The sequence below is a fragment of the Euprymna scolopes genome, chromosome 5 (genome assembly GCF_053919585.1).
Source record: "Euprymna scolopes isolate OS-2025 chromosome 5, ASM5391958v1, whole genome shotgun sequence".
NCBI lineage: Eukaryota > Metazoa > Mollusca > Cephalopoda > Sepiida > Sepiolidae > Euprymna > Euprymna scolopes.
Genome location: NC_136486.1, coordinates 169,272 through 313,450, shown reverse-complemented (window position 1 = coordinate 313,450; position 144,179 = coordinate 169,272). Strand labels below are relative to the sequence as shown.

The 144,179-nt window shown below is 37.9% G+C and overlaps 1 protein-coding gene and 1 long non-coding RNA gene across 2 annotated transcripts in view; both read left to right on the top strand.

Annotated features, from left to right (window-relative positions):
- Window positions 1–29,369: 29,369 nt before the first annotated feature.
- On the top strand, window positions 29,370–103,542 carry LOC145276678 (uncharacterized). Its single transcript, XR_013867984.1, has 2 exons — window positions 29,370–29,801; window positions 100,698–103,542. It is a non-coding gene; the product is annotated as an uncharacterized LOC145276678 (long non-coding RNA).
- A 38,837-nt stretch (window positions 103,543–142,379) lies between these two features.
- Window positions 142,380–144,179, top strand: part of LOC145276675 (uncharacterized) — a 19,186-nt gene continuing 17,386 nt past the window's right edge. The window contains exon 1 of the mRNA XM_080127858.1: window positions 142,380–142,543. The gene's annotated coding sequence lies outside the window, so the exon portion shown is untranslated. The remainder of the gene's footprint in view (window positions 142,544–144,179) is intronic.

The window sequence follows — 144,179 nt, the reverse complement described above, 5'->3', positions numbered from 1 at the left end:
GTACAGTTGGGGAAGCAGGAACCCGGAAGGGAATTCCAAAGTCTAGCGGTTCTGGGGAAGAAGCTACTGGAGTAGAATACTCTCTTACATCTAGGGATCTCTACTGTGAAGGTGTGGGATTAAGCTGCTTGTCTGGTGTGTCAGGGGTATTTATGTCGAGGGGGTACAAGTGCTTGCAGTTTGGAGGATTCAGTGTTAAAGTACTTGTAGAACAGGCAAAGGGATGCTACATTTCGTCGATGGGACGGAGACTGAAGCTTAGATGACAGTTCAGGACCTATTAGGTTTGCGACTCTCTTTTGAACCTTGTCTAGGAGTGAGAGACTAGTAGCAGATGCACCAGCCCAAATATGACAACAATACTCCATACATGGGCGAATGGTGGCCTTATAGAGGTACAGGATATTTTTGGGCGTTAGTAGCTTTCTAGCACGGTAGAGAGAACCTACCTTCTTCGTAGTCGTCCTGGCAATGCTCTCAATGTATTTGTTCTAACTCATGTTTCCTGTAAACGTTAGGCCAAGGAGTTTAAAAGATGTACTTTCAGATAAAGTCTTTGTCCATTGCTATTGGTGGTAGAGAAGGTTTCTTGCAATTATTGAAGGAAACAAGTTTAGTCTTAGCAGTATTGAATGTGACCATCCATTTTTGTCCCCATTCCACTACAGATTGGAGGCCATCCTCTAGTGTTTCTGCCATTGCTTCTTGGCAGCATTGAACTAGCATTACAAGCGTATGCTGTATTTTCGTGGGCATCAGCAATATTACATGCCTAATGTGCTTCAACAAGTCATCTTTTTTATTTGTTGGTCAATTTTTAAAAGAATTACATTGATGGAAAGAGAATAAAATAAGCATTCCAATGATAATTTATTTTTCTTTTATGCGTTCAATATTTTTATGCTCCAAGTTAAAAATGAAAAAAAAAAAACGATAAAAAATGATGGCAGCAAAAAGGGAAACTATTTTTTCAATGTTTACATTTCATATGTTACGTATGCGCGGGGTTAAATTTGATTGGATATGGCTGAAATTTAACAGGCTATATAAACAAAAGTTCATTTCTACTGGTGTTTGATTTTTATTTTTACGGTCACAGGAAGCAAAGTTGCGAAGAATATTTCAAAATTGATGTGATAAATCAGCATATATCATCCATTTTCATATAGATAATAGTTTCAGAATTATTTTCATGTATAATATGTAAATATTTGATAATCATTAATTGTGCGGAAATTTCTTTAAAGTGTTATCTTTCATAGAAATTAACAGATAAACGGCTCGCTAATGCTAACATAATGCACTGACCTGACTAAAGTACTGTTTTTCTGCTTTCGTTTTATGAGACAAGTCATTTTTTATTCTGAGTTTGTCAATTTAAAAAAAATATTTTCAAGTTTTTCAAATTTGATTTCCAAAAAATACTATATTGAAACAGGGTTATTTATCCTTATTTTCGTATTCGCTGTTTTTTTTTTGTTTTTATTTTTCAGATTTTATAAGAAGTTTTAACATCGTTCGTTTTGCATCACGTTCGTTTTTTTCCATCACGTTTGAGTTTTCTTTTTTTGTTTTTGTTTTTCCGATTTTAAGAAATTTTAACATCGTTTGCTTGCATCACGTTCGTTTTTTTTTCGATTTTTTTAAAGAACTTTTAACATTTTTTATATAATATTTAAACAAGGTTATTACTTCGCTTATTCTTTTATTTTGATTTACCCCCCCCCAACGCACACACCTCTAAACAGCCAGACAACGCCGGGTACCCCCGCTAATAACAAATAGAAGGTACTTGTGCACTTATGCTACTATGTTGAAATAGTAACGTTATTATTTAGAAACCCATTCTTTACATGGGGAAGGAAGGGTGTTTTGTTAACTATTTTGTACTTTCACCTAACAATTAAATAAAAAGATATCGTGAAACTTGAATTTATTTTTAACTCATTGTCAAGACCATTTTTTCGAATCTGTAAAATAAACCCGTTTTTGCATTTCTAACTGAGGATATGTAAATAATAATAATAATAATGATAATGATAATAATTAGGCAGTTCGATAAAAAATTTCACTGTGATGCATTTTGTAAATTTTTACCTTGTTTCCACCTTAACATTTTTTTTTAAAATGACTACCTGTTAAGGTTTTCGGGTATGCTGAAAACGAATATCGGATTTAAAATTTCCGGAAATAAGTAGCTTGATGGATATTAAGCTATGTCATTTCTTACGTTATTGCTGGTGGTCATCTTGGTATGCATGTTTGTGCATAGTTTCTCAGGGTTGTACTTGCATGCTTGTGCATATTAAGATGGCCACCAGCAATAACATAAGAAATAACATTGCTTAATATCCGGAAAACTACTTATTTGCAGAAAATTTAAATGCGATATAAAACCTATAAAAGTAGTCATTTTAAATATTAAGGTGGAAACAAGGTAAAAAGTTACTGTTTTATTTCTTTGTTTACATAATTGAATTTTCAGTAAAACAACAATAGAAATGACAAAAATTACCACCAACTGGTGAATGTATAATTGTTGCTTATCAGGATTTCTGGTACTGTGAAAGCTACATCGAGGATTCATGTAGAGTACGATTTATGGTTGCATGTCAGAAAATAGGGGTATATTTGGGGCCAGATAGAGAGGATTTACAAAATTGAAAAAAATGCATTAGTTCTGGTCGACTATGGGAATTTTCATCTTTTACAGAAATCCAAAATCTATATGAAAAATTTTCTTCGATTTATTTCTGAGATTAATTCATATTTACTCATTTTTTTGTTTTCTTTGAGGGGAGTAGTAAATACCGGCCATGAATGCTCTTAGGGCATTCAATGGCTACACCCAAGATTAAGCTCTCCTTTGGTGAGGAGGCAAGAAAATGCCTATTCTCAATAAAGCTATATTTAAATACCACTATAATACTTAATTTTGTTCATGAATAGACACCCACTGTATGATACCATGTGCCAATTTAAAAAAATTGATATTTGTACATCTTAATTTATAATTCATTGCTTATGGTAAAGAGATACAGCAAATTTGACTGCATAATCAGAAAGAACACATAATTTTATATAAAAGTGTCAAGTTTCATGAGAATAGCTTGAAAAATAAATGGTGGCGAAATTACCGAATTTCTTGAAATGTTTAGGTCCGTAATTTAGCCCACTTTTTCTAAAGAAAAATGTCCACGGGAAAGCCTAAATTTTGGCACTTAAAATTCTCATAACTTTTGAATTACTGATAGTATTTGCATAATTCAAACAGTTTTAATCATCTTTTACATAACTCTTTTCATGCAAGTTGATAAAATAACAATTATCTAAAAATAAAAATCAACTTGTAATGCTAAGTGAACGTTGTCATCCGTTTTATTTTTTTTACCCCATTCCGCTACAGACTGGAGGTCCTTCTCTAGGGTTTCGACCATTTTCTTAGATATGTGTTCATTCATTTTACCTTCATTTAAACATTAAATGAACTAGGAAAAATGTTTAGAATACAATAAGTACATAGCAATTTCTACGTTGACATAATTAGTAGAGTATATGCGATCCTTTTTTATGAATGACTTGTGAAAGACATGGCATTTATAAAAAGCGTTGGTCCACAGAATTAGTCAAATTTGTGATTTTGTCAACAGTTATTCCTCGCGATACCTCTTAGAAAGCATCCCACAATTCGTCTTTGCTCTTAAATTGGCGTCCACTTGCATAGAGGTGTCACTTCATGATACTCAAAAGGTTCTTAATTGGGTTCAAATCTGGCGAATTTGCAGGCCACTCCATCTTCTGTAAGCCAGAGAACCCCAGTTGTTGAAAATACTCTTTGCTTTTGTTTGCTGCATGCGAAAGAAGCATTATCCTGCATAAAAATAGTTTTTCTGAACGTCAACCTTTGCTTCTTCAGCCATGCTTCAAAGTGCTCCTTCAGAAAAGCTATGTAAGCATTTGACGTCATTTTTACGCCTTCTGGGACTTTCCCTATGCCAACTAAAGTACCTCCGATAATCCCAGCCCAAATCATTATTCTACCACCACCTTCTTGGCGCCTTTAATGCTGGTGATGAGGTCGTTCATCTAGGACCCATCCCTTGCTCCAGCCATTTGGGCCATCAAGAGTGACACGCACTTCATCCATGAACAAAACTTTGGAAAAGTCCATTTTCATGTTGTCCTCTGTCCATTTCAATCGGTTTTGTATGTGATGTTGCTTTAATGGAGGCTTTGTTACAGTCTTAGCAGACTTTGCCACTTCTTTCAGAAAGGCAAAATCGAGTACTTTTTTTTAGACATTCTTCAATCCAGCTTGATCAAAGATTCTCGACTTGTCTGCCCAGGGTGCTTAACAGTTTCACGTTTAATTTGGAGTAGAGAACGGCGTGAAACAACTCTAAATTTACTTTTATCAGCTCTCTTACATACCTCTGTAGGGTCCTTGGCAAAGTTTTTCACAGTTTGATGGTACCTTCCTATGATTTTCGATATTTCGATGGTAGTTTTACCTTTTGCTAGCTGTTCTGTAATAGTACTTTTTTCAGAACTACTCAAACCACCTTTACAACCCATTTTATTGATGAAAAAAACTGCCGTCTAATAATTTGACATACGTCAAATACCATGGATTCAGCAATCATGATGGCAAGTTATTTACATTGCGCAGAACAGTACGAAAATTTCACAATACGAGTAGCTTAGCATTACCAACGTTTCCGATACAAACCTACCGGTAAGTTTCTGAAACTGGTAGAAAAATGCTATCTCGTTAATAATTTGTACACGCAGTGTATATAGATGTGTATAGTTTGATAGATCTTGAATAAAATGTGTAAGGAAAAATAGTGAGAAAGACATCTTGCTCTGACTGAGGCACGAGGCAGATATCATTTCTTTAAAAAAATGTTTTTTATGAAAAAGGCCAACAAAATTATTTGTTTTCAGTGGTTTCAGGCATAGAATTTAGGCGATGCATATTTATATAAATAAATATATATGTATATATATATCTTTATTTTAATCAATCCACGAAAATTTACAACTCCAAGTCTAAGGTGCGTAACAATCATATTCATGGTTTAATCTCAGGAGATGGAGCGAGTGATCGAAAAGCTGGTCTACCCGACAGGAAAAATCTGATTCAACTGATTGATTTTGGCACGCGTGCTTTCTTTTTATAGGTTTCAAACCAGCTTCACCAAAAACTGTCAGAAAAAATATGTTGAAATTCGTTTTCTTCGTAATTCGATTGGATGAAAAAACAAACATCTTTGTCACGTGAGGCATTTCCAGCTACGTCGGCGAAACAAGACAGAATTCTAGTTTTGTGCATGGAGATTGCGTGGGTGTAGACAACAGCTGTACATGAAACTGAAGCGTTTCTTATACAGACGTTATGTTTCTTGCATGTCGCTACAGGATTTTTACTGTTATATTTCACTTGACTTATGATTGAGCCAAAACTTTAACGAGGCATAATATTTGTACTAACTTTTTACCCCTATATTTTAATGTTTTATTTAGCTGTTTTTCTTTTAATTATGAAAACTTTGCTGCCATTTTTAAGGTTTTGTCATTTTGCGATATTCAAATAAAATTTTGCTAGTTTTATGGAATGTAAAATAAGTAATTTTTATATGCGATTAAAACCTTGATTCTTCAATATAGAGTAAAAATTACGATGAATTAATTTCATTTTACTAGTTTGTACACATATTTTTTGTAATAGGTATCGAAAATTAATGTCATACCTATTAATAAATAATTTCAGTGGCATAATGGGTGGAGGGGTGAACAAAATAAAATGAAAACAGATGTTAGTAAACCTTACCAACCCTTTCTAAATGGTAGACTACTTCTGTTTTCTGTGGATTTCTAAGTGGGACTGAAATCTAGATGGCAAAAGAAAAACATGGTGGGAAGTTTGGGAGTATGTGATGTCCTTCCAAGATGAATGCAATTTAGGAGGAGGCCAGGAACAACAAGAAAAAAATAAGAAGCAGGTATATTGGAAGGTTCTTATTAGGAGAGGGGCATTCATTTGACTAGCTCGGAATCTAAAAAGGCTTACCTTAAAGGGTCTGCAGTCTGACAGGACCAGGAACTGCGTGTGCCATTCTCAAGCAGGAACTACTTACTTAAACTTGACTCCTATGCATACACAAAAGGTCACTACTGTAATCCATCTTTTTTCAAAATCCACAAAATGTAATTTATTTCTATCACATCTGATGTTGACATTTAATTAGTGTTTGAAGAACATGATCAGATCCTGATCTGCAAAAGATTCAACCCCTTGGTTCTCATTCAGACACAATGTCTAACACAACATTCTCACTTTTGTCAGGATCGTGAGAAACACCAGCTATTCCTTCATGTTCCGTGGTAGTCTGGTGTTGTTGATGATGTAGGATATGTTCAGCGGATGAAGATGCTCGGGATCAATATGAGCTGTCAGCTCTATGACATACCCTCAGTATCACTGAAGTTTGCTGTATTCGAAGAAAACATGTTCTAGTGTTTCTTCTGTTGTGGGCACATGGGCGAATTAGTAATCTGGAACTGTATAGTATGACATCGAGGAGTAATGCATTCCAGGTCAAACAAAACTCGGAGTTCTTGAGATGACTTGAACTTGGCACTCAACTCCACTTGAAGCAGTTTTTTTTTGACAACCTCAACCGCTCGACAAGCAGATCATCATCAGCCCTTTCCTATGAAGTTCTTTTCTTAAAACCAGAGAAAGGTTGCTGGATCTTGGAAGCTTCTTGTGCACGGCCTGCTACTCTGAGGAACTACGTTGTCTTTCAGCCTACGGCAGCCCTCAACTGAATGATCGATGATGAGGTTGTGAAAGGTGCTATCGACCATAGTGTTCCACTCCGATTCCCTGTTAATGTATGATTCAGGAAAGCCAGTTTCTTGACAACTCAATGCCACAACAAGTTGGGCATTTTCAAGCCTCTCTCACACACACCTTGATCACAGACCTGTCTGTTAACCCACTGTCTCTTCCTGTCACAAAGGAGCAAATGCAGTAGGTGCTAAAAGATTTTGAGGTATTTTGCAGACAGAGGAATTACAGCTAATCAATAGAAGATGAGATGGAAAACCTATATGGTGCACACCTCTGTTCTACTGTAACACCCCCTCTTATGAAGTTACATAAGAGTGTTCATCAATTCTATTTTTTCTAACCACAAGCCGAGAGAACGTGATGCTCAGGGCTACCGAGGGTCAACAATTCGCAATTCTGCCCATGTCGCGTTACACAGCTCCCTCCTTCTGCCAGCTACCGCTCACTGCTCTGCTATCAGACCATCTCTCCTCGTCTCCACAGATATACCAGCTTGATCACTCCCATCCTCGGAACAAAGTGAGGAAAATTTCGTCTGTCAGTACACAACTATTTACAAAAAGTCAAGCACCTTTTTGTCACAGGCTGTTTAAACAACCAATTCAGTTTCAATAAAATTAATCTGTACCCTCATGTACAGTTGAAATAATTAAAAAAAAAAACTACAGGAAGCTAGATACGCCCCCTAATCAACCGAATTCCTTTCGATATTTCAAAAAACATTCCCATAATACACTTCTTTCTCTCTCCGTGTGACACACACACGCTTGTGCAGACAATGACCTCAATTCCAACATAACTAATGTCTCCGTATGGACGGTTAATAATTTTAAAAAAACCACAGGGAGCTATCCGCGCGCCCCCCAGCATCCTCCCAGACGGCATGTCCGAATGGATCCATATCCAGAAATGCACCACGAGGTTATGCAAGGATCGGCAAACTTCAATCATTACTGATTCTTACTCTCAGAATCCAACTTAATTTCAACCAGAATTCATTTCAACTAATTACAAAAAATTAATTACTAAGAAATGCGTAATCTTTAATGGCCTCGCAGGCCACGCCCTTCAAGGAGACTCAGTTAATGCCTCGTTATCGCATGAGAAATTCTGTCCCTTCTTTTTTAATTAATATCTCCAGGTGCGAACATCACGCACCTGATTTACTCGCAATGAAAAAATCGATCTAAAAAAAATACACTTTTTGCGCACAATTGAGTGTACCACACTTCACTCAGTGATTCTAATAATTATTTCCAATTAATCTTCATTCAGATTGCGTCCTCTTTGACCCTTATCCCGCAATCAAGAAATCCTTCCTGACTGAGGCAAAATTTTAACTCTTCCAAAAGTCAGTTCAATCGCCGAAATTAATGCTTCTAATTATTCTCAACTGAACTCAACTAAAATTTGTTCAGTTTAAAATATGAAATCCTTCCAGACTGAGGTAACAAAAACAATTTTTTTCACAAAAATTAATTCAACTCTCAAAATTTAATATTTCCAATTATTCTCGTTTGAATACATAAAATACAACTCTCGAAAGTTTACATTCTCAACAACAACAATTAATATCGCTACATACAAACACAGATCAATTCAGCTAAAATGTTTCGTCAAAGTTCACAAACTGCTTAAAATAGTATTCTCGTTTTTTTTTTTCAACAAACTTATTTTTCAACTAAATTCAATTACCGAAATTCTCCCTTCACAATTTAAAATTGTAATGTAACTAGTCAAAAACCATTATCATCAGAGTCAACCTGCTCTCAACAGAACTCACAAATAGTCACGTTAAAATAAGTGAACAAAACTCTCTACCCTCATATTAACTATTCTCGAGGCAGGGTACACCCTTTTCCTTCTGGTCTCGCATCGGGTGGGTCATGAGGCAACACACCATCCCATTTCCGATTTTTCGCTTCCCAAGAGGCAGGTATTTTCCGTCTTAACTAAACATTCTCGCAAGGATTTATTTATCTCATTATTATTATTGATTTCCTCTCTTCACCCCTATGATATCCAAATCCGCCATAGTTTCTCATTAATTCAATTAAATCACCCTGCGCCCTTATGATACTCAAATTAGCTAGATGTACTCAATATCAATCAACTTCAACAAAAAAATCGCATCAACAAAAAAAAAAATCAATAATAAAAAACAATTAGGCAATCACCAAAAGATTTTAAGCAAAAAAAGAAACAATGAAAACTTTTTTTCACCTTCTCTTCTTCCCTCCAAGCCTTTAATTCAATATAGACAAAAATATAAGATTCGTTTAAGCGTCAATTGGATTGTAATCGATTTGTTTCAGTATTTCAAACAATAAAACTTTCTCTTTCTTCTCGCTCAAGCTTCCAACTCAATATAAGCAAAAGAAATATCTCAATCCCAACAATTCATTCAAGCGACAGCGATTGGTCAGTTTACTTCAGTTTTTTTGTTGTTTTTTTTTAACACACTCCCACTCTCTCTGATTTTTACTAATCTAACTATGCCTGGTCGCTTCACTGCTCACGATGACGACCTCCATTACTCCCTTAGATTTACTGACATTACTATTTATGCTAATATTGCGTTAAATTCACAGCGACAAGCAAAAACACGATTCTTCTCCACTTTTTAAAGCATACATATAATCTTTCTTACTCTTTCTCTCTCTATAACAAGGCCAAATTGCACAGACAACAAGCAGAGGAAAAAAAATGTCACCTACCGTGATTCAATATATTTCTTCCGTTTCCTCTTCTCCCCTCATCTTCTTCTTTGTTGACTTGTCGCGCACTCTGGCAGTCAACAGAAGAAGGAAAAGGAAAAAAAGTTCGCTGTCTGTATATCAGACTCTTTCCTTCCCACTTTCTTTTTCCAAAGTTTTTTCAAAATGTGTTTTTCACGCATGCGATTTCTTTTTTCTGTCTTTCTTTTTCTACGTTTTTTTTTTTTTTTAACCAGGCGTTTTTCTATGTTTTTCACAGTGTTCTTTTCTCTCTCTTAGGGTTATTCTTTTAAAAGTTCTCTTTTCTTTGAAATGTCTCCAAGTTTTTCCTTTTCTTTTCTGTTCGTTTTTCGCCTTTGAGTTAGGCTTTTCTTTCTTTTTCCTTCAACCGTGTGTTTCTTTTTAAAGTTTTTTTTTTCAAACGTGCGTGTTCCTATATTTTTCAGTTCTATTTTTCCTTCTACTTTTTTTTTTCAAATGTCTCCGTCTGTCTGTCTCTTTCTCATTACGTCTTTTCTCCTGTTAGCTGCGGAAAGATTTTTTTCTTTCTGTCTTTGTTTTTGTGTCCGTGGTAACAAAGAAAAATGAGAAATATTAAGTCTCACCCTTTTTCGGGTTGATATCCTTGTCATGGCAACTAAACTGTAAGATTATAACGCAATCCCAGCACTTTTTTCCTCCATGGTCCCAAGGTCGTCCTAGTCACCGGCAACCAATCTGTAACAACCCTCTTATGAAGTTACGTAAGGACCCCTCGATTGTCAAAAACTTGGCTCATATCATCTTGGTATTTCTGGAGGCCGTCACATATGGTATGCTGAAAATGAATAACAAAACTCACGCAGGCAAGAAGGACAACAGACGCTTGAATTCTATTCTACTTCACAAATATATTACAGATCTTTTTACAAATATATGGTTCAGTTCTTAGTAAATTTTTAAAAGTCTCAATTTTCTCTTTTCTTCACAGATAGCGTCAGATGGTTTGGGGAGGGGGCTCACATCTTCAGGGAACGGCGGGTTTCCACACGATCTGTGCTCCTTGGAGTCAAATGGGAATCCTCTTAATTTCTGAGTGGTTTAGCATTGTATAGAGGGGGGCGGAGAGTCTCTTAAGCTAATCAATTCACGACACGCACTTATGGAAAACCCCAGATTGCGGGTATGCACTTCAGTCATATCGCTAGCTTGCAATCTGAGATTCAAGTCAATATTAAATTCTCATGACCCCTAAGGTCACTGACTGTCAGTCCAGACATCTGGCTCTGAGTTCGTCAAGGCCAGACAATGTCAATGTTATTGTTCCCAGATTTCTGTCGTCAATTTTGAATACAAAATATATACCTCTGACTTCCAAACAATAAGCAAATATATCTATTTTGACAATAAAATAAAATATATCTCTCTATCTTCTACTTTAAGTCTTGGAGATATCTGCTATTACCCGGGATCGATTAAAGATATCTTAGCATACCCGGCTCCCCAATAAGGGGCATTTCGCTCCATCAGGTCGATCACGTTACACTACCCTTTAAGAAAGTTTCCTTTTAAGCACAGTGTTCTAATACTTGGATCTTTGAATGCGCATCTGACCAATTCTTTTTCAGCTGGAGACTTAGATTGAACCACACATTAAGGATTCCAACCGTCCAGTTTAAAGCAGGCAGAATGATAGTAACATCACTCCAGTCGCCCAACCACAGGCCAACTGACTTGCTGCTGTTGATTTTGGATCCTGGGATCATTTTGTATGTGTGAATGCTTCTGACACCATTTCAATGCCCCAAAAGCACAACACAAAGGCGATATCATCAGCGAATGCTGAGACTCTGACCATCGTTCTAGCTGGCAAAGTGATTTCATGAAGGACTGAACTTGCCTCTCCACACCTTAGCCTGCAAAGTAAGGACTCCAACACAAGGATGTAAAGTAGGGGCGACAGTGGACAGCCTTAAGGCACTGACCGGGAGATGGTGAAAGATTTTGAACGTTTTCCCTTAAACTGTATCACCGCCCTTTGCATTGTGGTAGAGTACAGAGATCCATGTGCAGAAATCCTGTTTAAAACCGACAGTTTCTAAATCTTAAAGAAACTGATGGCAGATCCTGTCAAAAGACTTGAACTAATCTAAATTGATCAGTGTAGATTTCACGTTGTCTTCTATCCTTTTTTCTAGGATTGTATGGATCAGATGCAGATTGTTCTAAATGTATCTCCTCTTCACAGAATAGTTCTGTTTGGATTCAATCAAATCTATGATAACAACCCGCAGTCTATTCAATAGGATCATGGCCATAATCATTAATTCTGTGTTTTGCAGAGTTATGGGCTTGTAGTCATTTAGTTCCTCCCTACCATGTATGTCCATTTTCTTTAATAATGTGATCACTTTCTTGGTGAGTTTACCTAAGAGGACATCCTCGTCAAACCAATAGTTGAAAACAACCATCACAATCTGTATAAACATGTGTATCAGCCTTAAATACAATTAGTAGGGTAGACTATCAAGTCCTCATGATCTGTTTCAAACACCCTGCTTCAGCACAGTAAAGACCTCCTGCCCTGTTATCTTGCCTTCACAAGCAGCTGCTCTAACCACATCGAGGCAGGAAGAGTCGGCCAAATCATCACCAAAGTGTTGTACTAGGAGACCGAGCAACTGCATAAATCGCTCCTTGAAATTCTCCCCAAATCCTTTGCAGATCTCCTGTGTTATTCTTAAGTTCGTCCATTTGAGTGGTTAACACTCATGATATACCTATTGGAGACACACCTAGAAACTTCCCTTATGCCCAACCGTATCAGAGTTCATTGCTTTGTTAGATACTTTCCTTAACCTAGCCCTAACTTGGCTTCATCATGTTCGTTAGCCTTATGTAAAAGGTCCTGTTTAGCTAGATCCTGACTAACAGTATTTCTCTCAACCACCACCCATGCTAGTTTCTCTTTTAGCCGTTTCTTAATATTGGCCTTATTTAGTGGTAGTTGTTGAGCGTATTTGACGGAGAAGTTCGTTATCATTGCTTGACTGCAAACACACCATTTACTTTTAGTAACCGCTCCACTAGAGCCTTATATAAATAGTACTAGCTTTTTCCAGAAGTTTTGTATTTCCAGCAAGAAGCTATTCAACTTCCAGTACCTCCCTAGTTTAGGACTATTTCCTAATTTAAAATCGGCCATAACAAGTTTATGGTTGTTAACGTGATTTATGTAATTTTTACCTCCTTTCTATTTTAGTTGAACAAAATTATAATATATGAAACTTTAGAGGCTAAAACACTTATCAATATATTTTCTTCCTTTTTTGGGTAAATGTATGTGAAAACTGCTATAAAAGTTGGTATACCAACATATTTTCCAAATATATGATTTTATCTATTTTAAAAATAAATACCCTAATAGAAAAATTCTCAGTGTATCAGCATTAAATACTAGAGCTGAGACAAAGTAATTTTTACTGTTCTGATGTGCTTCTTTCATACACCATCAGCATACTCGGAATTTTGTATTCACACTGCTCATTTGCCGCCTGTTATAGAATCTAAATAAAAAATTTCACAGTTCTCCCATAACATTAGTTATTAGCATGACTTCTAAATTTTGACATGTTCTCTTTGCTGCCAAATACTTGACTCCTCTACAATTCATCATTCTTATAGCAGCCAATTCTCATATACACATTAGTGCCCTTATATTGTAGTAAAGATCATTTCACATCACATAGATCTGTGCCCAGATCGGCACTTACATCGCTGCATGGCCAAACTAAACTAGCCATCACTACATAACCCTATTAAACTTGTTTTCACTACACGGTCATAGTTTACCAATCCTCACTACACGGCCATACTTAACTAGTCCTCACTACACGACTAAACTCAACCAACCCTCACTACATGGTCAGACTAAACTAACCCTCACTACACAGCTACACTAAACTAGCCCTTACTACATGACCCAACAAAACTAACTGCACAGCCAGACTAAACTAGCTTTCACTACATGGCCAAATTAAGCTAGTTTTTTTTTAAACATGGCCAGATTAAACTAGTCTATTGAACACAGTGTGACATAATGAGCCTACCAAAAGGAATTAACACTTGCTCATAACACGTCGATACCAATTCTCAAAAAGTTCTACTCGAATCATGATTAATGCTTCTTCATAATATGACAATGCCAATTCTGAAAACATCTGATTTTACTTTCTCACTAAGATTGTCGAAATTTTCTGATCGTTAACAAAATTCGACTTTTGTATAACAAAGTCAAAGAAATGGAAAAAGGTAGACAATAAATGCAGACAAGAAAGAGCAACAAATGGTAGTCCTGTTGTGATTCAATTCGGTTTTATTAACGTAGAAGGGCTAGCTGCTTTTATATCTCTAAGCAGAGTTAACAACGGTACCCAAGGTAACACAAATTAAAATAACAAACACAATTGAAAACCATAGAAAGGTTGCAAAAAAGTCATTGAAAATATGGTGCTGCAAACAACAAAAAGGGGAATTTTTTTTTTTTTCAAAGTCCTTTGAGGGTTTACTCAGTAAAGCTAAGACGATGTGGGTGGGGGCAAACGAACAAGAAATAAAAAAGTTACATACATTAAAATTCCTTTTTTTGTTTAGTCTTTTTTTTTTTGGCTAAATCTCTCTCGGGTCTTGAGCAAAAGTTTTCCTTTTCACTTCCTTCCTTGACAGTTTTCTCCTCGCGTACTCCTCTTCTTCTCTTCAAAATAATTCCTCAGAATCTTTTGACATTTTCCTTTCCAAAGGGTGTGCCAGTTGACACGGTTAAGATTCGGATTAAAAATTATTATAAAAATAAATATAATTTAGGCGCGCAGAATGATTATGATTATGTTGGTGCATGAAAAATAAAAATAACTCCCACGCAAATTCCGGCGTGGCCTTATATATTAAATCAACTCAAAACGAGCGGACGTAGTACAGAGCACCCCACGTGATGTTTCCGCCCAATGGGATTTCTCCAAGGACATTTTTCTAAACTTTTCTTCTTAAGCTCGCTGGAAGTCGGTCCAAATAGTATTTAAGCACACACAAACATCAAATCTCTCTCTCAACTGCATTTTCATTCGGACGTTACACGTGTGTTACTATCACTCTTCCATTTTCACCGCTCTGCGCGCTTCATACAATTTCACAGGCGAACATTAACTATTCCCTCTCTTACCATGTTTTAACATATGAACAGTTCAACAAAAAAAGACATTCTCCTTTTTTTTATATACGAACACTTAAAAAGGACTTCTGAACTCATTATAAAGAGAATTATATTTTATTTGTTAATGGTTGGTTTCTGTGAATAAACCGCCGTTTGTTTTGCGTGTAAGTCTTCTTCTTTTTATTTTTATTTATTTGTGGAGGAAGTTAGTTCCTAAAAAGGCCTGACGACCCCCATAAGTTGGTGACCCGACTTAGAACATTACATGCACAATGGAATCTCCTTACAAGCTACACGTGGTTTCCTAACCTACTTGCTATATCATGCGTGCGGTAACACTCAAAGGAAGTAAAAAGACGACGCGAATCTCAAGGGATGATACAAGCCGTCAAACGAAGCATGGATCTCAGTACAATATAGCAACAAATTAGCGAGTTATGCCGATAGTAGCTATAAAATCGAAAATTAAGCAAATCATGACTCAGCGTCAAAACAGCACTTTTGCTCATCAGCCCCCCCCCCCAACAATGAGTTGGTGATAAATAACGTGTAATGAACATACACGGCCACAATTCAGCCAATCCAAACATGAACACGAGCGTGTAAAACCCCTCGGAAAATGATCTACCACAATCTCGAACTTCACTCGGCAGTTTAACAGACCTCAGAAACATAGACCCTAGCAAAAGCAACATTTTTTTTCGATCACGATTTCAAGCTTCGCGTACTCGAAACAAGTCAACCGACAGTTTAAAGGCTTTAAAATAACTTTCAAACGAAAAACAGAAAAATGTAACCTCCCTGTGCTGAAACACCTCTGGCTACATTAACGCTAAATATACCAGCTTTTAATCCCATTAATATAAAGACGTGGTTTATCCAGATCCAGGCCCTTTTCGACACAAAACGGATTACGTCTCAGCGAACCAAGTATTGTTATTTGGTTGAAAAACTCCCGGCAGACGTCGTCGAAGAGGTGACTGATTTATTGGAGAACGTACCAGAAAATAATCCATACGATAAACTTAAGGAGGCCATTTTGAGACGGACTGGCTTATCAAACGAGACAATGTTACGCAATCTCTTCACCCAAGTAGAATTGGGAGATCGCACACCATCGCAACTTTTACGATACAGGCGATCATTGCTAGGGGACAACAAAATGTCCGAAAATATAATGAGAAGTTTGTGGCGGGATAAACTCCCAGACACAACAGTACAAATTCTGGCACCCACAACGGAAGAGACAAGCACTGAAAAGCTCGCTGACATGGCAGACCGAATTCATGAAAGTCTGAGGAACCACAAAGTAAACGCAGCACAAGCACAGTCAAAACAGACGAGAGACGACGAAGTAGCCGGACTAAAAACTACAGTCGAAAATCTCACTCGTCAATTGCAGGAATTAATGCAAATAAACCATCGTTACTCATTTAATAAACGACCTAACTACCGAAAACAAAGTTTTAGTAGAGGTAGAAGCAACACACGAGAAGGAGCGAACGAAATCTGTTTTTACCACAAAAAATTCGGCACAGAAAGCGAGGGGTTGCACTTATCCTTGTTCTTTTAAAAACAAGAACCAGGGAAACGATCATTCCAGCCAGTAGTGATGACAACTGTCGCTGGATTTTTCACTAAAGGTCGTCTATTTTATATTCGTGACAGTAATCACGGATATAACTTCTTAATAGACATTGGAGCCGAAATAAGCGTAATACCACCGCTACGTAAACAGAAAGCTACTCCACAGCCTTACCACCTCCAGGCAGCAAATGGCACACAAATACCGACATACGGTGAAAAGTACTTAAGCGTCAATCTCGGCTTGCGTTGCACATTTTCGTGGATTTTTACCATAGCCAACGTGACGACACCAATATTAGGAGCAGATTTCCTAGCACGATTTAATCTATCGGTAGACATGACTAATCGCACACTGACTGATAACCAAACAAAAGTTGTAATTAAAGGTATCACCACAAGATACCAGTCTACTGGGATTAGTTCTGCCTTACCTGAAGAGACGTATATTCGTCGGCTGTTTCAAAATACCCACAACTTACTCAGCCATTCAAAGTCACGGATAATATTAAACATAATGCAAGGCATTATATTAAAACGAATAGACAACCCGTCTATGCCACCCCCAGACGTCTGAAGCCAGATAAGTACAAGATCGCAAAAGACGAATTTCAACGCATGTTACAACAAGGAATTATCCGACCTTCCAAAAGTGCGTGGTCATCTCCTCTACATATGGTACAGAAATCAGACGCGACAACATGGCATCCTTGCGACGATTTCAGGAGATTAAATACACAAACCGTACCGGATAGATACCCTATCCCACACATTCACGATTTTTCAATCGGACTGCAAAATGCCACGGTATTTTCCAAACTGGATTTAGTAAAAGTATATTACCAAATACCGGTGGCGGAAGAAGATATCCACAAAACATCACTGACCACACCATTTGAACTTTACGAATTCGTCAGAATGCCATTCGGACTTAGAAACGCTTGTCAAACCTTCCAAAGGTTAATAGACGAGGTTTTTAGGGACCTTCCATTCATATTCGCATACGTGGACGATGTCCTAATTGCTAGTAGAAACCTCGACGAACATAAACAACACTTGGAACAAGCTTTCCAAAAACTGTCCCATTATGGTTTAAAATTAAACTTGGACAAATGTATTTTCGGTCAGCAAGAAGTAAATTTCCTCGGACATTCGATTGATAGGGATGGTATATCACCAATCACCATTACCCGAAAAAGTAAGTGCCATTACGGATTTTCCATAACCTACGTCTGTTAGACAAGTTCGTCGCTTCATAGGTGTAATTAATTATTACTGACGATTTTTACCCAACTGTTCTACAATCCTTGCACCGTTAACGTCGACAGTGAAGAATCGAAACTTACACTTACAACAGACGCATCGCATCAGACATAGCTGTAGGAGCAGTTATACACCAACTGACAGGGGATACAATGACCCCTATATCGTTTTTCTCAGCCAAACTGAGCAATACACAGACAAAGTACAGTACCTTTTCAAGGGAGCTATTAGCAATTTATTTGTCAATTAAACATTTTAGACATCTGTTAGAAGGAAGAAACTTTTGTATTTACACTGACCATAAACCGTTAACGTATGCACTGCATACACATGTAGATAAATATGGCCCAAGAGAAATCAGACATCTTGATTATATTGCTCAATATTCCACAGACATCAGATACGTCAAGGGGCAAGAAAACATCGTGGCGGACGCATTATCACGAGCTGCAATAACTTCGCTAAATTCCAGTTCGCTGAGTATGGAATTAATTGCACGAGAAAAAAAGACGGACGAGACACTCACTGACGACGTACAACAGAAAACGTATTTGCAACTGAAGGAAATGCCCGTACCTTTTAGTACAACAACATTTTATTATGATACAGCAAAAAAACAACCACGTCAATACGTACCGCCAAGCATCAGACGACATGTTTTTCAACATTTTCACAATTTATCTCATCAAGGCAAACGAGCTACTGTAAAAATAATAGCAGACCGCTTTGTTTGGCCGAAAATGAATACAGATATTCGAAATTGGACCAAGACGTGTGTATCCTGTCAAAAGAATAAAATACACAGGCACACAAAGTCACCGCTGGGCACTTTCAGTACGCCAGATGCTAGGTTTACCAATATCCATGTTGACTTGGTGGGGCCATTACCCCCCTCAAAAGGACACACCCACATTCTCACCATAGTCGACAGGTTCAGCAGATGGCCAACAGCCATACCCGTGAAGGACACATTGGCGGCGACAGTAGCTGGAACAATACTAAAAGACTAGATAGCGATTTTTGGAGTACCGTCAGTACTCACAACGGACAGAGGCTCGCAATTTCAATCGAAACTCTTCGCAGAGTTCAACCAATTGTTGGGAACAACCCACATAAAGACAACGGCTTATCACCCTTGTTCGAACGGCCTCGTCGAACGCTTTCACAGACAGCTAAAAACTTCTTTGGCTACGAGTCTTAACAACGCAGACTGGTCAGATAATTTACCATTAATCCTATTAATGATCCGAAACACGATAAAAGAGGATTTACAAAGCACGCCAGCGGAAGTAGTTTTTGGATCAGCAGTCACACTACCTGGACAATACTTTAATGCATACACAGACATTTCACCCACAGCTACATTTGTGACGGAATTAAAGGACAAAATGTCTTCTCTCAAATTTACACCCACCAGGAGGGCTGACAAACAAACATATATGCCGAATGACCTTTATACATGCAAATATGTATTTATTAGGAATGATACAGTCAAAAAGGCATTTTGTCCAAATTACACAGGACCATACCAAGTTTTGGACAGAAGTGAAAAATATTTTACTGTCCAAAGGAAAGACAGGAAAGACAACATCGCGATCGACCGAATTAAACCAGCATACATTGAGGAATACCCTCAGACAATTTCCCCACCAGAACAAATTCCCTTAGAACATGGGAGTCCAGCAGAAAATGACGGGAACATCAAACCTACGACAAAAACAGGTAGGAAAGTCCACTGGCCGAAACATTTCAAGGAATACATTACATATTAAAAAAAAAAAATTTTTTTTTTTTTTTCAATCTGGGGGGAGTATTGTGCCAGTTGACACGGTTAAGATTCGGATTAAAAATTGTTATAAAAATAAATACAATTTAGGCGCGCAGTATGATTATGATTATGTTGGCGCGTGAAAAATAAAAAATAACTCCCACACAAATTCCGGCGTGGCCTTATATATTAAATCGACTCAAAACGAGCGGATGTAGTACAGAGCACCCCACATGATGTTTCCGTCCAATGGGATTTCTCCAAGGACATTTTTCTAAACTTTTCTTCTTAAGCTCGCTGGGAGCCGGCCCAAATAGTATTTAAGCACACAAAAACATCAAATCTCTCTCTCAACTGCATTTTCATTCGGACGTTACATGCGTGTTACTATCACTCTTCTTCCATTTTCACCGCTCTGTGCGCTTCATACAATTTCACAGGCGAACATTAACTATTCCCTCTCTTACCATATTTTAACATATGAACAGTTCAACAAAAAAAGACATTCTCCTTTTTTTATACGAACACTTAAAATGGACTTCTGAACTCATTATAAAGAGAATCATATTTTATTTGTTAATGGTTGGTGTCTGTGAATAAACCTCCGTTTGTTTTGCATGTAAGTCTTCTTCTTTTTATTTTTATTTATTTGTGGAGGAAGTTAGTTCCTAAAAAGGCCTGACGACCCCCACAAGGGTATTTAAACAAATGACTTTATCTTCTGTATGGCCTTCTTGCTATTTAATTGAAGGTCCTCTTTCAAAGGATAGTTTTCAGACACGTTTAATTCCACCCTTGGGTAAAGCCTTTAGCCTTTTAATTAAAGGGGAATGGTACGTTGAAATTTCAACGGAGCACCTAACGTCACGTTAGGTCGGTGAGGTTGTTGTTCTAGGTACAGACGAAATTGTAGTCACTGGAATTGGAGGAAAGGGACGAAAAACGGGAAGAAGGGATGTCGTGCTGAGGTCCCTCGAGTACATTGACATCAAAACACCCACCTTTCACTCACATTGTCACGACCCGGTTAATGGATGACCGAATTGATTGGCAATCAGATCGAGACACAAAGATTTATTTTATTTTATATCCAATGTCTCATAATTATCTTTGGTTAATCGTCGGATGTCGGATCAACCAGCGAAACATATCATTAAGGGGAATTGAACAACAGAGCAATGAATGACGAAACAAACACTCAATCAAAGTTTAAAATTCAAGGAAGACTTTTATGTACAAAAAGGAAGAAGAAAAAGCTCCGATAAAAAGAATGAGTGAGATAGACGTATTTTTGGGGATGTTTGACAGATGTATGCGACATGCAATTACAGTACAATATGTATAAAAGTTTGTGGATAAGAAAAGATATTGGCATGAGATAGGCCAAACTTAGCTGTTTGGCCGTTAGGGTAAACACGGATCATAAGTTCGCAATCACAATATCCAAGAAAAAAGTTGAGATGGCGAAAGTCTATCTCTTCCTCGAATCTTAGTTCCAAAGAAGAATATATGAGTTCAATCGACAATACGATTGTATTTGAATAATAATCCGCAATTCAATTGATTCAAATCTCAATCTTCGATGAGGTTCGATTCTCGGAGATAATGTTTGTACACCGGGCTGTATCGCTTCTTTTCGCCAACAGTTTATTTCTTATTTTCCAATCCCTCGTGGTCCGCTTTTCCCGCCACAAATGTTCGCTGTCTGGTTGCCATGACGACATATTTCCGCTCGTTACGGCGATATTCACACCCAACTTCTGTCCCACTTCCCTCAGCCAAGTGACTGCCCCGCCACATCATTTACAGAGATAGGGGGTTATCTGGTTGATTAGGTCTTAGGAAGAGAGAGAGATAGCGAAATATATAGAGAGAGTAAGTAGAGAGATTGAATGTTCGCTTTGCTCTGACGTCACAACATGAAAATATACAAGATCCGTATAGCTAATCCTGACAGTGGCAATATGCTGACCTAACCCCACCTCTACCCAGCTTTATAGTAAAAGAGCTAAAAAGAAATAAAAAATTCTCAAACTCTCCCGAGAAGAGAGAAAAAAATTCTTTAGATAAGGAAAAAAGATGTTTCAAAACAAATCTAGTATCACCATCATTTTAATACCATAGGTAATCATCATTTTTATCCCTGACGTTCGTACGAGTTCTATGGGGTCTGGAGCTAGATGTCGAGATTGTGTCTTCAACAATTGGATCGCTCAGAATCATCGGAGGGTTCCTTGAATCAGAGCTTTCTTCAGAAGGTTCCAAGGTCTAATGTGAATGAGTAATGGTCAACTCTAATGGAAAGAGATGCTTCAATGAATGCACCTGAGTGGTGCCATCAGCTTTTCTAATCAAGTCAGATCTTATATGCGAGTCATCTCCAGGAATAAGTTCGATCACCCTACCCATAGACCAATATGGGCGAGATTCGGCTGGGTTCTTAATAAGTACCACATCATCAACTGCCACAAAATCATCAAAATCTGATACAAGTCCCGAGTCAGTTCCCTCAAACTGAGAAGATATTCCTCATGCCACAAGCTCTTAAATCTTTGCAAAAGAAGATCTCTGTGATCTAAATTCTCCAAAAGGTCCTAGAAGGAAGGGAGCCTACAAAAAAAGCACTCATTAGATTTTAAAAAAATAGCGCTGTTATAGTGAGGGCGTTAGGAGATATGATATCTAAGCTTGAATCTCCAGAACACCTATAAGTAAGAGGACATAGTTAACCGCATTCTGTACATCAGACAGAACTGAGAGAAGCTCAAAATAATCCATCCTTTGTCGTCCCACTAATTTGAAAAGACAGGATTTCACAGTTTTTATAAGGCACTCCCAAACCAAGCAAAATATAAGGGTATAGTCAAGTGTTTGATATTAAAGGTGCTGAGTTTCTCCTCAAACTCATTTGCCACAGATACTTGTTTGATCAAATTACATCCAGCTACAAATGACCTAGCATTGTCAGAAAATATATGTGAAGGCACTCATAAATATTGAAAAACCTAATTAATGCAAGCACTACCGAATAGGTAGACATATCATTCACCAATTCCAAATGAAGAGCTCTCACATTTACGCATGTAAAGAGCAAGATGTAATCTTCTTTGCCTCCTTACCTTTCCCAACCAACAGATGACCAGTGAAATCGATCCCTGTATGAAGGAAAGGCCTCACAAAGTTAACCCTGTGCTTAGGCAGGTTCGTAACCTTGGGGTATTTGAAGGATACTGCATTATACTTCTTGCACAAGGAACAAGAATAAATGACAGTCTTCACTGCCTGCCTGGATTTATGTATCCAGAAGCCAGATAAACGAAGCTTGCTGAGAGTTGCTGCGATACCTAAATGTTTGCACTTAAAGTGGCAGTCCATAATAATTAAATCAGTGACGTGACTATATAACAAAATAGGGTGCAAAACCTCTTAAAGGTATAAACTGGACTTACCAATCCTTCCCTTAGATCTGATCAAACCTCTTTCATCTAGATATGTCAAACTTTGCAACCAAAGTAGGGATCTCCTGGTTGGAAGGATGCAACAGGAAGGACTTCTCTCCAGAAAGAGACACTGAGTGTACTACCCTAAGCAAATAAACTCTCACTGCCAGCCCAGGTTCATCCTTTGACTTCCTCAGTGTCAACACAAATTTAAATATGCATAACAAGACCCTCATGAGTTTTGCTAAGGATGAAAATCTCTCAAAATTCATCACAGGAATAACATCTCAAATAATCGGTGAGTTAGTAATGCTATTGGTCAGTACCATCATCTGACTATCAGAACTCAGACAATTCAAATCACTTGAGGGCCAAGAAATGCTTTGGCCAACCAACCACTTGGGTCCAGTCAACCAAAATTGTAACTAGGACTTAAACTTCTCTACAGTAATTCCTCTTGTGACCAGATCAGCTAGATTATCCATAGTACTCACATATTTGAATGCCACATTGAACCCCTGATCAGTTATCTTCCCAATTCTTTCTCGAATATCCTTTAAACGATTTCGAGTGAATATGCACTTTGTCTTAATATTTTATGACAAAAGCCATGACAACACCAGCTGAGTGTCCACAGCCACTATAATATCCTTTACCACATCCCGTGGGAAAACTTTCAAAATGCTCGGGATGTACTTTACTGCCAAAAAGACAGACAACAGTTCCAGGGAAGGCAAAGTCCTCCTTACTAACTTTAGCTTTAGAAAATATTAGCTTAGCTGATCCATCCTGAGAGATGTAGGCTACAAACCCAAAGGCCTGCTGAGAAGCATCGCAAAATATTAATAACGGTGCAGGGGCAGAGGAATCTACAACAAATCTCGAAAATCTCAAACTGTGTAAAAGCCCCAAATCTTTATACAACTTATTCAAAACATGTTGCAAATCTAAGGGTACCTTTTGATCCCAGGCCAACTGGGTCTTCCAAATTTCACTAAGGAGTATTTTACCTATAATAGTTACAGGCAAACAAAGCCCCAACGGATCAAAAATAGAAGAATTTTGAGATAATATGCCCCTCTTAGTATCAGCTGCAACCTCCGAAGAATTGATTGCCACATGAAAATTGTCTTGTCCCCGATCATATAAATACCCCAGCATGTTTTCCACAGAAGAGTCATGTGTGACAAAACTGCCGTCAGCCTTCATGTGTGTGGTTATGGTCTCACTATTGGAGTTACAAATCCCCAGGAAAAACTTACCCTCCTGCATAATGTTCATAGCATTCTGGTACAAGTCCAACAAAACACCAGAAGTGTGGGTTTTTATAAGGTTATCCACATAAAAATTACCTAGCAGCATATCCTTACACAAACTAGAGGGGTATTTCTTAACATGATGTTTAATGACAAAGTTGAGAATAAAAGGGCTAGCCACAAACCCAAAAATTAGCGTTTTGTAACAATAACACACAAGTTTATCATCAAATTTCACAAAAAAAAAACAAAAAAAAAAACGATTTTTGTCCCTATTAGTTTCCAACCGGATCGTTAGAAAAGCCTTACATACGTCTGGCAAAAGGACATAGCGATCCATTCTGAACTTGAGTAGCAAATCCAACATATCTGTAAAGAGATTAACTCCAGGATATACACAATCGTTCAAAGAGGGTCGCCCACCTGTTCGCAAAGAACAGTTAAACACTGGCCGAATCTTAGTTGTGCTCAAACCATCGGTCTTCATAACAAGTCTGTGAGGAATCCAAGTGTAATGACTGAAATCTTCTGGATCAACCTGCACTCTCTCAATGATGTCCTCTCTTTATTGATCCAAGAAAACCTGGCAATAGTCTTCATACAAACCCTGTTTGTTCAAGCGGGCAACACTGATCTAGCACCTTCAATGCTACTTGATGGTTAGAGGGGACAGAATGCAATTTTTCCTCACCACAGGGCAAATTGACATAAAAGCAATCGTCTCGATATGAGATTGAATTGCGAAATGAAAATATCTTATTCTTTATCGTAATCACTAACTCAGTCCTCATCCACACCTAATGTTTTTAAACTAAAGAGCCTGTAGTGAAGCCAAGACTACTATTTCTCCATTACATGTCTCTTTCTCTCTACACTTCCCTTTCCCCTTCCTTCCTTCCTTTTTTTTACACAGTGATCACCACTTATCAAGGCCCGGAAGCAACTCAGGGATAAGTGTTATTGCAAGTATATTAGCAGCAAGTACATAAGCAGGCAGACGCAACAGAGTTCCACAGGCGTGCAGTTCTAAGAAAGAAGCTTTGTTCATGGAATCTACGTTTTGATTTAGGCACAGATAAAGAGTGGGGGAAAGTTTTCACAGTAGATTCAGCTAGACGGGTGTTTTTCGTGAAAGATTGGCGAGGGGGGACCAGAGATTGGAGTTCAGACGAGCACCTGCCATGAAAATAACGATAAAACAAGGATAGGCTCGCAACGTCTCTTCTGTGGGAGAGAGGTTGCAGGGTAGAGAAAAGGGCATCCCCCACTAAGCCACAAAGTCTACTTTGTACTCTGTCAAGGCAGGATAGGCTGTTTTAGCAGCTCCTGCCCAGATATGGTAACAGTATTCCATCCTTGGACGTACTTGGCTTTTATATAGATAGAGAATTGCATCAGTAGTGAGATATCTTCTGGAGCGGTAGAAGGATCCCACCATCTTTCCAGCGACCTTGGCAACAGACTTGATGTACGTGTTCCATTTCAAATAGAAAAAAAATGTTTTTAATATGAATATCAATATATATATATATATATATATATATATATATATATATATATATATATATACAGAGAGAGAGAGAGAGAGAGAGAGAGAGAGAGTAAAGATAATCTGACAATCCTGGGACTTAACGGTACTTGTACAGTTTTGTCAAAACATTCAAAAATGAAAATATTGACAAAACGTTATATTGTACATTTTCGGTTTGGACTGAAGATCTCCGAAAAAATTTCATTTAATTTGATTGAGTAGTTTTTTTTTGTTTTTTTTTACAGCGGAAAACCCCGTTTTTATGAGAGCGTGTTGAAGTCAGCCATTATGAAATTTGCTGAACACACCACAGGGAGATAACTCCATGCAAAACACCGATACTCTAGCTTAAGAATGCGTGAAAAAAAATTGAATAATTCTACCTCCTAACTTTACAAGCTTATAACTACTTGAAAAATGTAATTCACACCCTAATTTTTTTTTCAGTTAAAGGAACAAAGACCAAATTAAAAAAAAATAACAGGTTTAATAGCAAATTATGCAATATTTGTTTTTTAAATCGGTTCCCTTTAAAAAAGATTTGAAGAAAATCAACGAAATTTTATTTACTTCGATTATAAAAAATCGATATAAATTCCAACAAATCACTTACCTAGAAGAATACTATTGAATGTGTAGTTCCATTCTTCATTGTTCAGAATTTATCCATATTTATATTTTAAATTCCATTTATTTTTTAAATAAAAGAATTTTTTAAACAACTATTTGAAAAAGGCGCCATTACGCAAGCATTTTTATGTTCTTATTGAAAAACCAGAAGTACTAGTATGTTCTTGTTTAGAACTACGGATGGACAGAAGGCAGTAAAAACCACATGTTCGCGTTAGCCGTCTAGCCTTGTGTGGGAAGAAATATGTGTTCTCAAGGTTTAAAACTAGTTACATTTTACTTATAAGTTTTTGCCTTTAAAAAAAAACACTCGAGGATTTTTTTTTCTTTTTTCAAAGAAATACATAAGTTTTTGATTTAATATATTTTAATTCTTCTCCATCGAGTGAATTTTTTTTTTTAAATATCTAAAAAAAGAAAACATTGAATGAAATAGAATACATTGTCGTCAGCGTCCAATACTTACTGGACAATATAAGCAGAACATAAGTTTCCAATTTAAAATAAAATCAACGTTTGGAATTTACAGGTAAATTTTCAAAAGACACTTCTTTTTTTGTTTTAATTTACAATATATTATTTTTTTATCTTTTATCTTCAATTTGTGATATATAAAACTTTGGTGAGTAAATTAATTATTAAAATTTTAATAGACATTTCAAAATGGGGAGGGGGATTTAAAAAAAAGTTTGTCTAAAATATTATATTCAGTTTATTGGAAAGAGCATAAAATTTTACATTAACCCTGAAAATATCGTAAAAATTTAACCAATAAAAATTCATGCATGGTGACCCTACATTTTTTAAAATAAATTGTTTTGAGCGAGACACGCGTTTTATTTGATAAACAAAAAAAATGAACATTTCAACAAAGAAAAATAAGTGAACTATTACCGAGAAGAATCTCAACAAACAACAATCACGAAACCCCTCGTCAGACTCGGCTAAGATAAATAAACATGGAGCTGTCAACTTCATACCGAATATAAAGAAACATTCGAGCTCGACAAACATTTTTCATGGTTTCTTGAAATTACCCTGCAACAAACGCAACAAGCAAAATCATATGAGCCTATACACATTCTCTCCCACACAGCAGCGGCAACAACAAAGTAACAATAACAGGACATCCCTATTAACACATAGGAAGAAGTGGAATCAACAGTTTCATTGACAGCCGGCAACTGGACACTCACCGTTCAACATGAACAAATGCGCAACAAGCACCCATACAGACCATGTACACACACTACCGCAGACTCACTTGCGAAGACACCGGAATTACACACACCACGTCAACACAAACAAAAATTTTCTTTCTAAACGAGCAATTCACTTCAATGTCCAAGCAACTCGTTGCACATGTCAGCCTAAAAAAAGAGTAAACGCCTTTTCCACGCCTTTTTTTTTATGAACACACTCCGTTTTTGAAACAACCACACCAGCAGCAAAAAAACAGGATGAAAAGTCAATTGCCCAAAACATTACTTATAAAAAAAAAAAAAAATATACACTGCATATTTTTCTTCCTGGGAAGGGGAGTATTGTGCAAGCCTGTTCACATCTCAGGAACATTTTTCTTGTCATACACATACTTGCATGTACGCACACATACGCACACACGGGCAACGTCACTTCCCTTTAAAGGAAATCCACACATGCGCAAAAGACCACTGGAAACAACTACAAAAGCAAGAGACCTCAGCTGTTTCCTTCTTTTTGATTTGGCTCCCGAGTTGAGCGGTGGACGGACCAACAGCTCCCTTTCAGGGCACGCGTCAAATCCCCTGCTACTATGTGTGGGGCAAGAGCCTACTGACAGTGCGTACACCTTACACACTTTCTCTCTCCATGGCCTGGATTGACTTTCTCACTCTCTCTCTCTACAATCCCTCTCACCAGCTAATAGTGAGAGACGCTCGCCAAACTAAACTTGTGCTGTCTGTACCATTTCTTTTATTTGTTTCTTCATGAAATAAATTCTAGTTCGTGTATATCAATAAATGCGTTGGTCGTTCCTTTCTCAATTCAATTCATGTTTCCTTTTGTACGACTGGGAGATATATATAATATATCCGCCAGTCCACTACAAGTTTTAAAATTGAAAAAAAAAAAATGAACTCGTAAAATTCAATTAATTTCATTACGTAAAAAAAAAAAAAAAAAATGGCTACACAAAGGCGCGCCGCCGCGCCGGTACTTTGTAAACGCTGTTTTTTTTGTTGTTGTTTTTTTTTTAAATAAAAAAATAATATTTTTATTATTTTTCAAACAACTTTAAGTTTATTTTAGAAGTATATTCCATAAAGAAAATAAAAAAACCCACTTTTAAAAGAGAAATTACGAGTTTATATATATATATATATATATATATATATATATATATATATATATATATATATATATATATATTCGCAGTTTCGTGTGAGGGGTCTCAAAAATTCCCCAAAAGATTCTGAATCGCCGATACTCCCTTTCCATCTTTAATTCTAGCTTTTCTTCCTAAAAATCCAACCTCTTTTTTTTTTCGGAGAACTTCATTCCATAACGGATACGTGCAATATAACCTTTTTCGATATTTTCATTTTTTTAATGTCTTGACTAAACCGTACAAGTACCAACTTAAGTACTGCAACGTGGAGCTAGACTTTTCGGCAAAGTCACTAAATCGTGGCGTAACTTTGTGAGAAAACAAAATTTTGTGTAACCATTCACTTTTTTATTTTTAATATCATTACATGAGCTATCTTTGCGTGTTAAAATCTACTGAAAAACACACACTTTAAATATCTTTGCAATAACCCTTATCCCTGAGTGGCTTCCGGGCCTTGATAAGTGGTGGGTGGGTGATCACTGTGTAAAAAAAAAAAAAAAAAAAATCTTTACGTTAGATAATAAATAATACGTCGCGTTTACGGATTATTGATGTAAAAAGGGAAATGCCGTGAGCCGAAACAAAAACCACAAACGAGTATACCGTTTTCTAGAATAATGGAGAAAGTGCGCGTTCAGTTTAGGGTTCATTTTCAGATTGGTGTTTCACTTTTTAACACTAAAAATATATATTTCAATAGATTTCATCTTTCAAAATATGCTTATTTTTGCTATGTCTATGCTAGTTATCTCCCTTAGATTTAATAATCCGTTTACATAAGCGCCTAAAGCCATAACGCGATTTAGTGACTTTGCGACTTTCCCAATTTAAAAATCCACTTTGTACCTAACTCTGTCCTTGAGAAGAGTCAATTGGATAGGAGCAGATAATTTAAAGGAGTTTTTGACACAAAGGCCGTAATAATATTTTACACCGGTTCATGAGAATCTTTCGATTATTTTGAATTTTTCAGTTGACATGATTTCTTGAGACAATTTCCCGTTTACATCGTTTTATTTTTAATTAACATTTTTAAAATTCTTTAAACTATATAATTCGGCGCACAAAACTGAAATTGTGACAAAACAAATCCAACAAACCGACATATTTTCTGTTTGAAAGACAAAAGAAAAAACAATTACTCCGTTTTTAATTTTTTTTCTTTTTGGAATGAATTTTCTGGAATGAAAGGTAAGTTTTTTTTTGTTTTTTTTTGTTTCTTTTTTTTTGTTTTTTTTGTGCTTATTCAAATTGAAATTTACGGCGGCAACTAAAAATAAAGAAAATGCAGAAAAGTCTGTACTCTTTAAGAATGAAGATGTCATATTCCAAAATTTACGTAAATCGTCAAGTAGTTTTTTTTTTTTTTTTTTTTTTTAACTAAAAAAAAAAAATCAAAATTTACAATTTTTAGCGATTTTAATACGAACTGTATAGAACATAAAGCTGATATTTTCCCTCTCAACTTCAATTTGTGTTGTCTCGCCCTTATTTAGGTTAGAAAAAGCGGGGTGATTCTTTTTTGGGACGCCAGCTCACCTAAAAATACGCCACGGGACAAATTTCATTCTTCATAAAACAACTTTCTACATTAAAAACAAAAACAAAAAACAAACAAAACAACTTATTTTTACACATTTATCTCGCGAATAAACATGGAATTATATATTAAAAACCGCGTTTATTATTTTTAATATCCAACAACGGAGTTGAAGTCAATGATTTCGATTTTAAAACAAAACTAATTTTTGTGATAAATCTCTGTTTGGCGTACTCATGAATTATTTTTTTAAAAGAATAAAATTGAATAAAGTTAATTTTTACAAGAATGTTCAGACATTTACCCAGCAAATAAGTATAAAAATATGTAGGAAAAACTGCGTTTATTATTTTTAAAAATCCAAATTATACATTGGGTATGAAGTTGACATCCTTTTTTTTTCTTTTCTTAAACGAAAGAGACTTTGTTTGATAAAATTGTGTTTGGCGTACTCATGAATTATTTTTTCTAAAGAATAAAATTGAATAAAGTTTATTTTTACAAGAATGTTGAGACATTTACCTAACAAATAAGCATAAAAATATATAGGAAAACCCGCGTTTATTATTTTCAAAAAATCCAAATTATACATCGGGTATAAAGTTGACTTCCTTTTTTTTTTTCTTCGTTTAAGAAAAAAAAAAGGAAGTCAACTTCATACCCCGATGTATAATTTGGATTTTTTTAGCCTTTTGTACATCTAACAGGGCTGCAAGGAATTCAAAATAGTCAACCTTCTTCCTACCCAACAGTTTTGCCAAACACTGCTTAACAGTTTTAATCAGCTTTTCCCATGCCCCCACCCTTGCCAAGCTGAATAAAGTGAAATTGTAAGGTGATTAAGCGAAGTAAACTTAAACTGTTTTTTAAAGTTGTCGGAGACAAATATGTCTGATAATATTATACCTGACGCTAAGAATGATTTGGCATTATCGGAATACACAAGTAGGTACACCGTAATAATTGGTAGACCTAATAAAGGTTAACAAAAAAGCTTATACATCTAAATAATAGAATGTACACTTTTACGTCTCAGTTATTGGACTAAATAAAAAAAAACGTGCAGTAAAATCCACACCCACCTATTTTAAGGATGGACAAAATGTACCCTATGAGGATAGCTGAGACCCAGATGGGGCCTTGCAAGGTAGAGAATTGATTCTCTTGCATATAATATAACTGCAGAGAAATGTTTTCACTGCTTGTCTCTCCTGAGGGATCTAAAAATCAGATAATCTATACTTGCTAAAGTTTGAATTTATCCCCAAATGGCAGTAAATCAAATGTGCTTCATTAATGACCTGCTTGGTCATGTGGTGATTCTTTCCTAATGGAAACGGAAATTTCACATTGAAGGGGAGAACTTCGGAGTTCTGAATGTGTCCTCTGGTCCACATCAGACCATCCTTATCTAGGAATAAGCCAAGGGCAATAATCCTTGGAGGGGCAACCTTATTCAAAGGTTGTCTTAGATAATCCAATTCAAAGGGAAAAGTTTCGCTCTGCATGCGAGAAAAAAAGCATCAATTTAACTCTTTTATAATTGTCAGTACTTCAGTATCGTAACTTATCACTGAATATAAATACCTTTTCTAAGACATTAATCGCTGTAGATAATGTAGAAAAATCTAATATTTTTAAAGAAAAGGTGTTCTCATCCGAATTAACGTCATCCAAGAACATGTAGGAAATTATTTTCCTGTTGTTGCCATTAAAGGAGAGATGGGCCAGTTGATACTATCTTGGTTAAGCCAATCTGGTCCATATGCTCAGAAATAGAACACTTGTGCAAACTTAGAGGTAGTAATGCCTCTAGTTAAAAGATCTGTTGATTATCTGGCAAAGCCACATATTTGAATTTAGGGAGCACACAAAATTTGAGGTTAATCTCCTCCAAAGATTTATTTATATCTGATATACGGTTTTCCACAAAAAATTTTTTTTGAGCCCTTCCCATTTAGATATAGGGCTACTTGTGCATCAGACACAAGGAAAAGAACCTGGATATTGACAGGAATTAGGGTCTGCAAAATTTAAGGAATGTAATGTATAATAGCAGGATTCAGCATGCTATCAATAAAATAAGAATTGCATGTAGGTTGAGCATTTACCACCTTAGCAAAGGCCGGTAATTCTTCCTTAACATTTTTTATTAAAATTAAAAATTTTGACCCTTCAATAAAAGGAGTTACATACTTGGAAATCTTCTAAGCTGTATCTCCTAAACATTTTGTTAAAAGGAGGTTATTTATCTGTTGAATTAGATCCAGACCTATTATTACATATATAACAGAACCATTTAATTTGGAGTATCCTGGACAAAGACAAAATCCCTCATTAGTTAATTTTGACGTGATCTCGTTAAACCTAATCACATGAAATTTCAACTTTGGGTCGTTTGCAAATAAAGTAGAAAATAGAAAGGGTTTATGATATCCCAATTTAAGGGAGACTTCAACTTCCCGGAGTTTCAAAGAATTACACCCAATAAGAGTGTTTACTGGTATCTCAATCGTTGTTGACATTATTTTCTTTTCAGGACTTAATAGGTTTAAGACTGCTTGAGAAAAGAATGACCTCTGACTGCCCATATCTAATAGACAGTAGAAATAGACAGGATGGCCCCTAAACCTCATCAAGATTTTAATTACATGAAAAATACAATTTCCCTCTCTCGTTAAAGAGGTATGTCCCTCAAAGAATTTTGGACTATTAAAACACATAATAGAATAGTGGTTCTTTAGTCCACAAACAGCGCAAGGATAAAGGAAACCCTTAATGCCCTTGCATTTAATTTCAGAGTGCTTCCGAGACACCTGATGCATAATTTTAATTCCTTGGCCCTTTGATATTTAGCATCCAAATTCAAATATTTGGGACAGTCCTTAACAGAGTGGTCTGTACCCTTGCATAATTTGCAAATTTTATTATTTCGTTATTATTAACAACTGTTTTGAAGGTATTCACACCCTTCTTAGTATTAAAGGATTTGGAAAAAGATTTGGTCACCATATTGGATCTAGCTTCTAATGAAGAAGCTGTTATTTTAGGTGGGCTATTTTCCTGCCTTGTGGTGCCTAATGGAGCTACTATTAAAATGTCCTAAATGTCGATGCTATGTGATATTATAGAGGAAAGCGAAGGAAAACATTCATTAGTTCTCTATGTACACTGTTTGAGAATTTCGCAAACAAAATATGTGCTATTATAGCTCCTGATGTAGAATTTTCTAACAACTTATTCATCGAGCTTGTCTAGTTTGACTCGTTCAAGCATAGCTCTAAGGTCTGTTAATGAAGTAATATTTCAGACTGAGGAATAATTTCCTCAAAAATTATATTTTTAATCAAGGTAGGATTAAGGAATTTCTCCTTTAAACACAACAATACTTGATCATAATTTTCAGGGCTCAAGTCAAAACTTAATTTGCTTAATTTATTTCTCATATTAGATATAAACTGCGCCGATGCACGGCATATTTTGTCTCTCTTCAGTGGGTGATTTTAATATTAGCCCATCGATCAGATCATTTAAATCCAAAATCCAAGTTTCAATCTCCAAACAACTCAAATTGGCCAATACTCCCTCGGCCATCTTCTCCACTGCAACATCCTGGTGATATGAGACTTTGGCAGATATTTCTTTCACAGCCATGTTGTTAGAAAAATGGAAATAACGAGTGGGAGAAAATCAGGAAACATGTTTTTAAAACAGACCAGGGAATTATTACCAATTGAGCAACGCCCTCCCAGCCAATTCAGATGTGCGAAAAAAACCCAAAAAACTTTTAACGTCAAGAAAAGCCGATATATATTTTATTTGCTACTAGCGGGGGTACCCGGCGTTGCCCGAGTGCTTGTTTCCGGGACGGGGGGGGGGGGGAGTTTAAAAAAATGTTATGGTTGGTAAGTAGGAAGGATCAAACCCGGAGTCATGAGTAAAAGTAGGAAAATAAAGTGTGAAAAAAAAACAAAAAAAAAACATCTGCAACGTTAACAGTTCGGCCACCAAGAAAAGTCCATTCCAGTTGTTTAGGAAAAAAAAAAACGACTACGGTAGGTCGGCGCGAACGTGAAAATATAATGTGAATTGTCCAGCATGCTAACCACTGCGCCACAGAGCACTGCAGCTTAGTTTAGTGATTTTAAATAACTTCACATGAAAGAACTACGAAGCCAAACCGGTGTTCTCTTCTCAACTGTTCCTTGTGAACGATCCCCAAACAGTGTTAAGTGGTGGCAGGGGGAGGAGGAATTTATTAGAGAGAAAATATTTTACCACTTCCATTGATCTTAACCGATTTTGGCCGTGACTTCTCAGCAGAAAAAGTATAGAAATTTAAGATTATCGAGGAATTTGAGAAATAATAAGCCTATAACACACCTCAGATATTGTTCTGCCGTTTGTGCATATTATATTTGCATGAAATATCTTGATTTTTAATCCTATTAATGTCAAAATCCGACGGGAAAAAATGAGTTCATTTTATTTATATAGAGATTATTTAAATTCCACCGCGCCAGTAGAAACTGTAAAAATAAGGAGAAGCGGGGGACCTTTGCACAAGACAAACAAAAATATCCTGCCAGCCACTAACCCTCCCCGCTCCATCATGCTAGATGGTGTAGGGAAGAGGAAATACAAGCGATATACTAACGGGGCAAGGGAAATAACTCTTCTAAATGCAATTTCTATTTTTCCTTGTCATCTCGTGTCTTATGGCAAAAAGACCCCCAAAAAAAAAGAAAAAAAATACAACAACAGTTTAATCGCCACCTAAACTACAATCCTGACATTAATCCTTATCAATATCAGTGAAGAGAAAAAAAATGTCTTTTTTACAATGCAACTCGATTGGGTTTTAAACTTACAATGACTATAGATTCGAACGATTTTTTTTTTATTTAAATCAATATTAAAAGCAGTATTAATTACTAACGAATTAACTTAATCTTCAAACTTTAATTTTCAAAATTAAGCATTACTTTTAATCCACATGAGTGATAATTAAAAATTATCATAATGACAAGTTTTTAAATTTTTTTATAAAAGAATTATGACAATAAAATATGATCTAAGAGCATTTTTTTTCCTTTTCTTTTTTTTATAACAAATTAATGTAATTTCTTCTAAATCTGCATTTAAACAAGTTACAGAATTAAATTAAATCTTTCCTTTCTTCACCCAAAAAAGGTGATGAATAATAAAAAAAAAACGGGAACTCGTGACTGTTTTGTATCCTAAATTTTTGTCTGCTAAAATTTTAATCATGTGATTACAGTGTAGTGTCAATAAAATAAACCATTCATTCAAGTGCCGCTTGTTATGGATTTTGCTGAATACCATATTAAAAATCACTTTATTGGTACTTATGCACTTATGTTACCAGGCTGGCGTATGTATTGTAACTATTCTGTATTTTCTCCTAACAATTTAATAAACAAAAAGATATCGTAAAACTTGAATTTAACTTTAAAATACTATTTAAAAAATAGCACGGTAACATGCACCACTTTATTTTACATTTAAATTCCAATCATTTTAAAACAGTTACATCTTCTTTTTAGAAGGTTGAAGACAAGGTGGAAAAAAAAGCAAATTTGCATGATGCTCTTATTTCGATTCAAGCTAGGCTGATAAGCCGCTGAAACAGCTTACGATATCGATGAAGTGTTTAGCCTAGGTATCACTACTGAATGCACAACACAATGGTGGTTTAAGAAATTAGCATAGTGGTCAGCTATAGGATGTTGACAACGATCAATTATTAAGTACCTAAGTCGAAGCCAATCCACTCTCAACTGTTTGAGAACTTACTTCTGAATTGGATATAACATATACAACAAATTCCAACCACTTGAGAGAGATTGGAAAGACAAATAACTTGATAAATGGGTGCCTCGCGAATTGAAAGACAACCAAAATGAACACTGTTATGAAATGTCATCTTCCCTTTCACGCAACAAGAATGATGCTTTTTCTTGTCTGGGTTGTGATTTGTGATGAAAAGTGGGTTCTTTATAACAACCAATGATGCTTAGCTCAGTAGCCAACAGAGCTCCACAATACTTCCTGAAGTCAGAGTTGCACCAAAAAAAAGGTCATGCTGACTGTTTGGTGATCTGCAATTAATCTCATCCATTATAGTTTTTGAATGCAAGCATTCAATTACAACAGAGAATACTGTCAACAAATAGATGAAATGTATCAGAAACTTCGACAACAACACCCAGCAGTAGTTAACAGAAAAAGCCTAATTCTCTTCCATGGCAATGCTAGCTGCACATGGCTAAACCAACCCTGCAAAAGTTGAATGAATTGGGCTACAAAACTCTGCCTCATCTGCCATACTCTTCAGATGTCTCACGTACTGACTACTACTTTTTCAAGCAACAACTTTGTGTGAGAAATGCTTAAAAATCTTAAGCAATATCAAAAGCTTCATTGCCACTAGAGGGCAAGATTTTTACGTTACTAGCACAAATACACTCGTTTTGCGTTGGCAAAAATATGTTGATTCTTATGGTGCTTATTTCAATAAATAAATTAATATTTGAACCGATATGTATTTATCTAAATTTAAATGTTAAAAAACGCAATAACTTTTTTGTCAACCTGATAATTAAAAAAATTTTTTTTTTTTAATCTATGCTATTTTTCGTCAATGAGCAAATAAAAAGATGTATTTAGAAAGCGAACATTAATAATGTTTTCTGTGGAAGACAAATTTATTAATCTTCTCATCTCAGTAATAAAAATCATCGCATAACCTATATTACTTGTTTTTTTTTATTGCTAGAACAAAAATATAGTCTCTAAACCAAATAACTGAAACAATTATGAGTTCAGAGCTAATTAAATTTCTTTGTGCACAGCTAATTTTACAATCTGTTAATATCAAATAAAAAGTGACTTTTAGTTTATAATTTCATACAAAAATTTTGAATTGAAAATAAGTTTCCAATAAAGTTAATTTAAGGATTTAGTTAACATTTAAATAATGCTTGGTTTTAGAAATTAAAAATTAATATTTCCTTCTAGAATGCATTGTATCATAAATAACCTCGACACCTCGAAAGCATGTGGACCTGATCTCATCCCGGCTGTACTATTAAAAAATGCTCCGCTGAGGTTGCACCAGTTCTCTCACAACTTTACAACGAAATTTTTTTTTTTTTTTTTTTTACACAGTGATCACCACTTATCAAGGCCCGGAAGCCACTCGGGGATAAAGATTATTGCAAGTACATTACGTTAGTGTGGAGATTTGATGAAGTGTTTACTTAAGGGGGCGGTTCATTAGGAATTTGTTAACATTGGACTTGAAGACATCCAAGTTGTAGTCCGGTGGGAAGCAGGCAGACGGAACAGAGTTCCACAGGCGTGCAGTTCTAAGAAAGAAGCTTTGTTCATGGAATCCACGTTTTGATTTAGGCACAGATATAGTGGGGGAGATTTTTCACAGTGGATACAGCTAGACGGGTGTTTTTTGTGAAAGATTGGCAAGGGGGGACCAGAGATTGGAGTTCAGACGAGCACCTGCCATGGAAATAACGACAAAATAAGGATATGCTCGCAACGTCTCTTCTGTGGGAGAGAGGTTGCAGGGTAGAGAAAAGGGCATCCTCCACTAAGCCACAAAGTCTATTTTGTACTCTGTCAAGGCAGGATAGGCTGTTTTTAGCCGCTCCTGTCCAGATATGGCAACAGTATTTCATCCTTGGACGTACTTGGCTTTTATATAGATAGAGAATTGCATCATTAGTGAGATATCTTCTGGAGCGGTAGAAGGATCCCACCATCTTTCCAGCGACCTTGGCAACAGACTTGATGTACGTGTTCCATTTCAGATCAGGAGTAAAGGTCAAACAAAGAAGCTTGTCAAAACATGGGGCTTCACCCAGACAAGAGCCGTCCATCCCAATTGATGCCAGATGGGGATCAGAGCGTTGATGATGTAAGGATAGGAGTTTAGTTTTGGATGCAGTAAAGGTAACCAGCCACATCTTCCCCCACTGAACCACGTGCTCGAGATCAGAGGAGAGAGAATCAGGGAGAACTTTGTCATTTACAGCCTTTGATGTGTTGCTGTAGATGGTCGTGTCATCAGCATAGATGTCAACGAATGATTTAAGTATGTGTTTAGGGAGGTTATTGATGTAGATCAGGAAGAGAGTTGGGCCCAGGATTGACCCCTGAGGGACTGTAGCATTTATATTGCAGGCCTCCAATTTATGTCCATCTACCACTACTCTTATGAGCCTATCGGAGAGAAATGATTTAATGATTGAGAAAACATTTCCAGTTATACCGTAGCTGGAAATTTTGTGAAGTAGACCCTTATGCCATACCTTGTCGAAGGCCTTTGATATGTCAAGAGCAATTGCCCTAAAAAGGAAGCCTTTGTCAAGAGATTCACTAATCCTGTGAGATATAACCGTCAGCACATCTGCGGTAGATCTTGCAGAGCGGAAACCATATTGTGTGTCACTAAGAAGGTTATTCCTGCTGAGGTGGTTGACTATTTCTCTATTTAATATGGATTCCAGCAACTTACTCATAACACACAGGAGACCTATTGGTCTGTACTGAGAGGGAAATGACTTATCACTTGAATTCTTAAATACAGGACAAACTGATGAGGTCTTCCAGGGAGTCAGAAAGCACTTCTCCTTAAGGCAGCGCTTAAATAGTTTCGTAAGTATGGGAGCGAGTTCTAGTTGAAGCTTTTTTAACACTATAATTGGGATGCCATCAGGGCCAGTTGCTTTACTAGAATCTAGATTCTTGATTAGCTTGGCGACCTCATGCACGGATATTTGTATGTTACCTAGCTTGTTCTGTGTTATAGGAGGAAATATGGGGAGTTGATGGCCTTCGTCACATAGGGTAGAATTAGCTGCAAAGTTCTTTGCAAATAGTTTGGCCTTGTCTGACGCTGATGAGATGACCTCTGGTCCATTGATAATGGTTGAGATAGAACACACTTCTGTTCAGGATCCTATTTGTTATTTGCCAAAACTGGTGGGAACCAAGCCGCTGATCAGCTACCTTGGATTTAATAGACTGGGCATATAGCTCTCTTGCATTTTTTATTACTCTTTTACAGTGGTTGCTGGCAGTCCTGAAAGCAGCTTTAGTCTCAGTGCATCTATTACGTTGGTAGCTATGGAAAAAGTGATTTCTGTGCACGATAGCAGCAGCACATTCTGGGGAGAACCATGGCTGGCTGTTAGGTTTTTGTTAGAATTTTTTAGATGGTATGAATTGGTCTATGCCTACAATTAACCATTCGGTCAGATCTGATTCTATAGAGGACACTTCCTTTTTAAACATGGAGTGCAGAGGTAAATCAGATATGAATGTACGGAAGCTATCCCAGTCAGCCATAGAGTATCGGTATACAGTACAGTGGAGGGGTACATCTGGGGACTTCTTACATTTCATTTTTATCTTAACTGATACGATGGAGTGATTGGAGGATCCTAGAGGAGAATGAACGGAACATGAACATAGCTCAACGGAAGTTGAGAGAAAAAGGTCTAGGAGGCTTGCATATTGACCGGGTGTATCGGGCACACGGGTGGGTTCGCGAACAATCTGAGTGAGGTCATAAGCAATGGCAAAATCATGACAAAACCTCCCCTCATCGTCTGTCTTCTTTGAATGGGTCAGCCATTCCACGTTATGGATGTTGAAGTCACCACAAATGTGGATGTTAGCCCAGGGATGTGTAGACAGTATGTGGTCTATTTTCTTAGATATGCTCTTAAAGATAGTAACTCCGCTGTTGTGGGGCCGATAGGGGGCAAATATAAATGCAGTGGTGTTAGCAAGTGAAACCCTGAAGCACATATAGGGTAAATTAGGATCTTCTCTAGAGATATCCCTGCCACACGGGAAGCCATCCTTAATGTAGGCACATATTCCATGCCCATGGCGATCTTGGGGGTCAGATTTAGCCTTAGCGAATCTTGCATTCCTGACTGCTGGAAAACTGCTTCTGTGATGCCAGTTTTCAAGAATTCTAGCGAAAGAACTGACTCATTAAATTATTGCCCCATTAGCCTCCTCTCGCTTTTTGCCAAAATATTTAAATCCATGATTAATCAAATTAGTTCATCATCTTACAGCTGCTAAACTTCTGACCAATGATTAATATGGATTTATTCCACAGCAGATATCCTAATTGTAGTCTCTGAACATATATACCGTTGCTGGATAAAGCAGTGGAGTGTAGAACGGTAGCCCTAGATATATCTAAAGCTTTTGACAGGGTATGACATGAAGCTCTTCTCAGGAAAATTAGATCATATGGTATCACTGGAAGAATACATAATGTAATTAAATCCTTCTTAAGTAAAAGAAGAATACAGGTTGTCATCGACGGACAAGCATCTAAACAATATGATATAAATGCCAGAGTACCTCAAGGGTCTGTCCTTGGACCTTTATTATTCCTAATATTCATAAATGACCACCCTGATAAAATTGTCTCTGAAATGGGTATAGTTGCTGATAAGCACCATGCTCTATAACAGGCATGAGGGGAAAACTAATGAACACATATCTAAGGAAATGGCAGAAACACTAGAGGAATGGTCCATTGATTGGTTCAAAAGAGAGTCACCAACCTGATAGATCCTGAACTGTCATCTAAGCTTCAGCCTGTCCCATCGACAAGATGTTGCATCTTTCTGCCTGTTCTACAAGTATTTTAATGATGAATGCTCTGACAAACTACAAGCACTTGTACCTTCTCAACGTAAATAAACCCAACAAACTCGACAAGCAGCTAAATCCCACTCTTACACAGTAGAGATTTCTAGGTGTAAGAAAGTCTTCTATTCTTATAGTTTCTTCCCCAGAAGTGCTAGACTTTGGAATTCCCTTCCGGGATACTTTTCCAACTGTACTGACATGCAGAAGTTCAAGTGTAATGTGAATAGACATCTTGCTGCCCACCTCCTTTCATAATATCCCTGCAACTTAAGTCCCAGTTAGCAGCCCCCTACTTTAAAGTGGCACTGTGCCTTGTTTGGGGTGAAAATTGAATTTAAAAAAAAAAGGAAAGGAATTTAGTAGAAATAATTTAAATTTAAATCTGTCATTTATTAGGATATTGAAAATTAATAAATTTTTATGAACAAGGAAAATTTGTCACTTATGGCCGTCCATAGATACTGAAAGTTAATTGTTTTAGGTGTTGTCTGCTTAAATGTGCAGAATTTTTTTGGATATACTCGCCTATATATTTCTTTTTAATAATACAGGGTGACCCAAAAAAAACAACAGCTAAATGGAGGGCATCTAGGACATATGCTGGAGAACAGAGAAAAAAAGACCAAAGACCCTAGTGTTTTGATGTGATGTTTTGAATGTAACCAAAGTTTCATTTCATTCAGACAAAACACTAAGAAACGGGGCCTAATTAGAGTTGGGGCCTGTTTTTTGGGGTCACTTGTATTTCAAGCCAAAGGAAAGATTTTACTTTTATATTTCACGTGACTAATTATTGAATCCAAACTTAAACAAGGTATTATTATATTTGTACTGACTTGTTATCCCATATTTTTAACATTCAATTTGGCTAGTTTTCAAAAAATTTGCTGCCATTGTTATGTTTTGTCATTTTTTAAGGTTTTATCATTTTGTAATGCTCAACTTATAATACTCCAGTTTTATGGAATGTAAAAATAAATAATGTTTACATGCAATTTAAACCCTGGCCCTTCTTCAATATGAAGTACAAATTACAATGAATTAATTTCATTTTACTAGTTTTAACTTGTATCATGTAAGGAATTTTGAAATTAGTGTCATACTCAATTAAGCTTTACTGTGTCCATTGCAGGCTGAACTCTACTTTTATTATAAGCACCATCTCTTTTAAAAATAATGTATTCCCACAGTTCATAATTGAAGTGAAACCAAGTCCAGCTTGGTCCTAACATGCTTAACTGATTGAAGTCTGATTTTATTTAACATTTATAACTATTTGTTATGAGCCATGTTTGATTACCACTTCCAACTTGCTAAATCTAGCATTCATTTGGCTGCTTACTAATTTTACTATTCATATTTCTTTTACTTTCCTACCAGTTCGGTCCCCCTGATCTCATGATCACAAACAGGGCAGGAGGGCAGTTGTCTTTGTCAGGTACTTCTTCGAAGATCGGGGCCAGTACTTCCCCATTACCACCGTTATTGCCACCAGTCTGTTTCATTATCCCCTCTCCTGGTTCCATAGACAGTGCTTCACAATCAGGGCAGGGGGGCAGTATCCGTCTTTGTCAGGTACTCCTTCGTAAAGGCAAGAGAGGTGGTCCTTCTTCCGCTTCTTCAGTATGTGCATTATATGGCTAAAAATCTTCTCCGTTGTCCTGCATTATACTTTCTGTCCTTTTAGAAGACATTGTACTGTCTGAGTCTTCCTCTTCCTCTGATGTAACAACATAATGGCAAGGGCATAGATCCTTCACGTCGCGAGGCACGCCGTCCACCAAAATCGATTGAGGGCTGATTACCTTGGTCACCTCACCTTTGCCGAACCTCGTGGTACATTGATTTTGCAGTCTTTTGACCCACATGCAATCTCTGGTAAGAGCTGTTCTTGGGACCTGGGGATGCAGTTGCGAGATTGGTTTCCTTTACTCAAATTTCGTATTGATAAATCCTGTTGCCAGGCATAGTGAAGGGAGATACGCTGTCTCTGGGTATGATGTTATACCAGTAGGCAGCCTCTTGTATGGGACAGCGCATTCTAGCCACTATTCGTTTCACTGTAGGGTTACATCGCTCCGCTATGCCATTCCCGGCTGGAGCGTATGCATAACGGAATCGCAAGTGAACTCCCCATTTATGTGCAAATGCTTGGAACACATTGCTACAGAAAGCCATATCATTGTCAAAAAGGATTTCAGGCAGCGAGCAATGTTTAAGGAACACTGCCTCCAAAATAAGCTTAAACCAGGCTTAGGGTCAAACAAATCCAACTTGCCTCCTCCCTTGAGGCTTGCATTCACAAATGTCTGTGGGCTTAGAACTAATTTAGCTGATGTTGAAGCATTTCTCCTAACAAATAACCCGGATATCTTAGCACTAAGTGAGACTAACCTACACTCCTCCATCCCCTCTAACCACTTTAACATGCCTGGATATCTCCCACTGCCGTAAGGACTCTGACAGACACATGCACAGACTTGGAGTTTACATTTGTAATACCCTTTCCTTGACTAGAGAAACAAACCTAGAATCGGATGATTAAGTCTTTGTGTGCTTTAGACAAAACATGCAACACAACATTAGATACTTTTATTTTCTCTACTGCTCTCCCTCGACCCAGGACTGCACCATAATAAACAAAGTCTCTGACAGCATAGACACAGCACTCTCCCCTGACACTAGCGCACAAGTACATGTATTTGGTGACTTTAATGTCCACCACAAAAACTGGCTTGGATTTTCTACTTACACAGATGCAGCGGGCAGCACAACTCATAGCTTCTCTATATCTCACTCCCTATCACAAATGGTTACGTTTCTAACCCGTTTCCCTGACCAGGAAGAACAACACGCCTCACTTCTAGATCTGTTTTTGACCACAGTTCCCGATGATTGTATAACGAATGCTGACAGCCTACTTGGGAACGCTGATCATGCAGTGATAATGGTTGAAATCGCCCTAAACTCTACAGCCAAAACTGAAGAGCCAGTGCTCAAAACAACGAGATATTATAAAAAGGCTGACTGGGAAGCCATCAGAGATCTTATCAGAGGTTTACTTCGATTTGCGCAACTGCCATTGCTTAAAGGCAGCATACATACCACAGATTTCACCGACATAAGTCCAGTTCAAACAGACAGAAGTATATAGAAGCTAGAAATAACGTTAAGAAAGAAATAACGACAGCTAAGAGAGAATTTACGGAAACCACTAAAAAACCTATCGAAGCACAAAAACTAGGAACTCATGACTTCTGGAAAATCTACAACAGTGTAGTAAATAATGGGCAATCAACAATTCCCCTACTAACCAACAATCACGAGGTTGTTTGCTCAGCAACCGAAAAGACTAACATGCTTGCCAGTCGGTTTGCCTCAAACTCCACAATGGACCCTCCAACCACCCCCTACCTGACTTTCCTATGCGGACAGACGCCACGCTAGACGATCTGAAAATCACCCCTGCTCAGGTGCATGCTATCATAGAAAACCTTGACACTTCAAAAGCATGTGGACCCGATCTCATCTCAGCTGTGCTATTAAAAAAGTGGTCAGCCGAAGTAGCTCCAGTTCTCTTCAAACGCTACAACAAATGCCTTAATGAATCTTGCTTTCGGGCTGTTGGAAAACTGCATCTGTGGTACCAGTATTCAAGAATTCTGGCAAAAGAACTGACCCATTAAATTATTGTCCCATTAGCATCCTCCCACTTTTTGACAAAATATTTGAGATCTTAATTAACCATGCTCTAGTCCATCACCTTACAGATGCTAAACTTCTGACTGACCAACAATATGGATTTAGACAAGACCGTTCCACAGCAGACATCCTAACTAATCTCTGAACATATGTACCATTCACTGGACAAAGCGGGGGAGGGCAGAGCAGTAGCTCAAGACATATCTAAGGCTTTTGACAGGGTATGGCATGAGGGTCTCCTCAGGAAAATTAGATCATACGGTATCACTGGTAGAATACTTAACATAATTAAATCCTTCTTAGATAAGAGAAAAATCCAGGTTGTCCTCGACGGTCATACATCTAAACAATATGATATAAATGCGTGAGTGCCCCAAGGGTCTATCCTTTGACCTCTATTGTTCCTGATATTCATAAATGACCTCCCTGACAAAATTGCCTCTGAGATGGGTATATATGCTGATGACACCACACTCTATAACAGGCATGAGGGGAAAACAAATGAACACATATCTAAAGAAATGGCAGAAACACTAGAGGATGACCTCCAATCTGTAGTGGAATGAGGACAAACATGGATGGTCACATTCAATGCCGTTAAGACTAAACTAGTCTCATTCAATAATTACAAAAAACCTTCTCTACCACCTATAGCAATGGCCAACGACTCTTTATCTGAGAGTACATCTTTCAAACTCCTTGGCCTAACATTCACAGGAAACATGAGTTGGAACAATTACATTGAAAGCATTGTCAGGGCCACTGCAAGGAAGGTGGGCTCTTTCTACCGTGCTAGAAAACTACTAACACCCGAACATACCCTGTACCTCTATATGGCCACCATTCACCCATGTGTGGAGTATTGCTGTCATATTTGGGCTGCTGCATCTGCTACTAGTCTCTCGCTCCTTGACAAGGTTCAAAAGAGAGTCACAAATTTGATAGGCCCTGAACTGGCATCTAAGCTTCAGCCTCTGTTCCATTGACGAAATGTTGCATCCCTCTGCCTGTTCTACAAGTATTTTAATGGTGAATGCTCTGACGAACTGCAAGCACTTGTGCCCCCACAACATGAACAACCTTGCCAAACCCGACAGGCAGCTAAATTCCACCCCCACACTGTAGAGATCCCTAGATGTAAAAGATCTTTCTACTCCAGTAGTTTCTTCCATAGAACCACTAGACTTTGAAATTCCATCCCAGGTCCCTGCTTCCCCAACTGTACTGATGTGCAGAAGTTCAAGTGTAACGTGAACCAACATCTTGCTGGCCAAATCCCTACATAGTACCTCAGTGGTTTTTGCCCTTGATAGTAGCGCCCTACACTAAAGTGGCAATGTGCCTTGTTTGGGGTGAAAATGTAATAAAAAAAATAAATTAAAAAAACTGATGAATCCTGCTTGCCGAGTCCTGCCTCACCAATTTCCTCAAAATAGAGAAATGCGATGGACCGCAATCTGTTAGATTTAAAAAATGGAAGGTTTCATAATGCGTGATATCCATTCCAATTCTCTGCCAATTCTCATTCACTTCCAGCTTTCCCTTTTCCCACTTGACCGGCGCTGGGTCAATGAACTGACTTTCCTCACATTTCCATATGACCATTTTAACGGTTGCTTTTTTTGTGGTTGGACAAGTTTTCCTGAAAAGTAGGTAGTGCGTCGCATCCCCACATGTCCACTATCTTCATGAATAGCCATGATTTGACTCTCATCCAGCTCATCTGTATGAACCGCGCCGATCACCGGGTCAAGCCCATGTTTCTTCTTCATCACCTCAACCCACCACTGTGGTTCTCACGTTAATCGGTCAGCGCTGTTTCGTTTTGATGAAACCAGCATCACGTCCACTGTCAGCCCATACTCTTTCATGAGCTCCTTCAGAGTGCTTAGTCGCCTCCTAATAAGCATCTCGCTGCTTTGGAGCATACTCGCGCCTTTCCAGTTAGCATGTCTGAGACCCAATGGTATATGCAGACAGAATCTGTCTTTATGTGTAGCACCTTGTCCTGCCATTGAAGAGCCAAATTGATGCCTTTCAATACGGCATCCAGTTCAGCTAAGTTGATGTGTTGGGAGTCATCTTCAGGTTGCAGCCAACATGCCTCTTCCAACACAGTATCACGCATCTCCAAGGCTGCACCAATTACCTAGGGAGCTAGCATCGACTCATACATTCAGCTCTTTGCTCTCCACACACCAATTTCTCCGGGCCGGATTGTTCTACTGCACAGATTCTAAGATCTCGAACATCATATGTGCAGTATAGCGTCCCTTGCTTCATAATCCCAGACCTTTGTTACCAAACTTACTCTCCTGAGTATTCCACAAGCCACACGGATATATCCTGCGGTAGGTGGCCGTAATAAAAGGATATTCAAGATAGGTATTCCACCAGGGAAATAAATGGATAAAGAGGTTCTGAAGTAATAAAGAAGTACAGAAGTTTATTGAGAATATTTACAGAGACAGCATGTTACGTTTTTTTAAGTGTTCCCGCCTAGGGAAGGCTCTCACAACCGGTGACTGGTGATAACGTTCTTTCGATAAAAAGTTCCAGCGGTGAATTGTTCATCTCACCATAACACCTCCCCCAAGACAATTTCTCCCAAGAGAATTTGGCATAATATCGTTTGCTTTTTGGCTTGGGGCTCAGCTGGTTACTTTTTCTCCTCAATATTGTTTAAGTGGGTGGAGTTGGTGGAGAAGCTGGAACTCTCAAATCTGGAGTAAGTTCTGTTAAGGGTTGGGGAATATTAAAAGAATCATACAAAACCTCTACGGGCAGGTCATTTTCTTCTGCCTGTTTGTAGTCATCAGTGTGTCTAGGTCTTAGCTGATTTATATGCCTGCGGCAGTCGAATTTATTACTTCTTACAGAATATAGCATGTGTCCGATTCTTTTCATGATAATCCCCTCCTCCCCAAAATTTGTTCCACTCCTGTAATTTAGGAAGAATATTCTGTCACCAGGTTTGTAAAACCTTGTTGGAAAATATTCTTTTGTTGTTGTTACTCTGGTTGAACTTGGTAAAATTCTGTCAAATACGGATCTGATTTTCCGTGCAAACATCAGTTCGGCTGGTGACGAACCGGTATCAGTGTTTGGGTTCAGAGTTATCCTGTACACCGATAAAAATTGTTCAAGACTCTTCTCGCCAGTGTCCATGCCTTGGTTTTTCTTCAAAGCTCTTTTGAATGTATCGACGAACCTCTCTGCTAGGCCATTTGACCTTGGGTGGTAGATTGCCGTTGTTAAATGTTCAATGGCTAGAGCCTTGCAGAATTCTTCAAATTCTTTGCTGGTAAATTGGGTGCCGTTGTTGCTGACAATAGTTTTAGGCACTCCAAAACGACTCAAGAGAACTCTTAGTGCATCTATTGTACTCATCGAAGTAGGGTGTTTGTATTTAAACACTTCTGGCCATTTTGTGAAACTGTCGACGACCACTAAGAAATAATGTCCATTTAAAGGACCTGCATAATCGATATGTAACCGAGTCCACGGTGTATCAGTCTTTGGCCACGGTTGTATCTGCACAGGTGGTGCCTTTGCTGCTAGCTGACACCCTTGACACTCTCTTACGAGTTTTTCAATGTCCTGGTCCATCCTAGGCCAATACGTATATCCACGCATTAAAGCTTTCATTCTCGACATGCCTGGATGACCACTATGAAATTCTTTTAAAATTCTTCTCTGAAGCGTAGTCTGTATGACGACTCTGTCTGCGTACATCAAGGTTTGAGCACAAATGGAAAATGCTAAAATTTTAGGGTCTTTCTTTGATTTTCCATTTAGTTGCACTAACTTTTTCATTTTCACAATATAATCATCCTTTTCTGCTGCCTTATTTATTTTGTCTAGAGTCACTGGTAACTCTCTGATTGTGTTGCACAGTAATCCGGAGAGTTCTTTTTCCTCTCTCAATGCAGCTATTACTGTGTCTTCCAAAGGTTCAGCACACTTTTGGATAAGCCTGGACAGTCCATGTGCATGTCCGATATTTTTGGATGAAATGTACTCCATTTTAAAGTTATAATTTAGTAGAATTATGCTCCATCGTTGGAGTCTGTTCGCAGTGTGCTTAGGTATGCTTTTTTTAGAGCCAAAAATAGTCAATAAGGGTTTGTGGTCGGTTTGCAAAGTAAACATCCTTCCATGAATAAATCTATGGAATTTTTTAATGGCATAAATAATCACCAAGCTTTCTTTTTCAATTTGAGAATAGTTTCTTTCAGCCGGCAAAAGTGATCTGGATGCATGGGCTATTGGCTTTGTTGATCCATCTTCAAGTTTATGGAGAAGAACTGCTCCTACTCCATAGCACTTGCATCTGATGCAACAATCAATTCTTTCTGTGGATCAAAATGTGCTAGAGCTAAATCTGATAGCAGGCATTTCTTAATATCTTCAAACGCATTTTGGCATTCTTTTGACCAAATCCACTTTTGTCCTTTTTTTAACAAATCATTCAATGGTGCTCTCAACTTATGCATGTTTGGAATATAAATAGCATAATATTGAGCCAAACCCCAAAAAGATTGTAACTGGGCAACATTATTGGGTGCTGGCATCCTCTCGATTGCTTCTGTTCTCTGAGGATCCGGTCTTCTGCCTTGGCTGTCGATAATTTGACCAAGATATTTTATCTGTTTTAAAAAGAATTCACATTTTTCGGCACTTAACTTGAAACCAAATTCCTCAATTCTTTCAAAAACTGCTCTGATGTGTTCCTTATGTTCCTGTACATTTTTAGTTTTGACAAGGATGTCATCCAAATATGCGATTGCAACATCTAAATCAGCAAGCATCATATCGATTATTTGCTGAAATAGTGCTGGGGCCACTTTTAATCCAAAAGGAAGTCTTTTTAGTCGGAAAAGTCCAAGATGGGTATTGATACACAAATACTTAGAACATTCTTCACTGACTTTTACCTGAAAGTAAGCTTCCGATAAGTCGATTTTGGAGAAAATTCTACCTCCATTCAGCTTTGTAAAAATGTCTTCAGAGAAAATTCTACCTCCATTCAGCTTTGTAAAAATGTGTCAGAGATGGAAGTGGATAATTATGATCCATCAGACAGTCATTAAGGCCTGTAGAAAAATCGGCACATACCTGAATCTTCTTATTTTTCTTTTTAACATACACAGTGGGTCTCGCCCACTCAGAATAGTCAACTTTTTCTACTACACTATTCTTCTGTAGTCTTTTTAGTTCAATTTCAATATCTTCTTTTGAAGAAAAAGGCACATTTCTTTTTGGTCTAAAAACAAGTTTCACATTCTGTTTTAATTCAAAATTTACTTCAGTTTTGGTGCACACTCCTCATCCCTCTGAAAAAGCTTTGGGGAATTCACTTTTTAACACTGCCAGAAAATGGTCATTTTGTTTGGAATTTTTCTTTTCCAACGCTCTTACATTATTGCAAAATGAATTTATGAGTAGCTCCCATAAATCAAACAAAACAATCCAATCAATTCCAAAAAGGCAAGAATTCATTCCTGGAACAACTGAAAGGTTTGAGGAAAAAGTTTTTGATCCAAGAGAAACACTGCAATTAAATTCTCCCATGAATTTTAATCGCTTTCCGGAAACACCTTGTGCAATTTTTTGTGTTTTTCTCAGTTTTGGACTACCAATTCTCTTCCAGGTCACTTCGTCGATAATTGATATGTTGCTACCTGTGTCTAAAAGTAGCTTCACTGAGTGACCATTTATTTGTGTGTGAACGAATTTCCGTTTCCCTCCTTGTTTTATTTCTTCTTTGGACAAGACTACATTTACTTTTGGCTTCCATTTGTCTTGCTTAGTTCGGCAGTGGGATGCCCGGTGTCCCACTCGGCCACATTTGGTACAACGTTGGTCTTTATAAGGGCAGTTTTTTCTTAAGTGCGGACCCGCACAACTCCAACATTCAAAACTTTTCCCTTTGTCTTTTGGAAATGTCTTCTGTTTTACTACCTGGACTTGGGATGTGACTTTCCCCTCTATCCTCGTAGTGTCCCTTTTTACATTTATCAATTTTTGACATTCTTCTGTCACTTTTTGCAAGTTCATTTCCGGGTCTTGTTCGATGATTGATAATATCCTTGACCTTAAATCCTTGTCCTTCGGTGATGTCAGTCCCTGGACAAATATGTAGAACTTAAACATGTTCACTGATAAATCCTTTAATTTAAACAGTTCACACTGGGCGTTGACTTTGCCCGCATATGTGACAATGTCATCAGTTTCGTCTTTTGACATATTTAAACACCTATGCCGTGTATGAAAAAGACTATCTCTTTTACCGAATATAACACACAAAATTTTCACCGTTTCAGAAAAAGAGATCTCTTCCGGTTTTTTAGGCAATATCAAATTCGTGAATTTAGTATTTTCTTCTGTGCCCATTTTGTGGAGTAATAGTGTTATTTTTTCCTCATCCGACCACTTCTTGCATCGTTTTGTAAATATCGTTTCAAACCTACGATAATAGGCTGGAAAAGTGTCACCTTTTTCTGGGTCATATTTAAACTCTGAAAGCGAGTTCGCTATACCCTCAGCCAAAAAAAATCTGGATGCACCCTCCTTAGAGTTTTCTGACAAAATCGTTTCACAAAATAAGTGATTATCCATCGTTTGCTGTATTACAAGAGTTTCGAAACGTTCTTGTTGAATTAGCATTTGTTTTTGAAAATCCATTTGGGCTTTTTGTTGGGCGATTAAACTCTCAGTTAACGTTTTCGTCAACGTCTCTATTTGTTCCAATGTCATTTTCTTTTTAAATGTATCAATAGAAAGTTAACGTATACCACAGAGAAGAAAAAACAATATTGTTCAAAAACAAGATGGTTATTTTCACAGTAAATTGTCAACACATAGGAAAGTTCCGAAAAAAAAATCACCGTTAAAATAACACGTGAGAAAATTTCAAGAGACTCTTTTTTCGTCTACTTCAGCAGACACACATAAACTTCTTTTAAAAATTTTCTTTATTAAATAAACACAGATTCCTCAGTATTGTTCATTTGTAGGTTTTTTATCGTATTAACCAAATAAAAAAACACGTCCGTTAATCATGAAGAAAGTCACAATTTACACACACACAGACATTATATAACGTCAACTCTTTGGGAGTTTAAAAAGAGAAAAACGGAGTTTAACTCGTCAATAATATAAAAATTATTTTTTACTTGCGTAAATTTGTGGCAGACACTAGTCTTTCGCTTTCTAAGAAGCTTTTTCTTCAATTAAAAGTGAACTTTGTGAACAACAATTTTCAGAATTTTCTCGGTTACCACGTGTTTTTTTTTTTTTGTTTTTTTTTTTAGATGAATTTACAGTTCGTATCTCATCTTCGTCGCCAGTTGATATATCCTGCGGTGTTTTTTTAGATGAATTTACAGTTCGTATCTCATCTTCGTCGCCAGTTTATATATCCTGCGGTGAGTGGCCATAATAAAGGGATATTCAAGAAAGGTGGCCATAATAAAGGGATTCCACCAGGGAAATAAATGGATAAAGAGGTTCTGAAGTAATAAAGAAGCAGAGAAGTTTATTGAGAATATTTACAGAGACAGCATGTTACGTTTTTTTAAGTACTCCCGCCCAATGAAGGCTCTCACAACCGGTGACTGGTGATAACGTTCTTTCGATAAAAAGTTCCGGCAGTGAATTGTTCATTTCGCCAAAACACACACAAAGCCAACCGCACACCAGAAAGTTCCCGACAAGTGACCACACAGGGAGAACATTGTTCGTCACGTAACAATACTAGGAGCCTCTGGAATTGCTTTTCCTCGCTTCCACCGCAGTTCACTGTGTTCCATCCTGACTGCCAATCCCAGCACCTTCAACTGCTCCGGGTTCTTGCACTAAACCCGAAATGCGCTAGGTGTTCTCTTACATGGGTCACAGGCACCACGTGTTCATTGACAAAAATGTCATCAATTTAAGCAGATGCTGCATGGCCTACAACATCTTCCTGGGATAATAATTGCTCTCATTATCAGGGGAGCCACATTCAAGCCGAATCCCAAACTAGTCAGACAGAATTTTTTCCCCTCGATTTCCACAGTTTGGTATGGCCACCATGTCTCATGGACCCGTACTTGTAGGTATGCTCTTCTGAGATCCAGTAGAGACATGTTGGCACCTTTTTGTCTCCATTCACGCAGCTTAGCCACACAAACATCTGTGTTAGCTGTAAACACGTCTACATAATGATTTAGCTCCCGGTAGTCCATCACCAGGCGCACTTTGGCTTTGTTCTGCTGTATCACAGCCATCAGGGGAATTAGGCTTTTGGGGGGGGGGTCCCAATTTATCCTCTGGGTATGGCACAAGCCAACCATTATCTATCCAGGTGCGGGCCTCCTGCATATATTCACGGATTTCTGCTGGCACTGGGTATTCTGACACTTGATTGTACAGCCTTTCAGGGGGGTGATCCTCAGACCACTTCCATAATGTGGTCCATTTTCGGTTTTGATGGTCAAAGGTGACAGTGAAATCCGGTTCATTTATAGAAATGGCTGCACATTTAATATTTTTCCTGCCACCCAGCCGTACTGATCCTGTAAGCTCGACAACAACACCTCCCAGAGCTTTTATGGCATCGATCCCTAGAAGTAAGTAAAACCCCAGCGGTTTGCTACGCATCACCAACACATCGATTCTGGCAGACACACCTTCATCAGCGGATAAAGAGACCGCTCCAACACCACAGCATGCATGGAATATTCCACCAATCGTTTCGACATTCACATTTGTTTTTCTCCAAGACCAGCACCGGTCTGTATGTAAAATCATCCTAGAGCATCCTGTATCAATAAGCGCCAAACATCACGTCCCATCAACATGGATGCCTGTCACCAGAAGTGTCATGTTCGCATTTTGGTGGGGAAGAAGACTGGTGCTTATGTGTCCTCCCCTTGCTCATTTTCCAAGCAGTTCCGAGCCCAGTGTCCACTCTCACCTCACCGGTAACACTGTGTTCCGCCTTTTTTACAGTCGTTCACAAGGTGGCCTTTAACATTGCATTTAAAACAGATCACACTAACTGGAATATTCTTGTCCCTGTTGTTGTTTGGTGAGTATGTGACCGCAATCACATCCTGATTTTGTTCCCCAGTTGTCGTCAAAATTCTCACTCTCAATATTAGTTCCCCCATAGTCAGGGCTTTGATGTTCGGCGCCTGTTAAAGAGCAATTGAGATGACATCAGGGAACCCAGTGACGAAAGTCAATTTCATGAGTCTCTCTAGACCATCTCCTGTGAACCCAGCCAATCTAACCAACTGCCTGATTTTGTTGACGTAAACATCCACACGTTCACCAGCCCATCTGACCATAGTCATTTTTATGTATGCTGCAAACACGTCGTCGGTAAATGCCTCTTTTAATCGGGCCTCAATCTGGTCTATCTTCTTTTGATCGTCCGCCATTTCCATGTAAAGGACCAGTGCATCACCTTCAAGGTAGAAGACTTGCTATATCATCCACTTGCTGAAGTTGTGTGACAAGTCACTTTTTCAGCCATGCTACAACATCTCCCTCGCCAGAGAATGACTTGATGATATCACTGCTTATCCGCACCTTCGCCATAGTCCATCTGAAGTAGCTTGTAGCAAAATGTAGTAGGCAAAAATCAGGAACAAAGATAGGAAATAGTCAGTTTCGTCCTGCACCACCCACCTCTAGAAGAGAGGAACTTCTTGGCTGTAATGACTGTAGAGAAAGCAGGAGACAAAAAAAAAAGAAAAGGCAGAAGAAAACCTGCTTCTCACATATTTGTGGTTCATCACAAAGAACAATCCAACCGCTAGAATCACCTACACAAAATCTGCAAAACACTGCTTCCCAGCGTCCTGCCTTTATAGCAGCCAAGAATTATATATTTGCATAATCGCGCAAGAGCACACGTGATTCTGCAAGAATTGCATGGGGTCAAAGCCAATAAAAGCCCATGGACGCCATCTTGGAACTCTCTTCTGCTCGGCCCGCAACACAAGAACAGATGTATCCCAGGTAAGCTCTTTATTTCCCCCCATTTTGGGTATTGCTAATTCCACCACAGGCAACCAAACATGAGATGTAGCTTTCGAACGAGTCCTGTCACTAGGTGGCCTAATGATTGTCCTGGCACATTTTGTCGCATGGTTGGGAGCTTCGTTTATTGATCCAAACATCTATTGTGTCATCTCTGGGTTTCTTGATTCCTCTGCTGGTCCAGTCAGTTTGCTGCAAATGAAAAGTCACAAGCAAACAGAACTCTGGTTTATAAACAATAATAAGCTATTATTTTCTTCAGTTCACAACCAATACTAATGTAAGGTGACTGACTACAAGCAGTAAACGATACCTGATCAGATCAAGTAAAAGTAACAAATCCTTTTTAACAGTCTCATTAACATCACATCAGACCCCCAAGGGCCTCCAGATTACAGAGCACTTGGCCGGCCTGATCATTCGGTTTGCTGGCTACCACTCAATTAACCTCATAATCCTATTTTCCGAATCCAAATCCTTTTTCTCTCCTTTTCCTTCTGTTTTCTGGATTTCTTCACTCAATGCTGTGTGGAGTCTCTGCCAGTAATGCTTTTTTTAAATCAAAACATCTCCATTTCAAGAAGATAATTTTAATTCCATCTCCATTTCTGAGACAATATGCCATCTGGCTTGTGTGTAACAAACTACGACAGTGCTGTGGTTGATCCTATATTGCTAGATAGATTTTTGCATTTCTCTGCATTCCTCACCCGATCTCATCTGGTCAAACATCCCTTCGTTGCAGTATGCACCTCATTGCAGGCATTCATGGCACTCTATTGTGTCACAAACTGACATACACAGCAGAAGTTTTGAAAACTTTGTAATGGAAAATTCAAAACCCACACCAACTCCAATTTATGCTGGAGCAAGATTAACCAAAGCCACTAATGAAAACAAGTTGATTAACAAAGAGTTGTATGAATCAGCAATTGGAAGCCTACTGTATCTGTCAACAAGGACATGGCCTGATACTGCCTTTGCTGTTGGAAATGTTGCAAAATTTTGTTCCCAACCCACAATGGAACCATGGAAATCTGTAAAACACATCCTACATTACCTAAACAGTTCACAGAAGTATGACCTAGTATATGACAAGGAGAAGGTGTAACATAGTGCATGTGAGTGTGTAAAAAGTATCAGCAGCAGCGAAGTATGGCTAGCATGCAAAGAAATTAGCAGTAGAAAACATGCGTATGCAAATCAGGAAGTATGCACAAGAAGAGGAAGGAAAAAAGAAAAATGTGCTTGTGGGAGAAACATAGTCGGTATCTAGAAGATCAAGCGTGTAAAGACGCAGGCAAGAAATGACCGGCATACAGCCTATATGATGTCAGAGAAAGAAAGTCGAGATAGAAGGAAATGGACATGTGAAGTTGCAGACAAGAAATGGCCGGCTGTGCCCAGTGTGGAGTGAGAAGACATAGAAATGCATGCCAAATAAAATAGACATGTGGAAGTGAAAGACTTTTTAAATGGTGTCGAAAGAAACAGGAATAAAAACGTTTTTGTAAAAAAGAAATAATGCTGATGTGAATTCTTATTTATTTCTATTTCTGTCTTTTTTGTTTGTCCGTTTGTGATGGTAGTAACGTTACATTATATTCGTTTTGATCACTGTTGCTAGGCCTTTTAACATAAAAGCTTCAATATGGAAAAAAAAGAAAATAAACATTACCACAGAAAAATACTGTGGGGTATATGGTTAAAAAAGAAGAAGAAAAAAAAAGAAACGTACCGAGCATATCTGCATTCCTCTTTGGGAAAGAAGAAGGCAGAAATGCGCTGTTGTCGAGAGAGTGACTGACTCATTCCCGAACCCCAGAACCGAATCCTGATTATAACGCTAGAAGCTATTTCGGCGCAAGCCACTGGCCACACCTCGACCTCTTCAAATTCCCATACTTCTATCCAGCTCCACATTCTATGATGCGACAAGCAACGCGTCATATACAACCAAGACAGCCACTGTCGGCATGCAGGCAGCAGACACCACATCCACAAACATTAACCGAAACCAGCCGACTTCCCAGACACGACCCCGTAACAACCCTATTTGTTGAGGGACATGACCCGCTTTTTCTACACATATTAGACACGAAAAGGAGACCACAGACATACAAACAGCCGCCCACACACACCCTCCTATGACAAAGCCAGAACCCAGAACCAGACAGAATCGAGCGACTGCATCGACAACGGACAACGCCAGACCCAAAGTGGGCCCCGATGCACCGCACCCCACCAGCGACGTGCCCCGACACAGGCGCCAACCAAGGCTGCCGCACTCACGAAGTGTGCAACACCGACGACCCAACCACACGGGCCACGGCACTGGTGGGATGCAGTGCATCGGGGCCCATTTTGGGTCTGGCATTGTCCGTTCTCGATGTAGTTGCTCGATTCTGTGAAAATGCCTGGGAGAGACAACAGCGGAAGTACTGGTGCAAGGTGTGCCTATTGGACTACGAGCCCTGGTGTTGGATCATCTGGTTGGTGATGTTGATGTGGTTTCAGGTGTAAGTGCGATCAACCAACTGGGGGGCTGCTGTATTGAAAGGGGGTCAAGTAACTTTTGGATGCCTCGGTGCTGTAGGAATGGCAGGAGTGGAAGGTGATAGAAATATCAGAACACAAAAACCAGAGGCTTGCTGCATCGAGGACAAGGATTTCCTGGCGCGGTTCGATGGTGAATGGCGTTCCCCGGCATATCCTAGATCTACATCAAGTAACCCTGCCGGTGCGCATTGATGGCATTGAAGAGGAGGAAGTCGATAACCACCAAGAAGCTATTTCGGCCATTCAAGCAGGTTAACATGGCTGACTGGAGACTCTCAACTCAGATGTTGAGACCCTTCACTGGGGAGGGTGACCTAGTGAATGGCTTCCCAGAAGAAATCTCCGCGAACATGCAGAGAATCACTGAGATCAATACGATGGAAATGGACAATCTCTTGGTCCACGCCAGAGTCCTAGTCAAGAATATCAAGGGCCCAATCGTGGCTGCAGCTGTGAGTGGAAATAAGTGCATGAGGCCCCACTTGAGTGACGAAAGAAGACCCTGTAAAGAGGGAATGGTACATCAGTGGCGGAGACGTGGAGGTGGATCTCCGGGCCTCAGGAACTACGAAACAAAGTAAGCTGCTACGAGAAAACACTGCGAGGAGAAAAAAGAAAAGGAATCGAGGAAGAAGTGGAGAGGTGGATAGAGGAGGGAATTCTGAAACCATGGACAGGGGAAGAAAAAGGAGTGCTACCATTACTGGCGGTTGTTCAACCCACAAAGAATAAACTTAGACCGGTACTGGATTTCAGAGAATTAAACAGATACGTAGCCTGTCACACTGGAAAGGGGATTGATGTATGCGAAGAGGTGATGAGGAAATGGAGGAGGATGGAGCAAGCCACTAAGATTGTCGACCTGAAGTCTGCTTATCTCCAGATCCATGTAGATGAAAAACTCTGGAAACATCAATTGGTCCGGTACAAGGGGAAGTTATATTGCCTGACGAGGTTAGGCTTTGGGCTGAGCTCAGCCCAAAAAATTAAGACTGTGGATGGCAGAGAGAAAAGAGTCGTGAACATCTTCTCTTGAAAAGAATTTCGTATTGCTGACATTCAGATTATGCTGTGTGAAATTGGTGGTGAGAAGTCAGGTGAGGTCGATTGGAAAAGAAGAGGACAGAAACGTGCTGTTGTCGAGAGAGTGACTCACTCCTTCCCAAACCCCAGAACCAAATCCTGATTATACGCTAGAAATACAGTTGCAAAAGAGGGGCCTTTTAGCATAAAAGCATCAATATGGAGAAAAAAAGAAAATAAACATTACCACAGAAAAATACATTTGCAAAAGAGGGACCTTTTAGCATAAAAGCGTCAATATGGAGAAAAAAAGAAAATAAACATTACCACAGAAAAATACAGTTGCAAAAGAGGGGCCTTTTAGCATAAAAGCGTCAATATGGAGAAAAAAGAAAATAAACATTACCACAGAAAAATACAGTTGCAAAAGAGGGGCTGAAAAAAAAGGAAATATAAGGACTTATAAAAAAACCCAGGCGAGAGTGGAGAACTTGAAACAAAAATGATATTACACCAGTCCTTGTGACATTTGTTTGCTTTTTTTTCTTTTCTATTTTTTCGGTCTGCTCACTTTTGAATTTTCTTCTGTTCTTGTTCGTCATATATAAAAGACGAATTTTCTAATCATACGGTCGGTTATACATTAACATAAGTAATACTGTTTCATACTCATTTTAATGTAGTAAATAGCTTTTTTTATTTTAGGGAGAAATTTGGAATGAACTATCTTGTCTTGAACATATTTTTATAAGTTTGTGTTTAGACTGTTTAAGTGGTATTTGCAGTTTGTTATGAATTACTAAAGTTTTAAGATTTGAAAACAAACTTAACTGGAGGTTTTGTAAAACTAGAATAAATGTTTAAACAATTATAATGTGTGTAAAAGTAAAAATATGTACTCGAGTAAATACTAAAAAAAAATAGGAATAAAAATAAATTGGTCTTTATTCTGTAAAGAGTAGTAATTTTGTTCTAAGCATAGGTGTTGTTTATCATTGTCATTGTGAAAAATGATTATTAAATATGAAGACATTGTATTTTTTACTTTTTATTTTGAATAAGCAACTGAAAAAAAACATGCTCATTTTTAGCACAAGCCATGCTAAGCAACTCATAAATAATCTTGGTTTTATTTGCGAGGTTTTTCACTGTATCTAGTACTTTAGTTTGTCAGTATTTTGCTACATGAATTAGCATTACAAGTTGATTTTTTCTTTTTAGATAATTGTTATTTTATCAACTTGCATGAAAAGAGCTATGTAAAAATGCTTAAAACCGTTTGAATTATGCAAATACCATCAGTAGTTCAAAAGTTATGAGAATTTTAAGTGCCAAAATTTAGACTTTTCCGTGGACATTTTTCTTCAGAAAAAGTGGGCTAAATTACAGACCCCAACATTTCAAGAAATTCAATAATTTCGCCACCATTTATTTATTTTTCAAGCTATTCTCATGAAATTTGGCACTCTTATATAAAATTGTGTGCTCTTTCTGATTATGCAGTCAAATCTGATCTATCGCGTTACCATAATCCATGAATTATAAATTCATATGTACAAATTTCAATTTTTTTAAAACTGGCGCATGGTATCATATAGTGGGTTTCTATTTATGAACAAAACTAAGTGCTATAGTGGTATTTAAATATAACTTTATTGAGAATATGTGGTTTCTTCCCTCCTCACCAAAGGAGAGCTTAATCTTGGATGTAGCCATTGAATGCCTTAAGAGCATTCATGGCCAGTATTATCTACTCCCCTCAAAGAAAAAAAAAATTGACTAGATATGAATTAATCTCCGAAATAAATCGAAGAAAAGTTTTTATATAGATTAGGATTTCTGTAAAAGGTAGAAATCTCCATAGTCAACCAGAACTTATGCACTTTGGGACCAGTCCAATTTTCAACTTTGTAAATCCTTTCTATATGGCCCAAAATATACCCCTATTTTCTGAGATGCAACCATAAATCGTGTTACATATATGAATGGCTATAATCATCTTGGTTGTAGATACAAATAGTTATTTTGTTTTAAAATGAATACAAGACACTTTATTGTTTATAATACAGATTAATTTATTTACAATTTACACTTCAAAAGTAACAGTGATAACTATCATTATCACGGTGGAGGTTAGGGACTAAGGTGGGTTGCAGAACTCTCTCTCAACCTGTATTTTCGCTTTGTGTCTGCTCTCCGCTGCTTTCTCTCTGCTCCTTTTATTTATATCACTTTGACCTGTTGACCTTTTTCTCGCCAGCCTGTTTTATTATTTTGCAACTCTCTGGGTCATAATTCCTGTTGATTGACCAGTTAACCTTTTTTCTGCTAACTTTTGTTTATTGCACTTTTTGTTGGTCTTGGTCTGATCCATTTAATATCGGTTAGCTTTCCTTGCCAATTGACGTCATGGATATAGGTTGTTTTAAATTCTGGGATTTCCCATTCTGTTCTTTTTATCGCCCGGATACAGCTCCATAACACTATTATAGGTCACCTTTCCTGGGATTGACTTATTGTGTTCTTTGATCGCCCAGACACCTCTCCCTAACAATCGTACTCTACATGAATCCTCGATGTAACTTTCACAGTACCAGGATACCAGGAATCCTGATAAGCAACAACAATATATTCACCAGTTGATGGCAATTTTTGTCGTTTCTATTGTTGTTTTACTCAAAATTCAATTATGTAAACAAAGAAATAAAACGGTAATTTTATTTTTGTTTCCACCTTAACATTTATAATGATTACTTTTATAGGTTTTAGGATATGCTGAAAACGAATATTGCATTTAAATTTTCTGCAAATAAGTAGTTTTCCGGATATTAAGCAATGTCATTTTTTATGTTATCGCTGGTGGCACAAACGCGCAAATGCAACCTCAAGAAATTATGCTCAAACGCACAAACTTAGATGGCCACCAGCAAAAACGTAAGAAATGACATTGCTTAATACCTGGAAAGCTACTTATTTGCGGAAAATTTAAATGCGATATTCGTTTTCAGTATACCCAAAAACCTTTCAAGGTAGTCATTTTAAAGAAAAATATTGAGGTGGAAACAAGGTAAACATTTACAAAATGCATCACAATGAAATTCTTTATCAAATTGCCTAATTATTATTATTATTAGATATCCTCAGTTAGAAATAAAAACGGATTTGTTTTACAGCTTCGAAAAAATGGTCTTGACAATGAGTTAAAAATAAATTCAAGTTTCACGATATCTTTTTTATTTAATTGTAAGATGAAAGTACAAAATAGTTAACAAAACACATTTCCTCATGTTAAGAATGGGTTTCTGAATGATAAAGTTATTATTTCAGCATGGTAGTATAAGTGAACAACTGCACAAGTACCTTTATTTGTTACTAGCAGAGGTACCCGGCATTGCCCGAGTGTTTAGAGGTGTGTGTGTTGGGGTGGAGGGATAAATCAAAATAAAAGAATAAGCGAAGTAATAACCCGTTTAAATATTATATTAAAAAACGATGTTAAAACTTCTTTAAAAAATCGGAAAAAAACAAAAAAACAAACGTGATGCAAACAAACGATGTTAAAGTTTCTTAAAATCGGAAAAACAAAAAAGAAAACGCAAACGTGATGGAAAAAAACGAACGTGATGGAAAACAAACAATGTTAAAACTGCTTTAAAAATCTGAAAAAAAAAAAACAGAATGCGAAAAATGGCATAAATAACCCTGTTTCAATATAGTATTGTTTGGAAATCAAATTTGAAAAACTTGAAAATAATTTTTTTAAATTGACAAACTCAGAATAAAAAATGACTAGTCTCATAAGATGAAAGCAAAAAAACAGTTTTCTATTTTTAAGACAATACTTTAGTAAGCTCAGCGTTTTTCTGTTAATTTCTATAGAAGATAACATTCTAAAGAAATTTCCGCACAATTAATAATTATCAAATATTTATATATTATACATGAAAATAATTCTGAGACTATTATCTATATGAAAATGCATGATATATGCCGCTTTATCTCATCAATTTTGAAATATTCTTTGTCAACTTTGCTCAGTCATAACTTAGCTTCCTGTGGTCGTAAAAATCAAACACCAGTAGAGATGGACTTCTTTGTATATATATAGCCTGTAAAATTTCAGCCATATCCAATCAAATTTAACCCCGCACATATGTATCTAAGCATAACATATAAAATGTAAACATTAACAGAACAGTTTTCCTTTTTGTTGCCATCATTTTTTACCGTTTTTTTTTTTTTTTTTCATTTTTAACTTGGAGCATAAAAATAATGAATACATAAAAGAAAAATAAATTAACATCATTGGAATACTTATTCTATTCTCTTTCCATCAACGTAATTTTTTAAAAAAATTGACCAACAAGTAAAAATGATATGACTTGTTAAAGCACATTAGGTATGTAATATTGCCGATGTCTACGAAAATACAGCATACGCTTGTAATGCTACATCAATTCAGATAAATACGAAACACTGAAATATTAATACATTAAGTAGTTTTAATTTTGAAATAAAACCAAGACTGCTTGACGGTCAGATAGAACACTTGACATGGAGAAAATTATTCTTTGAAACTGAAACTTCATTGCAATGAGGCGCAGTACCTTGCATTACCACTGTGGTAGAAAGATAAACATTTGGGGTGCTCACAGTCCTTGGTTATAGAGATAGACAATGTAAACAGCGACAAGTTTTTTTTTATCTGTGGGCAGTACAGAAGTTATCAACAGAATTCGGACAACCAATCAAATCTCTAGGGTATGTATGTAACCTAGCCTTCAGAAGTTAGTGACTGGACTTTTGCTGGATCGGTTTACAAATACAGAAGTTTAGAAGATAGTGGAAACTAGACAGTAGTGAATGAATAAACAGTGGTCGAATTAGATCAATCTGCTGATGCTTAATGATAAGGCTAACTGTATTGTGACATGAAAAGGGTAAAATGTAATAATTATTGTACAATGTTGATATCCAATTAAGTCAGAGGCGTGGATAATGCCTTCAACCTGTTGGGTCAGGTGTCAACCGTAATTGTCTCAAATAATCTCGTCAAAAGTGACTGAGCACTTAAGAGAAAAAATGGGCCAAAATTGTTTTGAATAATCTTGCCAAACGGACTGAGTCATCATGAAACAAAAAGAGACCATGGACTAAACAAATGGTTAGATTAAGTAGTGTTCTCTTAAATAATCTTGTTAAAAGTAACAGCAATGAAGAGATGAGTCATTGTAAATAAGGTTCAGACAGAGTAGTTTTCCTTGAACTAAGAAACCAACTAACATCCGTGTTTTTCACCACATGTGTGGACGCGTGGCAGTTATACATCATTGTAAATAACGGCAAATAAAAAGTTCTCGTTTAATGTGCTTGTGTGAGTTTATTACAAATTGGCGATGACGATTCGAACAAAAAACGAATTATGACTACCTTCGATCAATTGGAATCGTTTGATAGTTCAAGTGAACAATGGGACGAATATATCGAGCGTCTGGAAAACTTTTTTGAAGCAAATGATATACACGAGGATACTGCTCATGTGAGGAAGAAATGAGCTATTCTTTTATCGGTTTGTGGGAGTAAGGTGTACAAACAAATATCAAGTTTATTAGCCCCAGAAAAACCGAAAGATAAAGAATTTGACGAACTTGTCACACTGATGAAGTACCACTTCAGCCCAAAGCCGTCTGTGATCATTCAGAGGACAAAGTTCTATACAAGAAACCGCCAACCGGGCGAGTCGATCACAGACTATGTGGCAGATGTAAGAAGCATATGTGAACATTTTTGGATGAAATGTTACGGGGTAAACTCGTAGGAGTAAACAATGACAACATTCAGAAGAGACTACTTGCAGAGAGAGACACTATCACCTTTAACAAAGCTTTCAACATAGCAGTCAACATCGAATCGGCTTCCAAACATTTACAGGACATTCAAACAAAAAAAATGGAAGTAAACAAAATTTTTGCACCACCTCATGGGCAGTCCGAAAAAATAAAACATGAAAATAGACCGCATGAAAGTCGGAAGAAGAGTGTACCCATTGTGGAGCAACACACAAAGCAAGTAAGTGCCCTTTTAGATATGCCATGTGTCACTACTGTAAAAGACGAGGCCCTATAGTGGATAAATGCTTTAAATTAAACATGAAAAAGAAACCCGCTAATAGGGTAGAAAAGAAAAAACATTTGGTGAGGCAAATAGAAGTGGAAGGCACAGACTCAGATAATTTCGAGGAAGTTTATACCATAAATAGAATCAGAGCGCCACTAGAAAGAGTGGACCCCTATTGTGTAGATATCAACATTTGTGACAAGAGGGTTTCTATGGAGATAGATACAGGAGCATCTGTAACGATAATGGGACCGAAAACATGGAAAAAAATAAGCAATAAAAAGTTGTTGGAGCCCACAAAAGTACGTCTTAAGTCTTATACTGGAAATTCAGGTGATTGGACAAACGAAAGCTCCAGTGCAGTTGGACAGTCATCGGGTGGAATTACCATTAATTGTGGTAGAGGGGGAGTAACCCACACTCCTGGATAGAAACTGACTACAACACATGAGATTGCCATGGAAAGAGGCAGACCAAGACAAACTGGAAGAAATATTAGCAAAGCATGAGGTTGTGTTCGATGGGAAGTTGGGTCAAGTGAAAGGAACCTATACCAGTTTGTATGTAAACCCAGAGGCAAACCCCAGGTATTTCAAATCAAGGTCAATACTCTATATACTAAAGAAGAAGATAGAAGATGAATTAGGGAGACTGCAAAAAGGACAGTTTCACGAGTTGAATTCTCTGAATGGGCTACATCAATAGTACCTATTTTAAAAGCAGATCAGTCTGTATGCATTTGTGGTGATTATAAAGTGACAATTAATCCAGTCACTAAATTGGATAATTATCCGGTACCAAAAACGGAAGATCTATATGCAACATTAGGAGGAGGTGAATCTTAAACCAAGCTAGATTTAAGCCAAGCTTGCCAGCAATTATTGCTGGATGAAAATATCAAGAAAATTAACAACTATTAATACTCATAAAGGCCTTTTCATGTACAACAGATTATGCTATGAATATAAATCGGCCTCAGGAATATTTCAAAGAACTATTGAAAACATTTTGCAGGGCATTGGAAATGTAATTATAAGAATTGATGACATTCTACTGACAGGTAAAACTAGAAAAAAACATTAGAGATTATTGCATGAGGAACTAATCTCAGGTTACACCACTAGAGTAATGTCCCTTGACTGTGACAGACTTGTATTGTAGATAATGACGCAAGATTAAAAGAAGATGCCAGTAAACCAAGTGTACGCATTGTGTTGTTTTCATTAATGGGAATTCGCATGCAAAGATAATTAAACATGTTGGCAGCGGTCGGATGAACAGAGTTCCAAGGAAGAATACAAAATGGAAAATGTATTGTAAGAAAAATAAACGAAGATGAGTAATGTTTGATCTATTGTGTTACATTGCACACACACACAAAAAAAACGTTTGTTTTGCTTTATCTGGTCATTGTGATCTATTTGCATTTAAATAACATGAAAAAAGAAGTTTTAAACCAATTTAATCTGCCGTAAAACACAAGGTTGTATTGAAAAAAAAAGTGTCTGAACTTAACATGGAAAAGATAAATAGACCAGTGGCGGGGATACAACCTCCACAACCCCTGGAAGCTGTTTAAATTAAGATGGAATAACTATGCTATCATCACGTATATAGCGAGACAGCCAGTACCATACCAAACGGCGATGGTGCTGCATACACTTGGAGACGAAGCGTTAAAAGTATATTATGGGTTTCAATTTCTGACTCCGAAAGAAGAGAGAACACCCAATGAAATTCTCCAAGCATTCAATAAGTATGCCATTGGAGAAATTAATGAGGCATACGAACGATATATCTTCCACACAAGAAAACAGAGAGAAGGGGAAACGGTGGAAGCATTTATCACAGCACGCCGTACGCTGATAAAGACATTGTGACAATTGCGTCTCTCCCATACTACGAGACCAGATAATTCTTGGAGGACACAACCCCCACACTCAAGCAGAACTACTTAAAATGAGACAGTTGGACTTACAGAGATGCATAGACATATGCAATCTATCGGAAAATGCAACGCTACAGTCTAGAATGAGACCCTAGGCAGTTAACAGTGGACTTGAAACCTAAGGGAAGGCCAACAACTACAGAAAGTAACAGAAGGTGTAGGGCGTGTCCAGCTTTTAGGAAGACGTGTTTCAAATGCAATGGAAAGCACCACTTTGCAAAATGATGTAAATCAACAAAAAAGAATATTCTGTTTGTTGGAAAACAAGATGATAGCAATAGCAGTAGTGATGGTTCAGACAACGGACATGTGGACAGTGTGACCACGAAAGAAGGAATCAATTCCATCAGACCTGAAGTGATAAAGGAAAGCCGGTTTTTCACCTAGATAGTGAAGCCTCAGTGAACATCCTGAACGAGAAACGTGATGGAAAAACACTTGAGCAGTCCAATAAGACCCTTGTTATGTGGAACAGGTCACAAATGAAACCGTTAGGAGAATGCCGGATAAAAATGATAAACCCAAAAACCGGGCTCAAGTATGCAGTGAAGTTTGTTATTGCAAAAAGAAGACTTCCATCCAGCAAATGGCACTCATTAGTGTGAACAATAACAAATTTAAGAGGGTTGCAAACATATCTCAAAAAGACAGCAATCAGCACCTGGAGAGCATCATATCCGAATTTCAGGGTGTATTCCAGGAAGAATTGGGTACGCTACCTGGAGAGGTTCATCTGGAGGTGAACTCCAATGTAACACCACGTTGCAGTGGCTCGAAGAATACCAGTGGCTATCAAGGGAAAAGTGAAAGCCAAATTAGAAAGACTGGTCAAAAGAAGGTAATGGAACAAGTGAACGAGCCAACACCATGGGTAAGTGCCTTATCACTGGTAATAAAAAAAAAAATGGAAAGTTACGGATATGTATTGACCCCAGACCATTAAATAAGGCTCTTAAATGGGAGCATTTCCAGTTACCGGTACTGGACGATCTCCTCCCAGAACTTGCTGATAGCAAAGTTTTCTCAACTCTTGATCTAAGGGATGGATTTTGGCACCTGAAGTTAGATGAAGCCAATAGTCACTTGACAATTTTTGCCACTCCATCTGGTCGGTTTCGATGGAAGGTTTTACCATTTGGAATTGCTCCAGCCCTGGAAATATTTCAAAGAGAACTATATAATAATGTGGCCGATTTGAAAGGAATCATCAACAAAGCAGACGATCTTCTGGTGGTCGGGATTGGTAAAACGTTGGAAGAAGCAACAGAAGACCATGATAGAAAACTCAGAAGGCTGTTGCAAAGATGTCATGATTGTGGAATCCAATTGAATGCTGAGAAAATGAATTCATGGTAAACATCTGTATCATTCCTGGGTCACGGGATAATCAGTGAGGGTTTACTTCCAGATCCTGAGAAAATAAAAGCCATAAAAGATATGCCATGGCCAACAGACATTAAGAGAGTGTAACGATTGGGAGGATTCGTGAATTATTTGGCAAAGTTTCTGCCCCACATCTCTGACGTGATGGCTCCAATTTGCAACTTAACAAAGGCGGATGTGCCATGGACGTGGTCTCAGATCCATGAAGCTTTTGAGAAAATCAAAAAGTTGGTGAGTGTAGCACCAGTATTGAGATACTATGACCCCAACAAACCATTGGTCGTTCAATGTGATGCAAGTGAGAAAGGAATGGGGGCTGCATTGCTACAAGAATGTCAACCCTTAGCATATATTAGGCGACCACTTACAGACACAGAAACCCGATATGCATAGATTGAGAAAGAACTATTGGCAGTTGTTTATGCCTGTGAACGGTTTCACCAATACACATTTGGTCAACAGGTTACAGTACTGACTGATCATAAACCATTAGAAGCAATAATGAAAAAGGAATTGGGGAAATATCCAAAGCAACTGCAAAATATGTTAATGCGGTTGCAAGTTTAGAATGTGATTGTTTTATACCATCCTGGTAAGAAGATATTCCTAGCAGACACATTATCAAGGGCATACATTCATGGAGTGAGCAATGAATGTATCGATGATGATGATGTCCAAGAAATAGAATATATTCCAGTGACAGAGGGGAGGTTGTTCGAATTGCGCTCAGCCACAAAAGAAGACAGATGTATGCAAATGTTACAGCAAGTAATTGTGGAAGGATGGCCAGAAGACAAAGTACATCTTTATCCAGAGGTGAGACCATATTTCAGCATGCGGAATGAAATGACGGTACAAGATGGATTAATATTCAGAGGAAACTGAGTAGTAGTACCAACAACACAGCGAGCAGTGTTAAAAGAAAAATTGCATTCTACACACGTAGGGGTCGAAGGATGCAGCAGAAGAGCAAGAGAATGCTTGTACTGGCCAAATATGAATAGTGACATCAGAGACTTTGTCTCAAAATGCCCAACTAGCAGGAAATATGAGGTAGCCAATCCTGCAGAGCCTTTAATGGTTCATGAAATTCCAGAGAGACCGTGGGCAAAAGTAGGAGTAGATCTCTTTAGCTTTGCAGATAGGGACTATCTCTGCACCGTTGATTATATGAGTAATTTCTGGGAAATTGACTATCTCCCGACTACACAAGCTAGAATGGTGATCACTAAGCTTAAGCAGCATTTTGCACGACATGGGATACCAGATCAGGTGGTCATTGATAATGGACCACAGTTTAGTAGTCAAGAATTCTCCACCTTTGCAAGAAAGTGTTGTTTTGCACATACACCCGTCAGTCCTTACAATAGCAAGGCAAATGGAAAAGTAGAATCTGCTATAAATATGGCAAAATAACTTTTCCGGAAATCAATGGAAGATAAGGCTGATCCATTTCTAGCGATGTTGGATCACAGGAATACACCAGCCAAGAGTTACTTATTACCTGCGCAGAAGCTAATGTCAAGAATAACAAAGACGCTTCTTCCAACCAGAGAGGAGCTACTCAGACCAGAACTACACAAAAATCTAAGCAAAACAGTTAAGTGAGACAGCAGAAAGCAAAAGCATTATTTCAACCGGAAAGTAAAACCACTTCAGCCAGTGCAACATGGAGATGTGGTCAATATTAAACCACACATAAAAGGTCAGTGAGAGTGGAAGAAGGCAGTTGTGTGAAAGAGACTGGATAAGAAGTTATACCATGTCAAAGTTGATGAGGAGTTGCTCCGACGTAATAGGGTGGATTTTAAAAAAACCGAAGCACTCCCATCACCATCATTGATCCCTCAGTCATGCCAAAGGCCTAGCGAGGAGGCACCAATAACTGAACTGCCAAGTACAGAAGGAGTTTGTAATTCGCAAACACCTCAGCTCGAAAGTAATAGAAGAGAAGGAATGAGGCCAGCAACACCATCCCCAGCAAACCAAAATACTGAAGGAATGAGGATGACACATTTAGGGAGACTAGTAAGGAATCTGGCTAGATTCAAAGACTATACAAACTAATTGAGTCCAGTGAAAAGGGTAGAATAATCCCTGTTAGGCAGGAGGGTAGTCAGCCCAGTGAAGGCCTAGGTCACAAGAACAAAGCATTATTTTGTTTTTGTATTTTAGTTATTTTGTGTTTTTGTTAGTGGATCTTTTTTTCTTTGTTGTTGTTCTTAAAAGGGGGAGGATGTTGCTTGAGGAACTAATCTCAGGTTACACCGCTAGAGTAATGTCCCTTGGCGGTGACAGACTTGTATTGTAAATAATGGCGCGATAATAAAATAAGATCCCAGTAAACCAAGTGTATGTATTATATTGTTTTCATTAATGGGAATCTGCATGAAAAGATAATGAAACAGAGACCCTGGAAGAAGTTTTGTACAGGCTGGAAAAATGTGGAATTCGACTAAACCAGGAAAAATGCAAATTTTTAGTGACCGAGGTATTATATCTAGGCCATATAGTAAACAAGGAAGGAATAAAACCTGCAGAAGAAAAAGTGAAAGTCATCAACAAGGCGCCACACTTAACATCATTAAAGGAGCTACAAGCTTTTCTCGGTATGATAAATTACTATGCCCAGTACATTCCGAACATTTCAAATATTCTGGCTCCTTTGCATTAGTGATTGAAAAAGGAATCAAAATGGGGGTGGATGTCAAAACAAGAAGGAGCATGGGAGGAAGCAAAAGAACAATTGAATTCCTTAAGAGTGTTGGTGCACTTCGACCCAAACAAAGCAGTGACAGTGGCATCTGATGCTTCCCCATATAGGGTAGGCGCTGTACTATGCACATCATGGAGGATGGATCCATAGCTTTTGTATCAAGGACACTTGCACCAGCAGAAAAAAATTATGTCCAAATTGACAAGGAAGCATTGGCAGTAGTTTTTGAGGTGAAAAAGTTTCACCAATATCTGTATGGAAGGCCATTCATATTATATACTGACCATAAACCGTTCTTGGGATATTTTAAAGAAAATAAGAAAATTCCAGAGATCAGTTCAGTGAGAATTCAACATTGGGCAGTAATCCTATCCACATATGCATACCAATTAGAATATCGGGAAGGAAAGAAAAATGGAAATGCCGATGGGTTTAATAGGTTGCTGAGACCTACAACACTGGAAGAATGCCCAGATCAGAGGAGAACATCATGCTGCTAGAATACCTGGATCAAACTCCTGTTACATACCAAGAAATTGCAAGGTGGACAAAAAAGGACAAACTCCTAAAGCAGGTGTTGGACTATGTAAAAAATGGGTGGCCAGAGAAGTGTCCTACTATAGAAGATTGGCACCCTTACTTCAATAGAAGACATGAATTGGGAACTGTGGAGGAATGCTTACTTTGGGGAAACCGAGTAGAAGTACCCATACAAGGGTGAAAAGAATTCTTAGAGGCACTCCATGAGGGACATCCAGGAATTGTAAAAATGAAAGGTTTGAACAAAAGCTATTTTCGTGGCCGAAATTAGACCAAGAAATAAAATTTAAGGTGAGGAATTGCTATGAGTGTCAGCAACCCAATCAAATGCCAGCAACCGCACCTTTGCATCCTTGGGAAATCCCTGAAAATGAGTGGTCTAGACTACACATATATTATGCAGGCCCATTTAAAGGTCATATGTTTCTGGTGATAGTGGACGCTTTCAGCAAATGGTTAGATGTCTATGTATCAAACTCAGCCACTATGAATACCACTCTGGAAAGTCTACAAAGATGTTTTGCAACTCACGGGTTGCAAAAAAAAAATTGTAACGGATAATGCAGCCGTTTTTGTAGGTGAAGAATTCCAAGCGTTTATGTCAAGACAAGGAATACACCATATTACAACATCACCAAAACATCCCTCTTCAAATGAATTGGCAGAAAGATATGTACGCATTTTTAAGAAAGGGATGAAGAAAATGGGTCATGAGAAAGGCTCTCTAAGTTCAAAACTGAGCCGTTTCTTGTTGTCATATAATTCCACACCACAAACAGTCACGGGAATATCAACAACAGAATTATTAATGAACCGAAAAATAAAGACAGTTTTGGATTGGATCATTCCGAAGGAGACTACAGTGAGGGAGCAGATGAGAAAACACCAAGAAATCCAAAAGAAATATCATGACAACTCTAGAATCAAACAAGAATTTAGAGAAGGTGAATTAGTTTTTTGCCAAAAATTTCTATACAGGACCAAGATGGAAAAAGGGAGTGATCATGAGATGGACAGGCCCAGGGTCATGTGAAATTAAACTAGAGTCGGGGACAGTGGAAAGGGGACATGTGGATCATGTAAAAAAACGGATAATGCTGGACTGAGATAGAGCTTTGGAAACAGAAAGAACAAGCTCACAAAAAAGAAAACAAAATTCGGAGACAGACTGGGTGATCCCACTGACCTCGGATGCCAGTAGTCCAGGTAGTTCTCATTCGGCCAGGGAAATGACAACTGGAATGGGGAGGCTCCAGTAAGAGCAACCATTAGATGTAGTGGAAGAACTAAAAACAAACCAAAGCACTTAAAGAACTATGTCACATAAACAAGCAAGTAATTCTGAACTATGGGGGGGAGATATATAGTGACACACAATATGGTTTCCATTCTGCTTGATCTACAGAAGATGTGCTTACAGTTATATCTCATAGGATTAGCGATTCTCTCGACAGAGGCAACGTTTCTAGGGAAATTGCTCTTGACATATCAAAAGCCTTTGATAGGGTATGACATAAAGGTTTACTTCACAAGATCTCCAGCTACGGTATAGCTGGAAATGTCTTCTCAATTATCAAATAATTTCTCTTTGATAGGTTCATAAGAGTAGTAGTTGATGGGGAAAAATCAGAAGCTCACAGTATTAATGCTGGAGTCCTTCGGGTGTCCATCCTGGGCCCAACTCTTTTCCTGATCTACATTAATGATCTTCCAAATCCTTAAATCATTCGTAGACATTTTTGCTGACGACACTACCATCTATGGTAGCACATCTAAGACAGTAAACGACCAAGTTCTCTCCAATTCTCTCTCCTCTGATCTTGATCACGTTGTACAATGGGGAAAGGAGTGGCTGGTTACTTTTAATGCATCTAAAACCAAGCTTCTATCTTTACATCATCAACGTTCTGATCCCTATCTGGCATCAATTAAAATGAATGGCTTTCGTCTTGGGGAGGCCTCAAGTTTTGACAGGCTTCTGGGCTTGACCTTTACTCCTGATCTTAAATGGAATACATACATCAAATCTGTTGCCTAGGCAGCTGGAAAAATGATCGGATCCTTCTATCAATCCAGTAGATATCTCACTGCTGATGCAATTCTCTATCTATATAAGAGCCAGATACGTCCAAGAATGGAATACTGTTGTCACATATGGACAGGAGCTGCTAGAAAAGACTTGTCCTGCCTTGATAGGGTTCAAAATAGACTTCGTGGCCTGGTGGGAGATGTCCTTTTCTCTTCGCTGCAACCTCTATCTCACAGAAGAGATATTGCGAGTTTGTCTCTGCTTTATCATTATTTTCATGGAAAGTGTTCGACTGAGCTTCAATCTATGGCCCCCCCTTGCCAAACTTTCACAAGAAACACTCGTCTAGCTGTAAACACTATCAATAATTCCCCTCCACTCTTTATCTGTGCCTAAACCTAAACATAGATTCCATGAACAAAGCTTCTTTCTTAGAACTGCATGCCTGTGGAATTGTCTTCCGTTTTCCTGCTTTCGAGCTGTCTATAATATGGTTGTCTTCAAGTCCAACGTGAACAAGTTTCTGATGAGCTGTTTTACTTAAGTTAACAAATTTACCGAACTTCCATTACAATCGATTACTATATTGTCCTTTTGACTGCTGTACACTCTTTAACCCTTATCCTTGAGTGGCCGATCGGTCTTGATAAGTGGTGACGCCTATGTAAGAAAAAAATTTTTTTTTAAATAAGATTCAGACACAGTAGTTTCCCTTGAACTAAGAAACCAACTGACATCTGGGTTTTTCACCACATGTGTGGACGCCATGACGATTGTACATCGTTGCAAATAGCGGCAAATAAAAACAAGTTCTCGTTTAATGTGCTTGTGTGAGTTTATTATAGTCATAGAACTAGGAACAATATTATAACATGTTTAATCACGGGTGCAAAGAAGATGTTTTCCCAAATAGTTTTCTTTTGGTTAAGTTAGCATAAATATCTATCAATGTGTAAGGATAGATTTAAATGCAATGACTGATAGCACATTGAGAGGAAATCAAGGGTTTGTTCTTTTTTTTTTTTTTTACACAGTGGTCACCACTTATCAAGGCCCGGAAGCCACTCAGGGATAAGGGTTATTGCAAGTACATTACGTTAGTGTTGAGATTTGATGAAGTGTTTACTTAAGGGGGCGGTTCATTAAGAATTTGTTAATGTTGGACTTGAAGACATCCAAGTTGTAGTCAGGTGGGAAGCAGGCAGATGGAACAGAGTTCCACAGGCATGCAGTTCTAAGTAAGAAGCTTTGTTCATGGAATCCACGTTTTGATTTAGGCACAGATAAAGAGTGGGGGAAATTTTTCACAGTGGATTCAGCTAGACGGGTGTTTTTCGTGAAAGATTGGCGAGGGGGACCAGAGATTGGAGTTCAGACGAGCACCTGCCATGGAGATAACGATAAAACAAGGATAGGCTCGCAACGTCTCTTCTGTGGGAGAGAGGTTGCAAGGTAGAAAAAAGGGCATCCCCCACTAAGCCACAAAGTCTATTTTGTACACTGTCAAGGCAGGATAGGCTGTTTTTGGCAGCTCCTGCCCAGATATGGCAGCAGTATTCCATCCTTGGATGTACTTGGCTTTTATATAGATAGAGAATTGCATCAGTAGTGAGATATCTTCTGGAGCGGTAGAAGGATCCTACCATCTTTCCAGCGACCTTGGCAACAGACTTGATGTACATGTTCCATTTCAGATCAGGAGTAAAGGTCAAACCCAGAAGCTTGTCAAAACACGGGGCCTCTCCCAGACGAGAGCCATCCATCCCAATTGATGCCATATGGGGATCAGAGCGTTGATGATGTAAGGATAGGAGTTTGGTTTTAGATGCATTAAAGGTAACCAGCCATGTCATCCCCGACTGAACCACACGCTCGAGATCAGAGGAGAGAGAACTTTGTCATTTACAGCCTTTGATGTGTTGCCGTAGATGGTCGTGTCATCAGCATTGTGTAAGAGAATAAGAAAAAAGTTGCGCTAAAAGAACTTACATAAAAATATATATATGTAAAAATGTATCTTTTTTTTACATAGACATAACCACTTATCAAGGCCCAGAGACCACTCGAGGATAAGGGTTAAGAGTGTACAGTAGTCAAAAGGACAATATAGTAATAGATAGCAGCTCCTGCCCAGATGTATCTTGAAACACAATTAACATTATTACATCTGTGTTATGAAGACTGTCAAGAAGCAAAAAACTGATATTATTACTAAAATATCCCGTTTCAGTTTGATGACTTTTCAGAATCCGGATTAACAAACATTAAGGACGACGCAAACTCTGATTTGGTCTTGCAATGATTTGACTGGCTTTATAAAATATTTTTAACATTTGAAAATGTATTCTTGCATAACCAAGATACTGCTACACTGTTTCAGTGAAATTTCTGAAAATATTAAAAAATATACATTCTTGCTATTTAAACAGTTCACAGAGTTTTTCCCCCTTTCAACATATTAAAATGTTGCCTTTAAATATTTGGAAGAATATTAGAATTCCTTTATTTTTACCAATGAAATAAAAGAAAGATCAAATAAAGAAAGGAACTGTTGACGAAAAAATTATGAAATGGAAATATTGAACAGACGATACACTAAAGCATTTTTATTTGGATTTTATTATTCATGCTTTATTGTGTGAACTTTTGAGTTTTCCTTCCTTGTTTTTTTTTTATTGCCTTAGGAAGGTTTAATTAAATTCTCATAAAAAAATTTTTTCTTGAAAGAGAAGTTGTGTAACATAGTATGTGCGAGCGCATGAAAAGTATCAGCAGCAGTGAAATATGGCCAGCATGCAAAGAGATTAGCAGCAGTGGCAGAAAAATGTGCGTGTGCAAATTAGGAAGTGTGCCCAAGAAGACAATAGATAAAGTTGTACTCTATTTGTCCAGCAGTTGTTTATTGTCTACTAACAATGAACAAGACCTGAAAGAGATAAAGACAAAACAGTTAGAATTATACAATAATAATCCTCTATATCTCCCCAAGTCTTTGTGTATGTGTCAATGCTAATGTTAGGGGGGACAGCTCAAAGACTGACAAAATAACAACAATAGGCAAGGGGGAAAGCAATCTGTAGGAATACAGGGGAAAACATGTTGATTAGACCTGGATTGGTGATGACTCAGGATTACTGTGGGTTTTTAATTGTTGGGACATAGTCCTTGAACCATTTCTGTGTAGTTTAAGCATAGCCTGATCTCCTCAGTGTGTGTACACCAGGTGGGAGGCTACGTCGTTGGTTGACTGGAAGACTATATTCTGAGGTCAGCTTGGTGATATGGGGGTATCCGGAATTACTTGGCTATCAACAATTTATTGAGTGATGTCCAGTATTGCTGGCTCACTATGTGGGACTTGAGGTAGTATGTCCGATGAGAGCATTGGTTGGATAGGATATATGAGAATAATAATCCATGACTTTGGGTATTGTCATGTACAATGGTTGTTGGTGTTCTGGTGGGGGCAGCGTGATGCAATCTAAGGTAATCTGTGATTGTCAGCTTTGGGGGAGGGAGTTGTACCAGAACATAATTTTGCAGAAATTTTTTTTTTCCAACGTGTCACATGCCTGGTTCTGCCAATGTTTACTACATATGGATCGAATTGGTGGACTTTGATTACTATTCTAGTTTGATCCCATTCACACGGATAAGGAACAACCTGGTTTTGAATGCACATATGATCACCAATGATCAGTGGTGGAAGCCTTTGCATATGTTCCAATAGCCTCTCAGCACAGCGCATGTGCCTGTTTCTTCATGTGCTTACCATGTGTTATCTGATTGATAATTTCCAGGTATAATAGGTATAAAGTTGTGAATGGAACAACCAAAGACACACATGGCTGGTGACAGCTTGGTGTCTTGATCTGGCATATTTCTGTACTGCACCATAGCACATTGGAATGAATCTGTATTGATTGTTCCATTGGGGCTTGTGTTGTCCATGAGGAGGCATTTTACAGTTTTGACACCAATCTCTGCTCTGCAATTGCTATGGAGGAATGCTACTGTGGATAACCTGTGGTGAACACCCCAATCGGTGAGGAATTGTCTAGTGCTGTTAGTGGTAAATTTGGGTCCACCATCAGAAGCTAACTCCACAGGTATGCCATAGGCTACAAAAATCCATTTTAGGTAGGAGAAAAGTCCCTGTGCACCATCTGAAGATCTCTCAACCATGGACCAGATGGAATAGCAGTTCACCACAACTAGGTAATGGTGTCCTTGATAAGTAAAGAAATCTGCACAGAGTCACTGAAAGGGGTATTCTGGGCTCGTTGGGGTATTGGTGGAGCTCTTGGGTTTGATGATGCATTCCAGTTACATTGAAAGCAGTTTGTATTGTGTGCTGTGATGGTTGATGTAATCCCTGGTCAAAATACAGATACTTCAGCCCTTGCAATCGTAGATGTTACCCCTTGGAGAGCCGATTGTAGAGTAACAAGTATCTCATCTTGTAATGAAGATGAATGACAATACGGTTATTATAGACTATAACACCATCTAGTATAGAGATCGTCATGGAACGGGAAATACTTGTGAATGTGGTGTGGCATTTTGTGACGAAATTCAGGTATGCCAGATTCTATAAGGTTGGCTAGCTGAAGCATATATTCGTCATTAGTGGTGGCCGTGTGCACTCTGTCCCATGTGATAGCTTTGAGTTTTAGTGCATCCAGTGATGTGGCTGCTGTTGCAATGACACTTTCTTCAGTGCCACATTTGATGGTCTCATAGGTTATGAGGTTAGATAGTATTTGGGTCGAGTGTTCGAGAAATTTGTGGTCTGAGGACAAGGATGCCAGGTCGTCAGATAGTATGAATTTTATAGGTTCACCCATCAGATGGCATGATAGGCAGTCAGTCACACATTGCTTTACTCTGGAGATGTGAACCATAGTAAATCTGTATCACAGTGTTTTTCCCCTGAGATTCCATAAGGTGTTGTTGGAAATATCTTCAAGTGATCTATCAAGGAATATTTTCAGCGGTGGTTTGTGGTCCACTGGAATGGTCAGGTTTGAACATCCAAGAACAAAGTATCTAGCTTTTCTTAGGCATCTGTGACTGCAAGCACCTCATCTTCTATCGGTGTGTAGTGTGATTCTGATGTATGTGTAAACCAGCTGCAAACTAGGCTCACCTACCAGCTAGAGCGATAGTAAAACGGTTCATTTTTTTGAGGCAGTTACAGTGTTTTTGTAGGAGCCAAAATCCAATTCGAAACTGTGACCAATCAATTGCCAAACATCAAAGATGTGAATGCCATATTCAATTTCAGTAATAATTGATGCCTTGGATTCTTAAGAGCGCTTCTAAGTGCTCATTCTACTGGAATTGGGTGGTCAGTTTAAGAAGCTCTTTGAATGATAACATGTGATCTGTGATGGTGAAGGCATAAGACACTTGGTTTGTGAGACCGAACCATGAATGAACATCAGTGATGATTTTTTAGTGTTGGGAAATTCAGAATTGCCTATAGATACTTCGACATTGTTCTTGGTGGTCTTGAATCCAGCAAATTCAATAACATCTGCTCCAAGAATAAATTTATCTGGGTTAAATGTGATGCTGTTTTTTCCAGATGTCAAGCCAGTTTACAGTTTGAAAAAACATTCTGCCAAGTTGTAAGCCCATAACAAAGCCTCATCAATGCACTTTGTCTGGCCGGGTATGTTAGCAACAATCTCATCATAATGTTGTGTGCAGTGGCGGCTCGTGCCTGAGATTAGTGGGGGTGCTGCTTCAAAAATTTTACGTATTTTTTTAATGTCGTGTAAAAGAAATTCGAATATATAAATAAATATTTAATCAAAAATTAAACAAACATTCAAATAAATATTCAAATATATAACAAAGACAAATAATCAGAAATGGATAATACGCAAAAACTTTTTTATTAAAAATATTTTTTAAATTATGTACACTTTACAGAATAATAAAAAATAATATATACATTTATTCCTTTTAAACTTTTCAGATTAAATAAAAGTTTGCGTTTTTTTTGTTTTTTTTTGTTTTTTTTTGCAAACAAACGAAAAACATTTTTAAAAATACATTTTATTTACAATTTTTTAATAACTTATTTTTTATAAAAACAAAAGAAAAACTTTGAAATTTACTTGCCTCCCTACGAGGGTTAATTTAAATTATCTTCCACCATCTTTCTTTCCTTTTTCTTTCCTTCTTTTTGCTGCTCTGTTCTTCCTTCCTTTCTTCTTAACCCCTTTCCTACCCCCTTCCCTAGCTTCCCCCTTTTTTTATGTCACCTGACTCCCTTATGCCCGTTGATTGGATGAGACGTTTTCGCGCTAAATTGACGCACGTGTGTGATATTTTGAGTTAAAGTGGGCAGTTGTGAACAAGACTTCGAGGGGACCAGAACGGTCGAACTGTCGGTCTCGGATAAAAAGGGACGCCTGGAATTTACTAAGGCGTTGTACAACTCTGTCTTGACGAGACATTAAATTCGTTGAAAAGAAGAACCTAGTTTTCTAAGACACTTGAAAACTAATACTATTATCGAGAAAAGATAATAGATGTTTTGAACAGAAGAACCTAGTTTTCTAAGACACTTGAAAACTAATACTATTATCGAGAAAAGATAATAGATGTTTTGAACAGAAGAACCTAGTTTTCTAAGACACTTGAAAACTAATACTATTATCGAGAAAAGATAATAGATGTTTTGAACAGAAGAACCTAGTTTTCTAAGACACTTGAAAACTAATACTATTATCGAGAAAACATAATAGATGTTTTGAACAGAAGAACCTAGTTTTCTAAGACACTTGAAAACTAATACTATTATCGAGAAAAGATAATAGATGTTTTGAACAGAAGAACCTAGTTTTCTAAGACACTTGAAAACTAATACTATTATCGAGAAAAGATAATAGATGTTTTGAACAGAAGAACCTAGTTTTCTAAGACACTTGAAAACTAATACTATTATCGAGAAAAGATAATAGACGTTTTAAACAGAAGAACCAAGTTTTCTAAGACACTTGAAAACTGATACTATTATCGAGGAAAGATAATAGAAGTTTTGAACAGAAAATTCGCCGCAGGGAAGTTTTCGAAGATACCCGAAAACACCAGAATATTCAGCCTTAAGAAATTTCGACCTTGCTGAAGGACTACGAAAAACGAATTTCCAGGAAAAAGAAAGAAAAAGGGAACTTTTAACCAACACAAACTCAAAAAATAAAACCCACAAGAAAACGAACTTTCTAAATGTTCCTTTCGTAAAAGGGCGCCCAGAAGCTTCCAGTAAGTGATCCCCTCCTTTTTTCCCCCCTTCTTCCTCCTTCTCTATCTCTCTTTTCTTCTATTTCCCTTCACTCTCTCTCTCCCCCGTTTTGGTTACTACTACAAGACAAGACTCTTGTAAGCCAGATGGACATTTTTGGCAGCCCATAGAGGTCATTACTTTTTCTTTAGATATCTTTGTTAATAAATTCTGTTTCTCCTATTTTTTTCTCTTTTTGTTTGTAATTTTTTCCTTCAGTTTCAGAGTTAGTAGTAACGATTAATTGTTTAAGAAGAATTAACTTCCACGGGACAAAGTGGATAATAAAATTTCTTCACTCTGCCAAAAATAGGTACTCATAGAGTTAATAACTCTGCCAGTTTAGTAAGCTACTCTCTGCTAAACTGGTCTCGGCTTTTTGATGACCGGCTGCTGTCCATCGCGTAGATAGTACCCCCCTCCCTCCTTCCTTCTTCTTTGTTTCTGCGTCGGCCATTTTGGCTTCTTGTTCCTTTTTTTACAGGCATTTTTGGCGCCAAGAAGGGTTGTTGTGGCGCGCGCGCCAAAAGGGTAGTGGTTTAGCATTTAGCCGTTGATAGGTTAGAAGGGGCGGGGTTTAGTATTCTAAAATGACTACCTCTCCCACTACCTCAATGTTATTTGAAAAAAGAAAGATTATTAGAGATAAAATCTTAACTGTATTTGAGTTTTTAGACTCATTAGATGAAATAAATGAAGTAGGTTATACGTTATATAAAAAGCAGATAGATGATTACATTGCTTCAGTGGATTTATTAGACGAGCAAATTATTAATGCCTATTTAATTGAGGGAACAGAAGATGAGGAGATTAAGGCATTTAATAGGGATTGCGCTCTCCATCGAGTGAAGGTGTTGGAAAAATTGTCTAGACTCAAGCCTTCGGTAGAAGTAAGGGATAGTGCAAATCACAAAGTCTCTCTTATTAAGGAAAAACGTCTGGGGATGACGCCTAAAATTGAATGTCCCAAGTTTAGTGAAAAGGATTTAGAAAACGATATATTAGCCTTCCTTAATTTTCAGCGGGAATTCGAAAATAGCGTAGTGGACTTAGAAAATGACGCCCTGAGGTTAGTTGTGTTGAAAAACCATTTGTCTGGCTACGCCTTTCAACTGGTGCAGCACCTCTCTATATCTGAGGAAAACTATCGCATAGCCACCGACATTCTCGCGTCGGAATTTCTAGATAAGGACAACATTGTGGATTCTGTTTTTTCCCATATATTGGGTATAGAGAAGTTAAGCAACAACTTAGTAGCAAAGAAGTTCTTGAATTCTGTTAAGGCTCAGGTTCACAAATTAAATAGTTCTTTCAGTTTAAATTTCTTGGAGATGAACTCTCCCGGAAACAAGCTATTAAGTCATATTGTTTTTAGTAAGCTGCCCACTCTTTTTAGGTCTGAGTTGATACATAAAATAGGAAATAATTACCCTACCCTGGAAGACATACTAGACCACAGTTCGGAAATATTTCGAACGATTGAGTTTTGTAAAAATAAGGAAACATATCCTCGGAAGGTGGCTAATATACCTAAGAAAACATTTTCCCCGAGGTTCATGGGCTCTCCAGATGCTAAAAAACCTTCAACACTGGAAAATTTTCATATCCAGTCTACTAAGATTGGATTTAAGTGTAATTTTTGCCGAACCAATAACCATAACGGTTATTCCTGCAAGTTTTTTCCTTCTCATGCTGCCTGGTTGAGGAGGTGTAAGGAGATTGGCTTATGTAGCAAGTGCTCGAGCCCTTCTCATGCAGAAGAGTCATGTATTTGCAAGGGTAAGGAGTATGGAATGTGCTGGCTATGTAATAAGAAGGGTCACTGTAGAGTGCTGTGTCCTTCTGTTGGGGGTGAATCTACTGCTTCTAATGCTTGTTGGCACTTGAATAGCTCTTCGTTACTGCCTGTTGTTGAGGTTGCCGTCGACAATGGATCTGGTGAAAGTGTATCTTTCAACTGCCTTATCGACACTGGTAGTGAGCGATCCTATTTGTCTGGAAAAATGTTGGATGCCTTTTCTGATATTAATACTCCCATGAGAGATCGTAAGTTTCTGATTAAGACCTTTTTGGGAAAAGAAGTTACACACTTGAAGGAAGTTAATCTTCAAGTGAGGTTTCCAAATTCATGCCGTTCTGTGTTGTTCTTGGTGGATGATGATATGGACCTTTCTTTTCGTGTTCACGGATTGAATTCTGTGGTAGAAGACCTTAAGAAACATCAGGTCAAATTGGCTGCTAATTTCTCGGAGTTGAGAGATGACACTTTGCCTGTATATGGCTTACTGGGTGTGGACGTGCTTAGGTTTTTGGGACCTATGAATTTAAAGGAGTTTAGAGAGGGCCTTGTGTGGGAATTTCCCCAAGGAATGGTTTTGTTTGGTGATCTGGCGGATTTTGGGTCTCCTCCTCCCAAAGACCTGGAAAAGGGGTTGGAATTGAATTATGCTCAAGTCGTCAAGGAACACTCTGTGTGCGACCTCACTCATGTATATTTTGCGTTGAACCCCAAGTCTGTGTATACTGATCCGTTCAGTTGTTTTGAGGAGTCTTCTGTTGAGAGGACTGTAGAAAAAATATTTAGTTTGGAAACCATAGGTATTGTTGATGAGGAATTCAGTGATTTCGATAAGAATATGATTGAGTCCTTTCGCTCCTCCATTCGCTTCATAGATAACTCTTACTATGTCAGTTTGCCTTGGAATGAAGAAAAATTAAAATCGGTGCCTGCTAATCATCAGGTGTCTTTGTCAGTTTTGAATCGCGTATCGAAGAAGCTGACGGAACAGGGGTTGTACAAGGATTATTGTCAGGTCTTCTTAGATCAAGAAAAGGAAGGAATAATTGAAAGGATTGTGGTTACTCCTTCTGATTTTAACAAATACGTATGGATTCCTCATCGACCGGTGATAAAACAGGATTTACAGTGCACGACCAAGATTAGACCGGTCTTCAATTGTTCTTTGAGAACCGGTGGGAAACCTTCTTTAAATGACTGCGCTTATTCTGGTGTCAATATGTGCACTGACATGCTGGATTTGCTTTTGCGGTTTCGGATGAACCAGTATGTTCTACTGGCCGATATTCGGAAGGCCTTTTTAATGATTCGTTTGAATGACGAATGTGACAAAAATAGATTCTGCTTCTTTTTAAGATTGGGTAATGAGTTGATCTGCTTTAGATACAACACTCTTATATTTGGCTTTGTATCCAGTCCTTTCATACTGAGCTACATGGTTCGATATCATGTGGAGAAATACCCTCCTGGTCCTTGCGGGGAGATGCTTTTGGGCCACTTCTATGTGGACAATCTGGTGAAAACTCATAATTCTGCTGAAGTTCTGATGCAGCTGTACTTGGAAGCTGTTTCTGTCATGGGGGAAGGTGGATTTTCCTTGAGGAATTGCTGTAGCAACAATGAAGTGCTTGCTAAGCGAATGTTGCAGGATAACAGTCTCTCCTCCCACGGTTCTGACACTGAGAAGGTATTGGGCTATTTGTATAACCCCTCCTCTGACAAAATGCGAGTAAGTTCTTGCATTGAAGGAAGATCAGTATCCTCTAAGAGGGATATTTTGTCTGTAAATTCCTCTGTATTTGACCCCCTTGGCTTAATGCTCCCTGTTACTATTAAAGGTAGGATCCTTCTTAGTAAATTGTGGAAGTTGAAAGTATCCTGGGACCAGCCGGTCCCACCCGACATTATGGTTGACTGGGAGAAGTTGTATAAGGATCTGGTACGTATCGGGGAGCTTGAATTCGACCGTTACTCCGTGGCTTCCGATTCTTCCGCTATGTTGATAGTGTTTTGTGATGCCTCGAACCTGGCCTATGGAATCGCGGTATATTTACATCAGCATGGAGAAGCCAGACTGATATTCGCTAAAGCCAGGGTTGTTCCCTCTGTTAAGAGAACCTTACCCACCTTGGAGCTGTTAGCGGTATATTTATGCATGAAGCACATTTCTGTTCTGGTGAAAATACTCCCTTTGGAAGTGCTCAGTTCTGTGATTATCGCTGTAGATGCACAGGTAGTACTGTCCTGGGTTTTATCTGACAATGTCCATACGAAATGTCAATTCACTCGTAACCGGTTAAAGGATGTAAAAGCGATGGTAAAAAATCTTAGTGATAAAGGTTTGACAGTGAAGTTTAAGTATGTGAAGACTAATGACAATCCTGCTGACTTTGTCACGAGGGGTATGTCCCTGAACAAATTTAAAATGATTTTTACTCGTTGGTTATTCGGGCCTGAATGGTTGAAAGGAGATAACTTGATATGGCCTAGTTATGACCTGAATTGTCTTAATCCGGCTAGCCAGATGTTGATCAGTACAGTTACTGGTTGTGAACCTGTCTTTCAGGGCAGTTATATAATTGAAGTAGAGAGATTTTCTTCGCTGAAGAAGCTCATTGGAGTTTTGATTGCTGTATTCCGATTTATATCAAAAATGAGAGGTATTGTTCTCGACTCTAGTATTAAGGCGAGATTGTACTTGCTCAGAATGACACAAGGACTGTTCCTTTCTAAGGAAAAGGATTATTTGTCTAAGTCTGATGGCGGTGAAGCCCCCCCTTTGGTTTCTAAATTTAATTTATTTTTGGATGATGAAGGATTGATTCGCTCACGAGGTAGAATTGGTAAATCTACTTATTTTTCTGATGCAGTCCTTCATCCTATTCTGCTTCCTAAGTCTTGTCATGTTACAAGTTTGATAATCATGGATTGTCATTTGAAGTGTAAGCATCTGGGAATTGCTGCTATGCTTAGCAAAATCAGAATGTTGGGATTTTGGATACCCAAAGCTAGACAAGCTATTAAAACGGTGATATCTTGTTGTGTCGTTTGCAAAAAATATAACACTCTTTCCTTTAGATATCCCAAGGTTACAAATTTGCCTAAGCATCGGGTTAATTTAGTTAAGCCGTTCTTGCACATCGAGATCGATTTTACTGGCCATTTGTGGGTGCATGAAGGTGATGAAACTAAAAAGATGTATATTTTAATCTTCACCTGTTTTAGTGTGCGAGCTATACACTTGGAACTGTTGCCTGATATGACCACTCAGTCTGTGGTTTTGGCATTTTTGAGATTTTTCTATTTTTATAGGGTCCCGTCTCACATTTATTCGGATAATGCAAAGTCCTTTGTGGCGGGTTGTGACCTTGTTAAACAGGTTTATTTGTCTGACGAATTTAGAGGGACAGTTGATGCCCATCTTATCAAACACTAAACCATACCTTTATATTCTGCTTGGTACGGTGCTGTGTGGGAAAGATTAATTCGAGTTGTTAAAAGTTGTCTTTTCAAGGTTATAGGACGTAGGAAGTTAAGTTATTTTCAACTTTTGACCGTTCTGTCAGATGTGCAAGGATCTGTTAACGATCGGCCCTTGACCTATCGTTGCTCTGATGACTCTGGCTTGGAGGTGATTACTCCTAATGCCTTTGTGCATCCCTTCCATAAAAACTCTGTGTTTTTGTCCTTAGAAGAAGATTGTTTCCTGAATAACCCCCCTAGTAAAGAAGATCTTATTGAGAGTCTGGGATGTAGAGATGAATTCTTGAATCGTTTTAAAGGGCTATGGTATGAACAATATCTCTTGGGTCTGAGGGAGTTGTCGCAGGATCTTTACCAATCTGATTTTGAAAATATGATTAAGCTGGGTGATGTCGTTTTGATAAAAAACCCTATGAAGTCTCGTCCTTACTGGTCCTTGGGAAGGGTGGTTAATCTAACTTCTGGATCGGATAGCTTAGTTCGGTCAGCTTTAATCAGAAGGAGTGATGGCAGCACTCAGGAACATTCCTTAAGGAACTTGTGTCCTTTAGAACTTTCCATAACCCATTCTCACCAAGCTTCTAACGATGGAGAGGGCAATTCTCTGAGCTCGGGGACTAGTCGGGACAGGGAAAACTTTCAGTCTAGGCCTGTAAGGTCTGTTAAACCTTTAAATGAAAGAAATCCAGAATACGTTTGGTATTAGATTGTTGTTTGAGGATTTTTTCTTTTTGTCTTTTTTCTTTTTAGGGAGAGTGTGGAAATTATCTTCCACCATCTTTCTTTCCTTTTTCTTTCCTTCTTTTTGCTGCTCTGTTCTTCCTTCCTTTCTTCTTAACCCCTTTCCTACCCCCTTCCCTAGCTTCCCCCTTTTTTTTATGTCACCTGACTCCCTTATGCCCGTTGATTGGATGAGACGTTTTCGCGCTAAATTGACGCACGTGTGTGATATTTTGAGTTAAAGTGGGCAGTTGTGAACAAGACTTCGAGGGGACCAGAACGGTCGAACTGTCGGTCTCGGATAAAAAGGGACGCCTGGAATTTACTAAGGCGTTGTACAACTCTGTCTTGACGAGACATTAAATTCGTTGAAAAGAAGAACCTAGTTTTCTAAGACACTTGAAAACTAATACTATTATCGAGAAAAGATAATAGATGTTTTGAACAGAAGAACCTAGTTTTCTAAGACACTTGAAAACTAATACTATTATCAAGAAAAGATAATAGATGTTTTGAACAGAAGAACCTAGTTTTCTAAGACACTTGAAAACTAATACTATTATCGAGAAAAGATAATAGATGTTTTGAACAGAAGAACCTAGTTTTCTAAGACACTTGAAAACTAATACTATTATCGAGAAAAGATAATAGAAGTTTTGAACAGAAGAACCTAGTTTTCTAAGACACTTGAAAACTAATACTATTATCGAGAAAAGATAATAGACGTTTTAAACAGAAGAACCAAGTTTTCTAAGACACTTGAAAACTGATACTATTATCGAGGAAAGATAATAGAAGTTTTGAACAGAAAATTCGCCGCAGGGAAGTTTTCGAAGATACCCGAAAACACCAGAATATTCAGCCTTAAGAAATTTCGACCTTGCTGAAGGACTACGAAAAACGAATTTCCAGGAAAAAGAAAGAAAAAGGGAACTTTTAACCAACACAAACTCAAAAAATAAAACCCACAAGAAAACGAACTTTCTAAATGTTCCTTTCGTAAAAGGGCGCCCAGAAGCTTCCAGTAAGTGATCCCCTCCTTTTTCCCCCCCTTCTTCCTCCTTCTCTATCTCTCTTTTCTTCTATTTCCCTTCACTCTCTCTCCCCCGTTTTGGTTACTACTACAAGACAAGACTCTTGTAAGCCAGATGGACATTTTTGGCAGCCCATAGAGGTCATTACTTTTTCTTTAGATATCTTTGTTAATAAATTCTGTTTCTCCTATTTTTTTCTCTTTTTGTTTGTAATTTTTTCCTTCAGTTTCAGAGTTAGTAGTAACGATTAATTGTTTAAGAAGAATTAACTTCCACGGGACAAAGTGGATAATAAAATTTCTTCAGAGTGTACTATTTGAAAATAGCGTTTTATTTAATAACAGGTTTATTTACAAAAATTTTTTTTTAAAATGTATTTATAACAAAAAGTATTTGTAAATAAAATGCAAAATAAAAAAGTTTATATTTTTATATAGTGAGCAAACAAGCAAAAATATTTAAAGATACAAAATTTTATTTACAAATCTTTTAACAACTTGCATTTTATTATAAAAAGAGAAAATAAGCTTGGCTAATCCTATGCCCGTAAAGATCGACATAAAGTGGAGATTTATTATAAGAAAATAGGGTGTCATATATAAGCATTATAAAACATCGAATTTTAATGTAGCTTTCTCCCCAAAGAAAACAAAAAATTAAAATTGTCTTAGTCCAGAAGGATTTCTAATTACTTTTTTAATGCGTATTATCTGCCCCATCTACTAACAAATTCAATGTAAAGTTTAAAAATGCATAATTATAAAAACTGTTTTTTTTTACTTACAAACACATTTTAATTAAAAAAACCTTGTGTAAAACCCCCATTTTTCAAAGTGTAAAACTTTAATATTGCCCTCGTTGGAGGCAAATACATGCTAATTTTTTTATATTAAAACATACAAGTTAAAAAGATTTCTAATTAAAATGTATTTTCAACATAAACTGTTTCTTCGCTTGTTTGTTTCTAGGAAAAAATGTAAATAGCTTTTTTTTAATTTTGTAAAGTTTAGTTGTTGCAAAATAAATAGCATTTAAAATTACTTAAAACAAACAAACAAAAAGGCAGGTAGATGGAAAAGTAACTTTATTTTTATGGTAAGATTTATTTATTGTAGATTTGATTTTTACTGTTAGTCATGTGTTAGCTTCACTGCTAAATCCCCGAATACTTTTAATAATAAAAAAAACAGTTTCTGCATATTATATATTTTCATCTGCTACTGAATTAAATCGCAACGCTAAAAGCGTGCGTATTTAAAAATAAAGAAAAGAAAAAGCACAATATTTTATGTACAAGAACACGTTATATGCAGATTTTAATAATTTTTTTTTTTTTAAATTGTAAATAAACCTCCTTTTTGTTTTGTTTTTTTCAATAACAATGTTATCATATCTATACAGGCGCACACTCTAAGCAAACAACGAATTTCACGACGTGGAGCTGCGACAAGCGACAGTTCCTCAAGCGGCTTTCATCGGCTGCCTAAAGCGTCTAAAGCGCGCATGCGCACAAGAGAATTTCATTAAGAAAGTGTAACTGTGAATTTCACAGCTCCAAGCCAGTTTTATTTTTGTTTTTATATGAATTTGGAGATACCGACATTAAACTTAATGATTTTATAATTTACACATAGAAAAAAATAAAATAATAATAATAAAAAAACAAACATATTATTTTTAATTTTATCATTAATATTGTGTAGAAATAACTTGGGGGTGCTGCAGTCTCGCTGCTCCATGCACGAGCCGCCACTGGTTGTGTGTATCTGTCACCAGAAGCAATGTAGCCCTGTGGTGCCGTCCTATGGTGATATCGACCCCAAGTGGTGGTAAGATGGCGATCTTCCTCACAGAGAGGTACACTGTGGTAACCATTCCATGCATAGAGGACAATCTTCTTTTTACCAGATGGCACTGATCGCACTTGGAGGATTTGGGATGGTGTGTGATGCATTTCACGAGTTGCATAGGCATTTAGGGTTTGAAGATCGACTATGCATCTTGGTTAGCCATTTTTCTTTGCACACATCATTCTATGACACCAAGTGACAGGTTCGCCAATTGGTACTGGTTCAATTTGTAGAACTGGAAGCTTCTTCACTCATTCTAATTCACTGAATAACCATATGTCTTGTAACGTCACCTATTTACCATCTGTATGGCATAAAACTCCCTCACACCCCCAAGCAACAGGCTTTATATTACATTCACCTATGTGAATCTCACGAGATCACATGAGACCGTTTCTGTTAAATATCACAGACGCCATCTTGGTTTATCTTTTTCCTGTCCAATATGCATGACAGGCAGACACGTGGGTGCTTCACAGGTAGGCCGTTTGTATGTCCATTTCTATTTTCCCCACATACCCTCCTGATCTCATGATCACAGAGATGGCAGGGAGGTGGCGCTTTCTTCCGTCGGATGCTTCTTCAAAGAGGGACAATGTAGGCCTCTTGTTCACTTGTGATCTCATCTGTAGTCTGAGAGTCGAAGAACACTACCTCCTCTGAAAGGCTACTAATATTGGATTCACTGCTTGATGAGGATAGTGCAAATCAGAGCGATGGTCCACTAGCCTCAGACCCAGAGTTGCTCCCGTCGTCCAGTGGTTGTTGCAACTGTGGTGCTGGTCTCATGTCCCTAACATGACGGGGTACACCGTCAACCTGCTGACTCACTACATCAATCACTCAGCCCTGTATATATGTCAGTGCACCAGCTTTCCAGCGGCTTCACCCAGACAGGATTTCCTGGTGCATACGACCTCTGTCCTTCCTTGTTGGCAACTTCTCTGTTGGGGTAGATTCCCTTTTCTCAGTATTGGTAGATTGACTTTGCAGGCACTGTTCTTGGAGAGACACCAATCTTTTGGCGTGATGTTGTACCAATATACAGCTTCTGAGATGGTGCACTGTTTCCTGGCTGCAATTCTTTTGATGCTGCGATGGCTCCACTCAGCAATACCGTTGCCAGATGGCACATAAGCACACTGCAGTCGCAGCTGTACTCTCCACGCCTTCAGGAGCTGGATGACCTGTCAGCTGCAGAAGGCTGGGTCATTGTCCATCAGCACCTCTTCGGGGGCGCCTCTTTCAAAGAACACAGATGACAGCTGACGAATAATGTTGAAGGAGTTCTGGCACCTGAGTGGTCATCAGACTGCGAAGCAGGTGCAGTGCTTTTTGTATCATTGTACATTTACCTCAGTAGGAACATAGTCCTTGTTTGACCTTATTGAGTTGGTACTTAGTTCTCTGATATGATGACTGTGCAGCTTCCACTGTGTAGGTGTTTAACAATTTTGAAGCAGATCGCTTACCAGCCTCTTTAGCCTCAATAAATTGAAACACTTCTAATAGCATGTCCTGGTTTGTATTTCTCAGAAGGTCTAGTTGAATATCAGGATCCGTAATCCCTTGGCTTAGCATGTCGCATATGATGGTGTCAGTGGAGTTCATGTAGTTACAGCTAGGGCATGTGATAACAAACTTACCACATGAAGAATGCTCCTCAGAGAGTGATGCATCCCACAATCTAAGGTAGAAGTTTGATGATGCAACAAGCAAAAGCATCACTAAGGAAGTTCCTGGGACTGCACCATTAAGACTAAGTACCAGGTAAAAGTGACCTGCTCCACATTGCAATTTGTGTGATCTCAAGATCAGAAAGGAGTGTGATAGGCATGCACAGAAGTGCTCAAGATTTGTAAGTCAGTGTCTTAGTTGAGCCTACCTATTGGAGAAATGAGTTTTCCAAAAGCTACAAAAAGATTATGCCAGAGTTGTTCAGCGAGTAACTGCAGAGGTTGCTTTGGTAGTGTGTCGGATCATATCAACAGAATGGTTCACATTGTGTCCGGTCATTTCAACAAAGTTGTTTGGGATTGTGCCGGTTCATTTCGTTGGAATTGTTTGGGCCCATGCCGGGTTGTGTTGATGGAATTGTTTGGGACCATGGCAAGTCATGCTGACGGAAGTGTTTGGTACTGTGTCAGGTTGCATTGATGGCATTGTTAGTGGTGACTCTTCTAGATGGAAGCATTCGGTTTGCATTTGTTTAGATGACTTATTGCAGTTGTACTATATAATATATATATTTTAATTAAGTCTGTCTCTCCTCCCTCATTATTAGTATTATTATTGAGATTTGGAATTTTAGCCATTTCATTTTAGACCATGTTTTAATTAAACGATGGAAATGTTCCACATGATCTGGAAAAAACACTAATATGTCAGCAATAGAAGCCACCACAAATTTCTTTTTTACTCAGGTCTATGGATGTGAACTACTAAAAATCTTCTCTCTATAACTCAAAGGGCATTAATTAAAATTGTTGGTAAATTTTATAATGATATTAAGCTATAGGAAATTTCATAAACTAGGCCCTAGAAAATACAACTGATTAGTTGGAAAAAGGAAAAAACCTTGTTCTACTTTACCAATTCTGAGTTTATAATCAAAATAAAAATAGAATAATTTAAAAATCAATATCCATAATATATCTTCAGGAATAGGATAGCAGCAACTTTGAACTTAATTTCTTATTCTTTTTATAAAAAAAATGACATAAATTGATTGACATGCCTCGCAACTTTCCACTGCTCTCTTGACATCTGCCCTTCTTACTTTTGGGTCAACCATTTTGACAAAATATAGTGTCCGCTTAACCCCTGGGTGTCCGCATTGCTGATGAATCTCACTGATATGATCCGCATCCATATTACACATGACGGCTGTTGCAACATCTCAGAACCTACCCAGGTATCAGCAAGCAGCCACCGTTGTGGTACTCGTGTCAGTGCATCTGTTCTGTTGCTTGCAGACCTGATCAATTTTACATCTACAGTCAGGTTGTACTCTGATTGTATCAACCAGGGTGGTGAGCTGTCTTCATATCAACATCTCACTCATTGCCCGTGTGGTTAGCCATGCTCTTCCAGTCAATGCATCAGTTATCCACCGATGAGTGCACGCAGAGTCCATAATAATATGTAGTACCCTGGCTTGCCACTGAAGCGCCTTTCAATGTGGCATCAAATTCAGCCAGGTTTATGTGCCTAGAATTATTCTCTGGACGAAGCCAACAGGTGTCTTTGATAATGCCATCATCAACCGCAAGGGCAACTCCAAGGGCTAGTGAACTAGTGTCCACCCACACTGAACTTGTTCCCGTTAACACACCAGTTCCCTCACACAGGGTCGTCACGAATCACCCTGGCCAAAGTTTCTGTTAGCATGCTCAGGAGCGTGGCATCATGCAATTTATTATCCTATCCTAATGGTACAGATGTGGCACGTTTTATGGCTGCCACTGCCACCCTAAGCCAACTACACACAGAAGTGGCCCACCAGCTTTCCGCAAACAGAAAAAATGCTCCGACGAGTGATATTGGATGAGACTTCAAAAACGTCACCACTTCTCCTCCAGTAGAGCCCCTCCTTGCTACCGCTCACACACAGGCCAAGTACTTTTGCCCCGCCTTGCAGATGCTCCAGTTCCTTGCATATCAGTCCAAAGTTCTCAAAGTGCTCTTTGATTGGCTGAGCATACATGAGGCTCTCATTTACAAAGATATCGTCAATGGAAGATGATGTTGCCTGGCTCATAGCCTCATCCTGTGGCTGGATTGCGTGCATACTTGCCATCATAATGCCTGATGCCATTCTGAGAGCGAACCCTTGTTATATTTTATTAATTATTATTATTAAAGATAAGTGTAATTGTCTTAAGAGGGATGAGACAGTCTTAGGAGAGTTCATGTGTGTGATCATGTTGTGAGAAGAGATGGGAGATATAGAGACATTAACACATTAGTAAAATATAAAGAGAGCGTGAGAGTTTATAAATGAGAGTGATTGCATATAAATACATTTTGAGAAAGTGTTTCATATCTAGATAGACAGACCGATAATTGAGAGGTTTGCATTTATGCCGATGGATTGACAGGTTGGCATTTATGCTTTGACAGTTCGTATGAACGGGAGAGTTTGTATAATATAAATAGACACATTTACTTTCTAACACATATATTTTTTTAGATGATGAACTTCAAATAGTTTGTACACATAAATAGACAATACCTTTTTCATGTAATGATGGACACAGGAAACGGCAGTTATAAAAACGCATTGAACATTTATTCTTCCCTGACCGGTTGGGGGCTTTGCGTCCAAGAATTCGAAGCTTCACATATTAAGTTTCCAAGTGACCATCTCAGTTCCTAGACGTTCGAATTCCAAACTCCAGACTATCGTCTGTCGTTCTCAAACTTCCTCTGCGTTTCTCACTAACTCTCTAACTAACTAACTCTCACTTTCTATATTGAGAAATCCATGCATGTCTGGCCACGTGATCACAATTCACGTGCCATCAACATGCGCGAGTCACACGTTTCCCGAACATTCTGATTTTCCAATAACCTATTTTTTCTTTGTTATTTTCACAAAGGAATTCAACCTACATATCTAATTTATTTAACCCATATTTTATTATCCACATTCTTTCTAACAATTGAATAGTTTATTTATTATTTATTTCATCAGAATTAACAATTTACTGGACATTCCATTTAAACCTATTGTTCTTTAAAACTTATATCCAAGGTTCGATTTCTGCTTTCTCTCATTTTATTTTCATTTTAAGTAATCTCTCTATTTTTATACTTACATGAAAAGGGGACAGCCCTTATCATGTAACATCCCTCCCTTCCATATTTCACAAAAAAATGTATGCATTTTTAAATTTAGTACATTTTTTATTTTTACATCTACACAACCACACGGCTAGAAAGATCAGGTTAAAAAAACAAAAAAAAAATCTCTTTCAGTCAGCCCTCCACGGCTGACTTCACAATTATTTATTTTTTATAAGATCAGAACCTTTCTGATCTTCCTGGCATTTACTTTTTGGGTGTAGGGTCTTTACCTATGATTCACATCAGCTACTTTCCAGCCACCCATATGCCGCAGACTAGAGGTTTCCACCTCCCTCGAAATGGACGACTTCCTTTGTCCCAAAAGTGTCCTGATCAACTCTTTCCGCATGGTTAGTCTTATCAAGTATGGCTTTGTTTTTATTCTATAACTATCTTATATGGGACATACCAAAGCTCATATACTTAAATCTTTGTGGTTGGCTTCAGAAGTTTAAAATATACCTTTTTTCTCTCATACAGATTCACTCAGATTTCCTTGCTTGGATTCTTGAAACTTCGACGAGGATTTAAAAATATCACCCCTAACTAACACCTTTTTGCGCCCAACACCTTAATTGCGCACTAAATTCTATCCAATTGCCCGATATTTTTTGATTTTTCTTTTCTCTCACCAGAGCTTCCAAGATCCAGCAGATATATCCCACATTCATGCGTCTCTAAAAAAAAAAATACAAGGTTATATCTTTCTTACGTAATCTACGGCATATTTTTGCCTGTCTCTTACTTCATTAAGCTATATGTGATTGCCTCGGGACTACCTATCATCGGTTTACTGGTCCCCTTAACAATTTTCGTATTCTTTCCAACGCCTGTTTATTAATTAAGGCAAGTCTTACCACTTGCTTGGAGTCGTTACGTGCAACCAGCTTATTTTAAGCACTTAATTAACCAGGTTCCCAAATTTTTCGAATAGGGGCACATCTTGTGCTTATCAATCCCTACCAAGTCACTTTTCTTGGAGAAAAATTATAGGATCTCTAAAAAAAGAAACGACAAAAACCAAATGCTAAAAAAAAACATCTTTCTTACGGCTTATCACATCTAAAAACTCTCTAAATACCCGTTTACGTAATTTATTTATTCCCACTCTTAAAAGTCTAACTGATTTCTAAGCCAACCATTCGTCTTAATCTTATTTTCTACTAGATCATTTTAATTCTAATGTATATATCTAATAATGTCTTTGAATTCCTGTCGCAAAAAAACATTACATTTACATACATTTAAGACATTTTGAAATATATAAAAACATTTTTTAAAAATATGTTACATTATACATTTCAAAGTCCGTTACACAAATAAATTGTCCTTTTTTTTAAAGACAAACAATTAAAACGCACATTAAAAAACTGCAAAGTTCAATCGTTTCACATTTCTGCAGCTTTCTTTTGACAATAGCGCATTTTATTCTTTTTTATATAACACAAGTTTTTAAAAGTACATCCGCCTTTGACACAAATATTACAATGATTGACAGTTGAACTTTAAACAAACTGCTTTGGCCTGCATTTACAAACATTTCTGACACACATTTATTTTGTTGTGCTACATATATATATATATATATATTTTTTTTTTTAAACAAAAGAATTCATTTCAATGAATTATGCACGCTTACTTATTTTTACTACTATTTATTATTTCCATTCATTACTACGGATTTCTTTTGCGGCATATCGGCCTTTTCTTTTTTTTTAAATATTTCTTGTATCTTTTGTTCTTTTGTGTGTTCATTTTTTTTCTTCTATTTTTTCAATGCTTCTCTTTTTTTTTTTAATTATTGTTTTATTTCGTTTTGAATTTCTTTTTCTTTTTCTTTTTTGCATTCTGTGATCGTCTAGTAAACGTGTTTTTTTCATGGTAACGCCAGTTTCTTTCTTTTTTTTTTTTTTTTACCCACCCTTGCATGAGTGGACTAGTCACGTATACCAAATTTGTATTTGTTATATAGTTATTATTATTATTATTATTATTATTATTATTATTATTATTATTAAATGTTCTTATTAGTAAGGATAGGAGTCTTAAGACTATTCCTGGAAGTAAGAGATCTTTGAGGTTCATGTGTGTGAATTTGTTGTGAGAAGAGATGGGAGATATAGAGACATTAACACATTAGTAAAATATAAAGAGAGCGTGAGAGTTTATAAATGAGAGTGATTGCATATAAATACATTTTGAGAAAGTGTTTCATATCTAGATAGACAGACCGATAATTGAGAGGTTTGCATTTATGCCGATGGATTGACAGGTTGGCATTTATGCTTTGACAGTTCGTATGAACGGGAGTGTTTGTATAATATAAATAGACACATTTACTTTCTAACACATATATTTTTTTAGATGATGAATTTTAAATAGTTTGTACACATAAATAGACAATACCTCTTTCATGTAATGATGGACACAGGAAACGGCAGTTATAAAAACACATTGAACATTTATTCTTCCCTGACCGGTTGGGGGCTTTGCGTCCAAGAATTCGAAGCTTCACATATTAAGTTTCCAAGTGACCATCTCACTTCCTAGATGTTCGAATTCCAAACTCCAGACTATCGTCTGTCGTTCTCAAACTTCCTCTGTGTTTCTCACTAACTCTCTAACTAACTAACTCTCACTTCCTATATTGAGAAATCCATGCATGTCCTGCCACGTGATCACAATTCACATGCCATCAACATGCGCGAGTCACACGTTTCCCGAACATTCTGATTTTCCAATAACCTATTTTTTCTTTGTTATTTTCACAAAGGAATTCAACCTACATATCTAATTTATTTAACCCATATTTTATTATCCACATTCTTTCTAACAATTGAATAGTTTATTTATTATTTATTTCATCAGAATTAACAATTTACTGGACATTCCATTTAAACCTATTGTTCTTTAAAACTTATATCCAAGGTTCGATTTCTGCTTTCTCTCATTTTATTTTCATTTTAAGTAATCTCTCTATTTTTATACTTACATGAAAAGGGGACAGCCCTTATCATGTAACACTCTAGTCTGGTCAGACAATAGCAAGTTCCTTTAATTTCCACAGTCTGAAACGGCCACAGCTCTTTTTCAATGTGTATCTGCAGGTAGGCCCTGCACAGGTCCAGAATCGCCACGGCCAACTCTTGCTGCTGCCACTCCCTTAATTTGAGTGTGCAAACATCTGCCCCTGCTGTGTACGGGTTGACATGGTCATTAAGTTCACAGTAGTCCATGACGGGTCGGACCTTCTGTTTGCTATCTTGTAAGACAGCCATCAAAGGAATCGATCCTTGAGGTGGGGAGGGCCGAACCCATCCTCAGGGTATGGAATTGGGCCAGCAATTGTTGATCCAAGTCTGCAGTTCTTCTTTATACTGCCTTTGAGCCTCATTGGAGCGGGGTACTCTGATAGTCGGTTCCATAAGGATATTGGTGGTTGATCGCCAGCCCACTTCCAAGATGCCGTCCACGCGTTGGTTTCCCTGTCGTACTCTGCATGAAAGTCAGGCTCATCCAGGGTAATTGTGGTGCAAACACATTTCTCATGTCGGGAGATCTCTATCTTGCTGGTGCAGTTCACAGTGATTCCACCCAGCTGTGTAATCAAATCCATCCCTAGAATTAGCTTGTATCCAAGCAGCACTCCAGCCACCACCAGGGCTTGCTCGACTACCGCAGGCCCGTCGCCGATGCTTGTGCTAATGGAACTCACGCCACAAGAGGCCAGCGACCCGCTACCGACGGTTAGCACCAGAATTCTCTCCTTGTACTAAGTGTCGCAACATGCCTTGCACACTAGGGTCTGGATGCACCCAGTGTCTACAAGGGTGAGGCATTAATGTCCATTAACGCGCAGAGTCACTGTGGGCAGCACCAATCTGGTGAGAAGATTGGCACTGTAGCTTCCTCCCTTTGCCCATTTCACAGACAGGCATGGGCCAGGTGCCCCTGGTTTTTACATTTATAGCACTGAAGCCCGCTAAGCTTTTGAGTCAGTGAGTGCGATTAGAGATAATCATGAGCCAAATGGTTGGGCCCACCACACTTGTAGCAGCTTGTAACTGTGCCCAGGTTCTGAGATCCACCCTGTGATGGCTGCACAGCTGCCGCGTGGTCTACAGTCTCTGGACTCCTTTTTAGTATCACCTATCTATTCAATTTCTACTGTACACTCTTTAACCCTTATCCTCGAGTGGCCTCTTGACCTGGATAAGTGGTGATGCCTATGTAAAAAAAAAAATCTAATATTTTCGAGATGTCAGTTCTGCCAGATAAACATCAACTGTCTCCCCGGAATGTAACTTGCGTGCCATAAACTTCTTCCATGCAGCAACTGGATCTAATGCAAATGCTGTGTAGAGGGCGTTTTTGATGCAGGTGAAATCTGCCTTCTTTTCATCCGTTAGCTGCTGGTATACAGCATATGCGCCCCAAACAAGGCGCATTGGGACCATGCATTCCAGACGTTTCACACCACTGAGCTGGCATATCAATTCTGCCTTTTTCACCCATTCCTGTACTGACTGCTCAGCGCTGCTGCCATCAAACAGTGGAATTAGCTTAGGATCCTGACGTCATGCTGAAATAGCTTGTAGAACTGGAACCTCCTTCACACAACGCAATGCACTGAGTAACCGTTTGTCTTGTAGCATCACCTGTTTAGCATCTGAACAACGAAAGCTCTTTCCTCACACCTCTAAGCGACCCACTTTATATTACATTTATCCATGTGAATCTTGCGAGATTACATGAGACCATTTGTTAAATATCACAGACGCCATCTTGCTTTTGTTTTTTTCCTGTCAAACGCGCATGACAAGCAGAATGTGGGTGCTTCACAGGTAGGTCATGTTATGTCTGTTTCTATTTTCCCAGTTAAAAGTGATAGGAATTATGTGGACGTTGAAAATTGAATCCTCACTACAAGGCGATGCTAAGAATAAAATTACACATTATTTAAGAATTCTACTCGATTATTGCTGATGGATGGAGAACCAGCTACACTTAAGTATAAAATAAAAAATTTCATTAAAAACTCCTTACAGATTCCTTAATTTCACAAGATGTAGCTAAACCAGGTCTGATGTTATATTGTGAAAGTAATATACAAGATGAGAACAGTACTCTGAATAATACAACATATCTATCCTCGTCTAACAAAATTGAAAATGTAATTTTCTTATATATTTATGGTGGAATGATAAAAATGTTGCCCTAAAGGAAACAAGACTACAGCTTTATTTTTAAACTTTTATTGAGAAAATTAATCTAGGTAACTTAATTATGTAGTAGAGCTGACATCTATTCAATGTAGCCATCTTCAGCCTTGATCACCACCCCGATACAGGTCTGGAATTGAGAGCATGCTTTTTCTACCAGTGACAGTGGAAGCGTGATGAATACTCAGTGAATGGGGGCAATCAGGTTGGCTTTGGTGTTGTGGGAGGTTATGTTCATGATGTTCTCGATATATGACCAAACGAAGTAGTCCAACGGGTTCAGGTCAGGGAAGGGGAGGGGCCAGTGAAAGAAGAGTAAAGTCGTAGCACTCGTTCTGAAGCTAAGCCCCAGTCTCTTTGGACTTGTGGGCAAGCATTGAGTCCTGTTGCCACACCCAGTGTTTGCCAGCGGCGACCTGATTAATTCAGGGGATTATCACACTCTTCAGCACATCCAGGTACACTTTATTGTTGACTTTCAAGCCAATTCAAAAATGTGAGGTGGTATGATGTGGCCATCACTTGAAACCACAGCAAAAAACCATAACTCTGGACAGAAACTTTGTTTTCATTACCCTGGGCATGCCCCTGCTATTCTTGCAAATCTAGCAATGCATTTTGAGGGTGCTGGCAATGGTCCTGTTGTCAAAACTTGGATCAGTATTGAGCATGAGTTTTATAATGGTGAATCTCTGATTTCGCTTGTGTAACATTGTTCCATTTTCAGATTTGATAGAAGGCTCCTATAACTCTTGGGATTTGTACACAACTAGCCCACTTGTAGATGGTCTGCAACAAAAAAGAAAACTGATTTTCATTAAACGGAAATGGAATCCTATTGTCTTTTCTAGGGTGGCAATTTTTTCTAATCACAAATAATGTTAAGGAACTGAACAAAAAACAGACTTCTATAAAATGTGTTAACATTATTCAAAATAATGTGGGGAACATAATTATTGTAACATCAATCAATAGACTTTACTCTTTGGTCATTTCCATTTTTACCATCGACTTGTGAAATATTCTATGATGAGTATTTAGAACATTGATGAATCCTTTTCAGCATGTGTTTTGTGTTTCTCTATGTAATATTGGCATCGAATTACTTTTTATTTACTTTGATGAAATCAAAGATAAATTTAAAAAGAATTCTAAAAATTCTGAGTGAATTTTATAAATAAAGATTGAAAGTTGAACATTCGAAAGTCCCAAAATCAGCAATGTGAACATTATATAAAATATCCGAAATGTTCAAATCTTTAATAATATTAATAATAATAATAATAATAATAATAATAATAATAAGTAATAATAATTGAATGATTAATTTAACTTTATTCTTAAAAATCTCATATACTATTCTAATGTCTATAGAATGGCATTTTGAAGCGACTTCTAAGTTGTAAGTTTAAGTTATTAATAATAATAATAATAAAATAAAAATTACATGCATATGTGTTATGTATTTAAGTTTAGTAAATTTAATTCTATTCATTATATTTTATTTGTTTCTATTTACAGATATTACTTGAAGCCATCTGATAAATTAGAACAGAGCAGTGATTCCTTTGTGATTTGAATAACACATGTCTTTTTATAAGTAAGCACACAGAATTTATGGAGGAAAAATATATCACTGGATTATGCAAAGTTTCTGAAATAGTAAAAATATTCACACATGAGTAAAAAGAGGATTTTTTACACTAATGACAATTTAAATGCATCATTGTAATTCTTTGTTGATTTGCTGCATTTTTTCAACTCATGTTTTAGGTGATATATAAAGTCACCAGGGGAAAAGAAAAGAGTTTTATTAACCTATTGTAAGATATGTTGTCTTTTAATTAACACAAAAATTATTATAAAAATCTGCTTTCAGGAATTTTACATATAAAATAATATATAGTAATTTGTTAGCTGAATTTTTAACTGAATTCTCAACGTCTAAAAATTTATAACCAAAAGAAATTTCTAAACTTGTTATATTTTCAAATAACTTTGAAAATGGAAAAAGACAGTGAAGAGAAATCCTGTTTTAATGTGTACGACTCCTTGTCTCCTGAACCAACATTTGCACAACAAATGCAAAACAGCCCTGTAGAAACTCCATATACTTGTCAAATATGTGGATATACTTGTTTAATTAAATCAAATTTAGTTGTACATTTACGAAAACATACTGGGGAAAAGCCATATTCTTGTAAAATATGCGGATATTCTTGTGCTCTTGAATCAAATTTGGCCAGACATATTCGCACTCACACTGGTGAAAAGCCATATTCCTGTGAAATATGTGGACATTCTTTTTCTGAGAAATATAATTTAGTTCGACATATGGAAAAACATATGGGAAAAAGTCCATATTCTTGTAAAATGTGCGAATATTCTTGTTACAAGAAATCAAGTTTTGTCATTCACATGCAAACACACACTGGTGAAAAACAATATTCTTGTAAAGAATGTGGCTCTTCTTTTACCATGAAGTCAAGTTTCGTAAAACATGTCCGAGCCCACACTGGTGAAAAGCCATATTCTTGTAAAATATGTGATTCTAATTTTTCAACAAAAGCAAATTTGGTGATACATGAACGTAAACATAGTGGTGAAAAACCATATTCTTGTAAAATGTGTGATTATTCTTGTTCGCACAAAAACTATTTAGTCCAACATATTCGAACACATACTGGAGTTAAGCCATATTCTTGTCACTTGTGTGAATGTTCTTTTTCTCAGAAATCTCCCTTAGTCATACATATTCGAACACACACCGGTGAAAAGCCATATTCTTGCAAAATATGTGAATATACTTGTTCTCAGAAAGCAAATTTAGTTGTACATATGAGAAAACACACTGAATAAATGATCTAAAAGCGACATGGTCTCTGAACGAAATAAACATTATACTGGTTGTGATAGGAGCAACTGACCTAATAAAAAAGAATCTTCAGAAATACTTAGAAGCAGTCCCTGGAAGACCAAGCTGTAATGAAATACAAATAGCAGCCATAAAGGGAACAGCATCTATTCTTAAAAGGGCTCTTGGATATAAATTGAAATCATAATGGAATCAAGTGTTGGACCCAGTAGGGAGCCCCTTGATCTCTTAAAATTAACTGAAATAAAAAAAACAAGAATAAAACTATTCTTATAAAGTATGGACTAAGACAGAAGTCTTCAAAGTTTTCAAACAGGAGTTCATATTGCTTACTTTTTAAAGCTATGCAGAGCAAAATAAAAAAATGACCTGGACATGTTTTATATGCTGTCTTGCTCATTAGATTTGCTTTATAGTGAAACTTATTCTCCAAAACCTCACTTTTTAATCAATTTCTGAATTAAAAGAAAAACCACCACACAATTTTCACACCTTTGCAATTTTAAAAAAATTTCATTAATATTTTCATGTTTTCTCTAAGAGCTCTGCATATCGATATAGCCCATGACCCTTAGTTTGTAGATTACTTGACCAACAAACTAATCTCTTCAAAATTAAATTTAGTTGAAGAACAGTCACATTCCTGTGAATTTTGTAAATATTCTTGTTTCAAAATATCAAGCTTAATTAGACACATGAAACCCCATATAAAACGATGGCCAGCTTTTTTAATGCAACTATGAAAAGTCTAAGTCATCTAATGACCAGATGCAATATGTTTCTGGCAGATTGGCATTACACAGTTCGCTACAACTAAGTATGTAGATACCTCCACTGACAGATTTGTGGAGAGATGCAACTTGACAGATTGCAAAACATCTGGGAACATGAATTTTCAACAAGTGGAAAAGTGGCAGTGTTCTACATAACATTGTGGTAAAGGTCTAATGAAAAACCACCTACAAAATTATTTTAACGCAATCCTTACATGACCCAAATGCAGCAAATTACAAATTGCAGCCCTTTAATTGATAGCATGTATTCTCCAAAATGCCCCTAGATATAAATTTAATGCATTGCAGAATCAAGTGTTCACCCCAGAAAGGGTAGACTTAATCTCTTCGAATTAAAGTAAAATTTTAAAAGAAAATACATTTTTATAAAATATTGGCTAATCTTATTGCAAAGTTCTATTATTTTTTTTGTATGATAATTTGGATACCTACAAGACTATTTTCTGTAAAAGGGTGTTCCTCAGAAAACATGACATGAAGATACTTCAATTTAGAAATAAAATCTGATGGAACAATTATATTTCAAGGACCATACAAATAATCTAATATGGAAGTGACAAATTTGGATCTACTGTGGTTTCCTCTGTTTTCCACACTGTAAACAACTGGACAATAAATTTGAGGTGCTTGGTTTTTGGATTCTTGGTATATGGAAAGATTTATTTGTAGACAATAAAGATGAAGTAGATTTTAAATATTTATTTTTCAGTACGTTCGTTTATTTGAAAAACATTTTCTTAAGAAAACATTGTGTCCTTATTTGTCATAACCGATTCAAGTTTTTGGGTTGTGTATGCGTTCAACATCCTAAATTCTTCTTTTCCAATTTTTTCATTATCTAAACGTATTAAATTTATATTTAATAACTACTTTTTAACGATAAAGGATATTTTTTGTGCCTTTTTAATACAGTTCTACATTTATTTAAATATTGTTTGTAAAAGATTTTTTCATTAATACTTTAGTTAGAAGCAAAGTGTACTGCTGTGATAGTACTCTTCATCTTTCTTCTCAGCCAGTGATGGATCCTTTAAAGTTGTCGGGTTTAAATTCTAATTAAGTGGTTCTATCAAAACATCAAAAATGAAAACCCCATATATATTCTTTTGAATTATGCCTCTTTCTACTAATATCATGATTTTCGTATGCATCAAAGAATCCACTTTATGAATTAAAATAAATGGCTTACTTTTAAGTAATGGTACTACTACAAATAACAGTACAAAGCTGACCAAATCAATCCCAGTTCTGGAATTCGGAAATTACATCAAGGGAAATAATTTTTTATTGATTTACTTATTCAAGGATTAAGAAGTTGGCAATCCTAGAATAAATACTCAAATATATCTATGTAAATTATGATATATCATGTGGTAGCCTTAAGTGAGTGCAATGATACTGTAACGTGCATCCAGGAGATAAGCGCCCGCGTGTTTGCGTGTTGTGTGGGTACGTGGGAGAGACAGATGAGGGGAAAAGACTTACCTCGAGACCAGCTCAGCGTTACCGACCAAAAATAGAAAAGAAAGACCAAGATGACGGCCGCCGTCTTTTGTAAAGTATGATGTCTCGCAAAGTCACACGAATTCTCGCAATATGCAAATTTAGCCGGCCTAGAACGACGATAAAAGCGGGTGATGAAAAAGACGATTGAGTTGGCCGGGGAATCGTGTGGCTGTTGCTTCTTGTGCCGTGTGAGGATATTTTACCGTTGTTGGATTCCGTGCAGAACCGGTGTATAAAGATTATTGAATTGCTGCAACATTTATAACATCTTTTCCTGAACTTACCGTGTTAAAGAGAGAGTCGGGAGCCATCTTTAATTTTTCCTTACACATTTCTGTTACATTTCTGTTAATTATTTATGAAATTCGAAATAAGATTGAAAAAAAATCTAGAATAAATCTGGTTAAAAGTAGTAAATAAATACAGAAAGTGTTGTGACATTTGGCACTTGAATCGTATTAGCAATTCTCCAAAACACAACAATGTGAAATCTAAAATAGTCTTAGTTTCAAACTGTAATTAGCAATTCTCTAAAACACAACAATGCCAACTCTCAAATAATCTCACTCTCAAATTGTAATTAGCAATTCTTCAAAACACGAATCTTGTCAGTCAAGTAACCTAACACAAACAATACCAAATTTACTTTTCTCTGGTAGCAAAGTTCATCCTTGTTTTATCCCAGCAAAAAGTTTCTTCGCAACATAATACTCATTTGCATAAGTTGAGTTTTGTCATTGCACATTTTTTCATATTCACCTACATGGTTGTTGTTACAGAACATGTGAAAAATCTGTTTTCAAAAGCATCTCAACTGAACAAGTTGGGATGCTAATTGGAAGTGACATGATTTTGAGACTAACAGTTTTTTTTTATCTTAAACTTGCCACAGATACAGTTTTTCACAAATGTACATGTTTTATTTTCAGAAAACCAATAGTCAATTGGTAACATAAGAAAACATAAAATTTATGTCGTGTTCTATACATTCTTGAAATAAATCAGTATACAATATGTAAATTATGTTTTTCACGTAGATTGAATTGTGAAGAGATATGCATCACACTGTTTTAAAATAGCAGCACCATATAATAACATTTTAAATTCACACGTTTGTACCTCTGCGTGGATCTACATTTAATACTAACAAACAAGAAGAACCGATGTTGCCTGGGCTTTAATGAGGATCAATTAATGTTTCACACTACCAATATTTTTGTCATCAGAATCGGCAAAATCGTTCCTTTGTTAATCAAATTGATTGGTTGTTTGCTCTAGCCGGAGACCCACCGAGATGAAGCTCACATACCTCCTTTTATTATAGTCTACATTACATTGTAGAGAACCTACTGTTGATTTTATTAAATTATTTGTTCATTTGCTTACATTAAAGTGTAAAATGAAAAAGCCAATATCGTAATTCAGTTGTACTCTAATAAGAAACGGGTACTGCTGCAGTTTAAATCCTGTTTTGTCATGTTTAACTCAGAAAAGCCTGACGGGCAATGAAAACTGCCAGATTATACCGAGCAGTTGGAAGTCAATACAAAAATGAAAATGAAAAAGACAAAATGAAAACAACCTACCATAATAAATTCATAAAATTTAGTTTATTTTTTGTTTCATTGTCAACTGTTTTTTTTTGGGGGGGGGGGTTGTATTAAAAGTTTTGTTTCTTTGATTTAGTGAACAAATTTGTGTTTATTTTAAGGAATTACAAACAAATAGATTTTATTAATTATTTTTTGTTTTTTTGTGGTGAAAAGTTTGAATTAATGAAAAAGTATTTGTTTGTTTTCTGTTTTGGAGGGATATATATATATATATATATATATATATATATATATATATATATATATATATATATTTCGTAAAACCTTTGTGATCTGACCCGACATCGCACTTTTGTTGTAGGTTGTTGTGCATTGCCGTCTTTGTTTGTAAAACAGGTTAATATGGCTTTGGAAAATACTTACTTTTCAAAGTTTTTCAATATAAAACTCCTATTTTATCGATTTAACTGTGAAAAAATATTTGCTATTCAAATTAAAAAGAACCTGCACTTTTATATTATGGTATTCAATGATTAATGGATAATTTCATAGCTCAGAAGTTTTGGTGTATTATCGAGGGTTACTCTGTAAACGGATATTATATAGTCGTCTATATAATGAATGTATAACCGTTTACTTGTGTTGTCTAACGTTCATGTGTTTATGTGTATAACATTTATGAATGTTTCTATGATCGTTTAGTGTTCCTTTGCTTGTATGAATGTGTGGGTGTTTCATGTTTCACTCTGTTCTCATCATAATAAACGGACGTGAGACAGTCTTTTATAACAATGAATAACATATTTGTTTGCTTGGTTCATACAAAGGAAAACATACTTTTTTATAAAGACAAATGTATCTCACCTTTCTGTTCTGTTTCTTGCAGTTTTGAAACAAATGTTTTTTTTTCAAAGTTTTCTATGTGCTACTTCGTAAGAAGTGTTTGTTAACTCTCTACTAAGTAGAGTTTGAATGTACTTGGTAAATGGACCCATTTAATTATGATCCCAAAGGAAAGGGGTCAGTCAGTTCTGCTGAATAGTTAATTTCAATATCAACATTTTTAGCTGATTTAAAGGAGACGATATTACGTCCAGGAATGAAACCTAATTAGTTAGGTAGAGTAGTCTCACTGAGAAGAGAAGAGAGGGCCATAATCGCTCTTAAATTAATGAGTCCATAAATGTTTGAAGGAGAGACCCAAACAGGGTCCATTCAGTAAGAAAAATATACACAAACTGAAGTTTTTCAGTTTGAACATTCTGCGGGATTCAAATTTAAAGCAACTAATCAAAAAGGCTGCAATAAAACATGACAACAAATTCTCATCACCCAATGAAAGTTTGCATTTTAAGTCATGCAATTTCTGCCACACTGCCAAAAGAAGAAAGAAAAAGTAATTCGTATCCATTACTTTTTCCAAATATTAAATACAAGGTAACTACGTCAATTAATCAACAAGTAAATAATTATTAGTCACAAGGATTTAACCAACCGTAGTAGGATTGATTATATTTTTAAGAAACTATGTGTGACTTTGTCTGCTTTTATAGATTACCAATATATTAATATTTTAATAATATATTAATAATAAGAAGATGGATAAGGTGAACACAAGTCAAATGACAACTTAATAAATACTGAGTTTAAAGAGAGAATGAAAGGAGTTTAGTGATTTACTTTTTCTGAACAATTCGGACGATTTCATTTCCCGAAAATATCCTACTGACTTACCCCAACACAGTCAAAATGATACCAACTGTCTCAGGCATCACAGCACACCATAGGAGGTGATCTGTCATTTGTGACGGAACAAGTCGGACAGAAGAAGGGACCACCTTCCATAAATTCTGTAGAAGACGGCGCAGAAAGGGCCTTTAAATCAAGGAGAAATGTTTTAAAGAATGAACCTGATTGCAACCATCCCTTAATACAAAAGCTGGGCGAACTTTACCCTTGTTTCCGTTGATGAATCTAAGTAATTGCCTAAAGTCTAAAAGGGTTGAGTTTTATTTAGAGATTTAATTAGCACGATTTCTTCTATTGAGACCTGCTGAGGGTGATCGCTCATTATATTGGCATCAACAACTCTCAAGGACAACAATGAATCGTTGTCCCAAATCTTTCAGAATTTTTCGATATATCTGTGGCTCAATTCCAGAGACTGCAAAAGTTTTGCATGACTGGGAGGATCAGGACACAAATAGTCCGATCCATAATTATTGATCAAGAAACGCGGATTATAACCAGTTTGTAAAAAGTGATTCAGGGTTAAAATTTTGAGGTCTGTAGAGGACTAGGATATATATATCCTAATCCCGTTACAAAAGAAAATAATGAAACGAATGGAATGAAGGAAACAAAAACTCAATTGCTGGATAAAATAAACGTGTCATTTATTTACTGTTGAAAAATGAATGTTTTAGGTATAACACATGTTCATGTCCACGTTCGGGTGTAACTATCATTTGTTGCGGGACTGGTGGTGAAGAAAGAAAAGGAAATGTGTGTTCATCTCACGTTCGGGTCACTATCGTTTGTTTGCACGTGGGAAGAGAAGTGAGTAATGTAGTGGAAATGGGAATGATAGTCCAGCGTGTATACAAAGACAAAGATAGAGGGTTGACATCAGTAAAGCTGTGCGTCATGTTAGCAGTCAGCTACGTGGAAGTGTTCTCTGGCACAAGTTGTAGATAGAGAGAGAAAGTCAATCTGGGTTATGGAGATAGAAAGAGTATAAGGTGTATGTACTGTTTGTTAGCTTTTTGTCCCACATGGTAGCAAGTGGCGGCTGGTGCGCCGACCACTTGGCTCGAAAAGGGAGTCGGAAAAGAAAGAAGCTGCTTATTGCTCTTGCTTTTATAGTTGTTTCCAGTGGTCTTTTGCGCATATGTGGATTTCCTTTGAAAGGGGAAGTGACGTTGCCCATGTGTGCGTATGTGTGCGCATATGTGAGTACATGTGTGTATGTTAGCGTGTGTGTGTATACATGTGAATATGAGTGTATATATGCGAACATGAATATATGTACGTGTGTGGACATATATATGACAAGTAATATAGCTTGAGATGTGAACGCATGTTTTTGTGTGAGACTAGAAAAGGCTCGCGCAGGCCCTCTTTAGAAGCAGAAATATAAGTAATTGATCGCTTTTTCCACATCGGAAAGGATAGTTAAGAATTCAAAATAGCAGATTTTCTTTCAACCTATTAATTTTTTCGAACATTGTTTAATTGTTTTTATTAGTCTTTCCCATGCACCTCCTTACTAAGCCAAATAAAAAGGAATGGTGAGATGACTAATGGAAGTTGACCTGAAATTATTTTTGAATTCGTCCGTGTTGTGAAAATGTAGGATGAAATGAGATTGAAGACAGAGTTTATATATACCTTGTATTAAACTTTATTCAACTAAAAAGTGCGCCGGCAGAAAAACAAAAGGAAAGAAAGATGGTCAATTGCTGCTACTGCTGTCTTACAGGGGAGGTAATTCGGGGCAGGAAAGAAAAAAAGTTTTTTTATTTTTAGGTCATTCTCCGCCGCGTAGGAAAATCCAGTATCACAAGTTTCTTCCAGGACATATTTTCTGACAGCCCTTGCTTAAACTGAAAATAGAGAAAGAGGGAGATATTCAAAGCTGATAATTTTCAGCTAAATACGGAGGTTTACGATAAACTCGATACGAGCATCTGAGATTTAATACATCAGCATCTTCAAAGGAAGTTCTTTGCAAATCATCCAAGTGTAAGGGGTGAGGAGATGAAGGAGTGCTGGTTTCAGGGTCATAGTTTCAATGTCCGCTAGAGTGTCAATAGCAGGATCTTTGGTGATGCTTGGCGGAGGAGGATGATTAAGGCTAGACTTGGCAGAGTTCTCTGTAGAACCAAGTTCAGTCTGTGAATAGTTATTTTCGTCACCAAGTGGTGCATTATGGCTTAGAGACACCATCGTTTCTCATCCATTATTAAGCCGCACATGTGCATAGTTTGGATTGACATCCAGAATTTCTCCACTGTCTCGATTAAGAGTTAATGTTTACTTCGATGGCGCCTCAGGAGCGCAGATCTTGATTTGGCTAATCAAGTCGGTATAGAATTGCCAAAAGCAGATTTGCTTTGGAAATTAAACAGACATTCATGAGTAGTACAATTAGAAGTGGCGGAGAACAATGAGCAAATGCAGTGGAGTACTACATCAAGCACCTTTTCCCAACTAGTTACAAGATTGTTTGATCGTAGAGCAAGGTTCACTGTTTGCCAGATTATTCCGTTGTATCTCTCCAAATGACCATTGCCTTGTGGATTAAAAGCAGTCGTTCGACTGGTAGCAATGCGCCAAGAGAGAAGGAATTCCTTTAGTTCGTCAGACATGAAAACAGTACACGATCAGAATGTATGTATGAAGGATTTCCAAAAATAGAAAATAAATTGGTGAGGTATTTCTTGACAGTTGCTGCTGAGACATCCACACAAGGTTAAGCAAAAGGGAAATGGGAATATTCATCTACTACAGTTAGCAAAAATTGATTTTGGTAATTTGTTGGCAAAGGTCTCTTAAAATCTATACTTAACCTTTCAAAGGGAGGGTTGACTTGCCTTAATGAGCATTTTAGGTGGAGTTTTAATGAATCTAGGCTATACCAGAACAGATCTGGCATGATCTGGTTACTGCTCTTACATCATCTACGGAGTATAGCATATTCTTGCTTCTAACAAAGTGCGCCATTCGGCTTACTTCAGGGTAACACAAATCAATAGTAAATATATAGAATTGGTGGATAAGCAAATTTGAGATAGAGCGTCCGCAGCTGCATTTTGATGGTAGGTTATGTCATAGCTGAAGCAGGTGAGTTCTAGCTTCCATCTTGTGATCTTTTTATTTTTTTATTTTGCTCTTGCTTTTGGGGTTGAACATAAAAGAAACAGATTTTTGATTGGTGACAAGTTTAAAATGCTTTCCGAGTAGTAGGTGTCACAATTTTCGAATGGCTTTTACGATAGTGTGGACTTCTTTTTCGACTGAAGAGTGTTTCAGTTCAGTAGATGTTAAAGTCCTAGAAAAGAAAACCACCGGACGACCGTTTTGGGTGAGTGAGGTGGCAATAACATGTTCCAAAGCATCAGTTTCAATTTCAAAAGGTAGAGTTGAGTCTATAGCTACCAGGAACGCTTTTGCAATTTCTTTCTTCAGATACTTGAAGGCATTCATTTGTTCCTCATTGAGGGGAAAGTGGGTGACCATAGTTAGAGGATGTAGTTTTTCAAGAAGTTTGAAATCCACCTAGAATAGTGGGAAAACATCCCCATAGCTTGTCAAAGGGAAGTATGGTCTAGAGGTAGGGGCTGGTCCACGAATCCCTTGAATCTGTTGGGGTCGGGTCTTACTGAACCGCTGCTTATTGTATATTCGAGCAGATTCACAGAGCTAAGTGAATAATGGTATTTGTTTTTATTCTTTGTCAAACCGTACTTATCCACGCTATTCATGAACTGCTGGAGAGTGTTATCATGTTGTGCCTGATTTTGGCCACAGTTAGTGACGTTGTCAATGTAGGCCTAGGTTCTTTTGAGGTATTCATGCTTGATTATGTCATCCATAACCAGTGGCGGCTCTTGCATGGAGCTGCGGGACTGCAGCACCCCCAAGTTATTTCTACACAATATTAATGATAAAATTAAAAATAATACATGTTTTTTATTATTATTATTATTTTATTTTTTTCTATGTGTACATTATAAAATCATTAAGTTTAAAGTCGGTATCTTCAAATTCATATAAAAACAAAAATAAAACTTGCTTGGAGCTGTGAAATTCACAGTTACACTTTCTTAATAAAATTCTCTTGTGCACATGCACGCTTTAGACAGCCGATGAAAGCGGCTTGAGGAACTGTCACTTGTCGCAGCTCCGCATTGTAAAATTCGTTTTTTCCTTAGAGTGTACGCCTGTATAGATATAACATTATTATTGAAAAAAAAAAAAAGGAGGTTTATATACAGTTTTTTAAAATTATTATCAAAATCTGCATATAACGTGTTCTTCTACATAAAATACTGTGCTTTTTCTTTTCTTTTCTTTTTTTAAATACGCACACTTTTAGTGTTGCGATTTAATTTGGTAGCAGACGGAAATATATAATATGCAGAAACTGTTTTTTTTATTATTAAAAGTATTCGGAGATTTAGCAGTGAAGCTTACAAGAAGCGACCAAGGGTAAAAATCAAATATACAATAAATAAATCTTACCATAAAAATAAAGTTACTTTTCCATCTACCTGCCTTTTTGTTTGTTTGTTTTAAGTAGTTTTAAATGTTATTTATTTTGCAACAACTAAACTTTACAAAAAAAAAAAAAGCTGTTTACATTTTTTCCTAGAAGCAAACAAACGAAGAAACAGTTTATGTTGAAAATACATTTTAATTAGAAATCTTTTTAACTTGTATGTTTTAGATATAAAAAAATTAGCATTTATTTCCTCCAACGAGGACAATGTTAGAAGTTTTACTCTTTGAAAAATGGATTTTTTTACACAAGTTTTTTTAAAATTAAAATGTGTTTGTAAATAAAAAAAAAAAAATAACAACAAAAAACAGTTTTTATAATTATGCATTTTTAAACCTTACATTGAATTTGTTAGTAGATGGGGCAGATAATACGCATTAAAAAAAGTAATTAGAAATCCTTCTGGACTAAACCAATTTTAATTTTTTGTTTTCTTTGGGGAGAAAGCTACATTAAAATTCGATGTTTTATAATGCTTATATATGAGATCCTATTTTCTTATAATACATCTCCACTTTATGTCGATCTTTACCGGCATGGGAAAGTCAGTAAATAACCAAGTATGTTTGTTCTTTTTATATAAAATGCAAGTTGTTAGAAGATTTCTTAATAAAATTTTGTGTCTTTAAATATTTTTGTTTGTTTGTTCACTATATAAAAATGTAAAAAAAATTTATTTTGTATTTTATTTACAAATACGTTTTGTTATAAATACATTTTTAAGAATAAAGTTTGTAAATAAAACTGCTATTAAATAAAACGCTATTTTCAAATAGTAAACTCCTAAATTAACCCTAGTGGGGAGGCAAGTAAATTTCAAAGTTTTTCTTTTTTGTTTTTATAAAAAAATAAGTTATTAAAAAATTGTAAATAAAATGTATTTTTGAAAATGTTTTTCGTTTGTTTGCAAAAAAAAAAAAAAAAAAAAAAAAAAAAAACGCAAACTTTTATTTAATCTGAAAAGTTTAAAAGGAATAAATGTATATATTATTTTTATTATTCTGTAAAGTGTACATAATTTAAAAAATATTTTTAATAAAAAAGTTTTTTGCCTATTATCCATTTCTGATTGATTATTTGTCTTTGTTATATATTTGAATATTTATTTGAATGTTTGTTTATTATTTGATTAAATATTTATTTATATATTCGAATTTCTTTTACACGATATTAAAAAAATACGTAAATTTTCGAAGCAGCACTCCAGACCCCACTAATCTCAGGCACGAGCCGCCACTGTCCATAACTCACTGGAAGCTAGTTACTCCATTGGTGACTCCAACAGGGATCCGACAAAATTGGTAGAGGCACCCCATAGCTTCGAAAGCAATATATTTTCTTTCTTCTGGTCGGATGGCAACCTGGTGATAGGTGTTTCATTATCTTTACATGCATATTCCCATTAATGAAAACAACACAACGCGTTCTCGCGCCATTATCTCCAATACAGGTCTGTTACCGCCAAGGGACATTACTCTGGCGGTGTAACCTGAGATTAGTTCCTCATGCAACATATTCCCCCTTTTAAGACAACAATAAAGAAAAAAGATCCACTAACAAAAAAAAAACACAAAATAACAGAAATACAAAAACGAAACAATGCTTTGTTCTTGTGACCTAGGCTTTCACTGGGCTGACTACCCTCCTGCCTAACAGGGATTATTCTACCCTTTTCACTTGAACTCAATTAGTTTGTATAGTCTTTGAATCTAGCCGGATTCCTTACTAGTCTCCCTGAACGTGTCATCCTCATTCCTTCAGTATTTTGGTTTGCTGTGGATGGTGTCGCCGGCCTCATTCCTTCTCTTCTATTACTTTCGAGCCGAGGTGTTTGTGAATTATAAATCCCTTCTGTACTTGGCAGTTCAGTTATTGGTGCCACCTCGCTAGGCCTTTGGCATGACTGAGAGATCAATGATGGTGATGGGAGTGCTTCTGCTGTTTTTTGAAAATCCACCCTATTACGTCGGAGCAACTCCTCATCAACTTTGACATGGTATGACCTCTCATCTAGTCTCTGCCACACAACTGTCTTCTTCCACTTCCTAGATATGACCTTAAACTATATCCAGTGGTGAGGCCCCAGCTTGCGGGCTTTGGGGAGTGTGGAGCCACCCTTTAATTACTATTGCTCCCAGGTCCACACTGACCCAGAGTGGTAGTACCTGTTAGGGTCTGTGCGAGCCTTTTCTAGTCTCGCACAAAAACACACATTCACATTTCAAGCTATATTACTTGTCATATACATACGCACACACAAACATACGCGCCCACATCCACACACGTACATATATTCACGTTCGCGTACATACACTCACATTCATGTGTATATATACACATGCTAATGCACACATATGTACTCACACATGCGCACACGAATGCACACATGGACAACGTCACTTCCGCTTTCAAAGGAAATATACACATGTGCAAAAGACCACCGGAAACGAGTATAAAAGAGAGAGCAACAAGCGGCTCCTTCTTTTAGGCCCAGCTTTCGAGCTGGTTGGTCGGTCTACGGACCGGACCGCGTGCGCCACGCCCACTTATTACTATCTATGTGGAACAAAAGGCCAACAGACAGTACCTACACTCTTTCTCTCTCTATCTACTACTGGTCCTTGAAAACACCACCCCGTAGCTGACTGATAACATGGCATACAGCTTAACCTCTATCTTCTTCTTTGTCTACACGCTGGACTATCATTCCAATTTCCACTAAAACACTCACTTCTCTTCCCACGCGCGAAGAAACGATAGTGAGATGAACACACATTTCCATTTCTTTCTGCAACACCAGTCCCGCAACGAACATTGGTTACACACGCGCGGACATGAACACATGTTATATCTAAAACATTCTTTCAACACTAAATAAACAACACGTTTATCTTATCCATCAATTGAAGGAGTCTTTATTTCCATACGGTCCATTATTTCTACATTTCATGGTGACCCCTTTATTTAAAATGAAATGGATGAGGTTGAACGAGACACTCATACACACACAGATTTTCTCTACAACAATAAACCAGCTAACAACGAGAGACGCACGGCAAACTATAGACTTTCCTCACCAACTAACAACAAGAGACGCACAACAAACTATAAACTTTCTTCTCACCAGTAAACAGCGAGAGACGCACGCCAAATTAACCACATGTGGTAGCGTTTTCTTTCATTTGTTTCTTTCACAAAAGAAATTCCTGTTTGTTTAATTCAATTTAACACGTTGTTCGTTTCTTCCTCGAGACAATTTATTTTCCCTATTTCGCACCACCACCACAAAATGGTGACAACCGAATGCGAGACGACCAAGCATTGCCTCCTATGCCACAAGTCCACAACAAACTGGCGCCCGACTGACACGAACTGAACAAGCATGGCGACCCTACCTTTTTTGAAATTAATTGTTTTGAGCGAGACGTGCGTTTTATTTGATAAAGAAAAAAAACGAACTTTTTAACAAGAAGAACGCTACCGACAAGGACCTCAACGATCAGCAATGACGAAACCCTTCGTCAGACTTGGCAAAAAACGAACACTGAGCTGTCGACTTCATAGCGAATTAAAAAAAATTTAAGCTCGACAAACATTTTCACGCTTTCCTGACATTACCCTGCAACAAACGCGAGGAGCAAAATTACATAGGCCTATGTACAATTCTCTCCCGCACAGCAGACGCAACAACAAAGAAACAGGACATCCCTATCAACACATAGGAAGAAGTTGGGTCAACAATACGAGTTGAGATGCACCACGCACGCTGATAAACTCACAACTTGGAAGTTTCGTTGACAGCCGGCAACCATGAACGAATACACAACAAATGCCCGTACAGACAATGTACACACACTACCGCAAACGCACATGCGAAGACAACAGCAACCAAACACCTCGTTCAACAAGAGCGAATGCACAACTCGCGCCCATCCAAACAATGCCCATACTACCGCAGACTCACATGCAAAGACAATGGCAACTGGACACAAGACACCATCAACACAAAAAAAAAAATTTCCTTCCAAACGAACAATTCACTTCTCTGTCTAAGCAACTCTTTGCACATGTCAGCACACAAAAAAAAGCCAAACAAACAAATGTCAGCCTAAAAAAAGAGTAAACGCATTTTCAACGCGTAAGTAAATACTTATTTTTACGAACACACTCCGTTTTTGATATTCCGTCCCTTTTGACGTTTTTTTTTATTTTCAAACAACCACACCAACAACAAAAAAATAAAAAATAAAACAGGACGAAAAAATCAATTGCCGAAAACATTACACACAAAAAATATATATATACGTATATATTTTTTTTTCCTAGGAAGGGGAGTATTGTGCGAGCCTTTTCTAGTCTCGCACAAAAACACACATTCACATTTCAAGTTATATTACTTGTCATATACATACGCACACACAAACATATGCGCCCACATCCACACACGTACATATATTCACGTTCGTGTACATACACTCACATTCACGTGTATATATACACACGCTAATGCGCACATGAACACAAACATAGACAATGTCACTTCCGCTTTCAAAGGAAATATACACATGCGCAAAAGACCACCGGAAACGAGTATAAAAGAGAGAGCAACAAGCGGCTCCTTCTTTTAGGCCCAGCTTTCGAGCTGGTTGGTCGGTCTACGGACCGGACCGCGTGCGCCACGCCCACTTATTACTATCTATGTGGAACAAAAGGCCAACAGACAGTACCTACACTCTTTCTCTCTCTATCTACTACTGGTCCCTGAGAACACCACCACGTAGCTGACTGATAACATGGCGTACAGCTTAACCTCTATCTTCTTCTTTGTCTACATGCTGGACTATCATTCCAATTTCCCCTACAACACTCACTTCTCTTCCTACGCGCGAACAAATGATAGTGAGATAAACACACATTTCCATTTCTTTCTGCAACACCAGTCCCGCAACGAACATTGGTTACACACGCGCGGACATGAACACATGTTATATCTAAAACATTCTTTCAACACTAAATAAACGACGTTTATCTTATCCATCAATTGAGTCTTTGTTTCCTTCAATTCCATTCGTTTCATTATTCCTTTGTAACGGGATTGGGATTTATATATCCTAGTCCTTTATAAAAACCTTTACAGGTCCTAACTATAGGTTAAATAGAAACCAACTTGGAAACAAATATATTCTATTAAAATATTTTTCTTTGGATTCGGCATTAAATAACCCCAAAAGGCTTGATATGCCGTAAAACAAAAACAATCAATCAATCAATCCACTCTCGCTGACCTTTTATGTGTGGTTTAATACGTACTACATCTCCATGTTGCACTGGCTGAAGTGGTCTTACTTTCTGGTTGAAATAATGCTTATGCTTTCTGCTGTCCCACTTAACTGTTTTTCTTAGATTTTTGTGTAGTTCTGGTCTGACTAGGTCCTCTCTGGTTGGAAGAAGTGTCTTTGTTCTTCTCGACATTAGCTTCTGCGCAGGTGATAAGTGACCCTTGGATGGCATATTCCTGTGATCAAGCATCGCTAGGTATGGGTCAGCCTTATCTTCCATTGATTTCCAGAAAAGGTTCTTTGCCATCTTTACAGCAGATTCTAGTTTTCCATTTGCCTTGCTATTGTAAGGACTGACGGGTGTATGTGCAAAACACCCCTTTCTTGCAAAGGTGGAGAATTCTTGACTACTAAACTGTGGTCCATTATCAGTGACCACCTGATCTGGTATCCCATGTCGTGCAAAATGCTGCTTAAGCTTAGTGATCACCGTACTAGCTTGTGTAGTCGGGAGATAGTCAATTTCTCAGAAATTACTCATATAATCAACGGTGCAGAGATAGTCCCTATCTGCAAAGCTAAAGAGATCTACTCCTACTTTTGCCCACGGTCTCTCTGGAATTTCATGAACCATTAAAGGCTCTGCAGGATTGGCTACCTCATATTTCCTGCTAGTTGGGCATTTTGAGACAAAGTCTCTGATGTCACTATTAATATTTGGCCAGTATATGCATTCTCTTACTCTTCTGCAGCATCCTTCGACCCCTACGTGTGTAGAATGCAATTTTTCTTTTAACACTGCTCGCTGTGTTGTTAGTACTACTACTCGGTTTCCTCTGAATATTAATCCATCTTGTACCATCATTTCATTCCGCATGCTGAAATATGGTCTCACCTCTGGGTCAAGATGTACTTTGTCTTTTGGCCATCCTTCCACAATTACTTGCTGTAACATCTGCATACATCTGTCTTTTTTGTGGCTGAGCGCAATTCGAGCAACCTTTCCTCTGTTACTGGAATATATTCTGTTTCCTGGACATCATCATCATCATCGATACATTCATTGCTCATCCATGAATGTATGCCCTTGATAATGTGTAACAAATATGTGTAAGGAAAAATTCAAGATGGCGCCCGACTCTCTCTTTAACACGGCAAGTTCAGGAAAAAATGTTATAAATGTTGCAGCAATTCAATAACCGTATATACACCGGTTCTGCACGGAATCCAACAACGGTAAAATATCCTCACACGGCAGGAGAAGCAACAGTCACACGATTCCCCGACCAACTCGATCGTCACTCTCCCCACGTCTTTCGCATCACCCGCTTTTATCGTCGTTCTAGGCCGGCTAAATTTGCATATTCCGAGAATTTGTGTGACTTTGCGAGACATCATACTTTACAAAAGACGGCGGCCGCCATCTTGGTCTTTCTTTTCTATTTTTGGTCGGTAACGCTGAGCTGGTCTCGAGGTAAGTCTTTTCCCCTCATCCGTCTCTCCCACGTACCCACACAACACGCAAACACGCGGGCGCTTATCTCCTGGATGCATGTTACACTCCCCCCTGATCTGATGATCACATAGAGAGCACTGGGGGGGGGGGCCTTTTAATGCGTGTGCTTCTGCGAAGAGGTACATTCACTGTTTCAGATTCGGGCTCTGGATCTGGTTCCGCCTCATCAGATGAAGTATCGCTATCAGTCTCTGGAGGGGGCTCACTGAATCTGTGCATCAGCAGCTCATCGCTAGATGCTTCACTGCTTTCTTCTGTAGTTGTGTGATGCACCTCGGTAGCTGGGCGAAGATCTCGCACATGTCGTGGGGTTCCATTGACCAAAACAGACTGCTGGCTAATCACTCCAGATATTTGTCCTCGCTTAAACTTGTCGGTGCACCGATTTCCTGGGGGCCGCACCCACACTGGATCTCCCACTTCATATCTGTTATATGTTCCCTTGTTGGCTGGCTGCGTAGTGTTGATTCCCTTCACTCCGACTCGGTACGTGTAAATAGCATTCACAGGTGTGGTTGAAGGGGACGTCCCGTCCTTTGGCGTAATGTTGTACCAATATGTGGCTTCCGTAATAGTACATCGCTTCCTGGCAGCAATTCTCTTGATGCTGCGATGGCTTCTTTCAGCAATGCCATTTCCTGACGGCACATGCGCACATCGCAACCGTAGTCGGACGCCCCACTCATCTAACAACTGCCGGACTTGCTGGCTACAAAACGCTGTATCATTGTCAGTCAGGAGCTCTTCCGGCGCACCTCGCTCAAAAAAAATGGATGATAGGTGGCGAACAACATTTGCTGAATCCTGTCTGGTCATCTGTCGCCACACTGCAAATCTCGTAGGCCCGCAATCAATGAGAGTTAGAAAGGGCTTGCCACTGTAATGGGTAATATCCATGGCCAGCCGCTGCCACACACTCTCAACTTCCAAGCGACCCTTCTGCCATCGCTCTGGTGCAGGATAAATAGACTGGCAAGCCTCACAATTTCTGACGATCTGTCTGACATCCATCTTGGTCACTGCTGGGTATACACACCTCACAAAATAAAGGGTCCTCTTGATACCCGGATGTCCGCTCTGTGCATGAATTTTTTGTATTTGACATGGGTCGATTGCAACTGCACAAGATCGAGCAGTAATCTCCATCCCCATCTTTGCGGCTTCATACCATTTGTGAGGTACTCGGGTCAGTTGGTCAGCACGATTACAATGTGATGGCACCAGAGTGACGCTCAGTGATAGCCCATACTCAGATACCAGGTTTTTTAGCATGTCTAGCCTTCTCCGTATTAACATTTCGCTTGCTGCCTTGGTACGGATTCGTGTCCGTCCTGAAAGTGTGTCAGACACCCAGTCAGAGAGAATCTGTGTACAAGGTAAACTTCTTAGACTGCCACTGCAGGGCCAGATTTACCCCCTTTACAACAGCGTCCAGCTCTGCCAGGTTGATATGCTGAGAATCTGTTACAGGCCGCAGCCAACACGCATCCTCGAACACGTTTTCTCCTTGCTCCAACGATACTCCCAACGCCAAAGAACTGGCATCAACCCACACACCTACGCTGTCTCCGTTAACACACCACCGCCCACAGGCAGGGTCCTTCTTGTTCACTCTCTCCAGTGTCTCCTTAATCATCAGAGTTAGTAGGACATCATCGGATATGTCATCCCAACCCGTGGTTGTTAAATTTGCTCTGCGTTTAATTACACCAACAGCTGCGCGGAGCCAGCTACAGACTGGTAAGTGACCAACAAGTTTTCCACACCAAGAAAAAACGGTCCGCCTTGTAACGAGGTTGGGGATGCTTGGAATTTCACTGCCACGCCTCCATTGTAGGGTGCCATCTTCTTCATAAAAATCCAATCCCAATACACGTGCTCCTTCCCTTAAACGTTCGGGATTCTTGCATTCCAGACCAAACTGAGCCAACTTTTCTTTGACACACGACGCAGACTGTACATCTTCCTTGACGTATACGTCATCAATGTAAGCTGACGTTGAGTCCCTCATGGGCTTTTCTTGGGACAATACTGTGTTGACAATAGTGTTCATGATCTGTGGTGCCACACTTAGGCCAAAGCCGAGGCGTGTAAGGCAGTACCTCTGCCCCTGGAACCAAACTGTCTGGAACGGCCACGTCTCATCAACTCGCACCTGTAAATAGGCTTTTCGCAAATCCAATATCGAGACATTAGTGCCTTTCTGACGCCATTCCCTCAACTTGCTGGTGCATACGTCAGCATCGGCAGTGTAGGCTTCAATATGCTTGTTAAGCTCCCTATAGTCCAGCACGGGCCGTACTTTCGACTTGTTATACTGGACTACTGCCATCAAGGGTATTAGACCCTTGGGAGGCCCAAGCTTGTCCTCAGGGTAGGGGATTAACCAGCCATCTTGGATCCACGCCTTTAGTTCCCTTTCGTATTCTGCTCGGGCCTCACTGGGTATAGGGTACTCTGCAACCCCATTCTTGAGTTTAGTCAGTGCCATTCCCTCGGTCCACTTCCAAGATGCAATCCAGGCCCTCTTGCCCGATTCGTAGTCCACTGTAAAATCCGGCCGATCGATATGGAGCGCTGCACACACTGGGGCCTCCAAGAATCGCACCTTTCCATCCCGATGAATTGCGACTCCCCCCAGCGCCTTGATGGCATCGTATCCGAGCAACAGGTTAAACCCTAGGAGATTTCCTTGGGTCACAAGCACATTGATCTTAGTGGCTGCACCAGTGTCCGTGTAGATCTTGACAGTTCCAGCTCCACAGCATGTCTGGGTCTCGCCTCCTATCGTGGTGACTTTGATCTTCCTCTTAGTCCAACTTGGACACAGCCTGGCGCTCACTATAGTATGCGAACAGCCTGAGTCGAGAAGTGCTGAGCAGGGTATCCTGTTTACATAGACGGTCATCACTGGTTGCGCCTTGTTCAAATTTTGCTCGGGGAGCAGGGCAGCGCTGACGTCCTCTCCCCTGATATGTTTCCCGCACAGTTTTGGGCTAGATGCCCCAAACCGCCACAATTAAAACAGCGCACATGCCCCCTGTTGGTGTAATTCCTTGCAAAATGTCCGCGTCGGCCGCAGCGAAAACATTTCCCATTGCTTGCAGGGTTCTGATTCGGAATCTCCCGAGCGCCAATCTGGCCTGTCTGTGTCGCCATCACAACTGGTTCCCCCAGGTCCTCCTCATCTTTGATGATGGCTCGAGCACGTTCCATCAAGTGTTCCATTGTCGTTGTTGAAACGCTGGTTGAGGCTCTCAGTAGCTGCTTCACCCGAGTGGGAAGGCCCGCCAAAAACGCGTACGCGAGCGTCTGCTCCGACACCCCTCCACCGAACAGAACTGCGAGTTTCTTTAACTCAGCGAAGAAAACGTCCACGCTTTCCTCCAGTAGAAGTTTTCTGGAAGCAAATTTTTCATAGGCCGTACAAGGATCCATGGCAAATGCCTTGTACAGCGCAGCTTTAATTGCGGTGACATCTCCCTTTTCGGCAGCACTGAGTTGCTGATATACACTCAAGGCACCCCCAGCCAATCTCAGGGGAATCACAGTGTGTACCCTTTTCACCTCACAAAGGTCGCACGTCAGCTCGACCCTTTCAACCCAGTCGACGATGGACGTGGACCCGTCAATCTTGGGTATGAGCTTTAAGTCGAATTTCGACTCGGTCATAGTCCTAGAGGCAAAATGGCCGAGATAGCTTGTAACAAATATGTGTAAGGAAAAATTCAAGATGGCGCCCGACTCTCTCTTTAACACGGCAAGTTCAGGAAAAAATGTTATAAATGTTGCAGCAATTCAATAACCGTATATACACCGGTTCTGCACGGAATCCAACAACGGTAAAATATCCTCACACGGCACGAGAAGCAACAGCCACACGATTCCCCGACCAACTCGATCGTCGCTCTCCCCACGTCTTTCTCATCACCCGCTTTTATCGTCGTTCTAGGCCGGCTAAATTTGCATATTCCGAGAATTCGTGTGACTTTGCAAGACATCATACTTTACAAAAGACGGCGGCTGTCATCTTGGTCTTTCTTTTCTATTTTTGGTCGGTAACGCTGAGCTGGTCTCGAGGTAAGTCTTTTCTCCTCATCCGTCTCTCCCACGTACCCACACAACATGCAAACATGTGGGCGCTTATCTCCTGGATGCACGTTACATAATGTGTTTGCTAGGAATATCTTCTTAGCAGGACGGTATAAAACAATCACATTCTAAACTTGCAACCGCATTAACATATTTTGCAGTTGCTTTGGGCATTTCCCCAATTCTTTTTTCATTATTGCTTCTAATGGTTTATGATCAGTCAGTACTGTAACCTGTTGACCAAATGTGTATTAATGAAACCGTTCACAGGCATAAACCACTGCCAATAGTTCTTTCTCAATCTGTGCATATCGGGTTTCTGTGTCTGTAAGTGGTCAGCTAATATATGCTAAGGGTTGACCTTCTTGTAGCAATGCAGCCCCCATTCCTTTCTCACTTGCATCACATTGAACGACCAATGGTGTGTTGGGGTCATAGTATCTCAATACTGGTGCTTCACTCACCAACATTTTGATTTTCTCAAAAGCTTCTTCATGGATCTGAGACCATGTCCATGGCACATCTACCTTTGTTAAGTTGCGAATTGGAGCCATCACATCAGAGATGTGGGGCAGAAACTTTGCCAAATAAATCGCGAATCCTCCCAATCGTTGCACTCCCTTAATGTCTGTTGGCCGTGACATATCTTTTATGGCTTTTATTTTCTCAGGATCTGGAAGTAAACCCTCACTGGTTATCCTGTGACCTAGAAATGATACAGATGTTTGCCGTAAATTCATGTTCTCAGCATTCAATCGCATCCCACGATCATGACATCTTTACAGCAGCCTTCTGAGTTTTCTATCATGGTCCTCTGCTGCTTCTTCTATCGTTTTACCAATCCCGACCACCAAAAGATCGTCTGCTTTGTTGATGATTCCTTTCAAATCGGCCACATTATCATATAGTTCTCTTTGAAATATTTCCGGGGCTGGAGCAATTCCAAATGGTAAAACCTTCCATCGAAACCGACCATATGGAGTGGCAAAAGTTGTCAAGCGACTGCTGGATTCATCTAACTTCAGGTGCCAAAATCCATCCCTTAGATCAAGAGTTGAGAAAACTTTGCTATCAGCAAGTTCTGGGAGGAGATCGTCCAGTACCGGTAACTGGAAATGCTCCCATTTAAGAGCCTTATTTAATGGTCTGGGGTCAATACATATCCGTAACTTTCCATTTTTTTTTTTATTACCAGTGATAAGGCACTTACCCATGGTGTTGGCTCGTTCACTTGTTCAATTACCTTCTTTTTGACCAGTCTTTCTAATTTGGCTTTCACTTTTCCCTTGATAGCCACTGGTATTCTTCGAGCCACTGCAACATGTGGTGTTACGTTGGAGTTCACCTCCAGATGAACCTCTCCAGGTAACGTACCCAATTCTTCCTGGAATACACCCTGAAATTCGGATATGATGCTCTCCGGGTGCTGGCTGCTGTCTTTTTGAGATATGTTTGCAACCCTCTTAAATTTGTCATTGTTCCCACTAATTAGTGCATTTGCTGGATGACATTCGCTCCAAGTAGTGGATGGAAGTTTTCCTTTACAATGACGAGCTTCACTGCATACTTGAGCCCGGTTTTTGGGTTTATCATTTTTATCCGACGTTCTCCTAACGGTTTCATTTGTGACCCGTTCCACATGACAAGGGTCTTATTTGGACTGCTCAAGTGTTTTTCCCGCCACATCTTGCTCATTCAGGATGTTTACTGAGGCTCCACTATCTAGCTGAAAAATAATCGGTTTTCCTTTGACCATCATTTCTGCCTTTATCACTTCAGGTCTGATGAAATTGATTTCTTCTTTCGTGGTCACACTGTCCACGTGTCCATAGTCTGAACCATCACTACTGCTATCGCTACCATCTTGTTTTCCAACAAACCGAATATTCTTTTTTCTTGATTTGCATCTTTTTGCAAAGTGGTGCTTTCCATTGCATTTGAAACACGTCTTCCCAAAAGCTGGACAAAACTCTTTTCCGGGTTCATGTTGCAATGCACACGCCCTACACCCTCTGTTACTTTCTGTGGTTGTTGGCCTTTCCTTAGGTTTCAAGTCCACTCTGTTAACTGCCTAGGGTCTCAGAATTCCCGACTGTAGCGTTGCATTTTCCGATAGTTTGCATATGTCTATGCATCTCTGTAAGTCCAACTGTATCATTTTAAGCAGTTCCGCTTGGGTGTGGGGGGTTATATACTCCAAGAATTATCTGGTCTCGTAATATGGAAGAGACGCAATTCTCACAGAAATTGCATGTCTCACATTAACGTATGGAGTGCTGTGATAAATGCTTCCACTGTTTCCCCTTCTCCCTGTTTTCTTGTGTGGAAGATATATCGTTTGTATGTCTCATTAATTTCTCCAATGGCATACTTATTGAATGCTTGGAGAATTTCATTGGGTGTTCTCTCTTCTTGTTACGTAGTGTTATTATTACAATGATTAAGATGATGAACGTATGTTTTTTTGTATTCATGTAAAGAAGGATAAGAGTCTTAAGAGAGATGAGAGTCTTGGGAGAGTTCATGTTGTAAGTGTTTATATTGTAAGACATGGAGACATTAGTGAGATATATATAAATAGAGAGAGAGTTTATAATTGAGAAAGAGTACATATAATTACACTTTGAGAGGGGATTTGATATCTAGATAGATAGACTGATAGATTGGCATTTATACCGATAGATTGCGAGGTTGACATTTATGCTTTTGACAGTTCTGTTTGAACGGGAGTGTTTATATAACATAAATAGACACATATACTTTCTAACACATATTTTGTAGATTATGAACTTCAAATGGTTTTTACACATAAATAGACAATACCTTTTTCATGTAATGATGGACACAGGAGACGGCAGTTATAAAAAACATTATGAGCATTTATTCTTCCACTTGACCGGTCAATGGCTTGCATCCAGGAATTCAAAGTTTCTTTCTTTACATCTTTTTCTGTTTAAAATCCTCTCGCTTCCAAAGTCCAAGGTTCGAACTGAACCTTCTCTTCCCTGGTCAGACTCTCGTCTGACTCTGACCCTCTGCCTCCCTTCTTCTGACTTCTCACTAACTAACTCTCACTTCCTATATTGAGAAATCCATGCACGTTCGACCAATGTGACCACAATTCACGTGCCATCAGCATACGCGACCTGCACGTTTCCGAACATTCTGATTTCCCATTTTTCCTTTGTTGTTTTCACAAAGGAATTCAACCTACATATCTAATTCATTTAACCCATATTTTATTATCCACATTCTTTCTAACAATGAATAGTTTATTTATTATTTATCTTATCAGAATCAACAACTTACTGGACATTCCATTTAAAACCTATTGTTTTTTAAAACCTATCTCCAGGGTTCGATTCCCGTTTTCTCTCATTTTATTTTCATTTACTAATTCTCTTTATTTTTACTTACATGAAAAAGGCGACAAGCATTTTTCATGTAACATTCTTCCGGAGTCAGAAATTGAAACCCATAATATACTTTTAACTCTTCATCTCCAAGTGTATGCAGCAACATCGCCGTTTGGTATGGTACTGGCTGTCACGTTAGATACGTGATGATAGCATAGTTATTCCATCTTAATTTAAACAGCTTCCAGTTCGCCGCTGACAGATTATTTTCCATACACAGGGGTTTTGAGGGTTGTATCCCCACCACTGGTTTATTTATCTCTTCCATGTTAAGTTTGGACACTTTTTTTTTATATACAATCTTGTGTTTTAAACGTCTTTTGTCATATTATTAAAACACAAATAGATAACAATGGCCAAATAAAGCAAAACAAACTTTGTGTGTGTGTGTGTCCATGCGCAATGTAAAACAATAAATCAAACTTTACTTCGTTTATTTTTCTTACAATACATTTTCCATTTTGTATTCTCCTTTGGAACTCTGTTCATCCGACCGCTGCCAACATTTTTCATTATCTTTACATGCAGATTCCCATTAATGAAAACAACAGAACACATACACGTGGTTTACAGGCATCTTATTTATTCTTGTGCCATGATCTCCAATACAGGTCCGTCACCGCCAAGAGACATTACTCTCGCTGTGTAACCTGAGATTAGTTCCTCATGCAACAATAGGCACTGGTAAGATCGAGAGTGCTAAATACTTTATGACAATCAATCTCGTTCACCATGTCCTCTATCTGGGGTTGCAGATAAGCGTCCAGAAGAGTGAATCTGTTTATTCTCTGGGAATAATTTACTATGAGTCTTTTCTTGTGGTTATCAGGAGATACTACAAGTGTTTGAGCTCATCACGGAGACCAAGAAGGTTCAATAATCTCTTCCTTCAGCAGGCGAGATATTTCAGATTTAATGAATTTAACATCAAGTAAGCTGTGCCTCCTTGATTTTACTGCTATTGGACGACAGTCTGGAGTTAGATTTGCAAACAGAGAAGGATAATTAACCACTGTCAATCCACAAATCGTAAAAGGGGAGAGCGGTTCCCCAAAAGGTATTTTTACAGAAGAGTGTTGGTGTAAGAAATTATGTCCAAGGATGACATCACAGGATAAGTCAGCCATAGCAGCTAGTTTGCCATCATCGTACTTTCTTCCAATCAGATTGAGGGATACTGTGCAATGCCCGAGAGTAGAAAATGAATGAGAACTGCTAGCCATGAAATTTTTTTCCAAACGTGCCAAGGTCGACAGTCCTAGCTTTTATACCTTATCAGGATGAATGAATTTTTCCAAGCTTCCCGTGTCAATGAGTATATTAACAGGCCTGCCTTTAATTTTTCTACACAATGAGTGAGATAGACTCGCTGTGAAATTGTAAGATGGAACAGAAGTAGCAAGAATCGACTCCCCGTGGTTGGTAGCAGGTGCTGTAGGGGATCTGCAGCCACGAGCAAAATGTCCTTTCTGGCTGCAATTCTTACAAACAGAGCCTCGGGTGGGGCACCTAAATCTACCATGTCTCGGGTTCCCACAGAAGAAGCATTTTTGTACTGAAGCTGCAGCTAGATTGTGTCCCTCATCACACTCAGACTTGTCATCCTCAGTAACTTCAGTCTGGACAGCGGAGGCAGACGCATTCAAAGAGTTCTGTAGGGAGTAGGAGGCTAATTGCTTCTGTACCATTTCGAGAGTTAAAGCCTGGTAATACGCTGTGCTTAAATTCAGCCTTTTGTTCTCCAGGGGTCTTTGTCGAATGTAGTTGGATGGAATTTGATTAATGAAAGCGTTTCTGAAGTATTCATCCCTCGCCTGTGTAGCTATAGGTGTATCAGAAGCTGCTATTAAAAATGGCATATATGAACTTGAATAAATCAATTAACTATCTTTCGAAGCTTATAACTACTTGAAAAATGTAATTCAAACCCTATTTTTTTCAATTAAATGAGCAAAGACCAATTTTTAAAGAAATAACAGGTTTAATAGCAAATTATGCAATATTTTTTTTTAATCGGTTTTCTTTAAAAAGTTTTAAAGAAAATCAACGAAATTTTACTTACTTCGATTATAAAAAATATATATAAATTCCAAAAAATCACTTACCTATAAAAAATTCTATTCAATGTTTACTTCCATTGTTCATTCTTAAGAATTTATCCATATTTATACTTATATCCCATGTCCTTTTTAAATAAAATTCCTTTTTAAACAAGTATTCCAAAAAAATGCGAACTCAGATTTTTTGACTGTTGAAATAAAGGGAGACAAATCTTGGATTTTTTTTCACGTTTATCTTACGGTGGCTTATAAACGCCATAATTAATCTTTTTTTTATTGCGTGCTGTTAACCAAAATTCTTGGGCCTCCGTAGTTGGAAAAAAGGCACACATTCACTTATAAGCTTTTGCCATTAAACAAAAAACCCAGTCGACCGATTTTTAAAAAAATTTATTCTCTTAATGAAATACACGAGTTTTTTTATTAATATATTTTATTTCTACTTTATCGAGTGAATTTGTTTTTTTTAAATATCTAAAAAAAAGAAAACATTGAATGAAATAGAAAAAATTGTTGTCAGCGTCCGGTATTTAGGCGACGATATAAGCATAACATAGGCTTTCATTAAAAAAAAAATCACAGTGGTTTTAAAAAAAAAGGTTTTACACTTTGGACTTTACAGATAAATTTCCAAAAAACACTTTTTTTTTTAATTAGAATATTTTATTTATTGATCTTTTATCTTCAATTTGTGATATATACAACTTTGGTGAGTAAACTAATCATTTAAATTTTAATAGACATTTCAAATTGGGGGGGGTGAATTTAAAATAAAACGTTTGTCTAAAATATTATATTCGGTTTATTGGAAAGAGCATAAAATTTCACATTGCCCCTGAAAATATCGTAAAAATTGAACCAAGAGAAAAATTTTGATAGATTTTAACTCCCACAATACTCCCTTCCTAGTTAGCTGGAAGCTAGAGAAAAGAAAAGATAACTGGAGATAAAACATGCATGTATATGTGTGCGTGTCTACTGTATAGAGAACGAGAGAGGCTAACTCGATTGTCGCCCTTTAACTCAGAAGAGCGACCTAGCTACGTCACTTCCTTTTCCCCATATTTCTTTCTCTTTTGCGCTGGACCCTCAAGCAGTCAAGATGTAACAAACACCGCTCAGGTAGCAGTATCAGAATTTTTGTAGGAATTTTTGACACCCCTAACACGAAACTGCGAATACAATATAAAAATCTCGTAATTTCTCTGTTAAAAGTGGGTTATTTATTTTCTTTATGGATTATACTTCCAAAATAAACTATTACAGTTGTTTTAAAAGTAATAAAAATATTTTTATTTTTTTTTAAAACAGTAATGAATTTTCCGAACTCAATATTTTTCAATTTTTAAACTCAATATTTTTAAATTTTAAAAATCTATCAAAATTTTTCTATTGATTCTATTTTTACGATATTTTCAGGGTCAATGTGAAATTTTATGTTCTTTCCAATAAACCGAATATAATATTTTAGACAAACGTTTTTTTTAAATTCACGCCCCCCCATTTTCACGCCCCCCCCCATTTTGAAATGTCTATTAAAAAGTAAATAATTAATTTATGTTTAATAGGTTTATATATCACAAATTGAAGAGAAAAGGTCAATAAATAATATATTCAAATTTAAAACAAAAAAAAAAAATCAGTTTTTTAGAAATTTACCTGTAAAGTCCGAAGTTTAAAACCTTATTTTATAAGAACACATTTTTTCTTTTTGTCTTTTTTTTTTTTTTTAATGAAACCTTGGTCCTTGCTCCTTTAATTGAAAAAAAAATTAGGGCTTGAATTACATTTTTCGAGGAGTTATAAGCTTAGAAAGATAGGGGGTCGAATAATTTACGCCTCTCATTTTGAAATGTCTATTAAAAAGTAAATAATTAATTTATGTTTAATAGGTTTATATATCACAAATTGAAGAGAAAAGGTCAATAAATAATATATTCAAATTTAAAACAAAAAAAAATCAGTTTTTTAGAAATTTACCTGTAAAGTCCGAAGTTTAAAACCTTTTTAAAAAAAAAAACACATTGTTTTGTTTTGTTTTTTTTTTAAATAAAACCTTGGTCCTTACTCCTTTAATTGAAAAAAAAAATTAGGGCTTGAATTACATTTTTCGAGGAGTTATAAGCTTGGAAAGATGGGGTGGAATTATTCACTATTTTCACGAAATTTCTGACACTGCTACCGCTCAGGTGGCATGGGTCACCACAGCGCTCCTGACTACCGTCAGCCTCTCGCAAGTAACGTTACTCATCTATCAATGAACTCTTATTCTTTCTATCTCTTTATTAATATTCTTCATGTATATTTATGTAAATAAATTGCATTTCTTTTGCTGATATATAGCGGTATGTTTTTGTCATCATTATGCGACATTTTGCCTTTTAAATTCCTCTACCATTAAATACATCCACCATTATACACATGGGGACGGGATCCTTGATAACGTGAGCCGACCATCCTGTCCTCTACACCACGTTGATTTTTTTTTTTTTTGAAAGATTATGTACTGTTTATATGTTCCAGTAAGTATTGAACGCTGACAACAATTTTTTCTATTTTATTCAATGTTTTCTTTTTTTAGATATTTAAAAAAAAATTCACTCGATGAAGTAGAATTAAAATATATTAAATCAAAAATGTATGTATTTCTTTGAGAAAAGAAAAAAATCGGTCGACTGTTTTTTTGTTTTTTTTAGGCAAAAACTTATAAGTAAAATTTGACTAGTTTTCAACTATGGGAACACATATTTCTTCATGTGCAAGGCTAGACGGCTAACGTGAAGGTGTGCTTTTTACTTCCTTCTGTCCATTCATAGTTCTAAACAAGAACAAACCAGTACTTCCGGTGCTTTGATAAGAATGTAAAAGTGCTTACATAATGGCACCTTTTTCAAATAGTCATTTTAAAAATTCTTTTATTTAAAATATAAATGGAATTTAAAATATAAATATGGTTAAATTCTTAGCAATGAAGAATTGAATTACACATTGAATAGTATTTTTTATAGGTAAGTGATTTTTTGAAATTTATAATTGAAATAAGTAAAATTTTGTTGATTTTCTTCAAATCTTTTTTAAAGAAAACCGATTTAAAAAGAACAAATATTGCATAATTTGCTATTAAACCTGTTATTTTTTTTAAAATTTGGTTTTAGCTTTTTTTTTTTTTTTTACACAGTGATCACCACTTATCAAGGCCCGGAAGCCACTCAGGGATAAGGGTTATTGCAAGTACATTACGTTAGTGAGGAGATTTGCTGAAATGTTTACTTAAGGGGGCGGTTCATTAGGAATTTGTTAACATTGGACTTGAAGACATCCAAGTTGTAGTCCGGAGGGAAGCAGAAAGACGGAACAGAGTTCCACAGGCGTGCAGTTCTAAGAAAGAAGCTTTGTTCATGGAATCTGCGTTTTGATTTAGGCACAGATATTGAGTGGGGGAAATTTTTCACAGTGGATTCAGCTAGACGGGTGTTTTTCGTGAAAGATTGGCGAGGGGGGACCAGAGATTGGAGTTCAGACGAGCATCTGCCATGGAAATAACGATAAAACAAGGACAGGCTCGCAACGTCTCTTCTGTGAAATTGAAAAAAGGTATTAGGGTTTGAATTACATTTTTCAAGTAGTTATAAGCTTGTAAAGATAGGATGTCGAATTATTCAATTTTTTTCACGCATTCTTAAGGTCGGTTTCTGACACTGCTAAAAGTGTGCCGGCAGAAAAACAAGAGAAAAGAAAGATGATCGATCGCTACAACTGCTGTCCTACAGATGGAGAGAAAAACAGAGGAGGTAATTTGTAGGGGACTAGGATATATAAATACCCCAATCCCGTTACAAAAGAATAATGAAACGAATGGGAATTGAAGGAAACAAAGACTCAATTAATGGATAAGATAAATGTCGTTTATTTGCTGTTGAAAGAAATGAACATTTTAGTTATAACATGTCCGCGCGTATGTAACCAATGTCCGTTGCAGGACTAGTGTTGTAGCAAGAATAGGAAACGTATTTTCATCTCAAGTTCGGGTCACTATTGTTTGTTCGCGCGTAGGAAGAGAAATAAATGTTGTAGGAAAATTGAGAATGGTAGTCCAGCGTGTAGACAAAGAAGAGGATATTAGAGTTGTCATCAGTTAGTAGTCAGCGACGCGAAGGTGCTCTTAGTGGCCAGTAGTAGGTGGAAAGAGAAAGGGTGAGAAAGCCTTTAGCTCGTGCTCCATACATAGTAGGAAGTGGGTGTGAGGTGCGCGTGCGCGCGCGCCGAAACGGCGCGCGGCTTGTTCGCCCAACCTCTCTAGTTGAGAGTTGGTTCCAAAGAGGAAGAAACAGCTTATCGCCTTGTTTTTATACTAGTTTCCAGAGTGTATTTTGCACATGTGTATTTCCTTAGAAAGCGGAAGTGACGTCGTCCATGTGCGTGATCGTGTTCGCGTGTGTGAGTACATGTGTGTACGTAAGTGTGTGTGTATATATACGTGAATGTGAGTGTATGTACGCGAACGTGAATAAGTGTACGTGTGGACGTGGGCGCGTATGTTTGTGTGCGCGTATGTTTGTGTGCGCGTATGTATATGACAGCTTGAAATATGAATGTGTTTTGTGTGAGACTTGAAAAAGGCTCGTACAAATACTCCCCTTCCTAGGAAAAAAATAATATACATGCAATGTATATATATTTATGTATAAATATATATATATATTTTTTGTGAGTAATGTTTTCGCCAGTTGATTTTTTTGTCCTGTTTTTTTTTTTTTTTTTTTTTTTTGCTGTTGGTGTGGTTGTTTGAAAAACAACGTCAAAAAGAACGGAATGTCAAAAACGGAGTGTGTTCGTAAAAAAAAGTATTTACTTACGCGTGGAAGATGCGTTTACTCTTTTTTTTTTTTTTTTTGGCTGACATTTGTTGGTTTGGTTTCTGTTGTGTGTTGACATGTGCAAAGAGTTGCTTGGACAGAGAAGTGAATTGTTCCGTTTGGAAGGAAAATTTTTTTTCGTGTTGACGGTGTCGTGTGTGTGTCCAGTTGACGGTAGCTTCGCATGGTTCTGTGGTAATGTGTGCATCGTTTGGACGGGCGCTAGTCGCGCGTTTGTTCTTGTTGAACAGGGTCTGGTTACTGTTGTCTTCACAAGTGCGTCTGCGGTAATGTGTGTACATTGTCTGTACGGGCGTTTGTTGTGTAGTCGTTCGTGGTTGCCGGCTGTCAACGAAACTTCCAAGTTTTGAGTTTATCCGCGTGCGTCGTGCATCTCAACTCGTATTGTTGAATCAACTTCTTCCTATGTGTTGATAGGGATGTCCTGTTTCTTTGTTGTTGCGTCTGCTTGCGCGGGAGGGAATTGCATAGGCCTATGTGATTTTGCTCCTCGCGTTTGTTGCAGGGTAATGTCAGGAAACCGTGAAAATGTTTGTCAAGCTCGAATTTGTTTTTAAATTCGATATGAAAGTCGACAGCTCCGTGTTCGTTTTTTTTTTTCTTTTTTTTTTTTTTTTTTGCAGAGTCTGACGAGGGTTCGTCATTGTAGTTGGTAGTAGCTATTCCTGTGGGTAGTGGTTTGGTTCGCTTGGTTTTCTTTGTTGAGAAGTTCGTTTTTTTCTTTATCAAATAAAACGCGCGTCTCGCTCAAAACAATTAATCTCAAAACGGTAGGGTCGCCATGCTTGTTCGTTCCCAGTCAGTCGGGCGCCAGTTTGTTGTGGACTTGTGGCATAGGAGGAAATGCGTGCTCCTCTCGCGTTCCGAGGGAAAATGAATTGTCTCGGGGAAGAAACGAACGACGTGTTAAATTGAATTAAACGAACAGGAATTTCTTTGGTGAAAGAAACAAGTGAAAGAAAAGGGTACCACACGTGGTTAGTTTTGCGTGCGTCTTTCGCTGTTAGCTGGTGAGAAAGAAAGTTTATAGCTTGGCATGCGTTTCTCGTTAAGTGGTGAAGAGGAAAAGTTTATCTTTGTAGAGAAAGAGTCTGTGTGTGTATGAGTGCTTCATTCAACCTCATCCATTTCATTTAAATAACGGGGTCACTAAATTTGTAGGGGACTAGGATATATAAATACCCCAATCCCGTTACAAAAGAATAATGAAACGAATGGGAATTGAAGGAAACAAAGACTCAATTAATGGATAAGATAAATGTCGTTTATTTGCTGTTGAAAGAAATGAACATTTTAGTTATAACATGTCCGCGCGTATGTAACCAAAGTTCCGTTGCAGGACTAGTGTTGTAGCAAGAATAGGAAACGTATTTTCATCTCAAGTTCGGGTCACTATTGTTTGTTCGCGCGTAAGAAGAGAAATAAATGTTGTAGGAAAATTGAGAATGGTAGTCCAGCGTGTAGACAAAGGAGAGGATATTAGAGTTGTCATCAGTTAGTAGTCAGCGACGCGAAGGTGCTCTTAGTGGCCAGTAGTAGGTGGAAAGAGAAAGGGTGAGAAAGCCTTTAGCTCGTGCTCCATACATAGTAGGAAGTGGGTGTGAGGTGCGCGTGCGCCGTTTCGGCGCGCGGCTTGTTCGCCCAACCTCTCTAGTTGAGAGTTGGTTCCAAAGAGGAAGAAACAGCTTATCGCTTTGTTTTTATACTCGTTTCCAGAGTGTATTTTGCGCATGTGTATTTCCTTAGAAAGCGGAAGTGACGTCGTCCATGTGCGTGATCGTGTTCGCGTGTGTGAGTACATGTGTGTACGTAAGTGTGTGTGTATATATACGTGAATGTGAGTGTATGTACGCGAACGTGAATAAGTGTACATGTGTGGACGTGGGCGCGTATGTTTGTGTGCGCGTATGTATATGACAGCTTGAAATATGAATGTGTTTTGTGTGAGACTTGAAAAAGGCTCATACAAATTCGAGACAGGAAAGAAAAAAAGAGTTCTTTTATTTTTAGGTCAGTCCAAATGGAAGATTTCAGGTCACAAGATTCCAGATGCCAAGAAAGTCTTTGCATTGTCCAAACAAACATGTGTATGAACACCAAACAAATTGGTAAACCTAATAAATGAAAAGTATAAACAAAGGATCTAGTGCTCATACCCGGTAAAAGCTCCTGATGTACAGCATGCAGACATGCAGGTGAGCAACAAAACGTACATTTCCACGTCGTTATTGTGATTTACCAAAAAATGACCAGTAAAGTCAACACCCACTTGTTGAAATTGGTGAACAAAATTTACCGGATAATTGGGCAGTTGAGAATTCGAAGGAGCTTTATCTGGCATCCAATTAATTTTTTTACAAATAATGCACTTGCGTAGAATTTTCTTCACTGATTGTCTCCCTTGGGGAATCCAAAGTTCAGATAACTTCAACTTTGAAAGAGTTGAATTGGTTCCTAGATAGCAACAGTTTAAATGTGCCTCTTTGATTACTAATTCATTGAAAAATAATGTTCCCTAGAAGTATAGGGAATTTGACATCAAAGGGGTGGATGTTAGATTTCTGAATACAACCCTTTGTTTACACCAGACAGTTCTTATCAAAAAACAAATGAAGAGCAGATATCTTATTAGTGAACTGGCTCAAGTATTCCAATTCATAGGGAAATTCTTCTTTCTGTATATAAGAAAAGAGCAGTAATTTAGCTCTATGATTGGTATCTGTGTTTCAGTGTTTCAACTTATCACAGAACCTTAACACCTTCTCGAGGATATTAATCACCTTGGTCAAAGAAGAAAATTCAGCGACATTTATGGGTAAGCTGTTCTCGTCAGTACAGGGATCATCAGAAAACATACACGATATCTTTTTAATTTTTTTTTTTTTTTTTTGTTCACGTCATTAAGACAAGGCAAAGGAGACACAGGCTAGTCGATGGTATATCGATTTAACCAATCGGGGCTGTGTATCCCAAAATTGAATAACTGTTCAAATTTAGAGGTGTTAAGGCCTCTCTTACAAATCTGCATGCTTTTTGGACAAAGGAACATATTTGAACTGAAGGAGAATTTTGAATTCTAGATTGAAATTATCTAGAATTTTTTTTAATGTCTTGTAGGGAAACGTGCGACTTACCTAACTAGCACGTGTGCATAATTCAACGAGTTGGTCATGGAATGAAATGAATGAAGAAGAAAGAAACAAAAATGCTTGCCTTATCTCTTTATATGCCTGCAATGTGACCACCCGATATGCAAATGAGATGCCCCTGGTTGGAGATAAAAGAAGGTTGATTGTTTAGAGGGACGTTCATTTTGAAGTTGGATTTCGAAGAAATAAGTTGAATTAGCAGAAGTTCGTTTGGAGTTGAGAGAAGGAGTGTTACGTATACACAAGTTTGGAAGTTGGAAGTTTGGACAACAGTATCAACCTTACCCAGGAAATTATTGGTGTGACGGGCGGAAGAAATAACACTCAAGTTATTTAATTATAAGGTATTTCGGCTCTCGATGTGCGGTGACTCGAAAGGCAGAAAATGGACAGATTCGACTTTCGCTTGATACCTGAGTTTGATGGATCTACCACTGGACCGTCTGCCGTCGAATGGGTGGAAAAGGCTGAGAAGATCTGTACACTGTGCAGAATTAAAGAACCAGCTATAGTCATTCCTTTGAGGTTAACCGGAGGGGCCTATTCAGTCTACCAGCAACTCGGGGATGAACCAGACTGGGATACAATCAAACACAGCCTGTATACAGCATTTGGTACAGATCCGTTTATTGCATGGCAACAGTTCACGAGCCGGCAACTTCACCCCAAGGAAACAGTTTATGTGTACCTAGCCGACCTACGAAAATTGTCGGTACCATTTGGTGGGGTTAACAATAAGATATTAAGATGTGCCTTTTTAGTAGGCTTACCTGAGGAGGTCAGCAAACTGTTGCAGGCATCGTCACAAATTAATGAATTGACAACTGACGAGTTATTAGCCCGAGCTCAAAACATCTGTAAGGAACAGGAGCCAATTGCAGCAGCAACTAGTATTCAACATGCAACAGTCGAACCGCATGGAAGCAATGTAGATTCTCTCCCAGGTAGTAATAAGCGTGTAGGCCCAGTGTGCTATAAATGTGGGGAGGCCAATCATTTTGCTAAGGATTGCCGGAGTGATAGGAGGTGTGTATATTCACAAGCACTGAGAACAGTGCAATGCTATCGCTGCAATAAGTATGGGCACATATCTCGCAACTGTTCGGGGAACGACGTTGGGGGGCAAGGTACTATCACCACCCTTGCCCCTTGCCAACCAATAAACACAGGATTACCAGTCATTGACGTTAAAATTGACGATGTGCAGTGTTCAGCACTCATAGACACAGGGTGTTCCCAGTCTATAGTTAGTGCACATTACTGTCAGATGTGGCGGGAGCAACCAGTCTGTATTATGACGATCAATGGTTTATCCCGAGCATGTCGATCTGTACTGAGAAGGGTGACACAGCCAAAGTTGATCTTCTGGTGATGCAAGAAAAACCCCTTGGCTATGACATGTTGATTGGAATTGATGCAATACAAGCACTAGGAGGCGTCATAATCACAGCGACTGGAAGTGTAATGCTTGGAGAAGGAAAAGAAGTCTGTGCAGCCATGTCTATTGAAGAAAAGGACTTCTGTGCTACGTTTGACGACAACGAAAAGGCGTGGACTACAAAGTGGAAATGGACTATGAGCCAGGCACCAGATCGGCTGTGCAACACCATTCCAGAGTATGCAGTTTCCACAAAGAATAGGGCCGCATATAAAGGAGAACTTTATATTGCTAACGGATGGTTAACACCGTACCCACAGGAACGTCTGGGACCATCCAAAGGATTTATTCCGCTCATGGCTGTTGAACAACCTACTAAAGACAAAATTCGGCCTGTAATGGATTACCGAGAATTGAATCAACATGTTGATGCTTTCACTGGAAACGCAGATGTGTGCGCTGCTAAACTAAGAGAGTGGTGTCAGAAAGGGAGTAATGTAGCACTGCTGAATTTGATGAGAGCCTACCTGCAGATACGTGTCAATGAGTCATTATGGCCATTTCAGACAGTGATAATCAAGGGAAAACGATATTTTAGGTTTTGGCCTAAACGTAGCACCCTTAATAATGACAACTATTATTAAAACTGTTTTGATGTAGGATGAGACCACAGCAAAACCTTCTTCAGCTTACATTGACAACATCTACATTAATGAGGATATAATGTCTGCAGATGTGGTTCGAGCAAAACTAGCATCGTTTGGGTTAATAAGCAAAAACCCTAAGCGCCTAAAGGACGGGGTGCCCGTGTTAGTGCTAGAGGTCTATGAGAAGGGCAATACTTAGCGATGGAAGCGAGAAAGTGCGATTCCAGAGTTACCCAGTGTATTGACAAGACACATTGTGTTTCCTATTTGCAGTAAATTAGTAGGACATCTACCTTTCTGTGGATGGCTCCGATCGGCAACAGGAGTGTTAAAAAGACGAGTAACTGCAGTAACCAAAGGATGGGACGACATGGTGTATGATGATTCTCTCCAGCAAATGATGGCTGAAATGTTGTACAGAGTACATAGAAACAACCCTGCCCAGGGTGAGTGGCAAGTATCTGGAAACGAACTGAATGCATGGGTTGACGCAAGTTCACTGGCTACAGGTGTCGTGTTGGAACAGTTGGGTGCTGTTGTGGACGATGCGTGCTGGCTTTGTCCGAAAAATGATGCCCAGCATATAAATTTGGCAGAACTTGATGCCACGTTAAAAGGGCTTAATCTTGCATTGCAATGGCAGGCTAAGGTTGTGCATCTTCACACTGACTCGTTGTGTGTTTACCACTGGTTGACTGACACCTTGACTGGAAAGGCTCGAGTTAAGACTAGAGCTGCCAGTGAGATGTTAGTATGAAGGAGACTGGCAATAATAAAGCGTATAGTTGACAAATACAGCTGGCAGGTGGACATTACCTTAGTTTCGTCTATGCAGAATTTGGCTGATAGCTTGACTAGAGTACCAAAGAGGTGGATTGATGTAATGAGACAGGAATCTGATCCTCCACAACAGACATGCACGGCCGTAACAGATCAATTAACACTGACCAGATCTGTACAATACGTCAGCAGAGTGGGCATCCTGGAATTTGGAGGGCAACATATTTTGTCCGAAGAGTGTGTCCTTCAACTACAAGAGCATCAATCAAGGCATCTATACGCTCGTGTGAAGAGTGTCAGCGAATTGATCCAGCACCATCCCAATGGCAAAAAGGGAAGCTTGAGGTGGAGGACAACTGGTATCGAGTAGGAATGGATGTAACACATTATGAGGGCAAGCGTTTTTTGACCTTGACAGATTGTGGTCCGACACGTTTCACGATATGGCGCCTGTTGACACGACAGGATGCATCTAGCATTATACGACAGTTGAGAGCTGTCTTTTTTGAACGTGGTGCCCCGCTGGAAATTCTGACTGATAATGCTACTATGTTTCGATGTCAAGAATTTCAGAAATTTACGCAGGAATGGGGGATTAGAATGCGTTACCGATTTGCATATTTTTCAGAAGGTAACGGTATAGCGGAGCAGTGTCACTGCACCATTAAAAGAATTGCGGCCAGGACATAGTATTCTATTCCAGAAGCTGTGACACCAAAGGACGATGCAACACCAGAAACTGCACCAGCTAATGGGATTTACCGCTATGAACAGCGTATAAAAGGAATTGATGTAACACCATCAGTGATTAGCGTTGTCAATACACCATATCAAGTGGGAGACCGTGTTTGGGTAAAACCCCCGAATGCTGGGTGCACTGTAAAATTTTGGAGAGGAAAAATAGACAAAATCATAAGTCCTCAGACCATGTTAATTAATGGTGTACCACGTCATGTAAAAGATATCCACCCCTGTTATACTTCTTCTGATTCTGAGGATAATGAGGAAGATCACATACAGTTCAGGGATGATCCTGATCGCCTACTGCCCCTACAGGTGAGCATAGAAACACTACCTACAGAACCAGATGAGGGAATGATGGAACATACTAGTGGCAATAGTGATGAGAATGATGGACATGAGGAAGTAATACCACCAGTTCCTCATCGAAGTACCCGAGAAAGGCGAATACTGTCCACCCACTGTGATTGTGAAACGCCGCCTATAGCACCACGAGAGGGAATGATGGAACATACTGAGGAAGATGGAACCGAGGAAGTGATGCCTCCGATTCTTCGAAGGAGTACCTGACAAAGACGGATACTGCCCCCTTGCCCTGATTGTGAAACACCGCATAGGGAACCACAAGAGGGGATAATAGAACAGACTGGTGGCAATAACGGTGGTAATGAGGAAGTGCTTCCCCTGATTCTTCAAAGACGTACCCGACAAAGACGACTGCCCCCCTGCCCTGTGTGTGATCATGAGATCAGGGGGGGGGAACGTGCGACTTACCTAACTAGCACATGTGCATAATTCAACAGGTCGGTCGTGGAATGAAATGAATGAAGAAGAAAGAAACAAAAATTGCTGCCTTATCTCTTTATATGCCTGCAATGTGATCACCCGATATGCAAATGAGATGCTCCTGGTTGGACATAAAAAAGGGTTGATTTTTTAGAGGGACGTTCATTTTGAAGTTGGATTTCGAAGAAATAAGTTGAATTAGCAGAAGTTCGTTTGGAGTTGTGGTTACGTATACAGAAGTTTGGAAGTTGGAAGTTTGGACAACAGTGTCAACTTTACCCAGGAAATTATTGGTGTGATGGGCGGAAGAAATAACACTCAAATTATTGAATTATACATGGTTCTCCTTACATGGAGAACCATTATACATGGTTCTCTACAAAAATATTTTTCTTAATCCCTTTTCCGTTTAAAACCCAAGATGGGGCACCTTGGGCGTTAGATACAGGGAAAATGGAATGAATATTGAGAGGCCCAAAGCCTTCAGCACATTAGGGACAACTTTAAGAGCCAGATGAATAGCCATGTTCTAAGGTAGGAAGAGTCTCCCGTTTAATAGGAGCCACCTTCACCTTAACAAATAACAGAAAGCATTTAGTTCCTTGCTTTACATAAAGGGGAAACTTGTATGCAAGTTTAGATGCATCAACAAAGCATATAAACTTCGCTGGGGAGTACTCCATCATCACACGTCTGGGGAACTTAACATCACTTAATTTGTTTAACTCTTTTGCGAGAGCTTGCCAAGAGGCTGTATAATTTACAGGAATTTCTTGATCCCAGGAATAGTTTGTTTTTCCATCGTTGGCTAATCAGAATCTTACCTTGAATAGTAACTGAGAGTTGTTGTATTAGTTAAGTCCCTTTAACAAATCGGAAGTTAGGAAGAGTTACTGCCCTTGTACATATGACTGCCATGGCGTCTTTTATAAATAAAGCCTGTATTTGTTAGCTCTAGTTCATTTTCTTATTTATTCGTTAAAAAAAAAAAAATCTGCGACCATCTCGAAAACTAGAACAAAACTGAACATAAAAATATGCTTTTGTAAATCACGCGTGAAAACTTAATTTTTGAGACTAATTAAAAAGCATTAAATCTACGTAACAACACTCAAAAAAATGGACATTTGTTTTAAAAACTTGTTATTTCAAATGTCCCTTAAAGACTCCTACGCTATGTGACGAGTCACTTTACAACGCATAAACGCATAATGTTAAAAAAAAAAAAAAAAAAAACGTTAATGAAGGCGGTGAAATGCAAAAAAAAAAAAAAGCCCTAGGTTCCAGGGATTATGCCATGCGTCGCGACGAGTTTAAATGCCAGATTCGTTTTCAGTGGCCTCGATAACACCTAAAAACACAAACTTGAATGGTCGGCGTTGTGTTACAGTTAAAATAAATATTTACCAAATATTAAAATAAGTTTGCCTCTTAATTTTCTGTTGTCAAAGTTTTTTTCTCTCTTTCTTTTTTTTTTTTTTTTTTTTTTGTTTGTTTGCACCTTCTGCGAAGCTGCTTTTCTATGTCGCCATTTTGAATTTCGATGCGAATCACGTTTTATTCACCACGTCACTAAATTCGCAAATTCTTCAGCCGTCTGCTTTTTTAAAACAAGCGGCAAAAGATTGGATAAAAGTAAGTTTCATGCTATTTAAGTAGTGTACTTTTATTTTTTTTGTATATATGTTTTTTTTATTAACTTTCCAAATATGTTACTTTCTATTTTCTAGTTGAGATTGAAATAAGTTTCATATGGTAAAAAATGTGATAATTGAAAACAGATAAACAAACTTCTTTTTGAAGATTTAATTTTAAGGGAATAAGTGAAGTGATAGTTGTTTAGTTAAGAAATTAGAACCAAACGATAGAGCGAACGTGACAGCAACTGTATTTAAGAGAGTTCCTGGGCGGTAAAAGTTACATCAGGCAACCAGAGGCGAATAGTCCTCGCTATTTAGTTGTATGTCTATTTGTCTGCTTTCTTGTTGATTTAAAGCGTGTGATAGTGCTTTGATTAGGCATGACCATAGTAAAGGCAAAATTTTCGATCCCCATAGCAAATAATAACTGTAAAAACTTGTAAAATAAAACTAATTAATTATAATTTTTGCAGTATTCTGAAGAAAAAAAGATTATAAAAAAATCTCATTTTTTTTACTCTCCTCCGTAAAACCGGTGAATTTTCCCCCCAAAAAAATAAATAAATGAATTTTTTAAAAAATCCCCAAAAAGCTAAAACGGGAAAAATGGAATTCAATGTTAATTTCTGCATATTTGGACCTAAACAATGAAATCCACGCGATATTTAAAAATTCTCTCAAAAAATCAAGTAATTTATCAATTTAATTTATATTTTTACAGACTTATTTTAAAAATAAAAGAGGCTAAAACTTAAATAAAAAAAATGTACATAAAAAATTGTTATATTTTCCCCTCCTCTTCCAATACAACCTTATCAGAATTTTATTTTAAATTTAAATAATGCTTAGTTATAAGAATTAATTGATATTTCCTAGAATAAGAAGAATTTCATAAAATAATTTAAATATTACTTTTTCGGGCTACAAATTATGATATTGAAAAATATTTTTATTAATTTACTTTTTGTTTCATCAAATGAAAAATCTTTTTCTATAAAGAAAAGGAAAAATTTATTGTTTTGTAATCTTTGTGGTAAATAATACATAGCTTACCTGAGTGTAGCTGCCGGAGGTGAGGATGGTCTTCCAACAATCAAGAAGAACAATAGCATTGTGGTTATTTATGCTAATAGAGTAAGGTAAATTGTTATAAAAACCTTCCTCCTTTGTGAAGAGTCAGTCATTATTTTTTTTATGACCCTTGTCCTGTGCGTTATTCAACCAGCGATTTCTACCTTTTATTTTTATTACCGTCGGATATTTTTTTCTACACGACGCTTTTTTTTCCCCCCCTTTGTCTTACTGTTATTTTTAACAGTTGTTTCTTTTTTCTTGGACTTTTTTTTAACCGTCTTTTTAACGGTTCGGCTATGGCCGCTTCGGCGAGCCAAACGCCTATTGTCGTCGACATTACTGAAACGGAAAACGGCACTACTGCTACGCCAAACAACTGGACCAAACCACCAAAAGTGGATATCAACGTCAACGAATTTATTGAAAAGGCAAAACAATGCCTGGAACGTGTCACCGACAAGGGTTTAATCGTCAACGTGCCAAGGTTGGAGGAAATCCAAAAAAAGTGTCTGACTATATTTATAGTCGACAGGAAATTAAAAAAAGTTATAAGAGCA